This window comes from Nothoprocta perdicaria, unplaced genomic scaffold (assembly GCF_003342845.1).
Source record: "Nothoprocta perdicaria isolate Ctin4 unplaced genomic scaffold, notPer1 scaffold_7, whole genome shotgun sequence".
NCBI classification, from domain to species: domain Eukaryota; kingdom Metazoa; phylum Chordata; class Aves; order Tinamiformes; family Tinamidae; genus Nothoprocta; species Nothoprocta perdicaria.
In genome coordinates, this window is record NW_020455976.1 from 6047683 (window position 1) to 6191861 (window position 144179).

The following is a 144179-nucleotide window of genomic DNA, read 5'->3' on the forward strand; positions in this document are numbered from 1 at the left end:
ATGAGCTGTCTTGTCTTAACTAAGTAAAATTCAATGATGTTCCTTCTGAGTATGAACACTGAAAAGTGTTCAAAAGAGTAAAAACTTTTCAAGTTAAGGCCATGGAGCTTCTGCTATTTAAGGAGTGAAGGGCAGAGCAGGAAAGAGAAGTGGTAGCTTCAGATAAGCTTTTCTCTTCAGCGTCAATTTATGCACCTTGTGGGATATTTTACTGTCCAAGCAGGTAGCGGGACTGTGCTGCTGCGAAAAGGATCATTTGCTCCCACTTTTTAGGTCTGGCTCAATTAGATGCAAAGTGACAGAGCTAGTGCAGGCAAAGACAATTCAATATGTGACCAGTTTCCTCGGGGAGATGGAGAGCAGTAACCTGGACTTGCTCCTCTCCCAAGCTCAGCAGTCAAGGCAGCTCCAGGGAAACACATGGGAGCAACGTGAAGAGAAAAGCAGAGGAGAGGGGCTCAGATGTAGGAGGAGCTGAGCTGAGGCTGAACTTTCTGTGCTGTGCGAAGGTGTGTGTATGGAAGAGACTAGGAAAGAGAAGAGGATTATGCTGGGAATGGGTGTGGGAATGAGTGGCAGTATGGAGAAACCTGTGTGCCAAAGTAAAATGCCATAAGAAGCGTGGGGAAAAAAAAAAAAAAGAGGAAATAAATATGCCTTTAAAAAATTAGTGCATTATAAGCAGGAGTCATGAGCATTAAATTAACGTAACCACACTCCAGCAATCACTTCAGGATCACAGAGCCAAGTCTTGACTCTTTGGGAATCAGTTCCACGCTGGAACGTGTTTGAATTGAGTTGAACAATAAATTATTCAGTTTTGCACGGCCTGCCTTAGGGATGATTATAACATCCCTGTAATTGTTTTTAATGTAAACATCGATACATGCTGTCATCTATACCACCACCCTAACTTTCAAAACTTCCACTGGGAAGTCAGCTAGAAACCTGTCCAAAAATATTTTAAGAAAAGTGCTGCTTTCTATAAAAAAAGTCAAGTTCTTCTCAGAAAGTTTTTCTTTTCACCAATTCCCTTTTATTTTGTGAAATTATTTCATAGGAGTCTGGTGATGTGTGCATCTGCTCTGCTCTGTGGGAGGATATAGTGCTTCATAAGAAAAATTTCAGCCAAGAGGTCCATGTTATTACTAAGAACGCGAGGAGGAAACACTTGACTCTCCGGAAACATTGTGATGGCAAGTTCATACCAAAAGTCTTCAACCTTACAAATGGTCAGCCTGGGATTTTCCACCTGAACTTCATTTGGCTGGAGGTCAGTCTTTCCCCACTTTCAGACATCTTATAGTTTTGCTTAGGATTAAATAGTGACAAAACCACACTAAATTTCCAGTCATATGATTCATCTGCTGGCTGCAAACTAAGGAAGACAGGCAGGTGGTACCTGCATTTTGCTTTGCCAGTGCCAGACACTGACTTACGTCTGGGCCGGTGCCTGTCCGTGCTTGTCACATCCCATCAGAGGAGCTGGGCAGAGCTAGTGCTGTGGCTGCAGAAAGCGCCTGCTCTGCAAGCCTCACACTTCACACAGCTTGGCCTGTGCTGGCTAGAGAAGTGTCTCTGCTCTGGGTAGGCACCACACATTAACTCTGAAGTGTATGAGACAACGAGCTTGACAGCGACAAGGAAAGCTGAACGTGGGGTGTGGAAAGGGAAGGAAATAAGCTTGGGGACAGCTAGGTCAAGGCCAGCTAAAGAGGACCTGAGGGAAGCAGGCAAAAAGTTTTGATTATGAAGAATAAGGAGGGGGAATTGTGGTTGGGATTTTCAAAGGAACATAAGGGGAGAGTCAGAGGGAGATGGACACAAAATCCCTTAGGATTCATTCACAAGTCCAGTGACTAATTCACGATCTATTAGCCTAGTAGTTATCGACCTGGAACGCACATCTACCATCGCCACTCAAGAGACAGCTTTCTTATGCTGGTCAATCTTGCAAAAAACAGGATCAATTTTATTTATGGTTGCCATTGTTACATAGAGAAAGGTGCAAACATTGCTGTGCTTCTAAGTTTGAGAGACATGTTTTCCTTCATCATATAAAAGAATGAGCTTAAATATTGGATCTATGTCCACAGAGAAAAATTGTTTTCAGAAAGGAAATCCAGGGACAAAGTATAATGGATAATGGATCAAAAAGAGTAATTGTAACCTAGGGAAGTTAGGATTGAAATGCAATCAGCAGTTATGCTCAAGCAAATTGGCCCTGCTCATCACGCTAGGTCAGCCAAGTTGAATGGAAAGCCAAGATAAACATGACATAAGTACTAGTGCTGTTACACATTTCATCGCCTCCATGTATGAGAACCAATGGGTGTAAGTTAGGGGCTACAATTGTGTGTTACTTCAATTACGCACCAAGGGGTGTAACTGGCAGTTCAGATTGGCTGTGTATAATAGTGGACTTTTTATCAATTACATGAAAACTGAAAATCTTTTCTGTGTCAATACAAGGAGAATATATTGTCTTAGTACTGCATCACAGTTCTCATAAGAGGTATGCATCATTGCATCTGAAATAATGCCTTCTCTCTGCTGTTTTAGTCACTTAGGCAATCAATTGAATAGCATGCTAAATTATTCTTCCAAAGGTATATGTATTGCCATATGATCTCCTGTCGGACTCCCCTCCTGGACACAGATATCATATTGCCTCACTTAATAATCTGTGATTCCTGTTTAAAATAACGGTAATGCAGTGAAAATAATTTAGTCAAAAAAACAGAGTATTTTTAAGGCACTTTTTTTTTTTTAATCCAAGCAGTTTCTAGTTTGTGCTTCCTCTAAATGCATGCAAGGTAACATGGAGATCAGGCTTCATCAAGGTTCCCACTTTGACATTAGAGTCCTCTCTGGGCTGCTTTCTTTCACATCTATAGCACAGGACCTCCTATGTTTCTGCTATGCCCAGTATTAGGCTATAGCAGAGAATCTGCTCTATTCCAAAAGCCACTTCTGCTCATTTTCATGATACTTTTACATGAATAGTGGATTGCAACAGTGCACTGACTGTACATAGTCTCCTCGGGTCAATAGTCCCTGCTGTCCTCTTCATATGGAGGGAATCCAATGGAGTCTGTGCAGGTTCCATTGGGTAACCAAAACAGAGAACTATATTAGCTCTACCTTTGCAGTGTACAAATATCTGTGTTTTAGTGTAGCTGAACAGAATTTGGCCCTTGGGATTTATAGTTTAGGCAGGGTAAAGAAAGAGCTGTGTACATTAAATGCAGACTTTGAGGTAGGCCATTGCATCTTTCCTAAAATGATGTTACCCTACGGTCACATTCTGTTTGTTTTTAATACTCTACAAATTTACTGCAGAAGCTTTGATGCATGTTTTTCAGCTTGAAAGCAAAACTGTCTCTTTGTCCACCACTTTACAGTTTTAATGTTTTTAGCAGGCAGCTTCAAGATACAAAAACGGGCTCAGTAGAGCTAACAAGAATATCCGGAGCTGTTATAGGAGGGATTCAAAGGAACACCCAGGAGGCTGGAAAGCACAAAAAGTTTTACGTTTGGGGCACAAACCAGTCTCTAGCTGGGAACAGGAATAAAGTTCCTCTGTGATAGGTTGTTCATTAACTGCTGGATGAAGTCTATGCACCTTCCTAAGAAGAATCTGGTACCAAGTCAGAGCGAGCTCGTGTTACTGGACCTGGTGTAGTGCTGACGTGGTAAATGGTCTCTTCCTTATTAGCTGAGCCATTTATTGCACTGGTTTTGAGTCTGCATAAATCCCTTGAAGAATTACTTCTGGAATATGGCAGCAGGGGAAGAGTCCTTTTGCATGTCCAACAGAACTTTCTGCTGCCTGCATGTATTCTGGTTTTTGTTTGTTTGCTTGTCTTTAAATTTTTATTGTGCTTTTGATCCCAGACCAAGAATTGAAACCATCGCTGGGAATTTGCTGCTAGTGAGAATTATGAAACAAAATGCAACCGCAACACTTTAAATGTTGATTTAAGGGGTGTCTAGACCTCATGCTGGCTTTATGCACCAAGACGAATTTTACAAAGAGAACCCGCCTCCTCCCCTTCCCTGATTTTATATTAAACATCAATTCCCTATGCTCTCACTCCAGTCTTGTCCTTCGGTACAAAGATGAATAATAGGGCTTCGGCTTTCTTATTTTTATTTGGAGTTTGAAAAAAACCTTGTATTTAATGGAAGTGGAGGGAGCATTTTAAAGGGAAGCATGAACATTTATAGTGCTTTTGAGTTACTAGGTTAATTAAAGAAAACTACAAAAAAGTAGCAGTGGAAAAGGCCAGAGTCAAAGCACCGATTTTCGATATTCCATGGCATTGCTGTTGGGTCTGAGTAAAGATCACCTGACCCTCAGTGAGTTATTCTTTTACTTCACCTTTGTTTTTCATACTAGACACGACAACCAATGCTAAAGAATATTGAGAGTAAATGAGTTGTCCAAGGAACTGAAGATGATTGTGCAGAAAGGCAGTATATGTGAGGCAGTATATGTCAGGAAGGCAGTATATGTGAGGTCTACAATTGCTTGGAATCAGAACAGTTCCAAAGTTGCTTTCAAGACTCTTGAAGACTCATATTAAACAGAGATTTCTATACCCGGAAAAGAGGAGGAAGGAGTTTCACTTGTTTAAATTATAGTCCATTTTCTCAAGTTAGTGAAAGTTGTTGGTGAGTTTGACTTTTCATAGGATGAGACATGGGGACAGTGACAGAAGTAAATGAATTGTAGGACTTTGGTAGTGGGCAAAATTGTCTTCTGAGCAAAAAGCCACCAGAAATTCAGGTAGTCAAGTCATAATCTGAAGGTTTGTATGGCACAAGAAGAGATGAACAGGCCTTGTGCTAGTCTTCTGCACATGGCCAGATTTCCCTCAGTAGCCTGAGAATGTCAATTAAATATTAAACAATATCCAGGACAACAGGTTAGGATGACTGTATGTCATGTATTTTCTTTTTACATGCCATGAGCTGTGCACGAGGACATATCTAAATAAAATGCATAGGAAATAGCATCACACAAATATGATCTACATTTTTTTCTTGATCAAAGAGGCTGAGGGAAAAAATAATTAAAAAGTAAAAGCCTTATGCAATGAGATTTAAAAGAAAACTTTGGAGGCTGACAAGACGCATCTGGCACAACTTCAAAGTCCATCAAAGTACATATAATCAATGTTTGTCAATAGCAGTTTTGCATCCTTTAATTTATCTTTCATGGATATAAAGCATGATGTTATTAGGATCCAGTCCATACCTTAATTCTGTTTGAGATTTGATGAATCAGGGCTCTATTAAAATTCAGTGCAAATCAGCTTACTCAAGGACACATTACATAAAGCCGTGCATTATCTAACTCCTTTTATCTTGCTGTCTTTCAAACTTGTTAAAGAATCTGGAATTCTCTTAAACTTGTGTGTGTGACCACCAATGCAGTAAATCTCAGGGGTGTCTGCTTGCAAGCACCTGCTTAAATTAAGCTTGTGACATAAATACAATTTTTACATTTTTTGTGTATGATTTTATTACCAGAAATCCACCTGAGGATGTTTGGGATATGAGGAATCATCAGGAATAAGAGACATGCAAAGCTCAGCCCCCTTTTATCAGCATCTATAATGAAGTGCACACATTATATCTTTTCCACTAGAAAATCCAATTCAGAACCAGAGACAGTCTCTGTGATCTCAGGTGCCTTCTCCCTCATATTTCAACCTGTGACCTGCTCTCGTTCTGATTTACTGTAAAATCTTCCAAACCTCCCCAGTCAACAACCGTATTCTTTTCCCGCTGGTGTTGTGTAATGCGCTGGACACTATCCTATCTACCTGCTTTATAAACACAGATAAAACATATTACTAGGGAATTCCTACAGGACTTTGAGCTGCCACCTGCAAACACTTTACTTCTGCCACTCTTTTCTTCTTTCTAGTCTGACTATAAACTTTTGGGAAAAAAAGGACTTGTCTTTGCACCTATTTTCCTAGTACGTAGCACGAACAAGATGTGATCTGGGAGTTTGTCATGGCTACCAGAATATGGGGTTGTTTCATCTTAAAATTGCTTCGTGACTCCCTCCATTGCTACCAATACTGTACTTGCTTCAGCTTCTGGGGACTGTGTGTTACTTGAGAATCTCAGCTTTTACTAAAAAAAAGAAGTTTTCACATTTGTGGAGAAATGTTCAAGAACATGAATGTTGAAGTTTAAAATCCAGAACACTTTTGTGCTTATTTTTTTTTTTTAACAAACAGATCTCTTTTTTTTCAGGTGGAAGGGAAAAATTAGCCTGACTCATACTTTTTTAAATGGCAATAAAGAAGGAAAACAATTCTAATACATGAAAAAATATTTTACTTTCTTCATTAATTCATGTTATTTCCTGCTTTGATATTTAGTGTTTTGAAACACTCACCAGCAGTCAAGACAGCAATCGTCTGGGCAGGATCCATTTATCTCATTAGGGCAATCTGTTGAACATTAAACAATATCTGAAGCGCAGTTAATTATTTGCACTGAATTAGCTCACTGTCAAATGACTGTGGCCTGCCTAAAGAAAGACAGGCAGCAAGGAAAAGCTTATGTGAGGAAAAACGTTGTCAGAATGTTTAAAGGTGTCCTGTCCCTTCAGGTCCTTCCGCTGGTCCTTTTCCTGGGCAGTGCACACTTGGGCGTGAGTATGTTCTTGCATTCCTTTTGCCGGGGTGCTGGGAGCTCAGCTGGGTATCTGCATTTATGAACAGTGAAATGCTCAAGAAAAACGTTACATAAACTGAAGCCCCACAGTTTCTTGGGGGGTTTCGTTGGGAGCAGCTCTCCCATGGAGACGGTGTGTTGCAAAGTGCAGTCTTTGCTGGGCAGGGCGCATTGTGCATTTTTGTAGTGGCCACTGTTGCTAAAAGACTTGGGTATAAGATTAAGCAGGTTAGTGGCGTGCTCTGACTTGGCAATTCTGCCAGCTCTTCTGCAGAAGATAAAACTTACCTAACTTACCTCTGGTCGTATGCTTTGGATGGATAAATTATTATTGCTACTAACACACAAGGAAGGTTAACAGCAAAATATTCAACACAAGTGGAGAGGGCCAAAGCCCTGCTCTGTCACATTCCCGAATCTATACATCTTATCTGTAAAGAAGAGTGGAAGAATGACTCATAACTAGTTAAAAGTCAGTTTTAAAAATATTTCTTTTGTTCTTGCAAGCACTGTTATAAGTGGACTTGATCTTGAAGGTCTTTTCCAACCATAGTGATTCTATGATTTTAAGTATATTTTCTTATGAAAGAATTCCAGGTTCTGGAACTTTTAATGAAGTTTGCAATGCACGTGAGTTCATATGTAGTGAAATTCCTTTCAAAATAGCAGATGTTGTCATGGTTAAATCCAGTTGTTTGAGAAAAAAAAAAACATTGTGAAGGGTTTTAACAGGTTATGGATCTTTTTAAAGTGTTTGGTGAATTTAAAAGGAATGATTTTCACAACACAATAGAGTTTTTATTAATTGGTGTATCCTTAGGAGTATCTATTACTGATAATAGTAGATATGGCACACTTGATCCACGGATACATGTGACAGCTTGCTGGGGGGATCAGTTCTAGAGCTGTTCAGTGCCATTTTTACAGACGTCGGGGGAACCCCAGCTATCATAAAGAAGCTCATGGTGAACTGGCAGTTTTAATTCGTGTTTCATGAGGGAGAGATAGGTGCAATCTTCAGCCAACATGAAGTCTTGTGCAGATTTGCTAACTAGTTCTAAGTACTAGATTGATTCATTAGCTTTGACAATCTTAATCTGACTTTGCTCTAAATATTGCTGTGGAAAATAGAGTGAATACCTCCTCCCGCCCCGAATATTCATTAACTTTGCTAAAATGCAAAAGCAATTCTGCTGTCACTGAAAAGCAGCACGACAGAATATTCAGCAGGCTAGTTTTTAATAAAACATGTTTTTTCTTCATAATTAATATAACAAGGTTTTCTGGCTTAGCACTTGGCATGAATCCCAGAAAAAAAAAGAAAAAGAGGGGAATGAGTTGCTGTGACGTGACCATTGCATGACAAACATATTCTGAGAGGATGTTTTTGCCGTAACGATTTGTTACAAAGAAGAGGTTACTGAAATAGTTTGAACTGAACAATAACAGACTTTGCACACTGTCGAAACTGTGGGAAACACACCCTAAATTCCCATTTCCATCCTTCCTTCCTGTAACTCTTTTCACCATTCATATTTTTTATTAGAATCTGCTTTAGGAGTTTTTGTAAGTATCACTGATTAGTAAATGCTACTGGTCTAATATAGCAGCAGTCAAACACAGGGAGTTGCTCATACTGAGTTAGAGCAGAATATAAAAGCACCAGGACATTTGCAGTTCCAGCAAGTTCTGGAGTAGGACTTAAGGCAAAAAAAATCCATTCAGCTCTTTCACTGAAGTTCTTTTCACCTGAAGAAAAACTGATTTCACCTGCATAAATATAGACTATTTCCAAAAAGGGCATAAATTTACATCACAGATGCAAACAAGAACGAAATTTGCCCCTTCATTTAAACATGTATGCTATAACTGTATAAAAGCTAGTCTTCTGGTATGACACGCCTTCTCAGTGTCTTTTGGCTTTTAGTTCCAGTGGGTCCTCACTGATTTATACATCAGCATGGCATGAACAAGAGCTTTTCAGAGAAATTGATGTGCTTCCAACCACCAAGATACTGTAGCAGAAATATCCCTGGTGCACAGTGTTGTATAGTGAGAAGCTTCTCACTTTGCCAAAAGGAAATCCAGTGAGCTCATCCAGAGCAAGCCATATGGCTAGATATTCACACACAGCAATACAGACATTACCAAAGTATTTGCACTTGTAGCAAAGCACTTTTCCAATAAGTCCAGCCAAATAATCAGGTGCAGTTACTGGGGGTGGTGAGGGTTAAAGTATCACGTGAAGATCAAACAGTTGCAAAGAAAAGCTCCTTCTTTAGAGCGTACCATCAATGTCAATCTTATAGCTGGATTTGAAGCTGTTACAGATACCAGCAGTATTGGTCTTTTCTTGACTCAGGTCAGACCTGGTTCCTGTGGAGACCCATGTTTTAGGGTGAAAAATCTCAAAGGCAGCTCAGGTTGGTACTCCATCATGACACTTTTTCTAATAGATCCATTCCTGTGGCCAAGTTGTGCTCCCTTCACCTTCTCACTGCATCACTCGTGATGTGAAGGGTTTTTGCTCGCTGCCTCATGAACTGCTTCCCGCAAAGAGGAGCGAACATTGTCAAGCCAGTTTTGATTTGTGGCCCACTGGGCATAGCACTTGACTGCAGCACCAGCCCAAATTCGCCTGATGCAGCAGGAAAGCAAAGAAGCCTCCGCGGTGCCCCCAGCAAGCCGAGCGCTGCTCCTGGAGGGAGCGCTGCTTCCTGACCCCCGAAGGCAATCAGCTTATGCCCTCAAGCAGGCAGGTTGATATCCCTTGTAACTAAAGGGACTTAATCACTTTGCATAAGCTTAAAGTCTAACAGCATAACTTGCATCCTCAGCACAGGCTGCGGAAGCGTTTGATAACTCAGCAAAGTTGTGTTAGTGTGACAGGGCTGCTCAAGTGGATTTTGCAGCTTCCTCTTCTCCTGGCATCCAAGACAGTGCCCGTTTTCTATCTAAGGCAAAAACAGCCAGATAATCCCAGTTTCTACTATTTCTTGTAACACAAATATTAACTCCCCAACTCTGATCTCTAGGAAAACAGGAGTAGGTAGCTCCTGTGCAGACAATCAAGCTGTGTCATCAGTACTGTGGAAGGTGCTGCTGTTGCTTCTTCCTGGATCCCCAAGGTTTTTGTCCTGTGCTACCATAGGAAAAGTTCTCAGACGAATAATCATCAAAATAAATAAATTTCAACTGCTGTGGGCATTCTGAAATCAATCAATGAGGAACAAGTCACATACTCTGCAGCAAATGTAGCTGTTCAGGGTGGAGGCAAGAGATGTCTTGCTAGAAGAGAGGTAAAGAACTCAGATGTTTTGGTGGAATCCTTTAAGGGAATGATTTCCCAGGCTAAAAATATGACATGTGTTGCATGTGTGCTCCAGATGACAATACGCCCTGCTTTCATCGCACTGCAACTACGGCCCTGGCTGAGAAATACAATGTCATTGCTGGAAAAGCCACTTTCCCTTGAAGTTCAAAGACTGTCACTATCCAAGATGGTTGCAGGCAAAAATCTGGACGATTGTAAGAGCATCACAACCGTGGATTCCCTCCTCCTTTGGCGAGAAGCCCAGACAAAGGTTCCCACTGAGAGCTGTCAGCAGCATCAAGGGGTTCACTAAGAAAAGGCAGTAGTTGCCCTCCTGGCTCCTTCATTCCTTATGGCAGTTGTGGATAGAAATTGTTCACATATCTGTCTTCATTCTCCAGTCCATCCCCATTCTGCATCCTTCCCACCTGCGAATCTATGGTTGTGCTGAGGGATGAACGAAAGGGGTAATATTCGCTTTGCTGCAGTAGAGGACACGGCATGGCAAATTGCAGGAGAATTTCCACAACCTAATGCAATTGAGGGAGCAGGTCAATTCACACTTATGCAGCTTAATTCTGTGTTCCTGTAGTGCTTTCTTGGGAAGTATGCGTGTGTGTCTGAGCATCCTCCTGCGTGGGGGAGGACACCTTTCATCCCAGGCTTTCTTCTGCTAGTCTGCCATGGCAGCTTGAGTCACTACTCCTTCTTCTCTGGAATAACTTCTGTTTTGCATGTATGTAAATTCACAGGCTAGCCCTGGGTTTTCTCCTTTGTGCCACCTGGTTCTCCACCTGCTTTTATAGTTTAATTATTCATTTTGATTGCAATATGGGGCAGCAAAGGTACTTGAAACACAGCAGTTCAGTTGCAGAGTGCCCTTGGCAGCTGTAAATAATTTCTGTTGAATCTATGGTCAAATCTTTCTGGCTGTCTTCAAGACAAATTTCCAGAGAGTAACTAGATATTTTTGTCTGAGAAAGATCTTCAGGATTCTGTCGTGAGGCCAAGAAAATTCACGGTTCTGGCATTACCATTAGAAAACTATTATATTTCATTAGTCTTCCGTTTTTGAGGACTTGAAATAGAACAATAGAGAGTATCCTATATCTGCAGTGCTTAACTTTTGTACAAAGGCTAATTAGTGAAATTTTGATGTTCTTTGGAGAAATGAAACTTTAGTGAAGTGCTCATCCTTATGATGATGATGGCAGAGGTTTGGTGAAATTATGATATTCTGAATTTCAAACTTCTTTCCTCCATTTCTCTAGTAGCCTAACTGCACATTCAGCTGTGCAGACTAAAAAATGCCTCTCCTAGACTTTTTTTGCAAGGTTTCTCTTTTATGAGCACCAAGTAATAAAATTTAAAATTGCTCTCCGTGAATTCTTCCACCTTCGTCCCCATTCTCCGAAGACCTTCTACGAACAGGATCCAGTGATTTTATTCCCTCTTGAGAGCACACAGAAAGTACCCGTGTGGAGCTGCAGAACGGGGCTGCAGAAACCTGCACCACGCTCTAGTTTCCCTCCCTCCCCCTGCTTTTGTCTGAATCCTGCTCCCGGCTGGACTCAGCTTTGCACCTCGTCGGAAGGACAAGATCCTCCTCTGCTGGCCATGAGGAATACGGCATGGAGAGCGGCACGGCCCTCGCGCACAGCCTGCACCTGCATCCCGCATCCCGAACATCCCGCACATCCCACGTCCCGCACGTCCTGCATCTCGAACATCCCGCACATCCCGCACATCCTGAACATCCCGAACATCCCGCACATCCCGCACATCCTGAACATCCCGAACATCCCGAACATCCCGCATCCTACACATCCCGCATCCCACACATCCCAAACATCGCGCATCCCAAACATCCCGCATCGCACACATCCCTCATCCCACACGTCACACAATACAGGTTATTGGAGCAGGGATGTTGGGACATCTGCCACCTTGCAGGCAGCTCTGCTCACGGAGGAGTGGTTGGAATCACAGGCAAAATGGGTAGCCAGACCGGGATGCTAGAAAAGAAAAGAGTACAGCAAAGTGCGAGGTCCCTTTTCTCTTTTTCTAGTTTCATATGCCATCCTCTGAGGACAATTTGAGACCATTGCCTCTGGTTTACAGCTAGGGAAAACTGAGGCACATTGGGGCATGGAGCAAACTCCTCCCATGCTTCCCACTCTGAGCTGAAACCTGCTGGAATTCCCACATGAAGTCAATGACTGCTCTAAGTGTAGGGAAGACTCAGCAACTTTGCTGCAAACAAACACTTCTGATCCAAAACCCCTTACAGCCCCACTAGGCAAGTGGCTCAAAGGGGCACCACAGAGAGAACAGAGGAAGAAATTATGTATTTTTTCTACTCATCCCAAAGGGAGGCATATGCTCCATTTAGAGGGACAGAAATATGTCCAAAGCAAATTTGTTTACACATTCCAGGTAATATTCCCAAATGTTAATTCTGACTTATTTGTCTGATTTCTCACTCATTCATTCTTGTATACAATCAGTGTTTCGCTGTGAATGCCTTTCTTCTCTATGCCATTTTTTAATGTAATATACAACTAAAAAATTTATATATTTAGTTAATTGCATCTATAGCAATGAGTACACATAATAATTGGGAGTTTTTATGTTGTGTGTGTATACTCTTTTGAATACATACACTTATTTGTTTGGAATTACACTTCCTTCCTACAAATTCTACGAGAGGTAAAGAATAGCAACTCCAAATTGACTCCTTTGAACTCGTTTTTAGCATGGACATTCTCATCACAGCCAGGTAATTCTGTCTGCCACTGTGATTTAGTGCACAAGGAAACACAAGCTGAATTCTTCATGTGGAGGATGAGTCCTAGTGTGGAGCCAGTGCGTTTCTTTCCAGACAAGCTTTGCTCACTCTCTTCAAAGGCTGAGGGCTGTTTTCCTTCTCTTCCTTTTTGTCATTTGCCCTTGATCATGAGCCAAGCAGGAAAGGCTGGAGCCCTACTTTGGAGGTCGAGCGCATGACATTTCCTCTTAGGAAGTACCAGAAATGCTCTCCTCCATTGAAGCTCTTCTGATAACCCTCCAGCTCGAAGGTCCAGGTCCCACAATCCTCCCTTGGGCTCCTGGTCTGTGCCCGCACATGTTGACCTGGGCACCGCTATGTCGAGTGTGTCACTGCCACTGGGCCTGTGTGACTTCAGAGAAGTGACGTGAGATAAAGAGTCAATGCACGGTCATTTATTAAGCAAAGGAGCAATTTAACTCATTCAGGACTTGTTTTTGGAGAGCGTTTTGCTCTGCAACTGAAGTTGGGTGCTCCAAAGAGATAGGGCTCTTCTGTAAGCTCTTGATAGCAGTTGATATTTTGATAATCTTCTGAAAGAGCACTTAAAAAATTAAGCCTTTTGGTTCAGCTCTGAAAGAGGTCAAGAGGTGACATTGATTTCACGTCCTGGAGCAGAATAGAACCTGTCGCCAAGTGTGTTACAACGAAGCTCCTGTTGTGGTTTCAGAAAGTGACTCTCTACCCTTCTTTATCCCCTGCAGTCTGGCAGTCTCTTCTTCCTGGTCGACCTTCTGAGTGGTAAGTGCTTTTGCTTTCCTCCATAAAAGTAAGTACAACCTACTTCACCAAGACCCTTAGCTAGATCCTTGCACTGAGTTTTAAGAACTTAACAAACAGCTTTGTTGTACTTAAAATAAAGCACATCATCCAGAAAAGCCTGACTTTAGGCTAGTAAACCTTGCCTAAACATATACCTCATGCCTCATACACACCTTCAGATTTACTTTCTCCCTCTCTCCACATGGAGTCAAACATTCCCATGTGCTCTGCTTCGGGGCAGGAGACAATTGGACAGCTCTGTATCCTTGCTGGGAGCTGCCGTGGTACTGAATTGCAGCTGATCTTGGGAGAGTCCTGCTTCTCACAGTGCAGATCAAAGCCAGGTCTTCTCTGGGCCACTCTGAGGCCTGAGGTGCTCAGTGCATGTTGAGGGATCCGCGGGCAAGCAGGGTCTGACATGCTGTGCTCGGTGGGTCTCCATGCCAGACTGCAATCCTCAGGCCGAGGAGGATGAGGAAAGAACCTGGCTCTGTGAGCTGGGCGTGAAAACTGAGGGTCAGATTTCTGCAGGTTCATGCTTTTTTGCAGCATACAACTAATTATGGGACTTAATATTGCAAGCATATCCAAAATGCAAGCAGGTTCAAAAGGTATTTCCTAGTTCATGGCGGTAAAAATCCTTGATAGTTATGGATGTTAACATGTTAATAGCAGGAAAAGGAGTGATTTGGGAGTGAGATTCTGATGGATGTTGTGTGCAGATGTGCAGATGTAGGGTGAGCATTTGTACTTCCTTAACAGCCTATGTGATCTATGTGGGGAATTAAGGCTTTATTAAGTTTAGTCATGTTGTGGGTAAAAGCTGCACTTTCTTTTCTTCATTTCGATGGCTCTTATATCTGAACTTGAAATTTACAACTAATAATTTTACCCTTTTCATGCCAAAATAATGTGGCTTTCACCAAACACTCCTTATTTAGCTATATTTCTATTCATTTAATTATCTTGCTGGCTTCCTGGTGAAAGCTGGGAATCCAGCAACCCTAAAGCTCATACAACAACTGTTTCTTTCCCCAAATCACTGTTACTCTTTTAGAAAGATGTGCATGGAAAACAAATTTCAGAATGATTCTGGTGTTTGAGCACAGTATTGAGCTTGTGCAAATATTTGGTTGTTCAGTCATGCACTTGGCTCCCAGCTTTCCGCAGCAGCCTTGCGTGGTGCCCTACCATTCCCAGGAAAAGTCACTGTGAAACTGAGATGAAGCAACAGCCACAAAATGGTATTTGAAGGACAGCCTGCTTTGCTGTTAGCTCTTTTTCTTTTGCAATCCCTGTTCAAGGTTGCAGATACCCTCAGCCAAGGCCCATGTGGAAGAGCCAACATACCATGATGCCTATCCAGTCTCTGCAGAAGTAAATGGGAGACCTATCATCATGTAAAATACAGTCAAGATTTCAGCCTCATAAAATAGCTTTCTATTCCTCCCAGACAGAGAAAATATTCAGAAAGGTTGTGAGAAAAAAAAACTACTGAAATTAGAGCAGATGTCAGCCAGTCCCCAGCGTTCCTGAGAGCTGGAATAAATGCTGGGTGCTTCGTGGCCACCTTGATGTGGGTTTGCAGTGGCTTTAACTTTGCCCATCACTCATCCTGACAACTGCAGTCCAGCAAAGTTACCTTGCAATTCAGGTCGCTTGGATGATGTTCGAATGCATCATATTCCCACTTGGAACATTAGTCATGACTTGATCTGGCGAAGGTTTTGAAAACAGTGTGACTGCCAGTGTTGGGCTATCTATTCTCTCCACAAGAGAGAGAGTCCGTGTAAGTTAATGAACAAGGGGATATTGATCAGAAATCCATTACTTGATTGACAGCTCTCAGCAATGTGAAAACCTGCAGATGAAAGCTCGAGCAGTTTAAAAGATCACCCAAACCTCAAAGCTGATTTGAAGCTTTAAAAGTCAATCCCTGCCTATCAATTATGGGGGGATTTTTTTTTTTTTTTTTTTTTTTTTTTTTTTGTACTACACAGAGGAAAGTTATTCTTTGAAAATTTGCATGCAGGATGTCTAATTTAATTTCATGTAATAGTCACATTTCAGTGACAAATGTCAGATCACTGCTTTTTTAAGCATGTTAAGGTTTTCCAGCACTTACAAAGAATGAACACTCTGATTTAGTAATACGTTTAACTCAACCAGTGTATCAGACTTTGTGCGTTAATTATGTGCTCAGATAAAAAAAAAATGTTGTTTTTGCTTTACTAAACCTATGGCTTGTTATGAATAATTAAAAAAATGGAATGGGAATACTTCTTAAATAAGAGATGTAGAAGCCAAATAGTTATTTAGTGTTGAAGCAGTAATAAATAGGAAGACACATTTCAGTTTGATGTCATGTATCCAATTCAGGGCTCTTTCGTTTTTGTTTTTTACTGCTTCATGCTGCTGTGGAGGACACAGAGTGGCTGGAAGATGGGAACTATCACTCGCATAGTTTGTCATTGCTCTTTCATTTTCCAATTTTCCATAAACTAAAGGGAGGGCTGTGATAGATCCCGCAGGGACTGGTGGTTTCTCGAATTTACTGCAATCTTATGCCAGCCTGGGCAGGGTTTCCCAGTTGGATGCCTCCACTTTACTGAGTCTCAATGTTTGCTGTGGAGTACCCCAAAGTGTTGGTGTTATCTAAGCTCTCTTCATGTGTGCCATTAATACTGCAGGTACCACTTTTGTATATAAAGGGCTGCCCAATCCCTCAGAATCACTCTTTAAAGCACCCACCTGTGGAATAAAGCCAACATTTCTAAGATTCTGTAAAATAAACAGGAGAAACAAAATCCAACTCGTTCGGCATAGTCCCTCGAACTCCAGTCAGCTTGCAAAGGCTCCCACACAGCGAGCTCACGGGCTACGTTCCAGACAGAGCCCCCTTTTTGTTTTCCTGTCTTAACTACATCACATTAAATTTAATTTTGCTCACTGCAGACAATGTCCTTATCTCCCAGCGAGATCCTCCTGTTCCCTAGCGAAGCACCCACTCCTGCAGCACTTGCACGCTGCTGAGACTCAGCTCCCGTGGAAATAATGAGCTGGGGAAAAGGAGTCTTGACTTGACAGAGCAATAAATGAGGTGAAACTTTCCTGTCTTTTTTTTTTTTTTCTTTTTGGTGAGAAAGGAGAGTAGGCATGTAGAAAAAAAAAAAAAAGAAGAAGAAAAAAAGACTGTTCTATTTTAATATGAAATATAAAACACCCATTGTACAAAAGTGGAATTTCTTTTTTTTTCCTGGAGCAAAGAAAGACTAAAGATAAAGGCTGTAAGCGAATGAATGAAGGGAGAAAACTAAGATAATGCGGCCGATAATCAGTGCAAGGCAGAGCATTATCGAGGGGCCATCAGGCCGGCCCTAGAGGAGAGCTTCCTAAGACGTCTCCGCGTGTCGCTCGGCTTTGCTCGTTCTCGGAGCGCCTGTGAAGAGCCGCGTGGCTCCCGCTGGGTGCGTGTCCCTGCCGAGAGGCGCCAGCCCCCCTCAATCAGCACCTGCCACTGGAGCTGCCAGCGGGACGGGGACGGGAACCGGGATGAGCAGGGGCTGCCCGGGCAGCACGCGGAGCTGGTGGGAGGCTGCAGAGCGCCCGCGCGGTGCCGGCTGCTCCGCCGTGGCCCATCTCTCCCCTGGGGAAGGTCTGTGCCACAGGAGGCCACGGGCAGCTGCAGGCCTTGCAGGCTCTTGCCTCACACTGCCACGATTCTGGTAGTCACAGCAGGAAGACAAAGAAAGCCTCTTATTCTTGTAGGGCTCTAAATCGCCTTATCTTATCACATCTGTCCTGTTGCAAGCACCAGGGTCTTCTTCTGGTTCCGGGCCTGAGTGTTGGGCTCATGTATTTCTGTGGCATGTACTGAGGAGCACATCCCAGACTCTCAGCTGGCCAAGGGCAACCAAGCCACATCCAACCGGGGGCGTCCCGGCTCCTGTCACCCAACAGCGCAGGGGCAGTCCCTGGAGCACAGCAGTGCTCCCGGCTGCAGCAGCAAAGCTGGGACGAGCAGCGTGCAGGGGCTGCCTTGCTGCCTCCTCTACAAACTCGAGGCAGATACAGGTTGTGCTTCACAGTACCAGCCAGGGCAGGTAAGCCATGACTTCCCTTCCAAGGGATGCAAGCTTGGACCCACTATGCTGTGAAGTCCCAAGTGAGCCTGAGGAGAAAAAGCTTGGCCCTCCAAAGGATTTATTTTTTTAAAACCTTCTTAACTGCATTTTAGTACTTCTGTGCTTCCTCCCTTCTCTTCACGCTCCCTCCAGACCAGCCTGATGACTATGAGTACTACGATGAGTATACGGAGCCAGAAGAGGAACCCCTCCAGAGAGAATATGCTGAGGATCCCGACTGGTTTGAGGAAATGTTTGGCTACGGTAGTGCTAGAAAAGGTATCAGTAACTCTGCACCTTGGTGGGGTGGGCAGGGAGGCGAGGAAGGGGTAAAATCCCTACGCTACATTTTCAGTGTGAGCGTGGCAGGCCTCATCTGCCAGCACGCTCTGGAAATGCCTGCATCAAAGGGACGAGTTAGGAGGATTGTTTGCAGTGTTCTCCTTTGTATTTCTCTTGTAAGGAGCCTGTGTTTTATCTCTGGGTTTCACAGGATGGATTCTGATCATGCAGAACATTTCTGATTGCTACTACAAAAAACACAGACTTATTTGTCTATAGACACTGTAAGATGTAATTGCTGTTTTCATGGGATATATGTTCTGTATTTATGCTCAGAACCCAAATGTAGAGCAGGTTTGCTTTTTTTCTTTCTTTCTTTTATTTTTTTTTTCTTATTCTCTCCAAGATATAAGTTTCTTTTTGTGTTTCACCACACTTCAGGAGAGCAGGAAAGGATCCTCAAAACTGCTTTGAATTGGAACGCAAATTTTCTTTTGAACATAAAATAAGAGGCAGGCAGCCGGTTACAACCTCCCCAAGGGTTATCCCTTGCACGAGGAAAGCAGAGGTGGTGTCTGGCTGCTTTGTTTGCCCCCAGCCCCTGGCAGTGCTGGCAACCTGGTGTGGAGGGGAGAGCTTTACCAGCCTTCTGCACAACGCCAGTGGTGCCTGTTAGTGGGTCAAAAAACTTGAGAACACAAGTGACAAAGGTGCAGAAGCTGAAAGAAAAACTAAAAAAAATGGCCTCTTACCCTGGCAGATCCATGCTCCTCCAATCCCTGCAAGAATGATGGCCAGTGTGAAAAGGAAGGAAGTCACTTCAGCTGCCACTGCCCCCAGCCATACACGGGCCCCACGTGTGAGAAAGGTAGGCTCCTTTCCATGGCTTACATCCTTATCTTCATTACCATTACAGCTGCATCAATGGAAGCAAATACAGTGCTTTAGGAGAACCTTTTCACCGAAGTGAGGGTTTGGGCAGACCTGTGTAGCTGTATCAGTAGATCTTGCAACCATCTCACAGGCGAGACCAGCATCTTTTGAAAGCAGTCCTCAGTAAAGTGCACTGCACGTGTTCAGAAAGCACATCCCTGCTCCCAGCGCGCGGGGCAGGCAGTGCTGAGTTGCCTGTGGGTCTTACAGCCCCTTTGCTGCAGATGCTGTGAAAAGCAAATGCTGATGAAACATCTATTTTTTCTGTTTTATTGGGCCTCGCCACAGTGAAAGACACGTGTCAGGAGAAGAGGTGCGTCAGAGGAGACTGCCTCATTACCTTAACCTCACCTTACTTCCAGTGCAGCTGCAGCCACCCCTACCAATCGCCCGACTGCCGCCGAGGTGAGCACAGTCCCACCACAGCATAACCCCAGCCCACACATTCATGTCTGATTTACCAGGTGGCAGCTCATCCCTATGGTGATGAGCATCTTAGAGTTCATAAGAAGCTAAAGTTGCAGGCTAAATGGGAGCTTTCTCTTATTTCCATCAATTGTGTGAGAGGCTGCACAGCTTTTAGCAAAGTAACAAACCTGATCTGTGTTTTCCATGTTGACAGCATCTTCACCGTGCAGGCCAAACCCGTGCAAAAATGGAGGTGTCTGTATACGGCACAGAATCAGATCAAAATTCAGCTGTGAGTGTCCTGAACCATTTAGAGGAAGAACCTGTGAAATTGGTACGTCACCATTCCAGGGATAAGCCACCATCAGCCACTGGGTCCAAAACAGCTCCATGATTGATATTTGCTACACTGCTTCAGCTAGCTCTCACTAGAAACAAATTGATGAAAACACATTTCCAGAGCTCTGATGTGACTCAAGAGTAAGGAAAGTCAGGGTTTCTCAAGCACTGCAGACACCACAGCCCACACTTACTTCTGAGGAGCAGAACTTGTTTCATTCTCTTGTAAAAAGTCTATTGATAAACTCCATGTAAGATGAGTGCACCTCATTACAGATGCCCTTTCCTCCAACTGCCTACAGGTAAGGTCCACAACCCACAACTTTCCTTTTGGTACCTCTGTTCCCTTGTCGTGATAGCAGTTCTACAGCCAGTTCTGGCTAATCCTGGTGACAACTTCTCATGGACAGACCACTGGGAGACACCATTTAGCCATTAAGTTCTTACAATGCACAGAAGTTTCAGGTGTTTGAAGCTAGTCCATATTCAGACTGGACAGATGATTATTATTTCTGTCCTACCTAAGGTAAAGGATTATCATTAGGTGAACTGTTGGGTCCTACACTTCTTCAGCTCCTCTAAGAATTGAACAGTAGGGCAAGAAGGGAAACGAAGAGGAACTGCTTCAGGGAAGGAACATCAGAAGAGACATTTCCATATCAGAATTTTCTCCTTACAGGACCAGATGATTGCTATGAAGAGGGATCCCTCCACTACAGGGGAAATGTGAACCAGTTAGTGGATGGAAAGACTTGCCTGCACTGGAATTCCCACAGTCTCTTGGACTACCCCATTAATGCATTTATGAAGGATGCTGACTCTTATGGCATTGGTGACCATAACTTCTGCAGGTAATGTTTTGCAAAAGCAACTGCAGAGGACTCTGGTGAGGAAAGCAGTGAGTACAAGCTGCTCCCGTGGATTTGGTAAGGCTAGATACGTCTTTAGTGGTGTTAGGATCTCACATCTTGTGATACACTGCCTGTCTAGAAGATAACAGGATGTTATAGTGGCATTTCCTAAGTCACTGTACTGATCTGAGACTTTTAGAGGCTTCTGTAATTTCTCTGAATAACCTAGGGTTTTTTATCATTTTTTTTCTCAAAGTTTACATGTGTGGGGATAATGACAGAGATCCTTTCTTTCCTCCCGCATTCCTCCCCACCTCAGCATCATCTTTCTCAAAACTTAAAAAATTCATTTCTCAAAAGGAACATTTCTGAAAGCTCTGTGCTCATGACGGAACATGAGGCTGCTCTGCTAAGTGTCCTCATGTAAGCCAGTTTCATGGAGACTTCTCCCCAGTCTGGTCGGCTGATGCTGTCAGTTGTTCCCTACAGGAATCCTGATGGTGATGAAAAACCCTGGTGCTACATCAAGAACAATAACAAGGTGGAATGGGACTTCTGTGACATTTCACCCTGCTCAGAAACAGGTAGACTGGAAAATTTTACGTAAGCTGTTTGGCAGTGTGAAGGTGCTCCAGCCAGCAGGTGCCTTGAGCTGAACGCACAGATACATGACAAGTCAGTGCCACAGAACTGTGGCGTGTTTGTTATTTTATTTTAAATCGCGTTCCTGTAAGTTCTGCCCTGACATAAGTGATTCCTGCAGTACCCAGGGTATCCAAGTTCAAAGCAGTCAAATCAGGTTCAAGTTCCATATCTGCCACGCTCCTTTAGCTGTGCTGCACCATGTATATCTAGAAGGGAAAGTGCTCAAGTTGCCCAATGTCTGCAAGCACCTCGCATAGCAGGGCAAAATCACATGCCCACAAAACAGTAAAGTGATGTTAGAGCTAGAATTTGCAGGGCTTACTGTGAGGCTCTGGGATTTACTTATGGTGAGGATCTATCCAAAGGAATATTGGGAAACTACGAGAAGTAAAAGTTAGTTCAGAGTGAGTGAGCTCACGTACTTCAGACTGAATTGTTTCTAGGCTTAGCTAGGTCTGACAAAACCTAAATATTTCAAGAGTCTTTAAAGATGATTTTTGTTTCTTTATCTGGGTCTTCTCATTGCCAGGTTTAATCTAGGTCAGGAGATGGAAGAGGGATGGCACACATTGGGAGGATTCACAACAGATCTTCCACATGAAGACCCTTTACTGCATTGATTCGGATGTCAAAGAATTTGATAGTATTTCCATATAGACTGTTTTATCTAGGCAATGGGGTGCTAACAGAATAATTACTAGAGACAGAGTTATGTCTAAAACAAGGTATAGAATTTTTCAAGTTGGATAAAATCTTTTTTTTTTTATTAACTCTACTTTCTCATTTCTCAAAATGTCCCCATCATACTCCTAAGTCCCCAGAAAAAAAAAAAATAGCTTCTTCCACAGGCACCAGCCATGCCTGCAGAATTGCAGTGTAACCAACTGTCCCAACAGTGAGAGGCACCCCCTGCTACTTAACTGTCCCAGTCACAACTTTCTATCCCTCTCTAGTGTAACCCCTGTATTACACATCTGCTGTCTCTCCCAATGCAGCTGAAGAGATCCCAGAGGAAACAGAGAGCCTGACTGAGCCACCTGCATCAAACGAAGAATTCAAAACATGTGGACAAGTAGAGAGTCAAAGACCTCTCAAGAGGATCTATGGTGGAGCCAAGACTAAAGCTGGCAAACACCCATGGATGGTATCTCTACAGAAAAAGACTTCCAGGAGGGGCAGGCATTTCTGTGGTGGAGTGCTAATTAAACCATGCTGGGTTCTTACTGCTGGACATTGCATTGAGTAGGTGCAAGTCCTCAAGTCCTATGTCTAGGTAGCTAAACATAGTAAGGGAGAGTGCCTGGTAAAGACGCCTTCAATTTTGCAGTCCAAATCATTGCTAGCAACAAATTTAAAGGAAAGGATACACAGGAAAAAATATATACATGAAGCATGTATGTTAAACTATACATGTATTTTAAAATGTACTTGCTAAAGGAACAAATTAAACTTACTTTCCTAATCACCTGAATTGAGCTAGAAGAGGCAGAAGAGCCAAAACCTGCTTTGTGCTCCCAACTGGTTACATACCTGTTAGCTTATGATATTACATTTTGAACTTCTTTGAGCTTTTTTTTCCTGAAGGGTTAGAAATGCTAACCTTGAATATTGGCATATTCCACTCCATCTAACGTTCTGGCACATATGGTTTTAGTTATAACTCCCACGGCTCCATGAATTACCATTCTTTGTCACAGCCACAGCAATAGACTGTTTGAACACTCTGCTCTAAATGCAAAAAAAAAAAGAACACATTCATGCCGCTTTAAACTTACTGTCCATCATTATTGCAACAAGTTAAGAGCACAGAGTATACAGGCCAACATCACAGCTTTCCTGACTAATATATATATAAATAACCTCTTGAAATCTCCTGCCTGTGCTCTACAACAACAGGAAGAAGCTTTTTTAACTTCCACATACTAAAGCAGTAGGTTGTCACCACTCTGACATAAGATGTCTACACATAATTTGCTTTACTCTTTTTACAGATACTCAGCAGAACATCTCCAAGTGGCCCTTGGAAAGCAAGACCTCAAGAAGAGAGAGCCTCAAGAGCAAATATTTGATGTGGAGAAGACTATTGTACATTACAAATACAAAGAAGCAGATGGTGTCCAATACAATGATATTGGTAAATCCCTCCTCTTGAGTAATCATGTGGCTCACTTGCTTGAAGCATTTCTCTTCAAATGAAGCCAGTATCAAATTTCCATCTGATAATGTATTCCAGAAGTAATTAGGCAAATTGAGGCTCACATTCCTTGGATGTTTGGGGTGGGAATCATGATGGCCAGGCAGAAGTCATGGTGTGGAAAGAATTAAAAACATGGTGACAGACCCGTCATTTGATGTAAATAACATGTCAGAAATTGTAGCCTTCATGAAGTTATGTTACAGACTGATAAGGACTAGAATTAATTATAATTTTTGTTGTTGTTGATTTTTATCTTGTATCCAGCACTGCTGAAGCTGAAGCCAATTGATGGTCACTGTGCTGTGGAAACGAAGTATGTGAAAACAGCCTGTTTGCCTAACTTTGACTTTCCTGATGGGACTGACTGCTTCATCTCAGGATGGGGTGCCACAGAGACAGGTATTTGTGGGCTGTCTTGCCTTTGGTTGATGTTTCCTTGGAAAGGGGGCCTGGCTCCTTCAGCAACAACTGCTAGAACCAAAGGTGGGTCTAGGCACTCAGTGAAACAAAAACATGGAATTCAAAATCAAAGACAAGTAAACTATCCTAGGAAATCAATCATTAACTGACGTCTCCCACTATTAGACTAACCAAACCTGTCAGAAAGTTTTGAAAAAAAGAATTTTTCACTTTTGTTTGTTTGTTTGTTTCCCCTGATACACCATGTCTTGGTTTCATCTGGAGCCAGTAAAACCAGCAAAAAAATATTAAGAGGGAGAGGCTATTGCATAGCTTGTGCATTTTAAGGCAAGACTGAGAGAGACTGGGACATTCACATGGTTTTCCAACCCATTGGGTCAGATAAAGCTTTTTAGAAGCAGCATCTGGATCTTCAGATGCACAGAAAAATAATAATAATAAAAAAAAGAATCCAAAGCTTTTCAAGTTCAACCAGCGCTATCCAAAACCTTTCTTGCCCACAGTAAATCCTGAGGGGAGAAATTACTATGCTTAAAAAAGGATAATGGCAGTTTTCTGAAAAATGCATTTTCTCATGTTCTGATTGATGTGTTGCTGTAAAGCAGCAGAAGGAAGATGTGTCAGGGAGGCTGCAGTAGGTGTCCTACTGCTTTGTGACTGATACAGTCAGACACGATACTTAGGACCATATTCTCCCTTCTGATGTAACTCTCATTGAAGTCCACAAGAGACAAATGTATTCATTTGATCAGAATGCACCAACATAATTTAATGGACATTTTTTAAAGTTCCAAATAAAAAGTCTCTTAAAAAGGGTATGAGGGTTTTTTTTATTTTTTTTTTTCCAACAAAGAATATGAAGTACCCTGTTCATGTTTAAACTAGATGGCTCCTTCTTTCAGCAGAGCTATTATTAGCATTTCAGGAAATCAGTGCAGAAATGGAATATTTCCTGAAACTCAAGTATAACCAAACTTATAAATCACCTTTAATTATCTACAGATGTAGTGTGTGGAAAATCTGGCTACTGCCTTTAGATGTCAAGTTAATGTCTTTAGATCCACTATAATTAAACATTTGCCTTCAAATATTGTATAATTTCCAGTTTCCACCTGTTTCATTAGTTTGCTCATTAAAACAGCCCGTGGTATCAATCTGAGAACTGCTGAACACGTCTCACTGATGTCCCCCGAGACCACTGGGAGCTGCAGACCGGCACCTTTGAAAGGCAGAGGGCCACATGTAGAGCTCTTCTGAGCCAGATTCTCATTTTGCTTTTGTTAGGCAACAACCAGTGTCCTGAGTGATGCTTCCAGGCTCTAATTGTATTAATTGAGACTGACCAGCCCATGAATTCCGCCCCCACCACCCCCAGTTCCCCTTTCCCAACCAAAGGGCCAACAAGCCCCTATTTTGAACAAAGACAACACATAACAGGCTTGGGAGGAAGGTGACTGGATTTTCTGGTGCACGTCCTGTAGATGAGGAATCCCACCAGCTGTTGGACGCCAATGTCAAGCTGATTTCACAGAGGCACTGCAACGCACCGAGAGCATACGGTCAGATCCTGGATGAAAGCATGTTCTGTGCAGGAAATCTTCAGAGGTCTGGAATTGATTCCTGTCAGGTCTGTTGCTTTTTCTGTATTTGAACACTAATTTCCCATGTAAACAGTCAGGCTGTGCAGAGTAATAGCTTTGGAAGGGTACTGCATATGTATCTGTTTCTCCCATCAGTGTATTTCAAGAGCCATCATCTTTCTTCAGTACAGTTTGAGATTTATATCCCTAGAGCTAATGTCATCCCTGTCAGCCACAAGCAGATCTATGGAAGCTAGAGACCTGCCTGGAAAAAGTTTGGTTTCTGAGTCAGTTTATCAGAGTAAGCTAAAAATTTAGGGTTTTTTTTTCCTCTCCATTATGTTACAGCATCTGTCTCAGCAAAAATTCCAACTTGGTTTTCACAATCAGAGCTAATACTTATAGGGAAAGTCAGGATCGATGTTTCTTTTCATTACGCTAGTGCCAACGGGAAGCAAGCTCATTTTTACACTGTTGCAAGCCTGGGCAAGAGCTCAAGCAATGCTTCCTGAGGTGCAAACTACCACTGCAAACATACTGAGCAATGGAACCACAGGTAAAACTGCAGAATGAGATCAGTCATCTCAGAATAAAGTTTTGCTGTTGTAATTTTGCGGGGTGCAGGTGGATACCAAGTGCTTTCATACAGGCATAGGATCATATCTTCATCTTTTCGGGGGTACTCCTAGTACCTCAGGACTGAGAATTTCCATGTGACCTTGTTAGATACACGTCAAAGACTTAAACAAAACCTTACATCTAAGAACGTCTGACCTGATTCCAAAAGAACTGCTCATCCAAAGGGCCAATGAAGCAGCACCCGTTGCGATAGCTGCTAAGAAAGAAAATTACCCAAAAGTCTTTTAATGAGAAGTGGTGCTTTTATTGTAAACATTTTGCTTCACATTTTGTATTTTGTACTTGCATTGCTTTTCCTCTTAGGGAGATTCCGGAGGCCCTCTAACCTGTGCAGAAAATGGCTCCTACTATGCGTACGGCCTTGTGAGCTGGGGCGATCAGTGCGGTTTAAAAAGCAAGCCAGGAGTCTACACTCAGGTGACAAGATTCCTCAGTTGGGTTAAATCCAAAATTCAGTTCGAGTCAAGGTCACTTCATTAAGAGACTGAATGTGGAGCAGCAGATGGTAAGACTGAGAAATTTACTTAGTTTTTAGTCTTTTCCCCAACCTCTTCTTCCTCAATCAGAACCTTTACAAAGGCTTCTCATGGCCTCAATGGGGTTTCCAATGTTGGAAAAGGCATTGGAGTGAATAACAGAATGTTGATTATAGTTTTCCTGGGTTTTTTTTGAAGTAAATCATCTTTTTGTAGGCAAAACCGATCAGAATCTGAAGAAACACCAGTTCTCCTTTAAGTCAGCCACAGCAACACTCATTTTTCCATTTTGCTTTTCAAGTCCTTGCCCCTGAAAATCTTGCAGGCTCAGCTGCTACCCCCTTTCCCTCTTCCCCGCACGCATCTTGCTGAGGTGTCTGACTACAGCCACTGGAATCTAACACATCAAAGCTGCTGGTGTGTGCTCCCAAGTCCCTGGTATTTTATGTATTTGCAAATGCCTCCCGTGTCGGTGTTTGCAAGACTGGGACCACTGGAATAATCTGACGAGTTAGGGTCAGGCAGGAGAAATACTTTTTAAAGCCCTTCTGTAGGGCTAACAACCCTGAATTCCATCATTGATGGATTCCAGGTTGAAGGAGGAGGAAAAAAAAAATCACTAGCAAAAATATTCTCTTTACTTCTGATAATTTAGTCATTATGCTCCAGAGCCACAATGATATATATGTGCTTAACTGCACTTCATACCAATGACACCTACAGGCTTTTAAAACCCTTTGAAGATTTAGATCTAAAGCTCTTGGATAATTCTATGGTTTTCAGAAGGTTTGCAGGCAAAAGTGTGTATTTTTGCCTGATTCTGCAGCCCTAATGGGAAATTTGGAAAATGGGATTGGTGTTAAATCAGAACATAAAAATAGACATGCTTGCATGTGAGGAGTCAATTCATTAAATCAGTCATGTCTCTTTCATCTGAGTTCTAGGGCGTACAACTAAGCAGCTACCGAATCTATCAATAGCTACTCCATTGCAATAATTTGTGACGAACTAACGGTGATTTTTTGCATCAGAAGATTTGAAAAAGACTGAAGAGTTAATTGTGATCTGAATATACTGTAAATCAAGAACAACCTCTCTGGTATCCATTAAAAGACATAACCTGTTAGACAATGATGACTTCTCTTCCATTGGCCCTTGTCTTGTTCATCGGTTAAGCCACTTAAATCACACTTTTGTATCCTCTTAAGTCAATGGTATCAATAATACAGAAACATAAATGTTTCCAAAGACGACAAGTACAGAATCAGGTTCACTTGATTTATTCAATACAAATGATTTTATATTCTACCAATCAGATTCATTCATCTGTAGTACAAAGCTGAGCCTGCCAGTCATCTAGTATTAATTTCATTTACAGCTTTAAATAAATACTTCGTAAATAACACAGTATTCACACACAAAAATAATAGAAAGATCAGTTTTAAAGTTGCAATGTGTAGGTTGTGTTTTAAAATCATAGATGCCAAGTATTTTGCTTCCTGGAAAACTGGAAAAGCTAAGGATTTGCAGACAAGCTGAAAAAACATCTAATTATTTTGTGCCATGTTTCTGATTATTTCTTATACAGCTGCATTTTCCTTCTCTTCACTTGCAGAATTTCTGAAGCATCAGGGTTGACTGAAACTTGCTGACATCCGTCTGTCTCCGACTGGTCCTGCAAGATTAAACCCAACCAAATTGTGTGGACAGCCAGTGGACAGGAGAAGGTTTTAATTGTTTTATTATTGTGTAAAAATATTTATAAATTAAAGACTAACTGGCAAACTAGTGGGCATAATCTAAAGGGCTGCTCTGAACTCAACTAATCAGGAAAACATGCAAATAACTGACCCACGCACCTAAGTGAAACACAAACATCCAAGGATGGAATGTGCTCAAGTCCTAATTTCTACAGCAAACCAGAACAACACCTGATTTCCATACGGATAACGTACCTGCAGATTTCCCCAGAACTACCAGATCTTAGCCAAATGTAGGGCTTAAGATGATATTGTCTGCAGTCTCTACTAGTCAAATACAGTAATAATTCATTTCCTAAGTAACTTTTCAGACGGGGGAGTAAATCAGGGATATGTCCTGTTTCTCTTGGGCTGGCTTATTCTTTGGCTTGTTCCCAAAGTGAAAACTTAAATGAAGCAAGTATTTACAGTATAGATCTTCTCTTTTATTGTAACTTTTATGGTAACTTAATGCTTCCTAATAATAGGGGCTACAAGGTCCCCATATGGACTTTTGCCTTCTTGTGCTGCGGCATCTCAGACCAGGACCTACACCTGTGGAAGTGAGGAAGAAGGAAAACCTGGAAAATCCCATCTTGCAATTTCTTGCAGCTTGGTAGGGATGGGGGTGAAAGAGGCAGGAGAAGCACCCTTCACAAAAAGCCTGCCACAGTAATTGACATTATGCTGGTAGGCATCTGCACCGAGCTTGTCAGTACAGCTGTCAGTGGAGATTACATGGTAATGTGAATGTCTTACAGACATAAGGAAAGATATAAGTTGTTGTATAGGAAGTCCCTTCTACCTCCACTATCTCTGTGGAGATACCACGATATGAAGACATCCATGAGCTAAAAGGAATACATCCCAAAATATTATTAACTCCTATCTTGTGGCATCATCACCATGGCAGTGCTTAACTCCCTAGAGAAGCTCCTTTAATTAAGGTTTAGACACAGCCACAGAACTCAGTGAGGAAAGTATATATATTCAGTTTAAATAATGGAGAGAATGCTTCAGGGAGCATTCGAAAGCATTAAATGCTTCTGGTGAGCTGTGCAGTTGGGTTTTGTGAGAATGATTTACTCTACTTACAGCTCCAGGTTCACACTGAGCAGAAGCACCTTGCATTTCCATTCCCCGAGCGTACGCCAGCTCAGCAGCTCTTCTTGCCATTTCAACTTTGTAAGAGCCTGGTGGAGTCCAGCCTATGCCTTTGATCCAGTTCAAGTCAGACCTGTATTTGACCTGAAAGAATGAAACATATACCAGGGTGTATTATTTAATTTGGCTCTCAAACTACACACCCTGGATCTTCAGGAGAGTGCATCGGATCAATGATAAACAAACTGCTCATTTTCAAAAAAGAAACTTCAGTTCTTTCAAGAACACAACTTTGCTGCTAGGTGAAGTCTGCCAAACACATTGCCACAGACACCTCCTAGCACTTGAAGAGACAGTTCTGCTCAGCTATACTTACATCACTCTGCAGCTTGTAGGCCTGCTTTGCATGCTTCACATTCAGCTGCTCAGGATCACACGTGTATTGGTGAAGAGGCTGCCTGTAGTTAACATTGCTGGCAAGCTGCTGGCTTCTCTTAGCATGGAGGAATCCTGGCTGGTTAAGGTGACTCTTGAACTGCACTCTGTTTTGGGCATACCCACTCCGGTACTGGTTTTCACTCTGGAGCTTTCCCACTTTGAGAACATGTCTGATTTTGGGATCATCATTTGCACTGCGAAATCCAATTTGCTGGCCTTTATCTCTCAGGAAAGCCTCTCTGTATTTGTACTGCAGGAGATACAGAGGAAAATCTAATTTTCAGATTCAGATTATGTACAAATTCCATTATGAAATAACTTACCCTCCCCTAGCTATCAATGCTCCCTGCAGCGCATAAAGGCAAAAGGTTTGTCTGATACCAAGCTGTATCTCTTGATTTAGCATGACACTTAAGGAGAAGGACCTCTGTGCTCACTGTTAAAGGACTAGAAAGATTAGGAATCCCCAAATACTCATCTCTTGAAAGCAGACATAGTTCCTTTTATTGTACTGTCTGGTGTACACAATATGCTGCTCAAGCTCTTGTCAACTCAATGAAACTCTTCCATCTTCAGCATTCCTGCCAACTGCAATCTCGTGTGTTCAAAGGTGATCTACTCTAGTCTAGCTCATGCTCTGACTATTCATTGCCTAGCTTATTATAATATACCTCTTCACAAATAATAGAATTTTGAAATGAAATACAGCAATTCATTTTGGGATATTAAGGGGACTCTATCATTGGAAATCGTTGCACTTACCAGCACTTGGTTTAACCAGGTTATCCATTTTCCTAAACCTGACTGCACGGTTGTCTTATGACAGAATTTACCCATTTTTATGGGGTGGGGGTGCCATGGGAAGAGGGTTGGGAAGTGTTTGAAATAAAAGGATTCTTACATCACTAGCAATCTCTCTTGAAGCCTTTGCTGTCTGGAATGGGATGGCGTCAATCCTAAAATCATAGCCAGATGCCCTTGTCTGTTCCCAAGATGTTTTATACACTTTCTGTGTTGAAAAGAAAAGAACAAAACAGTCATTTCCCCCTGCAGTTTCTTAAATTTAGTTCCATGACTGTAATAATAAATGTTTTATCCTACTGGGTTTATTTGTATCAAGAGTCATCAGTACCATCTCCAAGGTTTTGATCCAGTTCTATAGCACTTCAACTTCTTTTCTGTTCTCCATAATATTTTATCACTCATCTGAAAAGTGCCACCAGGGTTTCTTTTTGTACTTGAATGTGGTTGCTCTTTATTTGATTTAATTTCTAATAGAAACTGTGATGCATCAGTCACATCAATATTACATTGATATGGCCCTTATTCTCTCTTTTGATGCATCTACTTGTAGTGTCTTGGGTTTCACAGCATCATAATTTCAATACCAGCTATTTCAAGTTTTTCTAGTGGTCCCTATCTCAATTCCCAGCCACATGTGGCTTCATTAACTCATCTGGAATAACAGCTACTACTAACATATTCAATGTGACTTTGAGGCAGTGAAATATAATCACATCTTGAATAGAAACTGCTCTAGATTTGATTCTTCTTCTATTAGTAGACTATTTACAATACTTCTAATTTGCTGTACCACTTAGCTGTTTATCTTAGCTGACACTTCTAGTTCTCCCTTTCAGGTTTTATACATTTAATTTGTTAAGACTTTGGTTCACCCCTTCTGTGGTTTGTGACCATATGAAAACCAGCACAAAGTCAGCTTCACATTTCAAAAGCTGTTCTTGTATTTCACTGATGAATGTAGTGCTAAATAGTGTTTAATTTGAATGTAAACTGAGATGGCAAAAGTCCTGCATCAGCTGGCAGAACACTCTGCCCAGAAGCCCTGTAAGTATTACTGCAAGCGCCACTAATGGGCCTAGAGCTGATCTTGTATTCATGTGCAATCATCCCTTTCCCTTTTTATTTTTTCCCCTCTGTGGCATCAAAGAATGTAAATCTTAGCTGTTTCTTTCAGCTATAGAGCACCTCTTACACAAACCAGGAACTTAAAGAAATTTTTAAACTACGGTTACTCTGATGCTAAAGAAGGAAACAAAGAGTAGGGATAGACAACATGGCTCTGATTGGAGTAGGGTGGAAGCAGAATCCTTTAAAATAATCCCACTTACTGATGCCATTCCACCTTTTTTGATCACAACTGTGTTTAAGGAATCAGTTCAAAATAATTTTTTGCAACCTCACAAAGTTAGATGGCATAGTCAAGGAAAGAGAAGGAGTTTTTTCTTCTTCCTCACCCAAATGGAAGTTCATGGATTTAAATTTGTAACTAACTGTAGCTAGACTGAAAGACTGAAATGCTTAATACCTTCCTGCCCTAGAAAGAAGAATTCATTCTCAAAAGGAAAAAATAAACTTTTCATAATGCCATCAGCTCAGTCCTAGCTACATGTTAGTGGTCTGCAACCTCTGGCTTTTCTCAGTCAGGCTCAGCAAAGAACCTAGTGTCTACGCATACAGGAAAGGTTTTTTTTTTTTTTTTTTTTTTTTTTTTTTTATTCCCAGGCAAGTTTGTTTGCTTAAACAAAATAAAAGCCTCTGTTACTTACATCGCTGATTTGAAGTGCATTCTGGCGGGCTCGGATAAAATCTGGGTGGTCAGGAGGCAGGGTGTACCTGTGCCTGGCTTCGGAGTCTGCAGCCTTGTACAGCCTCTGTGGAGCCAAAAGTCATTAAATACAACAGAAGCCCTATATACTGGAAGCAAGGTTGAGGTCACTAGTGAAACACAAGTTAAGATAATTTAGAGTAAAACCAAACCTACATCACTGCACTGGAGGTAGCTATTTTTAGCATGAATCAAATCTGGAGAGTCCACCACAGCAGTGAACTTCAAACTTTCTGGCTTCTGACGGTACTTTGTCTGCAAGGGATGCGGGGGAAGAGAACAAAAACAAAATCCAAGAGGTTTATGTTAAACAGAGATAAACCAAGATTCCAAACATGTGATAACTAGTACGACAATAAAATTAGCTTCTTGAGGCCACAATATTAAAAAAAAAAAAAAAAATCTATTTATTCTGAGTTACTCTTTCAGCTTGGGAGTAGGAAATGCTACTGTATCACTTCAGTGGTGCCCGGGCACCACACTTGTTTTGTCTGTGAAGGCAGGTTTTACACTGAAAATTCACATGCAAAAAGCATGTGAAAACACAATGCTTAGGACAGCTCATAATTATTCTTCTTTACTACAGGACACTGAACAGGCTAGTGAGCCCTTGAATGCGAATGTCAGCGCTGTGTCTTTCTATATTACTTCTACAATAACCTGCTTATTATTTCATAATAGATTTTACTGCATTTATTTATTGCTACATATTTTGTTTACACTCTTGTGTTTCGTTCAGAATGGAAAATATTCAGCAGGTGTCATGCGGTGGACTTGTATCTCCCATATTGCTTCTTGGTAACTTACACCTTGTATAAACAGGCTTCTGCATCAAAAGGAAATGATAAGCTACATTCGTAAGTGTCATGTAACGAGGAGCCTTGATGGTAAACAATTCCTACAGATGTGCTATCCCATGAAAGATTTATCAGTTACCTCGCTGATGAGCTCTCCAGCCTTCTTTACACTTTCTATCTGCGGAGATCTCAGAGCCATCCAACCAACCCCTTTCATGAAGTTTAGGTCTGACTTGTAGCGATGCTGTTAAAAATGAAAACCGTTAGTAATCGGTTTTGCACCCACTAGCTATTAAGGTTTTAAAAAAGACTTCCTGATTCATATTAACATTTTGAGGTTTTTCATTTGCCATGCATATATCACATCGTAAAGCCAAAATGTTTGCATTTGTTCACTCCACCAGGAATTAAATAATGTATCATATGCAAGTTACAAGAAGAGGCCCCACAAGTGAATTAGTATGACTCAAAGCAGTAAGTAATAACCTGTTTGTACAGGGTGTAAAAAGACCCTTTTGAAATAATTTTCTGAGGTGAATTCAAGTCAGGAATACTAATTATTTTATCTGGTGCATGCCTCCTCATTAACCCCATTTCTAAGAGGAGACCATTACTCTGTTCTTCCCACATTAAAGGCTGCTCTACCTCCTGATTTAAGAAGAATCAGAAAAAAAAGAAAAAGTCTGTGAAAAAAAGAGACCCAATAAAAAGCAAGAGTCAGTAAAGCACCCCTTCATTGAACAATTCTGACTTCTCCAGAGTGACAGTGAACCACCGTGTGACTTTCACCCAATCACTCAACTTCTCAGAGTCTCAAACACTCTGTACGAAAGATGGGGATAACAGGTGACTCAGAGAGGTGCGGTACATCACTCTTACTAGACAGTGGTGAGATCAGACAAAACCATCTTGATCATTTCTCTGGATTCCTAACCTGTCCCTACAGGTAGTGCACCAAACCCTGATGTCCTTATTCATTTACTTTTGTGTCCCTTACAGGCTAGCTTGTTAAGGCAGTACTAAGTATGCCCTGGTAAGCTCCAAGTCCCTGGAAAAGTTATTTTCCTGTAACATAAGCCATTATCACAGACCAGCAAAGGCTAAAAAATCCTGTCTATCTAGATCTAAAACACTTATATGCCATCTCTTACCCATAGGAATGGGAGTTGGAATGACAGAGAACTGCATCTCACAACATTCTCTATTCCATCCCAAGAATATCCTCCAAAAGTTCCTAAGCCTGTTTGATATCTCCACATCTTAAGACAACTTGCATACTAGGAGCACCCTGTCTTCTGACAGCAGCATACTCTGAGGACTAATCACTAGGCAAAAGGAGGCACCTGGAGAGCTCAACTGAACTGGGAAACAAAAGGTTTAATGCACCAAGCAGTGCTGATCTGCTAGGCAGGGTGACAGGTCTAATATACGTGGAAGAGGAATACATAGACTGTGGTTTCTGTGACTTCACAGGGATAGTATGTAAGAAATTGCTGGACAGACTGAAAAGGAAGATTACAACATTTTCCTCAGGGAATGGCCTTGCATATATGTACATTTTTATTATACATACATTTTTTTTGTGTGTGCATAATGTGTGTACATGTGAGTATATACATAATGTGTAAGTAGACATGTAAAATGGAAATATTTTTGAGGTCTTGATAACTAAAATTCCAGTGGTGAAAGAGCAACTAAGATGGAGCAGACAAACTGTACTCCCCACTGAATATGCCCCCTAGGGTATGCTGTGCAACTCAAACTGGAATAGAGATCCCCTTGCTAAACCCCACAGAACTTGCTCCCTTATTTTTATAGTCTTTTGTTTGGTTACCTTAGTCTCCTGGAATAACACCTCTTTCTTTCCATCTGACAGAGAACAAAGACAATTCATATCACACTAATAAAATCCAACAGGGATTCTTCAATTGGATCATTTGCTTTCCTTTGAAAACATAAATCAGAGTGGGCTCTTTTTACGATGCCTTATCTGGCAATGAAGAGGGCATTTGGGATGCCAGATAACAAGTACACTGAGTAAGAAAGAAGGACATGGACTCTTCATTGCTTTGATTGCCTCTCTGACTTTCATAGATGGAATATCTATTCATATCTTCTCATCAAGTATCCCATCACTTTGTCTTTCAAAAAAAGCTTGAGTGCAGTTCCCCAAAGACATGAAAAATCAGCACAATTTTTCAAGTAACCTTTTTCACTTCCTTGCTGAATCATTCAGTTTCTTTTCTTACGTAACAAAAAGTAGCCCAGCAGAGCTTCCTGCCACTCAGTGACTACTCAAAGATGACACCGGACCCTAAATTGTCAAAATACAGCTACCTGAATGCATAGTTTCATACATGCACTCAATATCTTCATCTATCTGGAAGCAGATATGGACAACGGCTTTCCCCGATGAGCAAATGTATGTGTTAACATGGAAAAATACAAAGTGAATGTGTTGCCTTCACTGATTCTTTTCACAGAAATGATTCACTGATCATTTCTGTGATAAAAGTTTGTCTGAGCTTACATTTTCATGAGTAAGTTCTGATAATACATCCAGAGGACTGTCTGTTTGTAATGACCAGCTATTTGTCAAATGACCTTCTAACATGACAGCCCAAACCAACCTCTGAACATTTAACCTCCTGCTGAAAGACTTCTGCAAGTAAAGCAGTCAATGTCCATCCACTGGCTGGTTGTGACCTAACCAACTACTCCTTCTAAAAACATTGCCCATTGCCAATATACAATTTGTGTCACTCATGTAAGGTTTTATTATTGCTAAACTCAATTTTCAGCTAACAGACAGAAAGTCTTTACCTCACTCTGCAGCATATGGGCTCTTTTGGCCCATTTCATCTTCATGTCTTCTGGGATTGCTGTGAACTCATGGAGTCTCTTTCGGTAATCCTGATCACTTGCCAAGGCCTGGGCTTTCTTAGCATGGACAAGATTCACCATGTCCATGGGCAGACAGTACTGAGACCACACTCCTTGTGAACCTCTCTTATACTCCTGTTCACTCTGCAGTTTCGCAGCATGTAAGCAATGCAGCAGCCTGGTATCATCGAGAACACTTCTGGCACCAACGTGTTTTCCTCTCTCCATCACAAAGTTGTATTTATATTGGTACTAAAAAAAGAAAAAAAAAAAGATAAGAGTGAAAAAGGGCCAAAGTTAGACTGATTATTCTATCTAATTAAAGATAAGTCATTGAAACATCTATGCTGACTGGAGAGAAAAAAATAAAAAGTCAGGCTATACAGCACTAGAAAGCAATTGTTTGAATCTCTCATTGCTCTCAAGTTTAGATATCACAGTAGTTGTAACATTTAAGTCGAGCACAACTCAATACATGCTCTGAATATGCCCAAAGCACAGATCGTGTTTAACCCCAGATCATGCATTTTTATTTTATCTCCCATAGAATTATATTTCCATTACTAGGAATAAGAACATAAAAGAAACAAACAAAAGAAAGATGAAAAATCTATGTAAGAGAAACACTGTGCACTCTGTAGCCTTCAGATTTGCAAATGCCACACAGCTATTTGAAAGAGTAAATTCAGCTTTCCTGGATCAATAACGATGTTGAGAAGCCTAAGATGGTGGCCTGAGCACAGGAATAAGCACCAGCAACCCCTCATTCTCATCTTAGCTGGACTGTGACTCTGCCTATGATCTTGCATTTATCCTCTCTGTGAAATGGTGATGATGATGATAATGATTATTTATACAGCATCAACAGGGTGTTCGGAACTTTAAAGAGAAAGCCTGGGCTCTGAAGAGTTCATAATGCAGTTGAAATGGGATAATAACACTTATCTACCACACAAGAGAGTTGTGAGGATTAAATTACACTAGCTAATGTTTATAAAGTGCTTCAAAGATGAAGGGCCAAATTCAGATCTGTTGTAAGTGGATGTAATTCTATTAGGGACTTGTACCCTTTAGAGCAGATCTGAAGCTATAACCAAAAACACTCTGCAAAATATGGTTAAGCATACACTGTAAATTACAACTAGATATAGTTACCTCATAGAACAAATACACATTAAATATATTAGTATTTTATCACATTAGATAAAAAACATGCAACAAAATATTTTTTTAAAAATAATTTTGGTTTAATTGTCAGTGGTTTTTATAATTTATTACTTAAATCTCTTGCAAGGAAGAGATGAAATTACACTTTCTGAAGAAAAGATACTGCCACGTCTGATTATTTTGCAAATAACAAGCCAAGTGAGAAAATATTTTTAAGGGTAAAAAAATTTGTTTTCCTTCCTTCAGAAATTAAGAGAACACATTCAGAGGAGCATCTGCCAGTTTTCACATCCTGACCAGACAGTCAGCTCTTGATTTGCAAAGATTCAAAGAACATTCAGCTTCCTGCGACTTCATGTCAACTCTGGGGCATGAAGCACTTCCACAAGCCAGCTCAAAGCTGGTGGACAGAATTAGTGGGCACTTTACAATATGAGTAGCTGAAAGCCCAGAGAGTTGGGAGAATCTCTTTGATTTGTCTGTCTGTAAATACGTTAATTCACTAGCTATTTCCCACTGGAAGATGTTTAACCAAGCCCGGTTCCCTATTAGCAGTGATTTTTTTTTTTTCTAATTCACACAAAGAATCTCATTCATAAGTAATATATTCTGTCTCACACTTGTCTCACATGGTTATGGAGCTACTTTAATTCAGTGAAATCTGCTTTAGACATTGTTTTACATGAAGTTAACAGAAATTAGGCAAGATGGAAGGTTGAATCATTCAACTCACATCACTAGCAATTTCTCTGGAGGCCTTGGCAGTCTGGAAAGGCAGTGCTTCCGTTGTCAGCTTGTAGCCTTGAGCACGCAGATTATGCCAAGATTCTCTGTATTTCGCCTAAAGTAGGAAAGGCACATGTAGATTGCTGTTTCACTTTTAAATGCTCAAAGGAACAAACAAAGTAAGTCTCTTTCATTTGTTATTCTGAGTTTGAGCTTCATTCCTCATATTCAAAGGATTTTTTTTTAATTATCTTTACGAAATGCTACGAACTCAGACAAAACATGTGTCTCATTCCTTATGTAAATTTAATTTACTCACAACTGCATACATGTTAATGGAGATAGATATCATCATAATCAAACTGAAGAAAGTATAAATACAACCAATTAAAAACTGCTTGACTTATCCATCGCTCCTTGGCATGTGCAACTCATCCCCTAGTCCAAACAAATAAAATAAAACAAACTCTTACATCACTGAGGTTGGCTGCATTTATTTTTGCCCGTGTAAACTCAGGCAAACCCAGTGTTGGTGTGTAGTGATGTTGACTGTCCTCTCCTGCTGCTTTATAAAGGCGCTAGAAGAGATCAAAAAAGAAAATGCAACCATTTTTTCTAATGCTTGAAAAATACAACAAAAAACTTAAGTTATCTGTGATTATGACAACCATTATCAGCCAGCCCCAAAACAGCTAAGAATATATTAATACAACTGCATTTCTTTTTTTTTTTTCTTTTTCTTCTTCCTACTGGTATTAAAAATTTTCTAAACTAATTACTCAAAATATCAACTTGCTATATTCTTAGCCTTGCATTAGTATGTTTCCAGCAAGCCAAAAGGCCAAAAATGGACCTAAGAATGTTAAGAGCATCATGAATATGTATTATAAAAAGGCTAGATATTTCTCAAAGACTGGTCATATTGTCTCACTTTTATTCTTCCTCATATTAATTTTGTCTTGTTTTTAAAAATTAGTAGATTTCTTTCAAGAGGTCTCTAAAGAAGCTACACTATTCACAGGCACTCCCTCAAGAACACCCAGACTGATATTCTGAGGGTTTGTTTAATGTATAAAAAGACTGATAACAGGACTCTATTATATGAGCAATATTTGGCACAAATAGATTGAACTATGGTTAACGGTGCTAAATGTTCGTCCAGGAAAAATATTTTTTTGTGATCTAACTCTGCCAAAGCAGAAATCAGTGATGCTTCCTTTTCTTTTGATACATTCTGTTTTTCAGAACAAGGCTGTCTCTCTTTCTCTCTCTGCCGAGCCTAGCGTACTGCATTTTGAAAAGCATATTTTCTGATTCACATTAGAGGAGCCTACCTCATTAGCAATCATATTGCTGAATTTTGCATGAAGGAGGCCAGGAGAGTCTGTCACCGATGTGTACTTGAAGGAATGTGGATGCTGACGATATTTACTCTGAGTTCACACAGAAAGAAAAACGAACAGAAACACTAAATACTGTTGTCAGACAAGGGACTTTTTTCCAATACTAGTGCTCTAGTATTGCTTCTTGTGCTTAAAACATTGTTTTGCAAAGAATACTTATCTATTAACCATTATGCTAATTTACCTTTCCTATTCTGTTGCATTCTTGTCTCACTAGGGGAAACTAAGAGTAAATAAGGAATTCTGTGTTAAAGAAAAATGTACTGCTTTGCTGAATACAGCAATTAGATTATTTCACCCTTTCATGTCACTAACCCTGGATAATGAAATTAGAGGGAATGCAATACAACCCAGACAGCAGATGCTACACAAGCCTACTAAACTTTCTGGTGGGAAAGATGAGATTCCACCTGGTCAGTGGTGCTAAACAAAATCCCTGCAAGCTCACTGCAGTTATTCACATCACGAGAATACAACTTGCACATCTACGTGATGGCAATAGATCCAAAACTTGAAGCTAGAAGACAGTATAAGTAGAGAACGCAACAGAGGAAAGGAAAATCTGATTACAAAGCGGTGAAAGAATAGGTCACAAAGGCAGCTAGTAGAAAAAGACTAAGACTGCAAAACAGAAAGAAAAATGTGTAATGGTAACTGGCACTAGGCACTCCAATTTTGGAGAAATAGTATAAGGGGCCTAATAGAGGGCATGAATTATTTTTAACTGAGAAGGCACTTTTTAAATCTGAAACGAATCACGTAAAGTAACAACCATCTGGGTCTGAAACCCAGGAGAAAAGATTTGTGAAAACAGTTAGCAAAGTCTGCAAAACCTTGAACTCCATCAGGTTTACCCATCTGTAGTTAGGACACGGATGTAGTGATCAAATGGAAGGGGAGGGAGCCTAGCATTACCCAGCGAGTCACTTTGCCAGCCCAGTTTAATAGAAAGACATCTGGCAAACCCTTGTTTGCAGCACAGAAATCAAAACCCTCTTTTGTTACCTCGCTGATGAGTTCAGAAGCTTTCTTCTTTTCTTCAATCTCTAGGGCCCCTGGAGTAATACATCCAACTCCTCGCATAAAGTTCATGTCAGAACGGTATAAATTCTAAGGGAAAAGCAGAAGTAATTACAAGTTTGCATTTGAGATGCCCTATATTTATTCATCGAAATATACACAATATGGTTATTCAAATAAATCCATTAGAATCTACTACAAAGAGTTAATATACTTTGCCATATGTTCTTGTGCTTGTGTGTGCATATGCACAAATCTAAGATTTGGAAGAGAACTAAATCCCATTAACACTGAATGATGCTTGGGCTCCAAAACTCCACTTTTCTCTTTGAAAATAAACTTTTCCTAGATATATAATAGGTATACATATATAATATATAAAACATATCTCTATTATTTTTGTGTGTGTACATATAAATATATATATAAAATTAGACTAATTATATTTTCAATAAAAGCTATGAACTTTTAGTAAGTAATATTTGAGACAAAATACCATTGCTTTTAAACAATTCTGAATGCTCAAAATGTAAGCAGGGAAAAATAGCACTGTGCCACTGTATTGATTTTGTCAAAATGTTTTCCAGGCCATCAAACAGAGCAGTGAGTCACTGCAAATATTAGTTTTTCAAATATTACCAATAGCTTCAAGCTAAATAAATTAAGACAAACACTGCTGCATCTGATGATAACAGTGATGATATGGATCAGAATCATTTTATTTTCTTTTCCCTCAAAAAATACAAAGACCAAACAACCAGTAAACACAAGTCTGCCTATTTGACACACATGTGGAAGCTGCTACTGCTTACTAAAGGAAGAACTAGCTGTACTTAATACAAAGTTCTGGTTCAACAAGCTACTTGGAATGAAAATTCTACCTTCATTTTATTCAGCCATGTAGGAGAGCAGAATTGACTGCTCTTTTACTGCCTCATGTACATGCCTGTCTGGTGTTAAGCACTGTTAACACATCACAGTGTTGTGTAGAGGAAATATTGCTTGTGAGTAAACACAAGGACAAAAGCCAGGCCTCTTTACTCACCCCTTGCCAGCTATTAGAGATGGCTCCTAAGAGAGGTAAATGCTATGCTAAAAAGTGTTGCTGCCAATTAACATTTTACTAGTAGCTCGGACGATGGGCCTGGAGGGAAATCTGCCTCTCACTCTCTCATTATATGTGCTTTCCCTCAACACAACTGGAAGCTCATGTTAACACTTGTTGGAATACTGTCTGCCATCTTTAAGACTGTTAAAAGTTTAAAACTGATATACAGTGGCATTTTGGTTCAGATTTGTTTTTAAGATACAACCCCTAGGCAATACAACCTATGAAATGTCCTTTGCTCATGGTTGTGCCTACAAATACAACTCTCTAATTTGTAAGGTGTCATCCAGTTAATCGTGCTCAAGATTACATACTGGGCTAAATTCATCCTTATTAGAATTTCAGTGGTTATATCCTGGGCCGTAGTTTACCGGTCTTTCACAAATCCAATATATTAGATTACAACAGTTTGTGGAAGTATACATTAATTACACCCAGATACAAACCACCTCAAAGATCGAAGGGTAAACAGTTCACATGGTTAACCAGACCTTAAGAAAGAGTATTTCCCTAACAGTACAATCCACCCCACCTGAAAATACTTTTCTGTCCCACCATCGAAGGCTACTGTACGTTACACCTTGGAATGGCACGACCACATGCACTGTACAACTCCTTAATAGGGTAAATGTCTCATTCCTGAATGTAAGCAAGGGAGAACAGCATCTTTTCATTCCCCAACTGCTGTTCACACACATACCAGCTACTGTCACTGTTTGGAACAGAAATATCTTGCACAAGACTCAGCAGGGAAACATCTTTGGGATGTTTTGCAGTTACCTCGCTCTGGAGCTTATGTGCGTTCTTGGCACACCGCAACCTCACATCATCTGTCAAAGCAGTGTATTGGTGCAGCAGCTGCCTGTACTCCTGCTCGCTGACCAAAGACTGGGCTTTCCTGGCATGTACCAAGTTGATCATATCCAGGGGCAGATGGAAGTGAGTCTTGGTATGCTCAAAGTCTTGCTTATATTTCACCTAAGAAATTAGGAACAGATCGCATGTATATCACAGCATGATAATCAAAATTCAGGTTTTGATCAAGAGAGACATTCTCCATACTTCTTCATTTTCCAGTATGAACGTAAAAGTAAGTTCCCTAGCATATGTAACTGTACTGTGAATGACCAATATGAACAACTAGACTATGCCGCAGTCTATCCCAGGTCAATATAGTATCCATCTACATAATATTTAAACAGAATGAAATTTTAAATATAATTTTCATTTTTCTTAAAACTGGATATATCTAATCCATAAAACTATCAAATTGATAAATGAATTCTTAATTTGCTGCATTTCCAGAAAACACAACAAAAAGTTGAAGTTATTGCCTGAAAGATAATATCCAAAGAGCCATATTTGAGTAAGAATCATTCCAATTCCTCTGTCAAAATACTTGTTGATCTCAAGTAATTTAGCCAGCTTTAATTTATAGTTTTAAATATTATGTTGGGCAGGGGGGAAGAGGGGGAGAGTTTCCCCACCTATTGGCTCTGGCAAGGGAAAGAAAGCCCTAGGATCTTCATGGATTCTTTTTTTCCACACAAAATTTGCAGATAAGTTTAAGTACACTTCAGATGTTCAGACAATTCATCCAGATAACAAATATCCTGAATTGTTGATGTTTAAAGTAACTTGGCAGGTAGCCAAATTCTTCACACACTTATTGCTATCCACATGAATCTAAACTTACCATCCTACAGAAAAGTATCCAAGTACAAGCCCAGCAGTCACTGAAATGCATGAACACATTCCCATCTATATTCACGATCAGGCTTTTTATGAGTAATTTTGGTAAGGATATAAATAGTTCCTGAGAATACTTATTTGTAAGAAAAGTAATCTTGAGATTACTTATTTGCTTAAAGTCAGATAAACTTTTCATTGCTTCCTGGACTAAACCACAGTGTTTAAGGTGTACTGAGCAGTCACAATGTTTACAGACAAAGAATGAAATGTGACTCTTAGCATATCTCAAGACCAAATGGGAACCACTGTACGTCCAATAAGAATACAGCTTGAAATTACATAATCTCATTTATTCTATAGTCTTTCAAGAAAACAGCAAATTGAAAATAATCTGAATATTATTATCTGAATAACTCTTTGCTGTGCAAAGAATGCTAGGAATTCTCAATATAAACTGCCTGTGAGTGATAATTCTGCAGAATAAAATGCTCCATGCCAGGAAACAGTGGCTTAGAGCAAGGGCTGTGCAAGAATATGTAGATCTGATTTTACTGTCAAATTCTTGTTATTGTAAATAATGGGAAAAATGATAAAAACATGATAATATCAACATTTCCAGAGAAGTCCTTGAAATAGTACAAGAAGTTAATCCACAACCATGACTTATGTGAGAAAGTACATTCTGTGAGGAAAAACATCTCAAAATACCAACATTTTCTTTCTTGTACTTACATCACTCTGTACCAATGCTGCGTGAACTGAATGAGCAATATGAATGTCGCCATCCAGGCCACGTGAGCCAATCATCTGCCCTTTCATTTTCTCAAATGCTTCCTTATACTTGTGCTGAAAAGGAAATCAGAAGAGAAATTTGAATAGAAGTGAAGAGACACAAGTAGCAGTCAAAATTGCTAGAATCAAAATAAGTCAGTACGCATACTACAGAAGGAAAGCTATAAACAATATATTCTGGCTATAATTAATATGCTAACAGATCTAAACAAACCTTAAGAGGATGCTGCAAATACCTCATCTGTGCCAACAGTTTAATATTTATCCTATTTAGAGAAAAACAACAACAACAAAAAAAAAACAAAATAACAAAAGAAACACACAAATTAACACTTACAAAAGTTAGTTACCCGTTATTACACAAGTGGTAAAACACCTAGTATAGGTGCTGCAGGTCCATTTAGGAACCTCTCTGCATTGTCTATCTAAAAAGTTCAGAACAAGTATCCTGTCCTCGAAATTAATTTATATCTCCTTACAACTTGTAAGGGACACCCAAGACAAATGCTCAATGGTAGAGTGTCACAATCAAGATCTCCACTACAAACCTCAGCAGATAAGCCCCTGACAGCCCCTGAACAATACCTGTGACCTGCCAGCATGTGACTTGGTCAACTCTGCTGACACGTTTGCTTTAGCAAACTTTCCATTGCTTAGTTATGAGTAACGCTGCCTTGCATGTGCACTCCCAAAAATCACAACAAAGAAGTAGACGGAGGCAGAACATCTCCCAGCTGTACAACTGGCTGGAAACACTGCTTCCAACAAGAGTCACTGAGCAGAGCAGAAAGATCAGAATCTTTGAGGAATGCCTGAGCACAGTATCAGCAGTGAGTTCACCTACGTCACTTATGATTTCACCCGAAGCCTTTGCTGCCTGGAAGGGAATCGCATCAAGTTTCAGTTGATAGCCACCATCTTTCATCTTTCCCCAGGATTCCTTATAGCGAATCTGGTAGGAAAAATGGGACAGCAGTTAAGCAGGGTAGCTGTTCAGAAGGTTGACACAGCAGCATTGCTGTTATTCTCCAAGTTATTTACATTCCTTATTAACACAAAGGGCTAACACAAATGAAACTATCAACACACAAGAGGAACAATCAAATCACCATTATAAACACGTACCTGTTTGTTCATTCTTATAAATAAAAAGAGGTTTGATCATTCATACTAAATTAATAGAGGTTTGATATGAAGTTTACAAGAAAGTTAATTTCTCATTTTACTTCAAAAATATTTAGAAAATAGAATGACTGCATACCAGAGTAAGGGAAAAAAAAAAAAAAAAAAGATTTCCTGTGTAGGACAAACAGCAAAGTGCTACTGACTCTTTCACTTTCCTTTAAAATACTGAAGTTCAGTTTTATACCTCACTGATATTCATAGCATTTAATTTGGCCTGAAGGATTTCAGGGAGATCTGCGGTTGGTGTATACTGATGCTTTACACTCTCTCCATGCTCCTTATACAGCCTCTGCAAAAAAAAAAGAAAAGAAAAATTCTAACAGCATTCAATCATTAGTTCAACTAAACATTAACAAATAGGTTAATGAAAAGCAAGGAGTGCAGAAAAAAAGACAGCAGCATTAATTAGTAAAGGCAGTTGCATCAGTTAAAAGGTATTCAAAAGGTTTGGGGGCATGATATACCTGTCAGAGTATACAAGAGAGGAACTCCTTGACATTTTAAGGGTATAAATAAAAGAATCTAAAAATTCAGATCTCTGAATATTAATTTGGTAAGAATTCCAACATATGTGAGTAGAGAGAGAAAGAACAGTTTTTAGTAAGCATACGTAGCCTCAAGTGACCCACAGGTACTTCAGTAATTCTGTAGAAATCTGGGGACTTCAGGTTTCTCAAACACTTAAAAATCACTAATTTTTAGCAAGTATCTGTGCAACTACTCCAATGTTATTTTCCGAGCTAGCTGCAGGAAAATAAAAACATCAGGTCCAAAAATAGGTGTGATAGGTCACTCCTACCAGCCTTAGGAGGGAGCACAGCTGGTTTGCTCAGGACTAGCTATTTTCCAGATGTCTGCAGACAGGCAAGAGTTCTGTCCAGTTAACTGGATAGAACCTGCAGCCCCTATTTAAAGTTGGCATCTTTCAAATTACTTTTTTTTAATCACAGTTTCTTCTTCCATTGGCACTGAAGTTTTCAGATTTGTGGACTAGTCTCCAGATTTGGGTTGTTTGCTTGGTTTTGCCTTAAGTATGACCAATGCCTTGACCATCCACCTTGTCTTTCCTTTCTTTTATCTGAGAGTGTGAGACTAGGTGAGATGAACCTCAACATTTAACTCTTCTGCCACTTTCTGTTGCAGTTAGATCCTCTTGTAGAACAGCTCCATGAGAGGGAAGTCAACAAGAACTTCACATGGGAGGAAGTTGAGTAGCAGACTGATTTTGACTGTGGAACAAAATGACTTATATTTATCCTGCCTGAGATGTAAGTCTTTTGGATCTTATTAATTATATCAAAAGCACAGACACCATATGAGTTACAATAGCATGTGTTCTACACAAAGTCTTTCATCTTCTTTTTCATTTTAAAAATATCTATTTTCACAATAAAACATTCTCTCATGTTTGAAACTTGTCTTTTTTGAGTGACTTTTGCTTATTATTCACTTTTGCATTATCCCAGTTAAGTCTACAATAGTTCTAAATCGCTCTTCTATTAAAAGTAAACATGTTTAAACACCAAACAGCCTCAGTTTTTCCTTTTTAGGTTCCCCTCACAAATTTGTCTCCGCAGGATGACAGCTTGAAATATTAGTTTTTTCTTCCTTGTCATGCTGCCTCACATTTTGTTTCCAAAGAATACACAGAAATTGAAATTTGAGAGATCTTTCTGAGAAGGTGAATACCCCCAAAATGTCTTCTTCCTCAATGAATATCAAAATGCCAGAAATCTCAAAGAGTCAAAGGCTACTCATACTCCTAAGTTTTACTTCTGAGAATATATATATATATATTATATATATATATATATTTGTAAATGAAACTCCCATTCATTTTGGTGCAGTCTTATGGCTTTCCATTCCAAGTTAGAAACATGCTCTTTGTGAGATGCACCACACCAGAACACAGGAGTTTCAGGGTTCCCAAGAATAATCTCAGAGAAAGAAACAGAGAGCGAGCCAGTGCTTCAATCAGGTCGTTCAAAGAGGATACCACTCTTATAATCATAATGTATATACATTATAACTTACATCCACAGCCTGGTTATAACTAATTCTAGCCTGGATCATCTCAGGAGTGTCTTTAATACTGGTAAACTTCAAAGCATATGGATGCTGACGGTACTTCTTCTGTTGAGCAGAAAAAGATCAAAGCTGTGAATTTTGTGCTGCTCTTTCATGCTATTTGAAAGAGAAAAATCATAGGTTGCTGGAGATTAGAGTGAATTTGTGAACATAATTATTATTCCTCTTTCCTCATCTTTATGTCCTAGGTACTTTCAGATTAATATTTGTTTCAATTTAACAATAACCTTTTGCAGATGAATATTAAAGTATTTCTCCCCATATATAAAGAAAACATTTCAAAATCAGATTATGCCTACTAAAATACTCCAAGTCTCATGCTTTGGAAGTCTTTTTTAGATGGCTTCAAATATAGTATGACTGATTGTATTTTTTATTTATAGTCGCTTTAAGCAAAAAAATGTTATAAAAATCATAGTATGATAATAATGGCAATGGTTAAACTTATTGTTTGAAGGTTTAGATTTCCTCCTGACACTTACCTACAGCAAAACTGTGCAGTCATTAACACAGTGCCTAATTATTACTGTATATATTCAAGGTACTGATATTAATTCTCCTAGCAAGCGATCTTGCTATATATACATAATTAAAATGAAGGCTGCGTGCTGGCATACTTGCATTTTATCTATATGTCTCAGTCTCTAAAAGCTTCCCGTTCTGCAAAGATTGTCATTTATCTATTCTCATCTCTTCTCCATTTGGAGGGTACTAAATTTTCCTGGTGCATGAGCTGAATTCTCAAGTCAATAAGCATTGTCATGGCACTTTTGGAAATGGTTCACAGTACTCAAATTTAAAGGCATGTAAAGCTCCTTTAAATTGAGTTGCAATCTACTAAAATGAGGTTGCAGTAATTCCTTCATTCTCTAGGAATTCAAAATCCTGATGTAAAATAAGTTAACTCTTTTAAGAGATTACAAGCTTATGAGTAATGTTGTGGTTTCACAGCCCAATCCCTTAGCAATGAGCAACCATAACTGAGTTTAACTGGACACACAGCTAGCTTACTTTTCCCTCTCTTCACCTGAGAAGAGAAAGTTGACCAGAACATCTCTACATTTAATTTTGAGAAATATATTACTTTTTAGCAATATTAAAAAATGTATCCATAGTGTGTATGTAATGGAGGAGGGTCACAGATATCTATAATTGTTTAGTACTCATTAAAAACCTGATATGAACAACCTAGCATGTCAAATTTCAATACGATAAGTTTTCACTACTCCTGCTTCAGGAACAATCTTAATCCAAGTCAGAACTACTATTTAAATGAAATCACGCTTTAAGAATAGTCTATCCCATGTAATTCAATACCTAATGTGACTATACATAAAAAAAGGAGCAGGAAATAATCTTTTACAAAAGAGGTTCTGGGTGCAATGACTGCATCTTTTTATCACCCTTCCTATTTTGCTTCATTAAAAAGGTAGGCCAGTGGTTAGCAATTGAGCACTGTTTGATTGCCATTATTATTCATAATATCATTTGTCACCTACTTTGTTTTTGCAAAGGCTATATGGACTCCTACTGGTATGTGTTTGGTATCTGGTTTCCCTCTAATTACCAGTCCTATCCCTGGTTTTGAGGGCTTTCATGTGGTGTGCCTTTTTCTTTCCCCTTTGAGTGGAAATTATTTTAATTTTATACAGACATTTTGCACGCATTATGCAGCAAATTCTGTTACATGCTGTCATGAAATCTCACCTCACTAATGAGTTCTCCTGCCTTCTTAGCCTGCTCCACATTTAATGACCCAGTGGCTATCCATCCAGCTCCTTTCATCCAGTTCAAATCCGCTTTGTATCGGTTCTGACAAAGAAAAAAAAAGTCCTATTGTTGATGCTCATAGACTTAAAGTGCTATTAAAAGATTCAGACAACTAGGGAACAACAACCAAGTCAAATTAGTGCCAGCTTTTGTTTATTCACTTCTGTGCAGTTGCAAGGAAAGCAAAAAAAAAAAAAAAATACAGCATGGGATGGAGGTATCTGGACTCACCAGCACTTGCACTGCAAAGTAATTTCAAAAAGTGATCTGTACCTTACTGTCATTGGTAACTCTTACTCTGACTGGGTGAAAACTTTAGAATTGGGTATGCGTTTTTCTAAAGGGCACTAAGGGTTTGCAATGATATGAAAATAGGTCTTAGCACCTCTCAACTTCCACCCTTGTGTTACACTGGAGGAAAAGCACTTTTTTTCCCCCAAACATCTTTAAGGAGGAAGAATTTAAGTGTACTTCTGCTTTTCCCCACAAATCTCTCATACCAACAGGCTACTAAGCTCCAAAGCCTTACGCCAGCACTACAGCTGAGGTTCACAGAACAACACTTGCAGATCTATATATGTTAGTTTACTTCAAAAGTCCTGACTTAAAACCTCAAAGTAGAAAATCTGACTTCCAGGAAGCACATATAGTGCCAAACAGCACTTCTAATGGTTACAGCAGGGCATGTGACCATAAAAACCTTAAATATATACACCTTAAATATCCCTCTTAGGCAAATTAGTAGTTAATATTAAGTTTAAATCTTAACTGTTTAATAGTTTTAAATGCATGTTAATGCATAAACAAGTCACAGTCTTAAAAGCATAAATATCTGAAGGAACTAAGCCCTAATCAGCTGAAAAGTTTGAGTGAAAGAGTGTTCAGCTCTGAACTTACATCACTTTGCAATCCGTAGGCCCACTTGGCCCATGCCACTTTCATGTCAGTAGGCAGAACAGTGTAGTGATGGAGGGCTGTTTTGTATCCTCTATCAGTGGCCAAATTCTGAGCCCTTTTGGCATGGACAAGGTTGACCATATCCAGAGGGACATGGAACTGATTCTTCGTGTCCTCGAATGCCTTCTTATATTCCAGATCACTCTGCAACTTTGACATTTGAAGGGAATGAGCCATCTGTGAATCTTCCTTCACATCTTTCACTCCAATCAGCTTACCCTTTGTCTTCTCATAACTTTCCTTATATTTTATCTGGAAAGAAACCAAAAGATCATGGGTAAGTGATCCACATTCTCAAACCAGGAGTCATGCAGCAGTCTACAAATGTTATGTGACATGCTGGGTGAAGAAGCTGGGTGAAGAAGCAAGTAAGAAATCTATTTGCAAAGAATTGGAACACCTTAGAAATTAGGAAGAGTCCATAAAGAATAAATCCTTTTTAAATATAAATATACTCTCAAAAAGTAGAAATTATTTTTACCATTAGCTCCAAGAACAACAAATTTTTGTAAGGACTGAGTTTCAAAGACTTTTTCAGAAATTTTCTGGCCAGTCTTAAATGTGTTAAGTTACAGTATTTCACAGGAGATTTCCACTTCATTCTGAGCTTTAAAATTTACCCTTGGGCCAAAATGGGAACAGAAGACACAGTCAGCATGTGTGGGGGAAGAAGGAAAAAAAAAAAAAGAAAGAAAAAAGAAAATAAAAAAAAGAACACTGAAACACTGAATCGCTCAGAGCAAATCTTCTGGCCAATTATGGAATGCCAATCACCCAAAGAATTCCTCCATGTGAGCAACACGAACAGAGCTCTGGGCACTGGCACCGAGACAGAAGTGACATCCCCAATACTTCGGTAGCTACTTGGAATGTCAGTTGTCCTAAAAATAAAGAAGCCTGATGCAGTCCATACTCACATCACTTGCCAGATCCCTCTTTGCTTTAGCAGTCAAGATAGACAAAGCATCAAGACGCAGCTCAAATCCTTTTTCCTTCTGCTTCTCCCAGCTACTTTTGTACAGTTTCTAAAAAGGTGACAATAACACAACGACTTTATTAATATCAGTATACACTATTTGTTTTATAGTCACAATCAAAGCTCTTGAACAACTTCAGACTGACATACACTCCACTAGGCATGCAATCCCTGACCCACTGACCACCTGCCCAACGTAGAGACCCAGTGTCTGTAGCAGTGGATACATGGTCTTACTGGTTCTACTGAAACTGTTGATGTGTCACTGGCCACATCTCAACGACAGTAACCGTGTGGAAAATAAATAGCTTCAAATCTTAAAAGTGACACTCTTCAGTGGACTAGATGTAGTTAGTACTTAATCAAAGGCATATAATTTAGCCATTAAGTTTTTAGAGCTAAAATATTCAGACGATCTCAGAGAAAGGGCCTACTATCTACAGAACAAATATTTCAACAGTAGCTTTAGCTATTTACGGAAGTGAAGGAATCCATCCCATTCTCTCCCACATTACCTCACTGATATTTGCAGCATTTGCTTTAGCCAGTAGGAAGACAGGATCATCTTTGCTGATGGTATATTGATGCAGGAACTGCTCCTTTCCTGATCTGTAGGTAACCTGGCCACAGAAAGCAAATAGTGGTTAACAAGCAATAGTCTAGGTATAGTTTCAAATGAATACCCACTAAGCACTGCATATATCCAAGGATTTACACAGGTTAATCTACTTGGTGAATTAGGCTTTAATGTCAGGCTTTTTCTACTTAGTATGAATTTAAAAGTTGACTTAAAGAGCCAAACTGACCAAATCAGCCATGGTTAAAAGTCAGCAGTGAAACAATATTCAATCCAGGATAGCCTATTTCACTTTCCTAAAGTAAATTACTTAACTGGCTACAAAGCTGACATGAATCTCTATTGTACAAAAGGTATGGACATGGACCGCTCTTCAGAACTCCATAAAATTGCTGGAGGAGTTCTTGAAAAGCCATGTAAAGACGTTCCATATCCTCCCTTAAATAAAAAAAAAATTAAAAAAAAAAAAAAAAAAAAAGGAAAAAAGGCAAGACACTACTGTCCCTATGCCCCTAAATTAGTTGATCGGTCATTTTAGCAGTAGTTTTCTCTTGTTTCAGAAAGTTAAAAGTGAGCTACTGTAAGATAGGTTCTGCCAAATGGCACCTGAAAAGATGCCATTTGGAAGGGTAACTTGGCCATGAGGAAGAACAAGGAGTATTATAAAGGCATTTAGTTTGGGAAAACATGTTTGTTTTACTGTTTTATCAAGAGTAGCTAAAAGCAACAGCTGAAGAAGGTGCAATCTAACACGGTAGTTTAAAATAGTCTGCCAACTGCCCTCAGTGCACAGGAATACAAAACTTAGGTTGGTTGCATATTAGTCTCCATTGACTATTCTGCTTTGAAGTGCTGTCTACAGAGCAGATGGGAACACTGTTTTTCCTCCTGCTTCCTTCCTCCCTCTCTCATGGAAAGCGTGTCTTGGTGATGAAGAAGACACTAATGTCTCAGGAATCCTCAGGCAACATCTCAGAGATGCATTTCAGCCATACTTGAATCCAGTTTACAGAATTGCTGCCTGAACTACGAACAAGTGACTCACGACTGTCTTGTAGAGGTATCTCTCCCATCTCTGGCCATTATTGTCATTATGAACATGGCAGCTTGTTTCTGTTGACATGTTTTTGTTGTTTCTAGTTGAGAGAATTCAGCAAATGCACAAAGAAAAAACCCTTAAAAATAAATCCCAAAGAACTTCAAATACTGAAGTTTCATGAGTGGGTTGTCTGTTCCTCTCCGCGTCTACAACATGTACATACCTCAAGAATGAACATATTGGCAATAACATATCTGCAAAGAGAAAAATTCAATCAAGGACTCACATCACTTTGCAGTTCTTGGCTTTTCTTGGCATGTTTGATCTGAGAACTGTCAGCCACACTGGTGAACTTCAGAGCATCAGCCTTCTGTCTGTACTTTTTCTGGATCAAGTTAAAGTGGGTTAACACAGAAGTTGCTACAATATTTACCCTCCCCTAAAATTCAGTACTTTCAAACAGTGTATTCCTGATAAAAGCCAGAAGATGCCTGTAAATTCCCAGTTTAGTACAGGGATCAGCAAAATATGCCTCCAAATACTTTATAGTGATAGTATGTTCTTCTGGAAGGACCACAGTGGTGATTAGTGCAACAGACTTGTCCAAAGCATTGCAGCTGACACTGCAGAGCCACTAACTGGTGCCACATGCACTAGCTATGCATTTATAAACCTAGATTGCACATAGACTAATGTGTCATTCAATTTAAATCAGTACCCAAGAAACTATATGAGTTATCAGCCAATATTACCATCACATTTTATTACACAGGGATTCTCAAGCACACATAAGTGTCTAAATCACAGCACACCAAAATTACTGAGATCTTTTTAAATTATCAAGATATATTAAATTATCAAGATACCCTAAATTATCAATTAAATTGAAACACTAAAGGCAACTTTAGGTCTGCTGAAATAAAATGTTCTCCCTCTAATGTTTTGAAAGTAACTCTAGCTCAAGATCTTCCCCAACATCTCCCAGCTCCTTTCAAAACCAGGCTCAGCATAAACACTGCTGGGAGTAATAGCCAGAAGACTCCAGGCTCTAGTCTTGGATGTAGGAAGAAGCATCTCATTCCATCCAGCCTTTGGTACCAGTAACTTGAATCATCCTCTTAACTGCATCGACATTTTGCAGACAGACTAACATTTCTGTTTGACAAATAAGACTGCCCTTATTTTTGTTTTCTATCTGAAACACATTGCAGCAAAGAAGAAAACATGCACGGACTTTCCACAGACACTGGTTTGTGATCAGGGTGGTTTTGAATCAAACTCTCTGCCTTAGTATTGTGGGTTTCTCTCTTCAGAGTTCTGACTCTGAGACAGTACTGGGAAATGTAAGACACTATTTGTAGACTTCGGTATGATAGGGATACCAAGAAAACACTTCTTGGATAGTTCAGTCACCTTCTTATTCTAACAGTTCAACAGTGAAGTGGGACATTCCACCTAGGAACAGGGTAAGGGCATTTCTTTTCATATTTTATTTCAGGATATAAATCCTTCTTTTTGAACTGATGGGTGAACACATCAGTTTACACTGTGACTCCGCTGTGGGAACACAAAACAGAAGTTAAAAAAGCATGCAACACTTCAAAGAGGTGCTCATTGCTTTATTTTAGGAACCTGCAAGGGAGGCAGGCAGATTAAAAACAGCATGTTTTGTCATATTGCGTGGAACACAATGTAGTGACATTCTGCAAAGAAATGACAAAACGCCAGACTCTGCATGGCAATAAAGATCTCTAAATAATATCCACGGTTTAAATGACTGTCAGTCATCTCTTGGCCTTACAAGGCACCAAAATATAAAGGCAGATCATTATGGATTAAATATTTGTGGAAGTGATTATTACCACAGCACATCACACCACAATAGCAGATGTCAGTCTGTCTCTAACAAGACACTGGATCTGAGAGAAGTTGCTCTTGTTTCTAAGATGTATTTTTCCCCTTGCAAGAGCAGTGAGCGAATGCCAGAGACCCAAGGTAGCAGAGAATTTTGCCTCCAGAACTGGGTTCTGCTCCCTTCCTCCAGCACTAAGTAGGATTTTATTTGTCTTATCAAACTTCTCCTAAACTCTACTTTTCTATTCTTTAATTTTTCTAGCACTAGTCAGACAGCTCAGTACAGTTATGCAGCTGAGGAAGTGTACTTCCATAAGGTTAAACCATGAAGTGTGAGTGTACTACCTCATAATCTTGACAGAAATCAATAATCATAGAAGGAAAAACTGTAATTTTAACTCCAATGTAGGTTCTCCAAGACTGCTCTGTCCTATATCAACATAAGTCCATTACTCTTCCAGTTTTCAGATATGCACTATCAGGAACTTTTTAGTTCTTCTACATAACATGGTAGAATAAGTGTGCATAAACCATCTAACAGGCAACAGCCCAAGCACTTTGCTTACCTCACTGATCAAATCTCCAGCCTTTTTGGCTTGTTCTATATTAAGACTTCCTTCGCTGATACACCCAACTCCTTTCATCCACATCAGATCTGACCTATATTGAAGCTGTATAGGAAGAGGACATTCATTAGCATGAGGGGCACAGATTCAGTGTTTCTATATGAATATATGCACACTTTCAAGTTTCAAAAGCAAAGTACAATCTGAAGATGTTTTAAATCATTTTAGAACTCAAACAGCATCCACATGAAATTAGAAATAGCATCAAACACTGAAAAACTCTCTAAACTTTCATATTGTTTGTAATAATTCAAATATATATCTTACATCACTCTGGAGTCCATAAGCCTTCTTTGCCCATTTTGTCTTCATATCTTCTGGAACCACTGTGTACTCATGGAGTCTCTTTCTGTAATCTAGGTCACTAGCAAGTGCCTGGGCCTTCTTGGCGTGCTTCAGGGTTACCATATCCATAGGCAGATGGAAATGGGTCTTACTCGCCTCAAAATCTTTTTTATAGGCAATCTAGAAAAAGGAGGAATGGAAAGAAGCTGCCTGTAACAGCACATGGCAAAGCCAAACCTATTCTAAATCTCAACTCTTATTTGGACATCTACATTAGACAAAAAAAGAAATCAGGTGTTATGAGGAATCCACAAAACAGATACAAAATGGACAGTCCAGAGACACTGTCTCTATTACAGTGTATTTTACAATATACTTCTGTCTGCTTGGAAGTTCCATTTAGGAGTGTTCAGATTGGGGTTTTAATAGAATGATATTATTTTCCTGCCCCCCCCAAAATATCACCAGTGCTCCAAATTTCTCCTCAAGAACAAAAACACTGTGTATCCATTGTAGATTAACAGATTGGGGAAGAAAAACAACTTTTTTTTCAATAACTTCCAAGGACTTATAGTGAAACATCAGTAATGGGGTAGTGTAGATTTGATGAAAGATTTATAATTATTAAAACACCTTTTAAGTATGAGAAATAAATAATTTACCTCACTACTCATCTTGGCCACCTGCAGGGAGTGCAAAAGTCTTGAGTCTTTAGTTCCAATTGCTTTTCCTTTTGTTTTTTCATATTCTTCTTTATATTTAACCTTAGTAGAAAAAAAAATAATTTAAGTTCATTTTCCAGTTACCCCAAATACAGCAATATCTATGTCACTGGTCATTCAGGTAGTGAAAATTTACAAGAGTCTCGTATGAATCTCATTTTGTCACTTCAGACTTCCCAGATTTTATCTGAAATCCCCCAAATTGCCATAATGGCCTTTTATTTGCTTGTTTGTTTGTTTTTTAACCTTATTCTTTAAGGATTGTTCCTTTGAGATGAACTTGTTTAAAGATTTAAAGTTTTCTGAATAATTAAATGCTCTGGGTTATTTTGATTTTCTTTGTCCACATATGTCACTTAGTAAGGTTCTTAAAGCAAAAGATAAGAAACCAGTTAGCTAACAAAGAAGCTAGATATTCATCATTTGACTCTTAATGGGAGGAGGGAAACACACTGCTAGCATAAAAATCTTCTATTCTACTCCTTCATTGCCAAACACTTTCCAATTAGAGGATCACTTGTTTTTCTTCCTTTTCTACCTCTGAGTGAGAGTGAAATATCAAACCAGAAACTGAGTTTCCAACTGCTCAGCCTTTGAGAAAGATGAATGCACAACAGTCAAAAGTAGGGCTTAAAAACCCAAATGAAGCGAGTTAAGCTTTATTTCCCTCTGCTATAGCAACTTATGTTAAGAATAATTCCTAGGTAATTAAATATAACCTACTTCACTAGCAAGATCCCTTGAAGCTTTGGCAGCAAGTAAAGGCAGAAAATCGAGTTTCATTTCAAAGCCCCGACCCTTACTCTTCTCCCAGCCTTCTTTGTACTTAATCTGAGAAAGAAAAGACAGCAACATGTTACTAACACACAAGAACTTCAAGTGAGCATGGAGATGGCTAAGAGCAAAACAGAAGTATAAATATATTCAATATACAAACTGGAACCCTGTTAAGTCACAGTTCTTTATCATTAATTAATTACCTAGGATTGAGTCAAGAGTTTTATTTTTGGAGTTCACAGTCACTTTTAGACAGATTTGAAATGTTGAATGTTTCCAGAAAGCGTCATCATCTTTACATTCACTTCTCTTTCAAGGGTAACATATATATCATTATTCTCACATTACTTGGCTTACCTCACTATATAATTCAGCATTGGCTTTTGCCTTGATTAACTGAGGCACATCCTGAGGCAGAGTGTAATTGGTTTTAGTCTTCTCATACTGGGCTCGATAGTTCAACTATGATACAAGAAACAAACAAACAAAAAACAACCTCAGTTATTTCTAACAAACAACATGTCAGTAACACTAAGTGGTTACTGCTGAACTTGAGGCCATTAGTGCCATATAGTTATGGCTGACATCATTAACAGATTGGAGGTACTGTGATAATTATAATTTTTCCTAGGTTGTATGAAATAGTTATTCCAGAAAGATAATATTTACTGTAATAATTGCATCAATCGATGAAATGTAAAAGTTATAAAAGCAAGCATTAATAAATGCAAAGATGATAAACCCCTTACAAAAGTCACATGCATCTTGTTTAAATGGAGGAAAGTATTATATTTTACTGATTCAATGGTATGCTTGTTACAGTTTTGGAAGTGATTTCATTAAAAATATATTATTGTTTTCTTTGGATATCTGCTGATTAATTATCATCAATCAAAACCACTTAAGAACTACATATTATTCACAGATGAACTAAATTGTGTCCTAATTCTAAGGAACAAAACCGGTTAATGATGATAGAACTTACATCGCTGAGCTGCTGCGCATTTATTTTGGCTTGAGTAATTTGTGGACTGTTTGCAACAGAGCTGTACTTGAGCTTATCTATGCTTTGCCTGTAGTTTACCTAATTAAAAACAGAAAACAAGACTTAATAAAGAAAGAGATGTTCAGATTGGACAAATGAGAGACTGAGTATACAGGTTTGTTAACTAATTGTCTAGATATAGCACTGCCTAAACCATAATAACTGAGATGGGGAAACAAGCCATGATGTCTTGGATAAGATCTGCAGTTAATGCACTGAAAACTTCCTGGTCTGAAGTCACAATTTTCATTCATTTTAAAAGTGAACTTCACTTACAGCCTCTATGCCCAGAAAAACACAAATTCATAAAAAGACACAATTTCAGCTAGTCTCCATAAAATATACCATAAAACTGATATCCAATAACCATCACTCAGATTTTTTAAAATTTTAAGAGAGAATTACAGTGCTTCATCATATTGTTCCATTATAGGGAAGTCTTTCCAGTATAACACAATACAAAAGAAAAGAACTTTCTTATTCTTTGCTGGTTCTTAATATAATAATCATAGAAGTCCCTTGTGTGGTAAGAGCTTTGCATAGGGGATAAAAGAAGGAAAAAACAAATATGGTACAGAAAAAAAGTTATTCCAAAATCTGCTATTGATAGTAATAGAGCCCACTAAATTCCTAACATATTAAATCCCCAAATTCTGCAAAATTAAATTTTATGGAGGAGGTTTCTCTTAAACCTCTGGCTTCCAAAGGCCTCAGTGTCACACTGCAGGACACAATTACCATTCTCTGTAAGCCCTAATGAATATTCACTGTAGTTAATCATCACTCTGCAAACATGGCACATCACATAGTTGAAAACGAGTTTATCAAGAATACTTTTTTTCAAGAAAGTGGAATGTATTTCTAAAGATTTTGAGTTACTAGAAGTTTTTCAATGGCAACCTTTTTATCTGAATGATCCTCACAAACTTCCTTCTACCATAATAACAAACATCAGGCTAAAGGCAAAACCTGTGTGAATTGTCACACAGTTCCAAAATGATCAAGATACTACAAGATACTATAAATAGTTCATCTGCTCCTTTGCCACTCCCTTCCTGATGATTTTAGAAGTCATGCATGGTTACTGCTCTCCTTAGGTAAGGCGCAGGTTAAGTTCCTAATGTTAGGTGACATCGAGCAAGCCTTTAATGCTTGTGAAAGGTGACACTTTGGCATTCCCTGCACACTGATGTCCTCCACTTACTTGTAGAGCACAAACAACCAGAGTCATACACAATTTCCCTCACATTGTTCCATCAGGATCTGGGCAGAACTAACTCTTTTCCCTCGTTTCATGTCACTGCACAATCTGTGCTGAACGTAAATCAATGATCGAAGGTAGCAGCACTTTTTCCTCTCTTTTTCTCTCAGCCCTCTTGATTAACTGCACATTTTTGCTTCGACTTTGTTACCACTGGCTGCTTGCTCCAATGATTAAATCATAACTTGACATATAGAAATCATCACAATCTCTCCTACAGAGAGTTGATGAGCCACACAATCCATAGATAAAAACCCAGAAAGTTATTTACATCTTTCAAAGGGACCAACTTCCTTGTTGTCTGATATGAAGGAGTGAGAGTAGCTGGGTAATTGTAGTCAACACCGTCATGTTTGTAATCAGATTTATAGGCTATCTGAAACACAGGGAGAACAAAAAAAAATAAATAAACATTCCTTTTTTTTTAAGCTGTCATTTGTTTGAATAATTATCAGTCAAGAGGAAAGGAGCAACAATAATATTAATATTAAATGCAAGAAACAAAGTAAGTTCAATGTCGTCAGTGACAGAGAAAATGAAATTATTTGCATAGTTTAGCTACTAATTGATTCTTTTTCAGCTCCTCAATTAATCCAATGCCAACAGTGGGAGCATTAACTTAACTTCCACCTATGACATATCTCTTTTATCTTCCTGCTTAGTTCTCAAGCTTCTTACAGATTTGTAAATAATGTACTTGAAGGAATGGTATGTAACGAAATAGCTTCTTGACTAACCCAGTAAATTAAATTGGAATCCAGAAATCTTCATTAAAGACTGTTTCTCCAGCAAAGGTCTGACCCTCGCAGGGAGGGGAACCCAAGCAACCTCAGCTCCTACTGATGTCAAAGAGAATTGAAGGAGCTCAGTGTGTTGCCAGATCACTGAATTTGCTTATTTTAGCTTCTTCCACACAGTGAGGCATAAATCAGGACAAAAAGGTTTCCAGTTTCCCCACTTTTCAACATCCATCCTTCAGATAACCAATACATTTTGATCTTCATTTTTCTATCTATTTAATTCCAGTAAGATTTAAAGACACAAAAAAGCAACTCCTATACAAGTACATTTGAAAAAGACTTACATTGCTTGCCAAACTGCCAACTTTGATGGCATGTAACATCCGCTTATCCATGCCAATACCTTCATAATGACCTTTCATCTGGTTCTGGTAGGTTTCTTTGTATTTGAGCTATGAACAAATACAGAAAATACTCTGAAAAAAACGTATTTCATTTTTCTTTGTGTTTTATGTTTCAGTAGTGAGATAAATTATTACAGCTGTGATTTACTACTTACTACAGAAAAACACAAGTCCACAACAACCTTGGTGCCCTAAAAATGAAACCTAAAAGTTCTCTGTGAGTTCTCCATCTTAAAAGACATCATTTAGATATTCCCCAGATCACCTGGATGCCACAGATGATACACTACAGTCTCTTGTCAAATATTATTTCATAGGCAAACGTTATAAAATGTTTAGAAAAACATTACAGGAAAAGACTGTTTGTGCCTTAACAAATGAACAGATAACCATTTACTGTGTGTTCTGGTGCAGCAAGCACAGAAGAAGACATTTTGAATCCCAAACACCACAGTTAACAACCCTACCAGTTCATCTGTATCACAAAGATTCACTCTTCCTGGATTCCTGGCAACGGGAATCACATAAAATTACCAGTATCTTGAGATACAATTACTATCATTATTGATTAGTACTACACACTAAAGGTGCTCCTCCCTGACATTAGCTGTGTTGAAGTGCCTTCTATCTTTCCCTTGAAGAAATGGATACACACAATGAAATAAGCACTGGACTGAGATAACTGTAGCAACTAAGAGCTATTTGTCTGGATTAGTAATTCATTATAAGTAACCTCTCTTCTATATTATTTTGAATTCTTTTCATAATTACAGATAAAAAGAGTCCTAATCATCAGCCAGGACCTAACGGGGTAGGTGCTAATACGGACACAGATAAAAATCAGTTATAATAAGATTCCCAGAGCAGGCTTATCTGACATGCACACATATGAGCTGCAATTCCAGCAGCTCCCAAGTTAGGCTCTCTGCAAGCCACATACAAGGTATGAAGAACTTACATCACTGGTGTATTTTGAGATCTTGCTCACATTCTTGAACTGTGGAGTCTCACAGTAGTTAATGCTGTGGCCCCTGTTGTTTTCTAGATCCTTCTTATATTCCACCTGAGCAACAACAACAAAAAGAAAGTCTAAAGAGTTAGATAGGATACAACCTTACCTTAGCCTAGCAAGGACCACACACAGTATCTACTAGCCAGGCCAATGGTTCAGAGACTTTTCATATGTGATTTCTATCAGATTGCATATGATGAAAAGAAATATGAAGCTTAATCTCACACACTCAGTTCCCTGACAATAGCAGGGATGTATCTTCAAGGCACTTTGGTATCTAAAGTTCCAAAAGATACCAAAACCATCAGGCTGCTTGATTTTAGAATCTCCCACACACAGCACTTTGAAGGACCACACATAAAAAGTTTGGCAGTCCTCCGTAATACAGACATAGAGATCCATATTTCCCTGGAGACAGAGATCCACATTTCAAATCTGTTTCTACCACCACCACAGCAGAGTCATAAATGTCAAGAAACATGATCCGGCACTGTTAGCATAGGCAGGTGCATCTTTACTGAAAGGATATTTATTTCTGTAGCCATTAAAAATAAAAAGACTTTGCAGTATACTTAAGCACCTAATTTTAAGAAAAACAATATGGTAAAAAGTAATTTTGCTATGTAAATAAAAAGAGAACAAGGGCCCACTAAAGAACAAGAATGTCAACAAGTTTATAGACAGGAAAAAAAACTGCAAACAATCCCATTCATCTGGACCTCAAAGTATATGGGACAGTGCCAGGTGGAAAAGCATTAACAAAACCAGAGATCTATGAAAGAATTTTAAAGGTGGGTGTGGACCAGGCTAAAGGAAAAATAGCAATGGGTAATTTTGAACAGGAAGTATACAAAAGAAGGAAGTTTACTACCAGAATTCCTCAGAATAAATTTAAAGGCAGATCTGCTTTATTATTTTCATTAACTATTCTTGCAGTGAAATAGGAATGTGGTGATGAAATCTGGTAGGCATTGTCAGTTCAAAGGAATGTTGGAGGTCATATTAAAACATTTTGGAGACTAGAGTAATAGAAATGGGCTAATACACTGCTAAATTCAGCAGTGTAGAATTTAATACACTTAATACACTTAAGGACTAGTCACAAAAATTTCTACTGTAAGAGCTCATCATCTGAAAAGGCTGAGAAAGAGAAAATTGTTCATAAGTAGGCTGACCATGGAATGGTGGCAAGATACCAAAAAAACGTAGCTAAGGAAAAGGCAAATGCAGTCCAAGGCTGGAGCAAGAGAAGACTTTGGAGCAGGGATTGGGAAGTGTGCATGATATGTACAGGGTTGCAGAAAGAACTCATCAGAAACCTATGTGCTTTTACAGTCATTCCTGTTTAAAGAACATGCACTTAGTATGTAACAGCTGCAGTGAAGGACTGTGAGAGGAGATGAGAAGAATTTGGCTTGCTTAGTCTGAGAAAATAAAGACAGAGAAGAAAATGACATCCTGCCCATAAATATCTCAGAAGAAAAATCACCATGCAGAGAAAAGAACTTTCTAAACTAAAGGATAATGTTTGCACAAAACATAATGCTAATGAGATGGATGGGAATAAATGAAGCCTAGAAATGAGAAAGGAAGGATTATACAATACTGTGCTGAGACAGCAGGAGCCAGGAATCACTGGCCCAGGAGGCCCCTTCCAGTTCTACTTCAGGGGATTTTTATTATTGATGATTTTATACTTGAACATCTCAAGAGCATAAGTTTTTAAAGTGTCATGGGGAAGCTCCTGAAACTCACATTTATTAATAGCTATATTGCTGATATGACACTATAAATAAATTAACAAATCAGAATCTATTGAGAATCCCCTAGCAATCTTCTGTTATACCAGGTAGAGGAGGACTGTAGTATCAGTAAGCCAGTCTTTTACAGACCAGAAGGAAAGAAAAACCTGCATTAATAGAGTTATACAAATTTTGCATGTATTGGTATTATTTTTAATTAACATTAGAACCTTCTTTGAAACATATTCCTAAGGCAGCCTAAAGCATTTGTGTTTATAACTTTGCAGTGCATTAAGGGCACAGTACAGAGCTTTCTTAGATTTCTCCATGCTGCTAGAATGAGAAGTGCTTTCCTGGAGTTATTTGCCATAACCTCCACACAGACCACTGGAAGAGCCAGCTAACACTATCTGTAAGTAGTAAGTAATCTAAGAATTGTTCTTGCACCTCTCTCCCCAGTTACTGGGTTGAGCACAGATCAGTTTTGATAATGACTGGACAGTAAGAACAACAGCTTCCTGTATTTGTAGCCCTTACCCATCACACACAGATGTTTGTGTGGGCCACTCTTACCCCACTGCATAGATCAATACAACTCCTTACCTCACTGACAAGCTTGTTAACACTCTGGGCTTGTTTAAGGACTAAGTTGTCTTGAGCTGTTAAGGAATGAAAGTGAGCAGCACCTTTCATCTTGGAAAGATCTTTCTTGTATTTTATCTAAAAAAAACAAAAAAATAAAAAAAAAATAAACAGGAGAAAATAAAACAGACACATATCTTTTCAACATTGCTACTTCTACTGGATTTATGAGTTAGGATAAGAGTTTTCCTATTCTTGTTTCCATAAGCAAACAATTCAAGTTGTTTCTTCCTAAAATAAATCACACAAAATCACATGCCCACATCTCTTGCCAAGCTACTTAACTTGAACATTTTTTTTAATCAGTTTTCTTTTATGTGGACTGAACAGCACTGGCTGTTGTTTGTAGCTTGAACAGATAACTAAGACATTCTTGGCTAGTGACTGGCTGGAGCTTGTGTGCTCTTCCATTACTGAAGTTAAATCTCAGGACTTTCATTTTCGCCTTCCAGCCAGAGAATTACAGCTAGCCAGAGAATGACCAAGTTCATTGAACTTTTGGAGGACACAGATTTTAAGTAAGCAATGGCATTCTGCAGCTGTAAAGTTTTAAAGACAAGTATATTTTTCCTTTTAAGAAAAACAAACAATGAGATGAATAATATCTTAATTTAATTTAGACATCTGCTCTGTGACTTAAATCGGGACAGGACAGCTGAAGATAGATAATGGTCTTTGGCCAAATTCTCTCCACCAAATATATAACGTCAATATTTCTTACATACAAAGAGATTATTAGGCTCTTTGTCCAACATTGTTACGCATTTAGCTTTAAAAATCAGATTCATAATGTAAAAAAATAGCAATTGATTTGATATGTGCTGAAGTATTAAGTTGTTTTCGTTTTCCAAGTCTCCACACTGCTTTCCCATTCTTTAAAGAAATTAAGCGGACTGATAAGTACTCCCGTGTGCTAACATTAGTGCATGAATCAGTTCTCCAAATTCCAAATTCGACAAATTTGTAGAAATAAATGCCAACCATTAATGTTTTGAAAACCTATAAAATTAGCATATTTAACTGGGAAGGTTAAATATTTCACATTTAAACACTGGACTTATCATTAAAATAGTGATCAATCACAGGAGGTCTCAGGCTTCTTATATTCTTCGAGTCTTAAATTTAAATAACAGAATAGGGTGGATCTGTTTCAGCCTAGTTTATTGCTGGCATCTCATCCAGGCTGGTACAGACTGAAAGGCTCAACAATTTATTGGCTCTTTAGAAAACCGACTGAAGCCATCAGCTCAAATAGCCCCAAAGGGCTATTGATGTCCATTCTACAGAAGCTGTCACTTACAGGAACCCTTCACAGCAGCAGCTACAGAAGGGTATTGACCAGCAGACTGGCTCATTTTTGTCACTCCTAGCAATGGTCTCCTCTAGCAGGGCTGAGGCTTTTTGATCAGTGAGCTGCATGCAAGTGTCACACATCACCCCTCTCCCATGCCAAATTCTTTAGCTCACCACCCAAACCCAAAAATCACTAGAAACAACCTCGGTCTTGTGAAGTGACAATGTCATACACTGTGGTGTCTTTTCCTCCCTATGACTTGCTTTGTGCTGGAGGCAGGATACATCAAAATATCAAAACCAGTTCAGCTCATTCATCCTCCACTTGCTCACTACTGGGAATAACACAATAGTCCACAGGATGATTAAGGCAGTTGAAGGTTGCATTAATAATACAGGTGCAGATTTGCCAGGAGGGTTAACCTAACAGTAGGGATCCCCATTAGTTGCTGCATCCTCTCCTCCCTCATGCAAGCTGGAGCAGTGTCCCCTTATATTAATGGATATTATTATTCCCAGAGTCACCCAGGTCCCAGCAATGCAGGGAAATGTCATTGTTGTTTACATCTCAAGTGTAATTTTAGCATTCAGCTCCTGGGCATTGCTCTGACAAACTGCTGTTTTTAATTGTTTATGAATTGTATTGATTCAGGTTTTATACTTACATCACTTGCCAATTCATTTGCTTTCTTGGCATTTTGATAAGCTGGAGTGATCATAGCAGGAAAGCTTCCCTTCCCTCTGCGCTCTTCAAACTCATCCATATAATCCTGAGGAAAATTCAACTTGTTTACTCACCACACACGAGCAGGTGGGCCGTAAGTGATTTCACGAAGCCCATGTTAGTAGCAAAAGTTCATTACTTCATATTCTTTATGAAAAAAAGAGAATGACCGACCAAAAGAATAAAATCACCTACTAAATTAGCTGTGTTCTTAAGTTTCTTGTGTTGCATTGCAAGAGAAACTGAGATAGCGATTAGTTGTGCTCCAGACAGTATTCAGCTATATAGTGTTAAACATCCTAATCTCAGCCTGATTCCTAGAGCCAAGGAAGTGGTATTTGCTTACAGCTGTCCACATCAAAATAGACGTGTGCCAGGAAAACTGAAACATGAAAACTGAGTGTTTGGATAGGCAGGAGATTTGTTTAACCTTGGTAAATTTAGCTTAGGGTCAGCCTCCCTCTGTGACCTGATAGAAGACCCTTGAGTATGGCTATCCCCATGAGTAACTCATATCATAACTACCCAGAAAACAGTTTTTTCTCATTTCAAAATGATGCTTTTTTTTTTTTTTCTAGAATTAATACCTAATTGCCAATTTCAAAGGCCTTTCAGGGCAAAAGCTGGGGAGCACATGATAAATATACAAGCAAGTGAGGTATAGCCCAGTCTTTCTCTGTACTATTTTATAAGTCATTTCTAGTAAAGGGACAGATTTAGTGAAAAGAGTCTGTACAGAATGTTAAGAATAAATTTAAGAGTATAGCATGCATAGTAAAGACCAAACATTTTTTGGGATAGCTGTTGTCACTTCTCAACTCACAACAATGCCTTGTAGGCAATGTCGGGTAATAGCAGCCCCACATGATAAGATAGGTCAAATCATAAATCTGTCAACAATATAATATCAGTTATAGTTAGTATATCTAAATTATGTTAAAAATAGGTACAGAAAATTAAAAATATCCCTGACTAAACAACTGATATAATCTTTCAAACGCCATTCATGAATCAGATTTCTTGTCATTTTCCTTTTCTCATAACTTCCTCAAATACATTTTAATATCAATATTCATACTGCTCAAATTCCAACAGAGTATTTTTAACATCCCAGACAATTAACTTTACCCATACCTAATATTTTAAACATGAACACAACATATGTTTACCGAATAGGAATTTACAGCAACATTCCTTAGACTAGTTTACGTTACATATGTCAGAATGAGTTATGCTTATGGTCTTGACAAAGAGAATTCTAATCTGTTTACCAAGTTAAGTCATCCTTTGCTCAGAAAGAGCAATTAATTTCAGTGTCTGCATGTTATATGAATAAAAATATCAGAAGTCAATCTATGAAGATCAAAAATCAAGCTAAATTGGGAGTCTACAACTGAAGTTACAAAGATACTTTCAAAGACGAGAAAACTTTAATTCTATAGATTGAAGTATTCTGGTGCTTGAAAATGCAATTACTACTTCTGCAAACTTATTTTATTTGCTTATTCTTAATAAAATTTGTGGAAGTTCAAAGACAGAAACTAGCTGCAACCTGGGTACATACTCTAAACTACCAAGCTTCAGGGGTGATTTACTTCCTACACTTACATAACATTAACAAAAAGATGCAGGCGCAGACAGAAACAGTGAAGAAATTTAAAACTTCCAAATGTCTTAGGACAATATATTCATTTTCCTTCATTTCTCCAAAGCCTGTGTACCTCATGAGGAGCTAGAATGAATTATATTGTTTTGTTTACAGAGTGTTACTTGTTCTCTCAGCACCAGGAATTTGGGTACTTTTGTCATACGACAAAAATAAATGTATTCTGTTTAAAAAAAAAAAAAAAAAAAAAAAGAGATAAAATAATGCCATAAACCAAAACAAATAGGAGCTTATTTGGTTACACAACTGCATAAAAACCTGCCAGGCTTCAAATATCACTTCTGTAGAATAGCTGAAATCCAAGTGATTATGTAGGATTGTCATTGACACTTTAACATATTTACAGCTGCAGAGCTTCTAAGATTGCTAGAACATGCTTAACTACCATATTTCTATAATTTTAAACTCCTTTCACATCTTCTCCTAACTGAACTTACATTTTCTTTCTCATGGAACCAGAAGGTCACCACAAGCAAATATACTTTTAGCAGTGATGCACAGCACCACCCCAACAGAACTATATGCACGTCTACAGACAAAACCTGCTGAGGTAAAGTTTATCCATTAGGGTCACGCTACCATAATGACAGTGCAGGGACATTGCAGTCTTATCTTTTAAGTAACAACACCAAATATGTCATGTATCCATAGTATGGTGCCACAGCACATATTTTCCTTTGAGATCTTGCTTTCTCAGAAAGAAAAGCAAAGTGGAAACAGATCTCTGCCCTTTCTAAAGTCTTGAGCAATTAGCCACAGAAATGATCAGCATTAGCAGCAGTATCTTCAGGTGTTGCATACCTGGAAATACTGATTTACATTTTCTCTTGTGAAAGTAGCATCTGTTCCAGCTGTATGGCTGGCTTTTCCCTTCATCTCTTTCTCATATCTTTGATGATACTTCACCTAAAAAGAAAAGAGAAAGAATCATCCAGATCAATTTCATGTCCTATACAGACACTGAATAAGAAATAATAATGACACGCTTATGTTGATAATAAAAGATTGTCAAAATTCCCATTGCCACCAAACTACAGAAGTGAAACATGCCACTTCAAGATAGGAAGAAAAAGAGTGATGTACTTTTTAATAGTGCACTAAGAACAAGGGATTTGCCATTTCAATCCAACTGTTAGCTCTGCATGCTCAGTACCTCCTGTTTGTCACAGCTAAGCCCTGATGCTCCAGCACATTAAAATACAGAACTGATGGCAATGGAAATTCTGGTTTCCACACAAGACTCCTTCCCGTCTTATTTGCCATGGGGTCACCTGCATCCCATTAATAAAGGGTCTTGTTCCTGAAACACACCCTTCTCTCCAGCGAACAATGGAATTCTGGTAAACAACTTTCAAGTTTACACCAATATTTACACTACTTTATGAGAGAAAATAATGCCTAGAGCCTGAGGCTGCCCTTTAGTCACCATGTGTTTGCTGACACAAATGGTTTTCCACAGATCAAAGGCAAACAAATACATTTAAAATGTTTTAAACATGGATGCTTTTGCCTGCAGAGTTTCAGGGTTTTTTTTCCCTTCAAAATTATAGATCTCCTCTGATTTTCCTTCATGACTCTTAATAATGTTTTAAGCTGATATCCATCAAGCTAGCACAATATCTTATCTCCTCCAATTAAAAGAGCTTTCCTTTCACCCTCCAGTGGCAAAATGGAAATAATTGCACATTTTGAAGCAATATTGGTGTCCTTTGACAAGGCTTTTTTAATGAATACAAGAATGTTGTGGTCTTGTTCCGTTTGAAGAAGAAAAGAAAGTCAATAAGATCAGTATAACACAGAGTAAAAGAAAAACCTGTCAGTAAAGAGAGTAAAGTGAGTCTGGAACAGAAAGAAATATTTTCTACTACTATAGCTATATCAGATGTTTGGGCATTGATATATAACACATACATCTATACATATATGTGCACACATACATATATTTATATTATAGAAATATTTATAAAAATGCATATTTAAGAAGATAATTTATTTGGTTCACAAAAGCCTTTTTAAAATACTAGCACACAGCTCAGTCCTGCAACAGAACTAATGAAGGAAAGGAGGAATGAACTGTAAGACTTCCAGTGAGCATGGAAAGGTATGGCAAAGCAGAGCTCTGCAAAGTCAGCCTTTCCCTGACATCATGTCCCCTACAAATACTGTGGCTGCTATGCAAGTTAGAGCTGTTCTCCAGCACCAATGGGTTGGAGAAAAGGAAATCAAGGACCACTAGCTGTCTCCTCATGGTATTCCCTCTTAGTAGTATGCAACAGGAACTTGAGTAAATGGGAAGATTTTGCCCACAAAAATCTATGGTGTTTGATTCTCAGATAAAATGCCTAACTCTTCCTTGTGCATAAAACTGAACTTTGGCCCAGAGAAAAGAAAATCACTTCAGAAATTGCTGCATGAAATGCACTGTTAGCTTGACTCTGCAATGATCATGGAATTTATGCAAGCAAGCATAAATGTAATGCATAATCTGTGCAACATTTTTTTCTTTTCTTCCAAAACAAGGAGACTCTGCTTTGGACACTTACATCACTGGCTAATTCGTTGGCTCTCTTGGCTATTTGATAAGCTGGAGTGATCATAGCAGGAAAGCTGCCTTTCCCTTGACGTTGCTCAAAGTCTTCCGTGTAGTTCAACTGGAAAAAGAAAATCAAAACAGTTCAGGAGCAAATAGATTGCAAAAAAATTAACTTGATTATCATACATTATCAATTTTTAAAGTTTCAAAGCCAGATATTCAAAAGTTAAGACCCGTCAGAAGGACAATGAACCATGAACTCTGGATCTATCTCCTTTGTGCAATAATTCTACAATGTAGTCTTTAAATTATATGATCACATGCCTTCAACAGGACATCTGTGTCTCATTCAGGATAAACGATGCATAACAGTTATTTAAAGAAAATGTTGATGTTGTCTGCATGATATCTGCTCTGTTTAAATTACAGTCCAGTAGTTTTATGCTTTACCTTGAATGGGGCCCAGTTTCTGGCTACAGAACAGAGTGGTTCTCTGCCACGAGTTCTGACAGCCAGCTAGTCCTATAACGACCTAGAACTTTATATATGGAAGCATTAAACATTTAATGGTAAAGTGCACCACGGTAATATACACTTCAAGTGTCTGTACTTCAAATGCTAATTTTTACTTTTCTTTGTGTTCATACCTTATAAGCAATTTAGATATGTCTTAAGAGTCACTTGTAGAGTCAGAAAATACTTTATCTCTATTTACTTACATCGCTTGAAAGCTTTCCTCCAACTTTTGAATGAAGGATATCTGGAGCATCTACAACAGAGCTAAACTTCGAAACTCTTTCTTCATGTCCCCGCTTATATTCTACCTGGAGGAGAAAAAAGGTAAAAGATATATTACAAATAATAATTAGTAAATCCCTATTTACTGTCAAAAGGTTTCAACAGAAAATAGGCAACAACAGTCATGAAAATCCCAGCTGTCAGTGGGATTGGGATTACAGTCAAGCTATTGGCGTTATTTAAGGTGCAATTCTGTAAATGCCAGGAGGAGACAGAAATGGAAAAGAAGTTTAAAGAATTAAATGGAAAAGAATTAAAGTTTCCAATTACACTAGATTAATGTGAGCCATACTTTTCATTAAAAATCTTATGAGTATAGTTCTAATGGCATAAAGAACTAAGGAAAAGAACTAAGATTACACTGCAATGACAATGCAAATTGTTTGCAGAAACCAATAGAATATTTTAAAATTATTTGTACAAGTTTACTTTTACTTGACTTATTAAGACTATTAAGTAATTTTTATGCATATATGACTTAAAGTAACTTGTATTCAGTATAATATTATTTGATTTCTTAAAAGAAAACTTACAAAGAAGAAAAGATCATAAATTATAAATAAATGAATAAAATGAAAATAAAGGCAATTAAATAAATAAACATTTTAGAGTGATTCACTGATTTGTTTTAGGTTGCCAAAAATTACTATATGTTTCAGAATACATTTATGTTTATATTGTCATTTATGCTATGTGACTGCCTTCCCAAACTAAGTGGTTTGCTAAAATCTCCTACGTCTGTGTATAATGTTAAGGTTTTCTCACTTCGAAGAATGTTTAAGAGAAACAGCCTAAATCCAGGACTCTCCAACTTCCTGAATTCTAATGCACATTTCGGAAAACTGAAACTCACATTACTGCTTAGTTGAGTAGCTCTCTTAGCAACTTGATAACCTGGAGTGATCATCGCAGGAAAGCTGCCTTTGCCTCTGCGTTCTTCATATTCTTCTGTATACTGAAACTAGAAAAATTATTATTTTTGGTTTTGTTGTTCTTTAAATAAAACACTGTTTAATATCATCCCTTTTTTAATGTCTCACATAAATATGTGATTTCCAGAATAGGAAATGACATCGTCACATTACTATTTACAAAGCTAACTATTGATATCCACAGAAGGAAATATGTCAGTCTCTCCTTTGGTAACATATTATTGTAAGTTTAACTTTAGTACTCTGGAAAGTCTTCAGAGTATGATAACTCATGAAAATAAAGCTATTCCAAATATCAGCCCACTTACATCATTTAACTTCCTCTGTGCCTGAGCCATCTGGACCATCTGAGGATCTGGGATAGCTCCTGAATAGAATGATTTTCCCTCCTCGTAGGCAGCATAGTAGGCATTCTACAAAACAAAAATTGAATAACAAGACATCTCTACCAAGCATTTGATGGAGAAAAATGAAAAACATGCAAACTCCTAGGAGAAGGATTACTCAGTGCCACAAGGTCTACGCTGTATGTGTCTCAAGTGCCAAGGCAGAATATGTGTGGCCAAATCTGACATCAGCATGCCAGGGGCAAGACATCAGCACCCTAAGCGAGGCTCAAATGATTCCCTTTGGGAATCAGGTCACTTCTGGTTAAGCTTCAGTGTCAACAGGAAGGAGACATGGAGTACAGCTGCACACGCAGCAGGCCAAACTGCTAATTGTACAGATACATTCTCCTCTCCCCATCTTCTGATTCTTGCACCCGAAGCTATCATCAACATATATTGCCTTGAAAAACTCAGCCACATGAAAAGCAATTGTTTTTCTAAGACTGAAATGCTGTGAGAAAAGCCCCAATAATCAAAATACCAACACCAATACTTGATATTCCGCAGTCTGGCAGCTCTCCTGCAGGCAATTTCTTGGAAACTTAAGAGATATTTCTTACTTGGCTGGCCAGCTTCTGGGCTTGACATGCAGCTTCAATGTCTCTGGACCTCACATCCCATTGGAAGACTGATTTGAATCGTTCACCTTCCTCTCGATATTTTATCTACAAAAAATGAGTTGGTATTAATAGTTAGTCAGAAGACACATGCACCCCTCCTAAAAAGAATGCAAAAATGCACACAAACAAGGTGGATAAAGTCTCTTGGTCCAAGATTCTAGATGAATTACATGAATTCAACAAGAATTATGGCAAAGAATAGAGAGTCATGCACTGCTTCTGCTCTCTTGACTTGCAGTTTCCACCATAAGAAATCCACTTCAGTGCCTGCAGCATCACCACCACCTTAAACCAGTCCAAATGTAGGCTACTTCCCAAAAATACCTCCCGCCATATGAGGCAACCACTCTTATGGTCTCCATGCACCGAAACTTTCAGGCAAGCAGCCATATGGCAAGGTGGATCAGGGAACTGCTATGAAGGCTTTTGCTGTGTTAGTTTTCAGCCAAGTCAGTTCCTTGGTTTGGCTCACTGCAAAACCCATCAATGCCAAGACAAGAGAGGCAAAGGAGCACCCTAACAGCACAGAACTCATTCTTTGACTGGCAGTATCAATCCGGCTCAGCTTAAGACAATTTACTCCAGTCATACGGTTTACCTGTGTGTTAATTAGATCTCAAGTTAAAACAAGCCAGCCTAGTTTTTCATGCCAATGAACAAGTTCACCCTGAAGGCATATTTGTCTATGATATGAATGTAGAAACCTAGAGACTATAGTAAGCAAGTCTGATTCACCAAATTTCATCATTCCACAAGAAAACATCAATCCCCTTCTGACAGCCTGCAGAACTCTCTTTCCACCAACATCGCTCCCAGTCTGCTCATGTGCAAAAAGGCCTTGTAGCCTGTAGTTCAAGCCATGCAAAGGCTACAGAACTACTTCATCTCTGCCTCCCGTTCCTGGTGAAGCAGTCTATGGAAAAAAATAAAGGTTAGTTTCAGCCCTTAGGTCAAAATTCCATCCTCCAAACCACACAGCCAGCTTCCACCTAAGATATTAGCTATTACTGGAGCTGCATGTCTGTACAGGAACAGTATATTTTATCTGAAATTTAACATGAAGTTCTGAAAGAATAATTTGATCCTTAGCTAACATTTTGGGAGGAAATGCTCTATTAAAACAAAAATAGCCAATAAATATTAAGCAAAACATATCAATCAAGCATTAGTTGAAAGAACTGTTACCTAGTGGATAATATCTTACTTTCCTGCTTTCCTTCAGAGTGTCCATTAAGCATCAAAATTGTGTAAATGCAACTGAGTAGCACATTTAACCCCAGGTCATCATTTTCCTACTCTTTTTAACATTTAAAAGTACAGCATCCAAATAAAATCAAAGCTCTGTTATGCAATGCATTCTGCAGATGCAAAAAAAATACAGTCCCAGCCCTGAAGAGGCACGATCCAAACTGAATGGATAGAAAATCACTAGTCACATATGCCATTATCCCAATTGTATAGTGGAAGAGAAGGACAGAGAGATTACTCATTTGTCTGCTCACATAGAAAATCTGCATAGGTTGGGAGAAGTGAATTTTTATCTCTGCATTCTAGTCAGTGTCTCAACAAAAGACTTATGTAAGAGCAGTTTGTTACGATTTAAGAAATGTATTCAATTTTATGCATAAGAAATACTGCTACCTATAAAATTATACTTATTTTGAGACATTCTCTCAGGTTGGCCTTGCTTTACACACTTACTGATGAAAAAGTTTTCCTAGATTGAAAACTTTGGCAGATGTCCTCATTTTAAGTGAGTGCTTGCAAACCAGCTTCTTTACTAACCATAGCAGCAATTTTCTCTTTGGAGCTGAACCTTTTTGCATGATTGAAAAGCACAGAAGGTACTTTAGGTGTAAGAACCAAGTGAAGTGATCTTTGAGCTATAATTTTCCTGGCATGTATACTCACAAACACTGGAAGTATCAGAGTCTCATATCACTGTCTAAAACCAGAAATAGACCCTGCAGTAATTCCAAACTCATTCTTGGCCAGATCTGTCACACAGTTTAAAGTAAGTGTCATAGTCACTGCTCAAAGTTTACAGCTAGTGATGTTGCAAAACCTGAGGTATAAAAATACTGAAAGAATGAAGGAGAAAAGATACAGGATCTGGTAAGGGCTATGAAATGTCTATCAACTTCATACAGTCGACAGAAAAGTAGGGAGGAATGTAGTACATTATAATAAAAATAACAACACTTCCTTGTCACATTTTAGGATGATGCCTGCTCATATTCAAGCACACTATTTTGGTTACTAAATATAGCTATGTAATGAATGGTGCTATTTTAGAGCATCAAAACACATGACATTCAAGAAAGCAGCATTACACACAGAAATGAGCTAGACACCAGTTATTACTGCTATGCTTCTGTTCTTGCCTCATTTTATAGAGTTCATATTAATAAAAGCTTGAATTTGGAGGAAAACAATGCAAGAATGACAAAAGAATGACATTTGAAAAGAAAAAAGACTTTGAGCGCCCCTGGAGGGTTGCAGATGCACAGCAGACCTTTTGAGAGGATCAGCGCAGCTAAACAGGCACGAAAGGCTGTTCTGTTCTTCACCTTTAAACAAAATATCGCCAGCCAACCCACATAAGTCCATGCAGTTCCCCAGACCTTACATTTTCTTACAAAAGGGAATAATATATAACAAATACAAGCTTTTTTTCCTTCTTGTTTTTCATGAGAGAATCTATTTGAAAAACTACAATTCAATCCTGAGAGCGGATTCTACTTCTCTGAAAGACCATAGCAGGGAAATAAAGAAAGCGTATTTTGATTTTTGAAACGAAACCCAACGTGACATCAAAATGTGAAACAAAGCTGAAGAGCTTTGGCCCTCAAACTTCTTACCTCGCTTATCATTTCTGATTGTTTTTTTGCATTTATGTTCACTGGTGTCTCAAATACACTTGTGAACGTGTTGATTTTTGGATTATGCCTAAAAAAAAAGGGGAAAATGTAAAAGGCCATTAGGGATCTATCAGACAGTCCATCGGAAAGGTTCTCTGCAAGTACTCAATAACACACCACCAACCTCCACCCTCCTATACATAAGTTACCACCCACTCATACATCCATCTCAGATTACATTCATGTTATTATTATATGGAGAAGGCGCCTAGAGCAAAATTAATTTTAATGATCATCATATCAATGTTGTGTTTCTAATAACAAAAGAGAATAATAGAATAAAAAACAACTGTCATCTCTCCCTTTTCAGCTGACAAATTTGACAGGAATTGATCATTATAAAATAAGAACTTCCTAGAACAAACCAACTCCAAAATCTGCATTTTTCACTTTTTTTTCCCCATGATTAGCTCGACGTTGTTAACTCAAAGACTGATGTGGAAAGCACTGAATTTTATCTTGGGGTTTGTTTTCTTCCCAAAGTACTGAAATGGCACTTAATTTGGTAACTTTTAGCATACTGAGCAAAACAAGAAACAAGGAAGCTTGATGCACATTTGCAAGAATTTCCCATCATTTTTGATCCCTGTAAACCCAGCCTGATGCACTGAAGTCACTGATAGTACAATTTCACACCACAGGTGGGACCAGATTGAGTCCGAATGGGGCTTTTCTATCACACTAAAATTGCTCAATACTTTAAACTTCTACTAAAAACACACAAACAAAAAAGCACTTACGCTTGACAGTAGGGCTTTTTCTCGTGGCTAATAAAGTTATTTACTGTTAACATCATCTTGCATATTTCACAGTGGAAACAGGCTTTATGCCAGGTCTGCAAATATCAAAAAAAAAACAGAATTGAACCCAGGTTATTTTTAAATCATTATCACTCTGTTTAAAATCTCACTATTGGTCCCTTCCATTTCCTTCATGAATAACCATGCTTCTTGAAGGAATAGGTCCATAATTAACTCATTTGGATGCCGGTCCTAGTTACAGGTTGAGAACTTTTTGGAACCGGGAGATTTGCACCGCGTTAAAAGTGCCAATCCACACATTTATTATAGTCCAAAATAATAAAGAAAGAGAACTGACCTGATCTATACAGTTAATCTTCTCAGCAGGGTAAACCCCATAGCCACATCTAGCACACGGCTGCACATTCATCTCGAAATCCACAGAGTGAAAAATATATAGGTTTACACAAAAGGCTCAGAGAGTTTGAAAGTGACTTTTTGGCCCGCGCGAAGCACACGCCAGACACTCCAGTCAGGGCCCTTTGCTGTGGTCAGTGGCTCCCATTAAAGCCGGGGTTTGAAGTCTGGTGCTCCCTTTGCTGACCTTCTGTTTCAAAGTCAGCTGCAGGCTGGCTTTTAAAGCTGCCACTTAGTAAGAGCGGCTATTTTGGCAGCTGTGTCAGTGCATAAGGGAAGGGAGAAATAGCTTTCTCGAAATAGCGGGCTGAACTCACACAAGTGATTCACGTCCATGTGAACATCAGAATCGGATCATTTAGTATTTCAGTTTTGCCTTAAGGGTTGCTGTCGTAAGCCCATGGCGAGGAGAAGGGTATAGACGGCAGCAACCACTTATAGCGGCTCCTCATCGTGATATATAGCAAGTGACCTCATTTAGGGCTGCTTACGTATTTCTGGATAGCTGTACATTAGAAGGGAGAACCACAACTGCCCCAGGCAGGTCACAGTCCTTCCCTTGGTGCCGGTTCAGCTTCTCTTTGTATGTGATGGGGAGTTGAACCAAACCACACTCGACCCTCATCTCCCTCTGCCTAGTCATCCTACCAGCCCATCATCACACTCATAAGGACACACAGTGTAATGGACCTTTCAAAAGACCTGAGTCTTCTAGCTCAAAGAACTCAAAACATGGTCAAGTACAAATGCAAATATCTGTCCTTCGTGGAACATCATCAGGAAGTGACTATTTTACTGAACAGAATAAACAAGGCCACTATTTAACAGCATACATGAAAAGCAGGGTGGCACAGATCAAAACATAAAGATTCCTTACTCAAATAACGCTAGTTAAGAATTATTATGCCTGACAGTGGGGGAAGAGTCACATTTTTAGGGTTATCAAGGCTGCTCTGAACAGAAGCTAGAAATTTGTAGTAGATACACATGGTCAGGATTGAAGATCTACATCTCACCTGCATTAGAAAAGCCCTGGCTGCAGGCTCCATGGCATTGAGACATTGCAGAATTCTGTCTACTGTCTGTCATCCATCCACCTCGTGTCCCGTATCAGCAATTGTCTTAGCACAGTGCTAAGCATTTTCCAACTGTGTAACTTAGTATCAACCCAGTCCAAACCAGCCCCTTCTAAAGATTATGAGTACACTTAGAAAGCCACCTACTCAAGACATGGAGATACCCAGCTCTGCTCAACTTACAATTTTACTGAATGCTGACAATGTACTGGCACAAAGCACTGTCAGCAACTGGTGAGCTGAAAATAGAGCTCCTAATCTCAAGAGAACAGCCACAGCACAACATCCTGCAAACACTTCAGGCCTTTCAAAATAGGTGATTAATGTCCATATATAAACAATTACATTTTCACTAAAATATCTGTTCAAAGAACACAACTTCTTGTATTAAAATAACGGTGGAGTTACCTTGTGCTATTGATTTTAGAATCAGGAGTAATTTTATATTCACATCACTATAACATCTATTATGCTCACATCTCTGAACCAAAGCAATTTGGAGGTCTTCCAGTTCCTTTTACATCCCCAAACCGACATTACAGAATCACAGAACGCTTTAAGTTGGAAAGGACCTTTAGAGACCTTTAGAGATCATCTAGTCCAATCTTCCTGCTCGAATGACCAAGTCACAGCAGTCAGGCTGTCCCCTCCTTGTTTAGTGCTGGGCACCCTACCAACTGCTGCCTCTTTGTGCTCATCTGCTCCAAGAGTCAACACAGCGTCTATTTTCTAGACAGTTCTGGCTATCTTGTTTCTATTTGATCTCATGCAAGAATCCTAGGTCTTCCTACACTATGGTAAGAAAAAAAATATGCATGAGACCACTGCTGAAATGAGTGCTGGAGGTGCTGGGAGCAGGACAGCCTTGAATAACACAAAACCCCATGACTCAGCAACTACAAAACAAACCATCCCTCCAGGAGACCTGCACATCAGGGCATATAACATAGGATATATGCTGTGCACTCAGCCATACTAGAGGTCTCTGAGGAGAACAACATGACATATTCCTTCCAAGGAGACTTACTTCACAAATAAAAGCTACTTCATTTCCATACGCACAAAGCATGTGTCTCCCAATGCCACTTATTACTGGCTCCAAGGCAGCAAAGCCATTTTACACGTTCTCCTCCTTCTCCCAAGAAACATGCATGGAAACACGAATGTTCAAGAGCTACTTCTCTTTCCTAGCCGTTCCACTTCCTTCACAGGCATAGTGTGCCAAATTCTTCTCAAATTCATTCATGATTTCCCCAGTTGTGAGCACCTCAAAACTACTATATTGCTCTATTTGCTAAAATATTTGCTAAAATATTTGCTAAAATATTTGCTGAAAAAGTGATCCTGATCATGCCAGGTAAAAACTGAATTGCTAATAGAAAAGACAGTTCATTGAAAAATGACATTGTATGGTCTCATTACACTTCATTCTGATCATGCAAGGAATTAAATCGCAAAACCAGTGTCAGTTTGTTATCTTGCCAAATCCTAGCAAGGTGTTTTCTCTGCAGTTAAGAGCTCGTCGTGGCTTTTTTCCTCTTTTAAGTAGGGCCCTACAAAGGTTTTTTGATATCAATGAAAATCTTCCAAAGCTTTACTTAGCAGTAGAACCTTAGTGTGCTTTAAAAGTCATGCCATCGTATACAAAGTACAAGGAGACAGTACAGTGAAAATAGAAATTAGTAGGAGGAATTACCGCTCCAACGGCCTAATACTCATTGAATTGACTGCATGGAAAACATGGAGCGTGTCTGCATGGACACCAGCACATCCCAGCAACAGCGTCTTCTGTTTGCAGAACAGTTTGCAGAACAGTTTATTTCCTTACACAGATTGCAGGACATTACTGTTAAAAATCACCTTAGAAGTTCAAATGTTGGCCTTGGCCCTACAGAACCTTGTCTGAACCATACAGTTATTCAGATACCTATACTCATAGCCTTTTGTCTCATACAGCCTCTTCATGCCAATCATATTTAGCATAGTAACAAATTGGCTTGCAAAAACACTGGGCAAAAAGTAGAAAAAAAATATCAGCATTAGAATCTCCAAAGACTAGACAAGACACCTTTTTGGTTATCTTTGGTTTATCTTATGTTGTACAGGCGCTTTGCACATTTTGCTACAACGGAAACCAGCCCACAATTGATTATGTTTCACAGCTAAAAGGATTTGTACTTACACTTTCCCTTTGCTGCCAGGGTCTGGAAGCCTTGACCATGAAGGCATTTTGGAAATGCTTGTAGTAGAGCAAAAGAGAAACGGAGAGAGAAAGTAGAAAAGAAACAAAAGGCCAAGAAATAAGATATCGCTGTTAGGAAGCAGCTAAAGAATCAAAAGCTTGGAAAAAAGCATGCAAAATGCACAATGGACTCCATGAGTGTACACTGACCACCTAGTCCTATATGCCAGGTATTACAGCCTAAAAATGCCTCAATTTTGAAAACGATAAACCTTGGCAGGTGTAATAGATCCCCGCAGACAGATCACAGAGAAATCCCACCCAAACACACGCAGAGCTGACAGGATGCGACATCCCACCGACATTCATCAACCTGTGGTGTGCAAAACCATCCTGCACAGTCCCCGTGCTCCCAGCTTTGTATCAAAACCACATGCCATTTTCTTGCAAAACACACAAAATCCTAACAAACTGCCATTTGGGAGGTGGGGAGGGGTTAACAGTGCACAGTTATCTTTCCGGACAGGTACTACCTCGTTGCCTCAAGCCTTCCAGTTTGTACCTGCCATCTACCCTTCAGCATCCCACAGGCCACTCCATGGTCCTGCTGCGGCCGCTTAGGTGACAGCTAAACAGTTCACTTCTACGCTGTCAAAACCCAGTCAAAACCTTCACTATTAACGTTTCTAGAGTGCAGAGCGAGTCTCCTGGGATAAGGAAAGGAACGCTGATGCTGCGGGTATCCCGCTCTTCCCCCTGCCCAACCATGTACTCGTCTGTCTGTGCGATGCGGAACCTGGAAAATGTTTCCTAACTGAGCAGGGAGCAATCACGCCATGCCCCAAAGCAGGACATTTCCTCCTACATGTGGCCCTGAGGAGCGGTAATGATAATAAACGTGTTTTATTTGCTTTACCACAGCACAGGGCGGGCCGGCCCTGGCCGCCCCACAGAGGAGGAGGAGGGAACGGGCCGGGGCGGGACAGGCCGAGCCTGGGCGGCGCTTTCGGTTTTGCTTCAGCCCCCGGAGCGGCGCCGAGACCAGGCAAGGCGGCCCCCGGGCCTCCCCCCGACCCCCCTGCGGTGCCCGGGCCCGGCCTGGCCGCGGGTTTAACGCCCCGTCCCTCCGCGCGCCTCAGCCCGGCCTCGCCGAGGGCCGCGCTTGGCCCCTGGCTTTGGGGGTGTCGGTGCCCCCAATGGCCCTTGGGTTTGGGGGTGCCCCGCGGAGCCCTCCGGGGCTAAAACCGCTCCTTTTCGCGGGGGGCAGTGTGGGCCGTGAGCGCCCGTGAGCCACGAGGCCTGGTAAAAGTTCCACGGGGCGGTTTGCAAGGCAGGTATGGAGGTGGCCTCCGCCGCCTTAAATGAAACATACATAAGGAAATTGAGCTATACGTTCTCCCAAGTGCAGGGAAGGGCAGCAGCTGCTGCTGGTTTCCCCAGGGAGAGCCTGGGGTTTCCCTTGCTGCAGCCCCCAGGTTCCTGCTGGATAAATGAGGATGGCCAAGCTTGCAGTGAAGTAACCTGGGGGAAATTGCTGGAATTTGCAAAATAGGCTGCAAGATGGCAGGAAAAATGCCTTTTAATTCCTAAGAAGGACCTCACAACGCTTTCCTTTTCCTAAAGACCACATGCATGTATTAAATCATCATTAGAAGAATATAAAATTTATATGACAGCTGATAGAAGAGAGAAATTAGGAGCTAGGCCTGAGATTCCACCTAGAAATCATAACGTGTTTTATGCTTGTTTGAACGTGTCCATGGAAATGGAAGCAGGAGAGCTTTCAGCAAGCATCAGCATTGGGTAGGACAACCTGCAGTTCCACATATTTTGGTGCTAGTTGGCCTTGCTTTCATCCCAACACCATTCAGCTTCTTGGAATTAATCAAAAGATCTTCCATCATAAGATGACTTCTACCTTAGTTCTTATCAGCATTTTGGTATAAGAAGGGTTATTTTTTGGTAACTCCCACTAAGTAATATTGTCACAGCTATATTATATCCGTCATATGTAGTGTCACACTAATGCTAGGTTGAAAACTGGTTTATAGAACCAGTCTGTTGACTTAAAAAAGAAGTGTTCATTGAGGGATGTTTACTTTCTCATGCACTTACCTTAGGAAGGTCGGACTAGATAATCTCTAGAGGTTCCTTCCAACCTTAACCATTCTGTGTTTACCTGCAGATGTCAGGACACCAGGAGACTAACGTTGACTGCTCCACTCAAAACAGAGATGAGGAAGACCAAAGTGATGTAACCGATGCAAGACCAGACAGAAGGAGCAGATTCTCACTTTTTGAAAAGTAAATTACTGCTTTTTTCCTGCTGTTATTATATCAGTTATAATGCTACCCTTGTAATAGAATTTTAGTGTCCCATTTGCCACATCCACAGCAACATGGATAAATCTAGAGAGGGAAGCAGTTGGGTAAATTTAACATATGTGATCTGTACCCTAAAGCTAAATAGTTATCAAGCTTCTCTGATTTACAGAGCCTTAAAATATCTCTCAGCAGCTTTCCTTAGTAGCCAAGAGACCACTAACTTCACTGAGAATCAGCTGTAGCCCCTCAACTTAAACATTGCCCTTGGGTGGAGCTTAGAATTAAATATGCCACTAATTATCTGTTTTACTACATTCAGCTCAGCTAATCTTCAGCATATTGGAATCCCCTGCTGAGTATTTAAGTTGATTTAAAGCCTGAATGTACTATCTAGGTTGTAGTTCAAAGAAGCTTTGCTGGGGCTAGAGAGGTAACCTGCTACAGAATAAATTAATTTTCTACTGAAGTGTAATATTGCTTTCATAAAATATACAGGAAATAAGAATTATAATAGGCAAATGTGATAGCAATAGTAGAAAGTAGTAGGTAAATGTGATACAAAAGGAGAGAGAAAAAAGTAGTTATATAAAACTTGCTGTTGCAAGTGATTTTTTTTTTAAATCAGAAATTACTCAAAAGCATTTATCTTTTGGGAAACTCCTTGAATATACAATTTGAAATGCTTTTTTTTAGAAGTAAAATTCAATTTAAATACATTTAGATAGAAGAATAAATACCAAGTAACTCAAAAGATTCAACACTTTGTAGAAAATGAAGTTTGAAAAATTTTATCAGAGTTCTTTTGAAGAAAATAAGGATTGTGTAGAAAGGTGACAAGTTGGTTGACAGAGAAAATCTTACAAATCCAAGCACAGAGACAGAACTTGTCATCTTATAGAAACTAAAACTTGTCCTGGAGAAAAATGTGGAAAGAAAGCAAGAGGGTAAAGGAAGAGGGAATGTGACCTGTAAAAGCCTGAGTGTTAGGAAGAAGGTGACTAAAGAATGTTTGTTTATAAATATTATAAAAAAAATAGCAATTGTCTAATGAAATGGCCATGTAATAGACTTAAAAGGATTTTAGAAATCCTTAGAAGGATGTGTTTTTTATGTAATGCGAAATGCTGGTGTAGAACTTAAAGCTGTTAAACAATGTAGATATCAAGGATTTAAATGAGTTCAAAAGAATGTATGAATTCCTGGAAGAATCCTATTCTGTGGGAATATGTTCTGCTTCCAGTTTCTATTTGTATTTTCTGAACACTTATTACTAACTCCTACTGTTATTTGGGAGCCTTTCTGGCTATGTGCTTGCTCCACTTTAGTAGCGTGAAATTACTAGTTGTAGAAAAGGTGTCTAGAAAGCTTTAGATAACTATAACCTTTATGGTTCACAGCTTTGTTTCCGCAAACAAAGGAGTGTTTACCAGTTGGGCAGTAGTTTCAAGGAAATAATACCATGTGCTTCATTTATTTTCACTTACGTGCATACATAGGCTCATAACTGTTTTTTTCTTGAATTAAGACATTAAAATTAATGTTGAGAGGAGCCAAACACTATGAAATTATTGAGAACCATGCAGAAAGGCTGGCTACCTCACAGCTCCAATGCATTCCTCTGGCCATGCTTATGTAGCAAAAGCAGTAAATGGAAGTAAATAAAAATCTCCCCCACTGCAGCTTGGGGAGGCTCTTCTATGTATTTCCTTCACTTGGCAAAAGTGCTAGTGCTTACTTAATTTTGGTGAGTAAAAAGTGCTTGGGAGGAGAGGTGTTTGACAAAATCTTGAATGAACGTTTGCTTTGTTTGCTGTAGGGTTTCTAGCCACCAGATGGCACGCTAGCATCACTTTTGCTTACTGACAAAAGAGGAGGGGGGAAAAAAAGTTATTGTGATGGAAGAGAAGTTCCCTAGAGCTGCAGTTCAGCAAAGCGTTGTGCTTCAGAAAGCAGAAATAGCAGGATACTGTCTGGCAAGCCTGAGCACAGCACAGCTGTAAATGTTATGCATAAAAGAAAACTGGGCTGATGATCTGAAGTGTGTATTTAAATTCTTTTTGTGATGACTGGGGAAAAAAAAAGCCATAAAACTTTCTTTTCTCTCTAAGTGCTTCTGTAATATTATTTGAGGAATTATCTCTTAAAATAGTCTCACTTTCCCACAGGATTATTTAGTATCTTTGTTTTATGTATTTTCTTTCATCAGGGTACTGCATTGGGAGATAAGAAACATGATAGCTAGATATATTTTTAGCATGCAAGTAGCATCACAAAAAAAAGCTCTGGTTCCACGGTATTAAATAGAGCTAGAATTTCTTGCAGTTGTGAGTTGTTTTTAAATGTATATCTGAAAATTACAAGCATTTGGTACACTAGCGTTTGCTCTACCAACATTCATAACCGTTTGTGGGCCTCAGTGAAGAATAATGCAGTAGAGGGCGAGTAGTAGTAGTATCTAGATATCAGCAACTTTCTAATTTAATTTTACAGAGGCATTTGTCTGCTGGTTCCTTTCATCCTTTTTTTTTTCCTTCCAGCCCTGCTAGCTATCTGTTTTACATTCACTATTCCCTTTTTTTATAGAAATATAAAATAACTTTTAAATCTATGTCTAAAAATTCTTACAAATAACTAGTTATCACTGAAACTCTTCATGATTCTATAGTGGCTTTAATTCAGAAAAATGAATTGTTACAAGACTAAAGTGAGGAACGGGGAGGGGGACTTATAGGGAACATTGATACATAGTCACCAAGGGTACATCAGCTATTTAACAGTGCAAAGCAGCAAAACTTCTATGAAGTATTTATTGCTGCCAAGCCAGAGGAGTTGAAAAATTGAGACTTTGTTTTAATTAATTTGAAAGTCTGCCAAAAAAAATCTGTGCATGTTTGGTCTTCCGTAGTTCAGCAGTTGTTACAGCCGCCAGCTAAATGCCCAACCTTTGCAAACTAGTGTTTAAATCCGAAAGGGTTGCAGGTAAAGAAGGCTTTTTTCTTTTCTTTTTCTTTCTTCTCTCCATATGTATAGTGTTTATTGAGGTTTTAGAGCACCAGCTTGGGGAAGTGCAGATGTTACTAAAACAGTGTAATTAATTGCATGATGTAGGTCTCAGTATGGCCATATTTCTCTAAATGGCTTTATCTCTCAAACAAGAAATAACTATTTTTGACATTCAGCCTTATAACCTTCCTTTGCATATGGGAAGGCAGAAAAGGGATGGACTGCTTGTGATTGGTTTTAAACATATTTGCATGAACGTGTTTTTTCCTGTATAATCATCCTGATCCTAGTAAGTTGTTAAGTTAATAGATCACCTAATTCAGTGAGACCGGATTCCCTTCAGGAAAATCCCTGATTCGGATGAATAGCCAGTTGTAATGACAGCTCTGGAGCCGAGACAGGACTAGAAGTTGTCTTTGTGTGTCAGCCTTGCTCTTGTGTTGTGCTTCAGTACTGTGAGGGAGATACTTCCCACCCACTTTTGATTGCCAGTAGTTTATTTTTATCCAGTTTATAGGAAGCTTATGTGCATACATAGGGAGAACTGTTGGAAGAATTGTTTCACAGCGTGTAAGTTTATGGGGTTTTTCTTCTTTTTTTTTCTTTTTTTTCTTTTTTTTTTGTTCATTCTCCGCTAGCGTCTTTATCCATTTCCAGAGTTACTCATTTTATGTTGTTAGGGCCTTTTGGAAGCACTGTGCCTGATATTATAAAGGAATTGCTTTGTCTGTAGAGAAGTTGCCCCTGTTCACATTGGGTATCTGAGGGCTCTGTCAGTGTCAGCTGCTCCTGCCTTTCAGTCGGTGCGTTCAAAGCCAAGTGATGCCTTCGGTGATGCTTCATCTGTTTCAACATAACTTTTCCAGTTCTGTACCAGGTTTTTTAGCCACTGAATATTACAGATCCTTTTAAAATAAACATTGGTAAGAAAAGTATATCGTTAGATAGGACGGAACAAAAATAACCAGGTTAGTTTGCAAAGGAGAACAGCAGATGACGGTTTCATTAACTGAGGTTATGCTCTGGGCTGGAACTCAGCGATCTGGACTGAAGGCGTGATTCAGACGCTGGTTTCCTTTATGGGTCTAAACGATTTTTGCCTTGGTTTACCCTGTAAAGGTTTCTCTCTTCTTTTCCCCCTCTCCTTTTTAACTGACTTCTAAGTATCCTGACTTCAGTGCTTACTAACTGAAATCCGAGCTTCAAAGTCCAGCACAATACCAATTTAGTTTTGTTTCGAGTTTGAGTTCTACTTTACACAAATGTGTATTCCCCCTGAAGCACTGAACCTGTAACTTCAGAAAAAAAAATGTTTCACACAGCTCCTTTTAAGCTAGTGGTTTTATTTTCATTTTCTTGTTTGATCTAGAACCCAAATAGTTGTGTAACAACTATTTAAAACTGTGGCCAGTGCTTGTACTGTCCCCTTGGAGACTTTCAATGTACTTTATGGGAAATGTTCGAGTACCTTGAATTGTATCCAGTCCAAAGTATAAGAAGTCATTAATTTGCAGTGAGTATTTGTTTCCAGTTTCCTTAGAGACCTCCTCATGTGAAGCACAGCAAACACTGAGTTATTCTTCTCTGTGTTTATAGCAATCACAGTAGCAAGTCAAGAATCAGAATCCCTTTCATCTCCCTCATTGCGGTGAACTTTGTGTTATTGCTCAAAACAGGGAGGAAAACTGCAAACTACTATAGGGTGTAATTTTTTTAAGCCACTAACAACGAATCCAAATTTATTATAAATCAGAACTGTAAGAGTAGATATATATGTACACATATATATATATAAAAATATATATATATATAAAAAAGTTCTGTGAATTACAGTGAAAAAGGGATTTGTAAACAGTGTATGCCAGGATTGTTTTTTAGAGAAGTTCTTGGTGTAAATGTTGTGGAGATGATGGAAAAGCTCCTGAGAGAAAGAAGACAGGTTATTAGCAGCTTGCTATCTCATGTCCTACCTGAAGATCTGCTGTATTTCCTGCAGTCTTGTGCTGGGGCAGTGTAGAATTGGAGCGATGGGACTGTGTTTTCTGCCTGTCAGCAAAGGTAGGTCAGGCCTGTGTGACCTCAGCTTGCAGGCGGCAGCCGTGGAGGGTTGAATAGCCCCACAGAAAAGTCCAGCGTGACCCACTGCTGACACAGGCGAATCCTTGGGCCTGAACACAGAGCATCCCCTTTCAGCCTCCAACGTAGCCCTGAGCATGGTGGCTCCGAGAGCTCCCGGGGAAGACCACGCGTGCTCCTGAGCACAAGGTGAAGCTCTTCTCCGATGCAGTGTGGAGTGCCCTTTGATGATGAGCCAAGGTACTGTAGAGTGCGAGGGAGTTCCTGCCTGCCTTCTCTGCTGCCCTTTTGGAAGTCCCAGGAGTGAATATCTGAGAAGAGTTTAGCTTATATCAAGCTAGCCATAATTCTGTCGGCATTTTGCAATCGCTATTCCTAGCCGGAATGTTCTCTGAGAAATGGTGTTTTGGAGGTTTTACTTTATTCTAGGTTATTTTCCATGCTGTCCCTATAGCAATATACTGGTAAATCGTTGCTAGTATCTGTGACAGATGAGAGGAGCTTTCTCTTTTATTTTATGGAATAAATGGGAATTGCCGATGTACACTATACTACTAGATGTGATCCCACAAGATTTCAGTTTCCAGAATGCCGATGGAAAGCTTCTATGTGCAGGTTTTGTAGAAATGAGCAGAAGGCCTTTCAGCAAGCAGCACTATGTGTTATCTTTTATTTGTAAAACTTTACCTTTTCAATGTTATTTGAATGCTGCATTGCAAAACACACAGGGTCCTGCACTGCAGATATCACGCAGGGGAAAATTTTGGAACCTGAAGATGAATTGCCAATCAAGGGTTGAGAGTCTTGAACTTAATCCGTTTTGTCCTTTTAGCTGCCTGTGTTACGCCCCAAAATTGTCATGTAGGTTGTAAATCGCTCTTAAAATGTCAAGTGCCTAAAGACTAAGAAATTGCTGCCAGGATTTTCTTTTTTTCACTCCTTCCTGTTAACTTCGGGTGCAATATTAGACATAATAGACTGTCTCTGATAACTTTTTTTAACGAAATGAAGCTGGATCTGTCTGTTTCATTTGTATGTAATAAGTAAAATTGCAGCCACAGTTTTGCTTTGGATTATGCTCAGGCTGTAACACATACTTCAGAAGGACAGGAAGACTTATTTAGATATAACCAACAATTCCAAAGGTGTGCATATGCAGTGTCCAAAGTGTGCCAGAAGTTATACCGTCAGACAGTGCTCCCAGCTGATGAGAGCCCACAGGTAACCATTGCTGGTTGCTTCTGCCAGGCAGTGCAACTTGATAAGCTGCAAGCCTCACTGTTAAACCAAGATCCACAGACTTTTAAGGCTAGCATTTACTTCAATAAATGCCATATCCTATGAAATGCAACCCTGCCCTACAGTTGACATTAAGCCCTTAATGCCTGTAGAGGGTTATTTATCCATTCAGGGAAGTAACTGCGTAATAATCATAAATAGAACTTTATAGCAAACTGGTGGTTTTGCAGAGATCCACTATTAACCTCCATAGTGCATAACCTTTTCCTCAGGCAGTCATTTCCACCAGTTTTCCTAACCTTTTTAAGCCTGTTTCTGCAATACTTCTCTTTCAAAATTAAGCCTAAGGCTAGTCTTTAAAGTTATAAGGAAATCTTGGAGCTGGGAGTTTCCCAGGAAACAAGTGGAGCCTTCATTAACTTCCTGGTTTGAGTTTCATTTGAGACAAAGACCTCAAACCTGGCCTTCCTTCGTGAGCCGACAGTCTCTGTCCAAAGATATTTTTAATAAATGACAAACCGAGAAGCTGGGATCTAAACACTTATTGTGGCCCCGTTCCTGGCAGGATGGTTTCTGTTTTGCTGCCTGCTGAGTCCCGTTGGTCTCAGCAAGCCTGCTGCCAGGAGCAGGCTTGGGCGCCTTCATGAGGACGTGTGCGTTGGGACGAGGGCAGCGGCCGTTACGTTTCGGTGCATCCCTTCCCAAATGGGACTCTTGAGGTTTAGAGCAGGGCATGAAGGAGCAGACGGTGTCCAGGCTCTATGGATCACACTGAAAAATAGAAGCCTTAGACTCTGTTGTTACCAGGCTGGTATTTTGCCATCATCATGGCCAAGGAAAAACAGGAACACTGAAAGGATCAAGAATCTAGGACTTCTTGACTGATTTTTATTTCTCTGTATTGCTTATGTTGTGTTACTGCTATCTGAATTACTGCTGATGGATTTTAGGCAAGACCAAAATCACCCATAGTAAGCAATATTGGTGAATATTGTCTAGGTGCTTTGAGGGAGAATTTTGTGTTCTGTTGTCTAGGACTCCTTTTTTTCCTGTTCTTCTAAATGAAAAATTCTGTTATATTGAAAAGATTCTGACTTGAAAATCAGAAATTTCTTATTTATCTGGTGTGTATTTAGAAACAGCCTTCTCTAAGGACTGGTTATTTTGTTGTGCTCCTCTACCAAAGTCAGTGGTCATCTTAAAAATGGTTAGCCAGTAGATTTCTGTAGGGACATTGAAAGTATGAAATCTTGCTTGATCACTTTGAAGCATTATTTAAGGCTTATTACCAGGCAATTACTTGAACTCTTAAGCTGCATTGCAGTTTATCTACCAATAGATAATTTAAAAATTTGGGTAACTTTGTTAAAAATGGATTGTAGGGGACTGTGGTTTTTTTTAACTTAGTTTACAGTTAGATTTAAGCTCTGTGAAGAGAGTAGGTTAAAGACATTAATAGCAGACCCTCTACAGAAAGGCACAGTGGTAAAAAGATATTTTAGGTTTTTGTTCTGTCCTTTTGATGTGGAGAGTCCTCTACCATTCTTTAGGAGCTTTCTGTAGGAGGAGGTCTAGGCAAATCCTGCTTAAAACCATGGCCAACTTGCCATCCCATCGTAAAGTTGGAACAAAACAGTTAAAATCCTTGAGTGGAGGATGTCTGTGTAGTATCAATAAATGCCATGTAGATCTGTGTGTGTTTATACACATTTTATATACACATTTGTTTTTAGATGTTTGCATATATTTTATATAAAATATACTGTATTATTAATAGGTGTTACAGTTAATATCCTTATCTTTTATAGTTTCTGCTTTCTGATTATTAGATTATCCATTTTTAAAAGCCAGGCAGTTTAAGACATATTCTCCCTGTCCAGAAATGTTGCTGCTCTGCCAGCTAGATACAACATTAACAGGAAAAGGCAACAGGATAATCTGTTATTTGCATGCTGCTCTAAATCTGCATGTCACTTTACCAAAGTGGATCTGACAAAGAACAAAGAGTCTGCCTTAAAGAACTTGAGATCTAAAAAATCTCGAGTCAGGTTTAACAAGTGTCTTGTGCTTGTTATTGCCAATAGGTTTCAGGAGCAAGAAATCCAAAGAAAGGAGAGTGTGCCGTAATTACAGGTATCCTAAATATGGTGGATTTAGATTGGATAAAATTATCAAAGCTGAAAGTTTGGAAAGAAGGTTATGGATGAGTAAGACATATTTTTAAAGGTGAACATTTTCTTTTTAACAAGACCCTGCTACCAGTTACTAAAGGAGAGCCACAAAAGTCCCTAACTTTTCTGGGAGTGAGAGGGAATATATCTGCTTCCTAAACTCAGGTACACCCATATAGTTTTATTTTAAGGTTCTTTTTGGTTAAACACGTTAGCTCCCTCTTAGGAGGAGGACAAAAAAAAAAAAAAAAAGTTCCTGTAAGGCAAAGAATTCAAAGCTTTATGGACTGTGGATTACTATTAGTCTCTTAATCATAGCTAATATTCAGTTGTAGTTAATGGATTGCTGTAATAGTTTCTATCTTAGAGAATGCATTTTCTTCCTCTTAAGGTTCCCTTTGAGCCATTCTTCCAACATTGTGCTGGCATGAAGAGGACCCAGCCCTAGAGCGGAGCAGGTTTTTTTAGAGCAAAGGCTTCTTGCAGACACAGGCCCTCAAACCTGCCCAGAGCTCAGCACTGCTGCACTGCATGGCTCAGCTCTTCTCGTGGTACACTGGCTTTTCCTCAAAGCATTAGGTAGCGTTTAGGATATATGGACTTCCAGGTGATAAACTGAAGGTGTCCCATGGAAGTATATCATGATACACTTGAACTTGAGCTGTCAGGTCTCACTGAATTGCTTGAGGCCCTGGAGGACTCGCATACCTGAGCCCAGGAGCTGGGTGTAGCAGGTGAGAGATGTAATAAGGAACTGGAATGTCCAAGGAAACCAATGTACTGCCTACTGCTTTTTATTGCACTAATGTGAAATACCAATATACAGCAGGAAGGGAAAGTACACTGAGAAACTGGAGAAGAAATTCCTAGTGCTGGGAGATTCCTTTAAATAAACTTGTGAAAAGATTTATACAGCCTTTGTTTGAATGCTATCAGGGCATTTTTAGTCTTTTAAACCCTTGAATCCCAGTATGCTTACACACTGAAACTGTAATTTACTCACAGTGGAATAGGAAAGGAAGTTTATGTTGTCCTAGCAGTCCTGCAGGCAATTGGTATCAGAAATTATGTCAGTGCAATTTAATGCATCTCAATTGGCTTTTATAGAATTTTAGTCTTTTGCAGTGATGAGAAATTTGGCCTTTGGTACTGAAAACTTCAATTACAGAATGATGAATAGTATGAGAAAGCTTGATTTTTATATTTGAAATGTGAGAAGTTGATAGCAATGATTTTCCCAGGGCTGACACTGATTGAGTAGCCTTCATGAAGTCACATTCCCAGAAAAAATAGTTGTCAAGCCTAAGACCTAGATTTAGAGACACAGTAAAGATGAAAATGTGTGAGCTATACTAGCTTGCCAGAGGGGCATTTCAATTTTGTTCAACTCTTGACCGAAAGGAGAGAACATGAAATATGTGAGAGTGCTGATAGGCAGAATATTTCTATCAAAGGAAAAAGAGGTGACTGGTATTGGAGTGAGTAATTATGGTACAGTTATAATTAAAAATCAGAGAAAAATGGAACAACCATAAAATACAAATTTGTGTTCAGGTTAGTGAAGTCTTCCAAGTCCAGAAAGAGCTAAATAGAAGGCACTGGGTATCTGGCAACTAGAAAGAGATAAAAGAGGAGACGAATAGTTTTATAAAATATATAATAAACCTGTGGCAACCCTCTCACATTTCTGTTTTTACTTTTATTTATTGGAAGACTTAGTAAGAACAACAGCTACAAATATTTATATTAGCATGTGCCCAGTTTAAAGGTTTGAAAATAAAGAATTATAAAACTTTATGCTGTCACAGACAGGCTTGTCCCTTATGGGAAGTTTTCCTTAAGGATTGTTATGTTTATATGTAATGATTGCGTTATTGTTTGTTATTGTAAGGGCTGATTTTAGCTGGTTTAAGCTGTAGGGTAGAACCTTAAAGCATCAGTTCAGTCCAGTTGGGCAGTTTCTGTATCCTGATAATTTAGCACAGAGAATAAAGTTTCCAAAAATAATCAGGTCTGGACTGCAAACCTGAAATACGTATATACCACAAGTTGGCTTCCTTAATCATTCAGGTTGGATTAGTACCAAAAGTTTTCAGGCACTCTTTTGTTTTCTGCCAGTAAATAAATTGTAGGCGTAAACCTACAGTAAATGGGGCTGCTTAGTGCTTGATCCTCTTGGAAGGAATCATTTGAGCAGAACTACATCCTCCTCTGCAAAGGTGAGGAGGAATGGAAAGAACAGACTGCCGAGTGCTGTAACCGTACAGCACAGGCTGTCTGTGGCACTTGACACTGTACGGCATGGATTCTGGCCAGCTTTGGGCAATACCAGCAGTTGCTGCATCCCTTAAAGTCTGGATATTTCTGCATGGATGTGAACACATGACTGAGGTCAGGGGAGATGCTGTTTGGTTACACAATTATGCCACTTAAATTGGCTCATATTTTCAGTTGGCTTTCTTGCGTGGTGACATGTCTGTGTGACTTCTGAAGTAGAATTAACCCACCTTCCACGTCAGAAAAGCAGACAGGGTAACGTGATATTGTACCACCAATACAGATCTATCCTGAGGGTTTAGAACTGTTCCTGGTCTGCACATTACTAAAAATTTGGATACAGAGCCCTTTAAAAAGAAGTCCTGTGGTATGTGGCAACCACTGTTAGTCACAGAGCTTGCTTAGGGAGTCAGTGAGGCCAGCAAAGCCTGTACAAGCTAGAATCCCATGTGCACTGTGAAAATTCGCCTCTTCACTGACCCGAGTCATTGTTTGTTGTTTCGAGATTTCTTTTTCTCCACTATTTTGCCAGCAATCTGTCTAGTGATGCTGCAGTGGAGGGATTTTTGCCTTAAAATAAGAACCCAAGATCTCTTTCCAACTCTAATGTATTAACATCATACAGCTTTGGATAGTTCTTTAAAATGGTTAAAGTCTTTTCTTGAAACAAAGTGTACTTGATTATTGCTCTCAGAGCACTCCAGCAGCCGTATGTGAAGAAAATACCAATACTTGCCATTGCTAGCAGAAATGGTGCTTCCCATATATCTAATAAAATCCTCAAGTGGAGGCCGTTCAAAACCTTATTTTAAAGCCTCCATGAGAAGGCTGAGAGATGATATGAATATGGCTGCAGATAGAGTACAGAGAAGGTCAACCAAGTGAAGCTCTTAAGCTTGGCCTTTTGCAACAGAGCAGGAGTTTACTCAAGGGAAGACTGTTATAAAATTGATTTACAGTAGCATATCAAAATGAGGAATAATCTAGAGAAGGTTTGTCACAGTTTCCTATTTGTCTTTTCCCTTAGTAATTGAGAAAGAGAACAGCAATTGTTAAACTTGCTGTCTTTAAACTTGCTGGGAAGGTAAGAACTTTTTTTTGTAAACATTCAAACAAACTTGGCAGCAATTTCAAGTTTACAGGCTATAATTGAAGCAAATAGCATAGTAATCCTTCAGAAAGGCTTAGATATCGGAAAGAATAGTGGAAGTACTTTATTTTTAACATCTCAAATTTCAAATTATGTAGTACAGTTATTTGTGCAAAGAGAAGGGGTTGTTTTTCTTCTAAGATATCAGCAAGAAATATATTGGAAGCAGGATGTGGGACCACACTTTCTTCTGCCTCTTCTTGATTGTTATTTTTAATCACACCTTCTCCAAAACCTTATATTGCTGGAGTTGAATTGGTCTTTAGTATCTCACTGGCTTCAGTTCAGCTTGAGGAGATCTAACCAATATCAGAAGCTATCTGCTTGGACCAAAAAGTCTGATCTAAAAGCAAGTCCTAAAATATTAGCAAGTTCCTCATGCTTGTTGTGCAAGAGTGACAAATGATGACTATAACTGGCTTGGTTGCTTAATACTTAATTTAGGATGAATTAATAAGGTTATGCTCTACCTCTGCATCTCTTTCTAAATGAATTAGAAATCTAGGGTGGCTTTGCCATTATGAGAATCCAATAGTATACAGCAACTGCTGCATGAGAATCACAAGATTCAAGAGAAGAATTATTATCTGTAATGTCTATCTGAAATATAAAGGAATATAAATATTAAAAAGATGAGTTAGAGTAGCCCTAATGGTGTGAATCAAGATCAGCAGCCACAGTGCACGTCACCAGCCGCTAATACTCTTTTCATTTGGTTCACATAGAAAAAGGAAGAATGGAGAAGAGGAGCAGCCTAAGACCACTCTCAGTAATCAGTACCGAATTGTTACACCCACATTCCAGTATAATATGGACTACAAGAAAGTTGGGAAATGTGTTATTATAAACAACAAAAATTTTGAGGAGAAAACTGGTAAGGTCTTTCCTTTGATATTCATTACAGGTTTTTAGACGTTTTACACTTTCATTAACACATCCATTATATGCTTATACTAGAGCAGCTCTTGGCAGCTTCTTTGCAGTTGACACATCCTTATGGATGTTTTTAAGAGCAAGGTCTGTCAGCTTGAAACCAAACCTTTGCCCCAAGTTTTAGGTTCTGTCTTTAAAACTGGAACTTTCTAATCAGCAGCCCATGTTATAACTTTTCTGTCACCAAGCTACAGCTGAAACATGCAGCTGTGTGATGAATTCACACTCCTGAGATGGCTGAATTAACTTTCCAACTGTGGATGCTTTTGAAGCAGACAGATGATATATGTTATAGTCAATTTTAGAGGTTTTTGCCAGGCCACAATGCCTCTTTTTTTTCTCTGCCTATTGTGCAAATACAACAACAAAATTAGCTGTTTACTCCAAAGAATTTCCATAAGCTTCTTTTTTGTGGACTCATAGTGGGATTTCTTCTCGATATAGAAAGATATGTCAGGAAATGGGACTAAATTTAGTTTTACGTGGGGTTATAACCGCAGCGTTTTTGCTTCAATTTCATAGTTTTTGGTAGGTATTTTAAAGGTATGAGTGTGTTCTTTTTTGTTTTTATTTTTTTTATTTAATGATGCTCAACCCTCTATGCTCTTTATTCTTGGAATGTCTTAGGCATATATTATATTACATAGCCAAAAGGAGGTAGGGCCAAAGAGGTCTCATGGTGCAAAATGTTGGGAATAAGCACAAGGTGCCTATTGTCATTGAATCTTGCCTTTCTTGCATTAAACTGGAGTCTCTCAACTTTTTCTGAATGTAAACAGGTTATTTGAGAAGATTATTAAAGGACTAATTAAAGGATGGTGTTTTAAAGTAATGTCACCATGATATTGGTGTCAATGCCACCATGTCAATAAACTGTAAACCTGAAAAGTTACCTATAAATGTATGAGCTGTTTTATATGCACTCAACTGTATTATTTGTTCTCTGGCAGGAATGGGCACACGCAACGGCACTGATAAAGATGCTGGAGACCTAGCCAAGAGCTTTAGAAACTTGGGTTTTGAGGTTTGCATATACAATGATCGAAGTCGTGATGATATGGAAAAATTACTGAAGCAAGGTAATAATTTAGAATTATAGAACAGGTTAGGTTACAAAGGAGATCTAAAGGTCATCTAGTCCACCTCCCTAGTCAGAGCAAGTTAAATTAGAACAGGTTGCTTAGACCCTGTAAAGTGTAATTTCTTTTTATGTTGGAGGAATTGGTTTCTTCCTCCCCACCTCTGTACAGTTTTTTTTAATAATCCAACTGTGTACAGTTTTCTTCTGTTTTCTTCATGCTGAACTGAGGAGTGTGGTTCATCGTGCCTACTCCAGAGGCTTAGGCTCACTCAAGTGCAGAGATGCAGTCATCACATTAGTGAAAAGTGTCTTCTGTCATCTTCATCTATTACTTTTTCTCTGCCTTCCATTGAAGGAGACATCAAGTACATATGTGGTCCTTGAAAGACAGATTTGCTAATTGACATTTTCATTTAAAATACTGCTTCTTTTGGGCTAAGAAGTGTTTGATTTACAGCTGCTGAGGAGGATCATGGTGATGCTGCTTGTTTTGCCTGCATCCTTCTAAGCCATGGGGAAGAAGGCCTTATCTACGGCACAGATGGACCCATGGCAATCAAAAGTCTCACTGCACTCTTCAGAGGAGACAAATGTAAAAGCCTCATAGGCAAACCCAAATTATTTTTCATTCAGGTAATAGCCTTAAGGTAAATATAACATGCTTTCCCCACTGTAGTAGTAATATATTATGCTGTTTGTGTGTTTTGGAAGAGTCTGTAAGCTTGTGTGTTATGTAATAATTGAATGCTGAGGACAACTCTAGAAAATTGGCCATACTTTAGGGTAAGTTGGATATTACACTTAAGTGGATGCTGATTTAGCATCTTGATAATCCTTTAATGGATTGATCCTGCAAGACCACTACTTTCCTTACCCATTTTCAGATATGGTTCTGCCTGCCTAGTAAAGTTAGTCATCGCTGGGCATTTTTCTCCATGAACATTATTACTAAACACTTAAATAACTTGAGGCATTACTGTTTCTAATTTATGCAAAGTATTGCTTAAAGCTGTGCCATTAAAAAGTGCTAGTGACTACTTCTTTGTGAAGCAGCTTGTTTCTCTTTACTAGACAAGTTGTCGTTGTCTTCTGACTGTTTCAGGCGTGCCGAGGCTCTGAATTTGATGAAGGGATACAGACCGACTCTGGACCTGCAAATGACAACCTGGAAACAGATGCCAATCCTAGATACAAAATTCCAGTAGAAGCAGATTTTCTGTTTGCGTATTCCACTGTCCCAGGTAAAATAAATAAAAAGAATTTTAAAAAAAGGTCAGCAGAGGAAGCCTAGTAACTGGCTCGTTTTTGCTTGCACTACTTGTATCTCTGAATTAGACATCCACTGTTACACTTAAATTTCAACTCATAGGTGTGAATAAATAAATAAAAAAGTGGAATTATGCTCTATGAAGAGCCCTTTCAAACTTCTTGTGTGTGTGTGTCTCAAGCACTCTTAGCACTTACATTTTGGGAAAATACAAATAGAGTGCCATATTGGTTTTCACTGCTGTTCAGAAACTGAATGTGCTGTGGCTAGCACACTTCACCCGTAGTGAAAACTTAGAATCTAAGGGAAATATTCCCACTATAGCGCTATGGAGCTAACAATATGGCAGTATGGGAGTGCTTGTCACAGAAGTGGTAACTTTGAATAAAGTACTTGGCTTTACACTGTTAACTCTGCATGACAGTTGTCATCATCGCAAATCAGCTATCTTAAAAATGTGAGTTGAAGGCAGGAAAAGGAAGCACAAAAGCACCAAGTGTATTCCTGGGTAGGAGAAGCATGGACTCTTACTGCATTTTCCCAAGTGCAAAAATGTGGTATGGTACTTGAGTGCTGAGAGAATCAGTGAGCTAAGAATACACAATATTCTCAGCTTTAATGAACTACATATTACAAGTGATGAAAATTAAACTTTCCATTTACATGTAGTTACTCCTTTAGCCAGAACCTTTCACATAAATTTATACCTCTCTGCCGTTGTACTTTTTAGCATATGACAATAAGGATAGAAAAAAAAAAAAAAAAAAAAAAGGAGGTAAAAACCCACTGGACCTTCTCTCTTTTTCTGTTAGGTTATTATTCCTGGAGGAATCCTGGAAGAGGCTCTTGGTTTGTGCAGTCTCTGTGCTCTGTCCTAAATGAGCATGGAAAACAACTGGAGATCATGCAGATCCTCACACGGGTCAACTACGTGGTGGCCACGAATTTCGAGTCGCAATCGGATGATCCACGCTTCAGTGAGAAGAAGCAGATTCCCTGCGTGGTCTCTATGCTCACTAAAGAACTTTACTTCTGAAAAAGCTTAAATGCAGCCAGTGGCATGAGATCAGGATGTGCCATTGACAGGGAGACTTGATAATAAATCATTGTAGCACAATAGCACATTTTTTAATATTAGAAATGTAATTATACTTGACTTTTATATTGTATAAGCTGGGGTTTCTGAAGCATGGGTGATATGCAGGAATTTAATGAAGAAACAAATGCCTTGGGCCAGTCTTACAGAGAGCACTAATTACCATGTCTTTATTTCCCTTAGTGTGACTATCTTGATTTTTGGGTGCTGAAAACGTATATATCCAACCTATAAGCAAAGAAGGCTTCCAAAATTACACCTATCCTCCATATTATTTCATTCTCAAGAGATGCTGTGAACTTTTCTTTTGTAATCTTTAACTGTTATGTCCCATTAGTGCTTTTTGATTATTTATCCCCCTACCACTTAATGCTCCATCTAATTTCATTCATGTTTTGGTTGTTGATTTTTCTTTTTAATCTTACACTGCTCTTGATGTTTCACCAATATGAAGAGGAAACCTTTCATTGTTTGCTGCTTTAAAGGCTGAGTAGAATAAAAAAAAATGTAATTTTAGATATCCATGTTAGCAGCTACTAGGAGGAAGGACAGACAGATCACAAATTGGATCAGGATAGGATTAAAGGAAATTATCTTGGTGGTTATTTTTTGCTGCTCAGTTTTCACATTCACTAAACACTTCAGACAGTAAAAATGAGTTCAAACATGAAACTAAGAAAATTGGCTATGTTCCTTTCTAGTTTCTGGTGGAAATCAATGGAGTTGTGTTGCTTTGTTTCATGTCGATCCTTTTGTTTTCTTTTTCCTTTTTTTTTTTTTTTTCTTTTCCCCTCTCCCACTTTTCCCCGTCTTTGTGTAGGTAATTGTTGTTGCTGGAGTTTTTTTTTTTTGTTTTGTTATCTGGCTTAGGAAATAGTTGATATATTTTTCCATCTTGGTGAAAGAGGGAGAAATTTTGGTGATCTGAGGTTCAGATACCAGAGCAGTAAAGGTTATTCCTTTTGACTAATTGTTCATGTGTTCTGCTCACCGTTAATAGGAGCAGGCATGGCAATCCCAGAAAGCAGATTTTTTTTTCATTTTACAATCATAAGACTCCTTTGGGCTTTTTTCCAAGTTACTGCTTCACGAAACAGTGACTTTGAAAACTTCCTAAATGCATCATTTTATGGGAATGTCCAGTGACAAATGGATTTTCTAGTTAGCTAAGGGTGTTTCTGGGTCTGATATGTTCAGTCTCCTTTGTGCTTAATTATTAGTGAAGGCAATTGGATTGCTTTGTGCTTAATGAGAAAGTCAAATTTACTTGGGGTATGGTTCTGGCGTAAGGTGGGTAAGTTAATATTAGTAGATGGTTTAGCAGAATAGCATATAAATGAAACCAATTGAAAAATTGTGAAAAAGTTTGGTGATTGAGGAATTTTGAACCAACAGAAAGTTAACGATAAGATTTTGTTCTAGAACTTTAAATGCTGAATTGCTAGAATTATGTGTCTCAGTAATGGATGTAGGTTTAGATTTTATTTCTGTTTATGGGAAGTTTGCCAAGCCTGGAGTACTTGCTTCAGTAGAAACCAGTAGTGCCTTTCTAGCTATGAGATGTCTTCGCGCTGTATTTTGGAGTTGCGATAGTTGTATTGCATTTGTACTCTTTATATTCTCTCTAGAGTTGGTAGCTAACTCAAAAAGCAAATTTATTGATTTGGTTAAACTGATAAAGGAATAGATAGTCACTCTTTTTCTGATTAATGCACTCTACATATTTAGAAAATTCTCTAAGAAGTTAAGTGCATAGTAATTGGTGCCAATTTACTTTTTTTATTATTATTTTCCTACCAGTACTGTGATAGAGGAGCATATTTTTTTTCAGAAGTCAAATTTTAAATTTGTGTGAATTTAATAAGTGACTGTTTTGTGGTAAACTTGAGTATGACATCAGTAAAGACCTTTCTTAAAAAAATGTCTGAGTATCTGCCTATTTAACACCATCTGGTGAAGTGAAAACAAACCAAAATACATCTCAGAACCTTCCAGCATCTTTGTCATGACAAGATTTCCAGTCTCGGTTGAAACCTTTTTTTAAGAGTAACCTGGCACTGGAGGACTTGGCCTAGGCAAGATGCTCTGTTAGAGTAAACTGGAATTATTGAGAGGATTTTGATGGAACGATCCGGAATTACCAAGTCTTGAAGTCTTGCCTAGAGCTTATAATATCTTTACAGTGTAAACTAGTTAATAGTCTTGCCAGTCAAAATGCTTTTCCTATTGCTTCTGGCAAATAGCCTTGATTTAAACTAGTTTGCTGGTGTTAAACTTCTAACTAACTTACAGTAATAGGGAAGGAGCAAGAAAGGCATCATTCCTTGTGGGGAACTGGATAGACAGAGCTAGATAAATATTGCTCTATTCCTGCTAGATAGACCATTGCTTTAAAGCATATCCAAATATTATTGTTAGTATTACTGAAGAATAAAAATTCCCAGCAGCCAACATCATATCAGGCTAGGGATGTGTTTACATGCTGATGCTGCGATAGCCAAATAGCCCTAAGGAGAAAGGAGACCTTGTCCTGACTTGCGCAAGACCAGACAGCTGAATGGGGACTTATAAGCTGTAGGACATTTTAGCCAGCTTTCTGTTCAAATTTATAATGATTTTCTGTCTGAAAGCATTTCCCTTGATAATTGCAGGCTTAGTTGAACAGTTAAGCATGGGGTGAGAGGACACTGTAGTTAATGATTTGCTGGCATCTCTGCTGAGAAGCCAAAAAAATGACCTAGGAGTGAGACCAGTAATAAGTTGACATGGTATCGTAGGCACTCTGCTCTGCGGGAAAGTAGGGACTGTTTAGAAAGCTGAAACAACAAAACAAAGTGGGTTTTGTTTTATTTTTATCTTGTCTCTCTGCTTGGAAGACATTTGACTGGCTCAAATATGTGGCTTAAGTGAACTGCAAAGATCTCTTTCAGCTGGATTTCCCCTTTCAGGATGATCTTTTATTTGCTTCTCATAGAAGAAATGGGAATTTCCTTGTAGGTCATATTTCAGGATGTTTGTATTTATGCAGGAGTTATAAGAAGGCAGTCACAGTGCACAGCAATGGGACGCAGTGACGTGCAGCAGAAAATAATACAGGTAATTTGGAAATGCTTAAGGGATATTTCTCCAAGACCTTCCACACTGTGAACACCTTTTGCCAGTAAGTATTAACACATTATTTTTGCCTTCTGGTATTGTATTTGAAGCTTTATAATAGCTTACATTAATTCATTTTGAGCACTTTGTTTGCATTTTGACTGTAGTGTCCTGTCAAACTTCAAAAGTTTGAAAGCAATCAGATCTTCTCATGCCAGACATCCAAAAATCTGCATGGGTGTAATCATGCAATTGGCATTGTCTCTTCTGAAATAGTGATTTAAAATGTTGCTTTCCACTGAAAAGGGAAAAAAAACAAATATAACAATTAAAATCTTGTTTTCAAAATACCCCATGAGATCACACAGATGATTAAGAGCCTATTGTCATCCCAGAGGCTTTTTGTTTTTCCACCTGCAGATCTTGACTTTTGTTCAAACTTAGATGAGACTTTTATCCTGTCAGACTCATGTAATGTTGTTTTTGCAAAGGATAAATCACTTGCCAGTGGTGGTGGCTTTGTTGGTCTAGCTGGGGAGAATATTACAGTGCCTTTGATTGAGACCCTAGGTATGTTCGTTGAAGTCACTTTTTTTTTTTTCTTTTTTTCTTTTTTTTTTTTTTTGCAAAAACCCTAGGCAGTAAAGCTTATAGCTTTGTTGTATCTAAAGATTTGTACAAGTGTTTCTCCAAAAAAAGGCAAAATTGCCAAAGTTTCCCTGCTGCAGCTTGATTTAAGCAGGCATGTTAGAAACCATGGAAAGTTGCTGCAGCTGATGGAAGGTTGAAGCCGAGTTATTATAATGATTTAATTTTGCAAGAAAGGGGAGATTTGCAGGGGTCGTACCCTAGATACCTGACTCTGTTACCCATATATCAGAAGGCTGTTTGAGAGACAGGCATTGAAAGGCAAATGAACTCAATAAAATGCCATAAATCAAAACCACCTTTTACTTTCCAAATGTTGCATATCCCTTTATGCAATTATCATATAAGCTGCTACTAGCTTATTTTAATAATTACAAATTTAAGGAAAGTTTAGAGAAGAACACTGTAGTGCATTAGTGCACATTGCTTTAATGTCACCTCTGTTCCATCTGTGCCACCACCTGGCTCTGAGACAACCAGCCGGCAGTTCCTCCTCTGAGTCAGATTCCCATTTTCCAGGTAAAATGGGAGGGGACGTTCTGAATATAAACCCATATAAATAAAAATAGGCGTTGTCTCTTCCCTAAGCTGTAAAATTAAGACACTAATCCCCATCTTAGAGCACTCTGAAATTCATTGTGCCCCTGTTTAGAAATTGTTCTGAAAATTGCAATAATTGTGCTTGCGAGCCTTATGTGTAGTTTTGTTACTAGATCTTTAAAATATCTTTATATTTTAAGATCTTTGGGCAGGCTATGCCTACTTTATGTAGCTTCTGTCACACTGCTAAAAGGACATTACTTGTTTCAAGGCACGGTCAGAGAAGGATCTGCTGCAGCGCTCCTAGGTTGCAGCTGTTGCCCCAAATGTAAGGAAAGGGACAAAATGAGACCCCACTGGCAGATCTTCTCAACTCTTGGGCAAATCATCCCTTTGAACTCTTAACTGTAGAATTTATAATTCAATACTATAACAACGAAGACAATATTACAGCACATGGAATTTTAATATGTAATTTGTAATATAATTCCATGCAATAAAAGGGTTTTACTTGTATTTTATAAACATCATTATAGAAAGACAAAAGAAAACTGTAGTAAACTGTATTTCAATTCTATGTAGATGTATCATCACTATAGAAATGAACACATTTGAGATTCTTGTTATTTTCTCAGGTGATCCTAAGTACAGTAAAATGCCGTTCAGCAGGAATCTGAGTGAAAGGAATTAGCTTCAGTATTTTTGCTCTGTTTTCCGAGTGGAAGAGAAAAACAGGATGGCTTCCAGAAATAAAAGAAATTCTACAGGTACCAAATTTAATTTATGGAGATTTGTTAATTGTATGGTAAATTTCCAAATTTTTTTTCATCAGCATTTGACACCACACCCTTCCTTTGTGCCCAGGGCTTTACATTTAAAAACTTAGTGAAAGCAGGAAAAAACAGCATATTAGAAAAATTCGGTTAGTGCAGCTGGACTTGCTTTGTGTGTTAATTCCAGAATTCTATTCCTCTGCTTTCTTCTGCGAGGAATATCTCCTAAATGCAGCCTGTCTCTTTAAAGAAGGATCTTTCTAGTCTCTGATAACATAGGTTGGATAGATGTTGTAAAAAGACTTAAAATCTTTTACAAATTAATTAGGAATAGGGAGATGCAATTCAATGGTTCCTAGGCACTGATGATGAAATCTGACCTCCACTGAAGTCAATTGTAAGTGGAATTACAGCACAAAGCGTTTCTCCTGCCACCGCAAAGTTGTGGCACCTCACTGGTACCTCCCACAATTTACATAGATCCTCTACTGGAAGATCTAAAATGATGCTGACTTGTTCCCTTCAGTCACTGATTTCTTTTGAAATCTTAATTTTCCATGAGTACTTTACAGCTTAAAAGATGAATGAGATTTCTTCTAGTTACACTGAGTGGTGAAGCGCATTAATAAGTACTGAGAATGTCCAGCACTGATTGGAAAATCTTGCAGCTGTCCACAGAGTATGCAGGATCATGAATAAATACACTCAGATATTCTCACTTTTCCCAAAGATTTTAGGTCATATTTTCGTGGCAGGGACTTCCCTGGTGTCACACCGCAGGCTGGTTTGGCCGTAGCAGTGTTTGTGCCCCATCCAAATTGAATGCCAGCTATAAATGTTATTAGCAAGGTGTTTGCTCTCTTTCAGATCCCTAATAAGTAAGACCAGACCTAAGACAGAACCTTAAGATATACTCTGAGGCAAGTCCCACAACTCAGTGCGCTGTTCCTCTCCTAGGCTTACACGTTTGGCCAGTTGTCAGCAGTAACGTTGATATGAGGAAGCTGGCCCTGTTTCATAACTTCGATTTGGGCTTGTCATCTCTAATTGAGTGTGCTTCATGGGCACATAAGCACAGAAGCCCAGTGATCAGCAATGATTTCTAATTAAAGCAGGTCCTTATAATAGAATAATTAGCTACAAATTGAATAATGGTGCTGCTCATTTCTCTTTGATTTTTAGGAACTCAAAATATATTATGTTCCAATGGGGAAGTTTGCAAGCACGGGTTCTTCATCAAATCACCACCTCTTCAACTTCTGAGCTCCCAGGTATGCTAGCAGAGATTAGTCATGTTCCAGCAACCTCTCAGTAAACACCTGGTATTTCTGCCCTCCTGAGTTCTGATGAAAGACCAATTATTTTCTCTTCGGCAGAATTCCTGGAAAAGGAGGTTTTTCATCCTGTCCAAATCCAGCAAGAATTGCTACACCCTGAAGTACCTAAAAGGCCAGAGTATAAAAGGCTCCATAGCTGTTGATCAGTATGTAACTCTCGTGCATTGCCTTTATATTGGGCTGGTCGCTTCACTGGGCTGGAGATGGTGCTGACTGCAGCAAGGCTGGGTGTCATTGACTTTTGACTAGTGCCCTTTCTAGTGTCAGCTGAGGTGTTAAATATATAGAAGGGAGACAGTTCTGGCAAAGAAATGCAAAGGTTTGAGCCAGTCAGACTCGAGATCAGGTCCAAAGGCCCTGGAAGTTGCTAACTTGTGAGTTCATTGGACTCACATTGCTGTTTATTCCAGTAGAAGGATTTCTAGTGAAACTTTGAGAAAAACTTCCAACTTGCTCAGAGATGTATTGTTATTACTATCACTATCACTATTGTCATTGTTCTTGCTATACAACAACAGTTTGGTCTAATATCTTGGAAGTTAATAGAAGCAGTGCTACTATTTAAGAATGCATTAAGAGTTAAAAAAAAAAAAAAAAAAAAACCATTTATTTCTGCTCTCCTCCCCTAAAACATTGTTAATGTACAATTGGTTTCAAATCAAACTTATTGTCAGATAAATTGTTGAAAGACTGTAGTTTAAAAAAAAAAAAGCATCTGCAAGGCATTTTTATAACTTCCTTTCAGAATTTCAAGGGGCAATAACCCCTCTTTTCAAAATTGAGTTTCCAAAATTTGGACCTGAGTGGCTATAAAAGTTAATTTTATTGTTTCTTCTGGAACCTTATTTAAAGATCAAAAATATTTTGGAAGCGTGCGCTTATTTTCTTGAGAATTTTTTAGAGGGAAAATATATGCAGACCTCATCTTGTCATGCTATGCTTAGTGTAAAATACGCACACTTGTGTGCTCATATACAAACATAAATACATGTATACCTGTATATGATGTTTCATATGCTTATCTTCACAGGATCATAAATATAGAAATTGGCATAAGTAATTTGGACAGGATGGCAATAGTAAAGAAGATGTTTAAATGCCCTCCTGAAGAGGTGATGTCCATCAGCACTGGAGACAGAAGTTACTACCTCATTGGGAGGTGCAGGTAGGCGCAGCAGGACACGTAAATGCAACCTGACATTACAAGAAGCTGTTGTAGCACTGCTGCAGCCCCAGGGCAAGGTGCTTCTCCTTCCCCATAGCTCTGGCCAGCAGTTCTGACCTTTCCTTGTGTCAAGTCTACTGATTGTCCAACCGTAGGGTGAAGTGGTTCAGTTGGCTAATAGAAAGACTTTTATTTATGACTTTCTTATTTTCTTGTGGCCGATGCCCTCCTTTCTCTCCCAGTCTCTAATACAGCTGTCAGCAAGAGCTAATATTTATGCTGTTGTGTTGATGAGCCAAAGTTCATATATATAAGGAAGCACATTTAGCAAGGTGCTGCTCTGCTGCTACTTCCCACCTTCCCCCCTTGCTTTCCCAGCCACAAATATGTCTTAATGCAGAAGAGTAACTGATGTGTATAACACTGGTAAGCATAGAGGAGAACACATACTTACGTGCCACTGGAGCATGTCATTCCCCACCTTCTCTCAGGGCACTCCCTTCGCAAGTATTTGATGGGAAGTGGTCCAGAATTCATCAAACTAATCCTACTTACTAGCACAAAACTGTGTTTCTGTGGTGCACGCGTGACCCTTTGCTCATTCTACCTGCCCAAACAATTTGGAAAGCCCTTCCTGGCCATCTGCAGGGCAGTATGCAGCAAAGCAGCATTTCACATAGCAAGTGAAGCAGAAGGAAGCATTCCACCCCTCCTTTGTCTGCGTGTGCGCACACACGTACAGCACATGCTGCATACTTCCCTTCAGAAAATCATTATGGTTGGGAAAGATTTTCAAGATCATCAAGTCCTACTGTAAACCCATCACTACCATGCCTGCTAAACCATGTCCCCAAGTGCCTCATCTACATGTTGTTTGAGCAGTGCCAGGGACAGTGACTCCATCATTTCTTTGGGCAGCCTGTACCAATTCTTCAGATATAGTCTGCTCACAGTCCAGGGCTGCATCTTTTTAAGGCTTGAACTTTGGCATCTGGCTGAAGCCAGATGAACACAAGAACGCTCTTCTGAAGGGAAGAAGTGATCTCTGTTCATTTGGGGAAATGTTTTTCTCAGGCCCATAAGAGGAAGTGGGTTAGAAAGTGCATTTTCCTTGTGGTTTACTTATGAGGTTTGCATTTCTATTGTTCCAACTACAGGCAAGAGATAGAGGACTGGGTCACTGAGATATCTTCAGTTTGCAAGGAGGTGAAAGGAGCTGGATGTCCTCAGGTGACTTGCTACTATTCTTGATTTAAGAAAGAAAAGTTTGTAAGTTAATTAGAAATTTTTGCTAAGAGGCAAGGAATTTTCCTGGATTGTGGCCATACAATTTGACCTTTGTCTTTCTTAACTGAAAGTTAATTTTTCATATAGATCCTGCTTGCTGGGTTTATGAGCTAAGCAACTATTACACAGTCTTTGTTGCACTGGGATTGATTTTACATTGAAGGAATCTCTCTGAAGTAAGCTCAATGAAAATCAGGAGGTGACTGACATGCTGCTATGAATTGCACCTTTGAAGTCTCACAGTGCCAACTTGGATGCAGTTCTTACTGTGATCTTTTTGGATATGTCTACTTGCTGTTTTGCAGACAAATTCCTATCTAGTCTGTCAGTACCATGCACCAACTGGAAACCCTGTTAATTCAGTGTCAAGCCCAAGTTTCTGTACCTTGTTGGTCAAGTGGGCCTGTTAGTTCAAATTTAGCACTATGCTGATTACAACCCAACAGTTTCCAGCCAGCCCAGAATATAAGTAGGGCAATCTTATATTCATTTGCAAAATACCGTGTATGCAACCTATCTGAGCCTTTAGAAGTATAATTTTTACTACTAAGATGACCTGCCACTTTGTAGTCTGTGCACTGTAGATGTCGGTCTTTTTATACTGCTGTTTTCTTGTCTCTAGAACCAAAATCTTGCAAATCCAGAAGTCAAAAACCGTCCTTCCTCTTTGCCGTTATACTTGACTGATGCAGCAATGACCAACCACCTGGAAGGCCAAAGCATCCAGAAGGTAAAAGATTAGCAGCCCCTAATGAGTTTGCTGTCAGGGATAACCCTTAGCATTTGTTTTTTTTCTAGTTGCTAATTTCAGTCAAAATAAGTGCCATATACTGAGTGCCGATGGTATATTCTGCTTTTTTGGGGGCTTTATACAGTAGGGCCTGGATTATAAAGTCAGAGAGTCCCCCCAACAGGGTCAAAATATTTGTTTATTAGTCTCCCTCAGAGTAAGGTGCTAATGCTGGTGAGCACTAAAATTCATTGGCCATCTTAGCCGACCAGTGGGCATCTTCTCATTGCTAAGATAAACCCATGCAGATCAGCTTTGAAATGCCTCAAGAAAGCGATGTGACTATTTTTTCTGCAGCTGCTAGCAACATCCTTCCTGTTTTGTAATTGCACTTTAGCTCTCTCTTCAGACTTTAAAGAGCAGAGGGGAGTTCAGTCCTGGTGACATCCACTAGAACCTTGAACTCCTAGCTGAGCTCTGTGCCTTTCAGATCTTCCCTCTCAGCTTGTAAAAAGGAAAGAAGGAAAGCATTGCTCCCGGCAATTATAGTCCCCATCCTTTGGTGACAGACTGAATAGCAGCTAGAAAAGTATTGTTTTTTCCGTAGGCACAAAGTTCTGCAAATAGTCCTAGTGAAGAAAGCTCCACAACGGCTGTATTACCCAGCTACAAGGCAGGTAAAACATGCAGAATATATAGGAGTCAACATTTTTGTCTTGTGTACAGGAGAACGATCCCTCAGAAGACAAGAATAGGCCTAATTCAGATCCTGGCACCCATGATACTCAGAGTGATTCACTAGCAAGAGTTTTTCCAGGCCTGGTGAGCAGCTTTTGGATTGTTCTGTCTGCAGAAGTAACTATCAGCTCTCATCTCACCTATTATCTGTACCTATAGATTATTCACCTATTTCTTAAACATATTTAGTTGGTTTGCACCATGAAAGTCTTCCAAATACATCTGATTTCTTGTTTATTTAGCATTGAAATAACCTTATGAGAACTTGCTTGAAATAACTTTAATATACTTTGTTTCCTGAGGGAAGATGCTCAAAAGTTTCTCTACAGCAACTCTTAACTTGTGACAGCTCTTAAGAAGCTTCATTGAATTATTTGAGGTCTTGTCCCTCCCACCATGTTTCTCAACTGTGCCACACTCTTGGAATGCTTTTCTCTATTCTCTTTCAGACTATATGTGCAAGCAGCAGCTAAAACAAATTAACAGAACTAAATAACAAGCTTTTGTTAAATTGAGGCACATATCAGAGCTGATTCTATCTTGGCATATATATGGTTTCGAGGGATTTAGCCTCCTTACTTGTTAGAAATGATTCTAAAAGATAAAATAAGAAACATGGCGATGTATTGTTGGCCAAGGGCTCTGACTTGTGTTACCTGAACAAATAGCTGCAGCAATTTCAGATGTTTTTCACCTCTGCTCTTGATTACTGCCTTTGCAGCAGTCAGCAGAACAGAATACAGGCCCAAGGCTCCACCATGCCAGTCTACAGTTTGGCAGCTGACTATAAAGTTATCTTTATTAGCAGTTTATACTCTGGACTATGATCGGGAGTGGGTAAGACATGGGGAAAGAATCTATTCTGCTATCCCAGCCAGCAGGCTGGTGAATCACATGTTGCAGTAACCAGCCTGGCAGCAAGTATGAGATTATACAGCTAAATTTAGTGTAATGAAGTGAAAACAGTTGAAACCTTGCAATGTCATGAGAAGTTACCACAAATCAGATGATGCAGAGTAATTTATGGAGGTGCTCAGTGAGTCTGAGCCCCAAACTGGGTTGATTTAACTCAGCTTAATTAGATTATTATTATTATTATTATTGCTAGTATTATTTTGTGAGTTAAGGCTCTCTTACCATCTCTTTCTATTCTATATCCTTTTCCTGTCCCTCATTAATCCTTCTCATATTATGGTGACTTGGAGGGCACATATTATACGCTGCTATTGGAACAGAGTGGTTAGGAGCGGTAAGGAGCTTGTGGCTTTGTTTCCGGATGGCTAGAAGTATTGTGAATTACCTTGTCAGATAGCTAACACGGAACAATGATGGTTCATTTGATTAAAAAATATCATGTTGGCCTCATAAGTTTAGTATCTGCTAAGATCTCAGTATCTTTTCTCTACTCAGTGATGTTTAGACGACTCACTTCGGGATTAAACCTTCGTGTTTACTTCCCGTTAAAAGCATGACTCCACATTTCTAGTATCTAGGTTCTTTTGGCCGTTCCCCTTTGCATGCCCTGATACTGAAAACTTTGATGAGTAACTATTACTCATGCCAACAGGCTCCTCAACGTCAGAGAGCGTAGTCACGTAGTCAGGGACTCTGTAACCCGAGAGAGGTTTCCAGGAGCTGAATCTCTTTGAACCCACTTTCTGGAGCTACACAGTCAAGCCTTTGACTTGGCGGTTCAGTATCACCTATTTCCAAATGCAGCTTTTGTTACCTAAAATCCATCAAAATAGTGAGTCCTGTCTTGTGTCACCCTGTACTGTGATTACTGGTGTACAGGCCAGTACAGTCAAGATTAAGGACCCTCATCAGGAACACTAGTTTTAATATGCTAGACACTCATGACTGAAAGAGCTCAGCCTTCTTTCAGAGCTCAACACAGCACATGGCATTAGACCCATTCTCTAAAAGGCTTATAACCATTGCTTATTTGCTTTCCAGTTAACCTTTTCATGTTCTCCCTTGTGCTAAAGTTAATCTCCTTTGTAATCTACATCCTAATATAAATCCTCACTTTGAATCAACATAGCCTTTACTAACTTGCTTAGCTATAAGGTTGAGAATAATTTTATGCTGAAGCTAACTGCACTGCTCTTCCAAAGCACCTGGAAAAGCTGACTTCTAGGCCAAAACCTGCTGATCTACGCCCAGTGCTGCAACAGCTTAACCCTCTGCTTCCCATTATCCCCTAAATCTGAGATGGTGCCAAGAAAAACACTATATACGCACCACAAAAGCTGGCCACTGTCGCTGACTAAAGGATTGGTTTGGGAAGCTGATGAGTGTCATCTGCTCTTGAGAGATGTTGGGGGATCTCAAGCCCTCATCAAATCAGCTCTTTTGCCCCCTTTTCTTTCCAAGTGTTTACAATGGGATTGAGCCAAAGCCCTTGAAAATTTACATGGGAAACTTGTTCACAACTTCAGATCATGCCCATAGAGTCTGTCCTGTTCCCACAGAGGATTTTAGTTATGTGCCCCTGAGGGACCATTTGTAGGTATGTTCTGATGTGGGCTGGTTTTTAATAGTGTTTATACCTGCAAGGAACATAAATGCCTTCATCACCTCCAATTTATATTCAGTGTCAGTTTCTCCTCTTTATGCGAAAAAGATTAATTAGTTAAATATACGTTACCTTGAAAGCAGTAATATATTTGGTGGCATATTTAGAAATAATTAAAATGATCACCATGGATACCTACGATGCAAGTAGAGAGAGAAAAAATGATTGCATCAGAAACATGGTATGGAGAATTGCATTGGGAGAAAACGAAATGCTGAATGCCATCTTCTTCATTAGAGTGAAGAGAGAGAGAGAGAGAGAGAATTCATCTTTGTAACTTAAAAAGATGAATTTGATTGAGGGTTTTAAGTTCTCCTTGACGTATTAAAATGCCTCAAACTTGCTATTCTGAGTATTTATGAAGTACTTAAGGCAAACTATCCCTGTCAGGTATGTTCTAGTTCATGAAGTGGTATGAGTTACCAGATTTGTCATTAATCAGGGAAGTTCCAAATTCATTCCTTACTTGACAGCAGTTAAGAGATCCTTTAACAAATATTTTCCTATCCAATTCTAGATTTTCTTTGAATCTCTTTTTTGTAGGATAAGGACTCTAAGATTGAACCCAAATAAAAAAAAATCTTTTGTACACAGAAATGTACCCTAGATGTATGCAGCATCATATATAAGCATTTGATCCACTTGGCTTGACTTTGGAATAAAACAACAATTTCTGAACACAGTCAACTGCAGCTTTCTGCTTACTACATATCAGTGTATGAGAAATACTAATATTTGTGGCCAGTATCGTGCATGTGCAATTTATTGCAAAAATACAAGATGAAGCACAATTACAGACACTTTGATCCTTAAATAGACTTGCATAAATATTTCTGTCTTCCAGGAGAAGCAAGTCTTCTCATGTTTCCTGTGGATAGCTCCTGATTCTATTACTTTTCCAGATAGATGGAAAATACATATTAAATAACCTGTATTAATGCTGTTAAATATGAAAATATTATCTTAACAGAATAAAAATATGGAGAAGACTGAGGAAAATCCACTCTCATCAGATACAGATGAAGACATCAAAGAGGAAGATGATGACGACTATTATAAAACACCAAGCAACCTTTTAGCAAAGGTAGTTAACCAGATGCAAGTTCTTCTGTTGTGTTAACTCCAGAGATCCAGGAGACATTTAACAGTCCAAAGAGGAGCTGGTGTATAGAGAGCTATACACTAATACTGGCTATAGCTAATACTTTGCTAGAGAAATACATTGAAAAAGCACTATGTGATTTCATATGTATCAGAGAGTAATATGCTCGATTTATTCAAAGGATTTTTCTGGGAGCAAGTAGCATTTTGACAAAAAACATTGCTGATCTTGAAATTCCTCAAGTAGACTGCTTCCTTGTAAATGGCTTTTGCCCATTCTCTCACAGCTTTTTTTGTTGTTGTTTTTTATTTGTTTTCCAGAAACTGGTACCTTAGGAAACTAATCAGTACATTATTTTGAATATTTTAAAACAAAATTCTGAAGTGTTAGTAAATTGTGTAAAATAACCAAAATGTTTCACAGCATTTTAAAATTATTGTTTATGTGCCTTTCAGTTTCAACCGTTTTTATAGCTCGCTGTTTGAGGTGACTTGCTTGAGGAAAGCTAAGCTGTATTAACCAGTGTATTGTCCTTAAACAACACAAGTACTGAATGAAATAATGAAATTAATAAGATTTTCTGTAGGCAGAACATTTACCTTGTATACTGCTCTGTTTCCAACAGTGTAATACTAAAATACCAAAGCCTGACCCTGGAGCTGAGTCTGATATCTCTGTGCAAGCGAAGCCAGCACGGAACAACGCTGTAAAGGAACACATTTATATGTCGATGAAATCACTGTAAGTAATAACTTTATTAAGATTTTGAAAATTAGAAGTGATATGAGTCTGTATCTGGTCTTGGTAAAGAAAGCTCAAAAGTGTAGTGCTGAGTGAAATTCAAACTTATGCAAGCAAAATTTACACTCACCTGCAAACTCATGCATTTAGATAGGCTCTCACTGTAGGACACAACACTTCCAGGTGACTGATACTTTTTCTAGGCTTTTATGATACAGGAACCCACCACTGTGGTCAGATACCCCATCCAAGGTCTAGTGACACTTCAGCAGATAGATTCCACAAGCAGCATTGTCTAGTGGTTCAAAGAGACCTGGGATGTTAGACCCCAATTTTGCCACTAAGCAGTTATGTGATCTTGAAAAGGTCATCTTCCTTCTCCTATGCCATCCAAAGCTCGAGAACAGATCTGAAATAAGTGTCACATTGCTAGTGCCATAATGAAATTTTACAACTGTCAGGTTATGGCATATTATGCTGAAAGAAAGTGTGCCATTTGTGGTAGAAGGACCAGGGAAGTAGTAGTTGTTACTTGTGAGCTCAGTCTTGCCTCCTGCGGATGGTCAGAACTTACCCCACCTAGTGGGTGGCAGTTGGAAATTCCACCCCTTAAACCACCTCCTTACACTAAACACACCAAGAACAGCTTGTGCTGCTCACCCCAGTCTTGGCTTAGGGAGGACTGAGACATTATATGATTCATCAAATCACCCAAGAAGCACTTAAGTACATTTGCATTATTATACCCCTCAGGAGACTGTGTTCCATCCCCACGGGAGCCGGTACAGCTAACGCCAGCAATCTGCACTCATTTTCTCTGTTGAAGCATGTTTTTAGCTGGAATGTTTTCAGACTTAATAGTAGTCTTTAAATACTGAAAAGGTTCATTTTGATATTTATGATCCATTTTTAGAAGGAAAGTTTATTTTACTTAGCTGTAATTTTGTCCACTGGATATGCTATGAGAACTTGTTATGCTTTGCTTCACTGGCAGCTATTTGATCCAGCTTTAAACAAAGCAAAAGTAACTGTGCCTGACTATGACCAGACTAATGTTTTTTGGTTTTTTGTATTGCCCTTTCTCTTCAGTCGGGTCCTGGATGACAATCACCAGCTCACGTGCACCAGTGATGGACTCCTGACTCCTCCCAAGTGCCAGGAAACCAGTGCATGTCCAAGAGACTTGATGGCCAATCAAAACCTGAAACTTGCAGAAAGCAGCACCAGTCAGCAATCAATCCTACAGAGAAAGCAAAACTCATTGCCCCTTTCAGTTGTTCAACTGACTGTACTACTCAGGTAAGTGCCTCTGTTCTTCATGACAGAGAAATAACTAATATTCACGGGCTTGCACTGAGGTACTGATTGAGCATGCCTTATCTCTGATGTTTTCCCTTACAGTCAAGTTACAGATGAGACCCAACTGCAGAAGTTGGATATTCTCATTCCTCTGACTGATATTAACAGTTACCTAACACTTACCGAAGCAGCAGGACAAATATGGTGAGTTCTGGATGTCTTACGATGGTGCCTGTCACATGTGACTGAATGACAATCAATTTAGAGATAGAAGGGTGTGCAGCCTTGTGTACTTCCATACACACTCACTACTGTGCAGAACAGGACAGAATCATTGTGTGTGAGTAAATTCCATCCAAAAGCTAATTTGATAATCGTGGGAATCAATTACTGTTGGTCAATTTTTGATTTAATTGAACAATAGTGATGATATAAGATATATCCCCTCACTATATCTCTGATTAAATGAATAGTTTTTTTCAACTAAAAATGTTGTAAATATTAGTATAGGTGAACAATAATTTGTTACGCTTTGATGATGAAAATTGGGAAATATGTACAAACTAGAGAATTCAAATTTTCAAATTCAAAACTTGAAAAAATCTAATTTTGTCACCGTACCCCCTTAAGCATGTTTATGCCATATGAAAAAAGATTTGTGCAAAGAAAAAAAGTTCTTTGGAAAGTCATAAAGTTTGTCACTGGAGAAGGAGGTAAAATGGAACCTATTAGCACACAGGGAAGCGTTTCCAGATCTAGAGAATTCACTAATTCACTCTAATTCATTCAGTTCTTTTGTGTCTCTTTTCCTGTTAGCCTTTTAGTCCTAAGCATTATTCACATCTAGTAGCTCCTGCAAAGTACATTAAGAGTCTCCGATTAAGCGTGGACTGTGAAAACTTAAACAATGTTAGGAAAATCAAGATCACTTGAGTTAGATCCCAGTTTAGGTTATTCTCTATGGGCTAATTTCAGAATCAATCTCAGCACTAGTTCACTGTAAGGAATCAGTTGTCAGGCCGGTTTTCAGAAGTAGATATTTGGGGCTAAAGTGTGTTGATTGCCCTGTTATTTCCACTAGAAATTGGTGCTTTCCCTCAACCTTCAATATCAATAACTGTAGGAGAAAGAAGAGAAATCAGAAAAAAGCTCAGTATATACTTTCTGCTCTCTGTGCAATCTGATCCTTTGCTGCCAGATCCCACTGAGTCTCCCTTTTGCTGCTCCTCTGAGCTTCATGCTTAACCAAGTGCACTGTGTACCTAAGAAGTCGCTTTGTTTCAGCCACTGTCAGCAAGAAAATACCACAACAGAAAGGACTGGAAATGGGATGCAGCTGCAAAAATTGAATCTATATCAAAATTTGTAGTATTTTTCTAGTGGAAATTCATCCTGAAAGGATTTGGGGCTCATTCCAGAACAGAACACTAGGTCTGACTGTTGGGTCAGCCAGTCCTAGATAGTTAGTCGTCAAGGAGAGTCTATCAGAGATGAGTAGGAAAAATATACTTAAATTTCCATTAGAGTCCATCAGGATTTTGGCTCATACAGTTTCAAGGATGCTGATAGATATGTGATTCTTACAGACATAACACATGAAGGTTTTAGTTTCTTCCTCTCCTCATGGAAGATTTCCAAAGTTCATCTCAGTCAAGCATAGGGCTAAAATATTTGCAACAATGGGCGTATATTCACACAACGTTTGGCCTGCTGTCTTCAGACCCAAATCCTTAGCTTTTGCTGTTGCTGTTGACTTCATTAGCAAGGGAGGCAGTGCAAGTGCCATGTAGACTCTTACTGGGGCCTGTTGGGATCAATGAAGCAAGACTTTTGTTTGTTGGTTGGTTAGTTTTTGGTGGTGGCTTTTTTTTTAATGTTGATGTTGTTTTGAAGGGGGGGCTGTTTTGTTTTATTTTCAGCTAGAGCCCAACCAAAAAAATTATATTGTCACTTACTGTGTGTGCTATTTCAAGAGGGAAATAGGAATAAGTGCAATCCCATTTGGTCATCTTCAGTCTGCTGGCAGTAATGAATATCCTGTGTGATTGCTTTATTGTCTATACTCCAATTACCTAGTGTCTCACACTGGACTGGTCCTTACCGACTCGGATGTATATTTAACCACGGAGACCATATAGTGGCTGTGAATGACCTGCACCCAAAGAATGTGGAGGAAGCTTCCCTGTTTATCAGCAGGTCTACAAGAAAGGAGGTAAGCTCAACTAGCTGGAAGATGAGAGTCAAGTGAATTAAGCCAAATGAGAAAGCAAGTTGTTTTTCACCTTTCAAGAGCTTCTTCAAAGGGGTTTACTCTATTTTGAGTTTGGCATTAGTAATCTCAGTGTCAAATGACCCCTGAGCATCATTTTGACATTGCACTTTGTGAGCTCCTGGGGAATACAGTCTGCACTGTTTTGTTTGACTTGGTCTCAAAGAGCCTGAAGCTCTGGCCAAGATTCTGGCCAATTTAGAGTTACTTGGTAATCTTTAGATAAGGGCCTTGAAATGCAGACTTTTGGGAATAAAGAAATGCTTCCAGTGGGTGTATAGCAGTTGCTTGTGGTGTCTTCAGAGTCATTCTGTCAAGGGCAGGTTACCCACCTGGCTCTTGAGCACAGGGAAAAAATTCTTACCTTCTATTATTTTTATTTCTTTAAGGTGAAACTTACTCTGTGTAGGATCCCAGATTCAGATATCTTCCATGCACAAGGCTGCTCATGTTCCTGATGAGAAGATCTCAGCACTTAAGTGCTAAAGTTCACCAGGGGGGAAAAAAAGAAGTGGAGAAGAAGGTATTTTACAGTGTATGATGTAATATTTACCTTCAAGAGCTGTCAAGCAACTTTTGGTGCTGAAGTATAAGTAATAGAGGATCTGGATTTAATTTTTACTTCCAGTCCTAGTTAACTGGTTTGAGGCACAAGACTGCACTGTGTTTGGCCACAGTGAACAGACTGAACAATACTGCAGGTCAAAACATATGTTTAAAATTTTGTTCTGTACATACTTCATAGCTCAAAGTATTGATTCACAGCTGTGCTTGTCCCCCTTCAGCTTCCAAAGATTACCTGTAGCTTTCCAGGACTAAGTGAGGCACCAAGCGACTCTATAAATATCTAACCTGCTACCCTTGAATAACAACAGACCACCCCTTTTCTGAAATTACTTTTTTTTTTTTTTTTTTTCATAATACAGCCAGGGCCTTTAGGCTGTTTCCTGGCTATTAATTCATGGCACATTCCCATGCTGCACTTGCTGCCTGTTGATTTTCTCCCCTGAAATACCAAATATCAGTCATGCTGTTTAGGGCCCATCCAGCCCGAGGGACCCAAGAGCCGCCCTCACCCAACCCTGCCTCTCTGCAGCTCCCCCCTTCCCTCGGCAGGCTGGCCAGCAGGTCCTCGCAGGGGACTTGGAACGTGTGAGGCAGTTCCTAGAAACGCCACTGGAATTTCAAATGTTGCCTTTGGCCCGTTATTGCTTTCTGATTTATTGCATCACTTCAAGAAAAGGTGGGGTTGGCCAAGGTTAGCCGAGCAAAAACACCTTAAGAGAAATCCTATCTGCAGTGATGAAGATGGTCAGCAGCCAGGAGCTATTTCCCTGCTATAGCAGCTGCTCCGTGACTCAGTCCTGTCACTTTGAAGTCACAGCAGGGCCAGCTCTTTGGTAGGTGCAAAACCAGTCCAGTTGCAGCAGGAGCAGACCTGCAGCAGATGAGTGTCTGGCATAGTTGAATTTCCCATCCTGGAGTGGCTGGAATCAAACACGAGCGGATATGTGCCTGAGAACCAACTGCTTTTGTAACTCCAAAGTTGGGGCAAAGACATCAGGTAGACAGTGGAAGTGCTCAAGACTGCAGTTAGCAGAGGTGCTGATACCATGGCTTAAAATGCTGTATTTGATGTTAGCATCATTGCGAGATGTCCTCCAGAGCCCTAGTCGCAGGCCAGAGGTTCCCAGCCCATCCTTCCCTGAAGGACTTGGCCTCTTAGCTAAAAAGCATGAACCAGCTGCGCCTCATAGCTCAGCTCTGCAAGGTACTGCTTATGTTGCCCTCTCAGTTTGGCTCACTTCCTCAATCACAACAATGAAACAAGCCTGAAGTTGATCAGTGGATATAAAAGCAAACTGTCCAGTGAATCCCCAGGTGGCAACGCGGCAGATGATAACCACACATCTCCATCTCTAGCCTTGGCACTTTTAGATGTGGGTGTTGGCAACACTGACTTTGCAAACAAACTGTGCTGGGGCATAGTATTGGTTTTAGCATACATAATCCTGGGCAGTGCTGCATTATGATTATGCAGTTTGTAAGCAAGCCTCTCTGAAACAGCCACTGCCAAGCACACTAAGGATGCTGCAATATCATTCAGTAATGTGTTTTTGTGAATACATACAGGCTAAATAGCTAAAGGAGGAGCATGACTTCCCTGGGATAGTCTGTTGTAGCCACAGGATGTTCTATGGTAGCCATGTGGTAGCTATCAGGAACTATCATGACTGGATGCAGACTGGTCTCTAACAACCCTTGGAACACAATAAAGCATTAAAAAATAAAAAAGCAAAAAATCAATTGTTTAGACCTTTCACCCAGAGCAGAAGTTTCCTTTTAAAAGTGATATCCTCAAAAACTTGCTCTAAAAGGCAAAAACAAATAAATCTAGACCTCCATCTCCATAATCCCAGAAGAAAAATGAGAAAAAGGAAAAAGGCTTGGAAGAACTAGAGCACATGCCTTGCCTGCCTTTATTTTTCTGTGAAAAGCACTGAATTATTAGCGGTATGCTACGAAGCCCATTTGGAAAAGCCCTGCACATGTTTGCATTGCTCAGACTCATCCTTTTCCACCTGGAAACATTGCCCTGGCAGCCAGCAGGGAGCTTGTACTGCTGCCCAGGATATCTGGACACGTGAACGTGCGGATCGGCTCCAGATGCAGCATTTCTGCACCGAGGTGGACGAGGCTGGCACAGGAAAAGCAGCTGCACCGTGTGGGCACCGAGCACCACTGCATGACCACTGACCACAGGCAAGGAGTCCCGGGCAGAAACTCCCAGCACTTGAATTACAGGCACCAACAGGACTCTCTGGGAGCGGGCACTCGTGGCAGTGCACAGAAGGAGAGCTGTGTTTTTTTGCAGGTAGAACAGATGTCAAAAAGCCACAGAAGCTCCTGCCGAGGTGCAGCCACGAGTGGCAGATGTTGTCATGGCCCTCAAGAGACCTGGGGCCATTTTCTTTTTCTTTCCCTGTTAAGGTTTCTCATAAGATGTACTTCTCTCTCCAGTCTGTACCTATGAAGCCCAGCATAGAGCCAGCGCTCATGTCACTCCAGGGGTTGTTAGATGGTTGCTACTGCCCTCAGCTATGAAGATTGCTCAGTTCTTTTCATCCGAGAGATACCCATTTTTCCAAGTACTCAAGGTCCTCAGCAGCCCCTACAGATCCATCCTGGAGAAGCTGAATATTTGACATCAGGACACATTTTGCCAAAATAACCTCATTTATATTCTAAATGTTCTTGAAGTAATTAGATGCCCTGAAGAGTTTCTGGCCATAAGTCCACAGCTTTGCCCCTCTTCAATCTTATTTGTTGTCCAAAGTTGTTCTTCACAGAAGTCATTTACTTCTAAGCAAATGTTCTTGTGCTGCTTTTTCTAAGAATGAAGGTGGGTTCTAGTAGTGCAACATTTCTGAGAAAGTCTCAGTAGTGGGAAGGGAGCTGGGAGGTCCAACAGAGGAGATGGAAAGGAAAACTGAGTCACAAGTAGATATAGACAGCAAGGGGACAGGGAATAGGGAAAAAATGAAGCAAAGCCCTTGAAATCAAAAGTACTCTGCTGTAAGTTTTTTTTACTGTATCCAGTAATTTGAAATAAATCAGCTTGAGGTAATTCCTATCAGTCTAATAGCGGTACCTGCTCTTCTAGGCCAGCTGAAGTACTGAAATAATTCAAAATAAATGTGTGTCCCATCTCTCTGGCACTGTGATGAACCATTGCTAACAACAACAGTCCCATAGTCCTGGCATCCTGAGAGTTTCCATTCATTTTTGTCTTGCTTAACTTCTGCAAATGGAATTCACTGCTGCTGATGAAGATCAAGAGGCCAGGACTGGTCCAGGGATACCTCAGCATTGGAGCAAGGAGACAGAAGGGTAATGTAACAGACTGTAGCCATGCAGAACCAAAGCAATAAGCAACTGTCATATATAAGGGCTATGGAACAAGTCAACTGGCAACTAAGTAAGTGCAGAACCTCTGGCAATAGATTCTTACAATAATCCAATTATTATGAAATGCAAGCCAGGTTGCTTCTGCCAAACTCAGATGCCAGGCAGGCCTGAGACACCAAGGCAAGGTGAGGGCTTCTCTACTTTGTCACTGTGCCCAGGCAGGTAGTGTCACTGGCCCTCTCGTGTGCGTTGGCCAGGAAGGGCACACACTGCTCTGCAGCTGTGGTGCAGCATTATAAAGGCCAAAAAAGTGAAGGAAAGTTGTGGCTCCGACGGACATCTGAGGGCACAATGTGATCCATATTTATTCATCTCCCTACTGGCATCCTCAGTGCCTGGCTGCTCTTTCCCTTCACCTGCTCCCACTGCTTCCCAAAGAACAGCCTGGGGCCCCAAAGACAGGGATAAGATGTTTATTGTCCCCAGGAGGCAGAGGAATCAGGCTGTTTGTTTGGAGGAACGTCCTGGGAATAAAACAGCAGGCAGCAAACTGGGAGATGGGAACCCAGACATCTGCTAGACTTGATTGAGGAGTCACTGAGCATCCAGATCTGTTGCTGTGTGATCACTGAAATTTCCCTAATTGATTAAGCATCACATTCTATGGCTGTGTGAAACCCTCTCAAATCTTCACTCGCTCCAGCAAGCTGAGCCACTATCATATTCATTACAGATGTGCACCGAGTCCTTCATTTCCTTTTCTGGACTTTCTCTGCTGTGCACTGAGCTCCTTCTGCACTGTCTGCCTTCAGCTTGGACTCTGCTTTGCACACTGGTACCTCCAGCCTCAATTAGTACTGCTAAAGAATTAAAAAGGAGAGAGGAAAAAAGGAGGAGAGAGTTGGCAACAGAACCCCAGGCTAGTCTTGCTGTAACATAACAGAGACCAAAAATCATCCAGTCTCTTGCCTTTGAAAAATGCTATCTCCTGTGTACATAGAGCAACACTGTTAACTTGAATAGCAAGTCCTTTGACTTCTCTGTTTGTAACACCAACCCTGTCAGCAACATAAAATATATTTCCATCTTGATGGACAAAAGCAGAACTTCTCCCTATTAATTATCCTTGGCCTCAACTCTGAAATGAGGTGCATCATGTCTCTGCTTTCCAAAAAGCCATCATCTGCTGCAATAAGAAAGCTCAGCCTAGGAACAATCTAGAAAAGGAAAGAGAAAACCTCCTATTACAAACCTTCCTACAAAAATGTTGTTTTCCACATTTGCATATATATATATATATATATCCATCCTTCCTGGTAATCTAAGCAGACAGTTCCTGTTATTGATCTTCTTCCTTTACAATAAGGTAAACAAAAACAATTTCTTCCTGAGTGCTGATTTCAAAAATATATTTTTTCCCCCATATGAAGGAAGCCAAGGAAAGAGCTTGCAGAGCTGCTACTGTGAAGGTGGGTGAGATGCTGCAGAGTTTAAGTCCACCCACAGAAAAGAGCCTGTGGAAGTGCTAATGCGAAGCAGAAAGAGGGAGGAACGAAAGCAGCTAGAGAGCTGATGTGTGAATATCTAGAGCAGAGCAGGCAGCTGGAAACAGACCCAACGCCTCCAGAGCAGAAGGGGATCCGGTACTTGAGCCATTGCAACTTCTGCTTTGGGGACTGCAGTGAGTTCCAGCATCTAAAATAGAACACAATTAACAGGCTGAAAACCTGCAAGTCAGTCAGTCCAGCAGAGGCCAAGCTGGATCACTATCATGGTCAACAACCAAGAGCTTGAGGTGAAGGGCAACAGTGCCTGGGGGGGACCCAGGGCAGTGCAAGTTGGGTTGTTTTACTGCACCTACTCCAGACTCTTGTGTGTGGTGCAGAATTAGGCAGGGAGAGCATTCTGAAGGCAGAACCATGGATGAATGTTTAAAGATGCAGCAGCATTTTCCTGTCAAGGAAAACCCCAAGTTGTGCTCCAACTTGTACAAGGGGGTAAAGTCAGGTTCGGTGTTTGCTCAGACCATGAAAGACAAATTTCACACTACTCTAACAAGGAGGGGAGTGCTAGAAAACAACATGTCAAAGCCAAGACAACTAACAAATACTGTGATAAGAGGAGATAACAAAATGAATTATGCATTTAAAATACTAGTCAAAACACATGTAGATTCCTTTAAGTGCGTAATTCAAATAGAACCATTTAACAGTGGCATATTTCAGTGGGGGGAAAAAAAAAAAAAGGGTGAATCGGTAAAGAACTTCTAATTCTCCAAGGTAGAAATAAAACGAAATAACTGTGCTATGGAGCTTTTTTCAAAAATAAATGCCTGTTCATAATACACTCTTCAAATAAAGGTTTTCTCACCAAAAAGCATACTGAAGCTTCAGATAAGCTTTTGCAGGGGTTATGATGGCCTGTTACGCAAGATGCAACTTTCCTATCTCCTGGATGTTTGGAACGAATATTATTGCACTGTTTATAGTAGTGTGACTGAAATATGTGAGGGTTTTCAGCAACATAAATACAACAGAAATTCAGAAACAGGCAGCACTGAGAATCTTGCAGGATTCCAGGGTAAAAGAAAAAGTGGAACTTACCTCTGTTACCAATATTTGCATTCACCTTTCTTGTTTTCCCAGCAATCAAGTGACAAGCCTATATACACAATCCTGTAAATCCAAATACAACACAGACTACCTGCAGAGGGACCACTTTCTGTGCTGACATATTTGCACTACACAGGACCGATCTCATACAGACTGTACCAACAAGCAGTATTTATAGAAAGCTCATTGAGCAGCTTTGTCAGACTGGCAACTGAAGCAACCTTGAAAATGATACCTTCCCCTCTAACTTAAAAAGGGCACACACCTCATGTAGATTCTTTATTTAAAAAGTGTATAAAATCTTGAGTGGAATGTAAGTAGCAACTTTTTTTTTTGTATTATTTTTCAAGTTGCTGCAACAGCCCAATCCTCTGTCATAAGATAAATACTCTTTACAAGCTTTAAAATAATTGTTGAAATAGCTGCTTCTGCCTAATGAGACAAGCCTCCCTCAAGCCTGTATTGGCAAGAGGCCAGGTAAGCTTAGTACCACTGGGTCATTTATTACCATAGCTTCTTTTCAGAAATCTTTAACCTGGATGCACTCAGAAGTGAAATGCTGGGGGACAGAACATTGGGAAGATAAAGAAAAAGGAGGAAAATAAAATCTGCATTTGCATAAGTTAAGCAAAAGTCGTAAGTTACTGGACACTAAATCAATAGGCACACTAGAAGTGAAAGATGCCCCCCTTTTTTTTTTTCTCTAAATAATGCTTTTTCATGGAAACAGCAGCTTAGTCCTACTCAACCAACTCAACCAGAGTTGCACATAAAAAAAATGGAGTTAGGGAATTGAAATTCAAGTGTTTATCTCCTTTGCAGTATGTGTCTTTTCTTATTTGTGTCCATTGCTCTCCACCATCCAGTCTCTAAACTGCTTCTCCATCATGCTTCTGGCTCTCCAGTCACCAGCATTTACAGTGGGGATGATCTTCTGTGGCTTCAACCATTGAACAAAGCGCTTCATCTCCAGGTAACTGCTGTGTTCACTGTAAGGAATCCCTGAAATGAAGCAAATCAGAGAGATCTGTCAGTCTGCTCAGACTGTTGCAAAGATGCTTCTAGGAAGACTTCCAGCTAAGAAATGCTTGAAATAATGATTTTTTGGTTTTAATTCAAACCAGAGAACTAAGGCTCACAGAAAGGGTAAAATGAAAACCTAGGCTTATCAGGGGAAGAAATACCTAGCATTCATTCACCAAGTTGACAATCAAACTGAGCAACACCTAATATTTGGTTAAATGAACACTGAATTTTTAAAAGATTTAACTGCACCCACAGACTCAAACTGGGAAGAAGAGGAAGGCCACACTCTCAATAGGGATGAGATATGAAATAAAACTGCATTGCCACCATCATTAGCGGGGCCAAGACTTCATCTCTGAAGTCTTGTTTACATTAAATAAAGTCCTTCTGTTGCAAGAGGACAGCAGAAGATAATAGGTAAAAATCTGTATTTACAGTGTTTTGCGCTACTCATTCCACAAACCTGCCCTAGAGGAATCCATCTGGTCAGTTCCTCATAGAAGAGTTATTAGAAAGCACTCATTACAATGAACAGCAGGAGTTTCCCAAATAAAATATGAAAACCACCCCAGCAAAGTTAAATGCAGCAAATCTTTACCACATATATACCATATATGGTGATCCTTCCTCTTGTCTGAGGTTTGATGTCCGCCACTGAGTAGCATGAATCCGAGTAGGTCCACCCAGTAGGTCTGAAAGCCAGAACTTGATCAAAATTCTCAGAAAATTTATCCAAGTGCTCTTGCAAGCCCTGTTAAAGGAATACAGCATACACTTAATGTATGTTCAAAAGCATAAACCTTTTAAACATTAACCTAAAGGGTTGGGGATTTGGTAATGGAGACCTCAGACTAAATTTTGTTCTCATGTTTTGGTAAAGAACTTATTCCTTTTAACACCATTTACCTTCAAATTAATATTGACAAATATTTACATCTGCAGAGCACCTTATACCTTAGGATCTCTGCTGCTTCACCTAAGAAGGCATTAGCAGTGTGCATTACAGACCAGCAGACAGTCACATCATCTTACAGCCCCTGAGGGAACACTGGAATTGTCCCCAAGCTGCTCGTTTCCTCCTCTCAGCTGGAGGCCAGCGCTCCAGCATGGGCTGTGATCAAGGATTGTGAAAGGCTGTTTCAGTAAAAATCATCTGCTTAAAGGTGCCACTGACATCCTGACATCTGCCTGTGCCCAGAAGCACTCAGATTTAGCAAACTACCCCAAAACCTCGGAGGAAGCCAGTACATGAGCTCAGTAAGGAATCTAGGTCTTGTTCTGACTACTAAACTGCAACTCCAGTTGCAGTCAGAAGGAAACCACCTCTTATCTCCTCATTAAAACAAAAAGAATTTGATTTTTTTTTTTTTGAGTTGGCCAAGTTACCATTCAATCTCATTTAAGCTAGGCTAGAGGAAAGGATGAGTGGGAAGTTCAAGGAATGTACAATCCTTCTTTTGGATAAAGTGAAGTCAATATTACTTCAATCCAAAAATAGAAAATCTATTTCATGTGTCCCGTAAAAAATCTTAAAGGCACATTTTCCATTTTAAAGTCCAAGATTTTAGTCTCCAAAGCATAAACATTATGTCAGCAGCAGGCAGAAGAATGTAAAATAAAGACTGCTCTCCCCTACAAATAAACAAAAAAAAACAAACTTGGGACAGCAGAAATTTTTTGAGTAGGGAAGTAGAAAACTGTGATACTGCCACACTTATCTTCAATACAATGTCCAGTAGCAACATATAGGGCCCAATAAATTGGGCACATTAAAGAACAGTAGCTAAAAATCCTACCGTAGCATACATTTCACTTAACAACAAGAATTAAGTCTCACCTTCATGACTCTTAATGCACTGCAGAATTCCAGTGTTGACTAGGACAACATAAAGCAGCAACGTTTTACTTCTCCCTCACACTTCATTCCAAAAGCACCAACACAGCACAAGGCAGCAGCTCCCGATGCTCCCTTTGCCTCAAAGGAATCCCAATGCACTGCTCTGAATACCGGATATTAACCAGTGCTGGGGTGCGCAGAGGTAACACTAGGATGCAATTTCAATCCCAAATGGTGTTTTTCAGTCACGGTCATTTTTGAAAACTCTCCCCTTACTGGTTGTGCATTACTGGGATAAGCCATGGGAAGAGGCATGCAGACAGTGCACGTGCCACAAAAACTTAAACTCTATGGAAACATTGCAGTGCATAATCAAGTGGCAGAAGTCTCTGCTTTTCATTGTTACAGATATTGCAAAAGAAATATATACACATTTTAAGACGGCCTCCTCCCATGAAACAAATGACTGCAGTCCTTATTCATAACAAGCATACTTCAAATATTCCTTCCAAGTTTCTTTAGCCTATGCTGTTCTAACACCTACATTCTTTGAAACAGGAAAATATATTTCATTCCTAAATCAGCCTCCTTCAGTTACCACGACAACCTCTTATCAACAACACTGAAGTCGGCTGCACATGCAAGTGGCTTTCATATGGCATGAGAAGGCTCAAACATGTTTAAATCATCAATTCCCTACCAGGTCTAACACCACTTCAACTCACTCATTTAAAAGCAGCGATTCCTAAATATATACAGTGATATATACAGATATTTTAGAGAAGTAAAACCAAGCATTGCAGTGAAATATCATATCTCTTTGAAATAGCATTTATAATACTACTTCATGCATCACATCCACTTTATTTTGCAGCAGTTGATGTTGTTTGTCCTTTTTTCAAGGGATATCCATTAAGAGCATCCAGAACATGACTCCATAGCAAGTCATCTCTCTTTGGATCCCAGTAGTTAATGAAGTTATACTTAAATCCAACTGCATCAAGTCCTATAAACAAACTCCTACAGAGAGCAATATAAAAAACAAACTAATGAATGAATCTACGGTAGTACAACAACATGAAAAGCTTGTTCTTCATCCACTGTATCTGCTAATTTTTAAGCAGTGGTTCTCTTCAAGGGGACAGTCACAAAGCCTGGATTAAATACACAGATATTCTTTAATTTTTAGTTAGACCTCTTTTGTCCTAACCAAGATGAAGACTGTCCCTGGACAAGGATGTTATTAAATAAGCTGAAAAGATGTATTTTTTTTTCTAAACTTGGATTTCCTGCTTTCGCTGATTTTGGATCACTAATACAAGTCTCAATGCAGTGCCTGAGTAACAAATGCTGTGGTATTTAATCAGATGCTTGAGGATAAAAAGTGGCAGAAGAATTCAGGCCAGGTAACAGTCTCCTCCACTGCGGAGGCATTTGTACAGAGGCGTGCACATCTTTACACAGACAGCCCGAGTCTAACTAGACGAGTTGCCAAGTATTTGGCAAGTGCAAAGCTAGGGGAGGGCACATATAATCCTGAGGATGCGGGGGTTTAGAGAAGTCATCTGTCTGCCTCTTCTGTCCCAAAAGCATTCAGGGATACATGAGAGCAGTATCACATAACAAACTGTGCAAGAAACTAAAACATATTGCTGTTTATTAAGACAAAACAAGGCATACAGCTAAACATAATAAATCTATATGCATTTCCATTACTCATTTTCTCCATGACCATGGAAAAGATTATAGAGGAAGTTTAAGCCATTAAGATACTAAGTTTTTTCTCCTGCAGCTCCAGTCCAAATCATATTGCCTCTTTTTCTCCTTTTTAGGTCAACTCTGACCTCGACTGGTCCTGCAGCAAAATACCCTGTCGTTATGAAGGATTTGCTTGAGCTCACAGAGTAGACTTGAGCAGGAAAAGGAATCCAAGTGAGAAAGGCTGAAATGACTAAGGGCTTTTTTATCTTTTTTTCTAACAACCGTTAAACTAGAGCCTGTTGCTTTGCTTTAATGCCATTCTGTAATTTCAGGTCTATTTAAAAAACACATTTTCCCATGAATCAGTCATCTTTCCTAACTAAAAAATTCCCACAGACATGTCACAGTGAAATCCAATCTCCTGAATAATAAAACATCACTGAAAGTCAGTTAAAATGAAACTATACCTTAAACAAAAAACAGTTTGCTTCCTTTTGCTGCAAGTAGAAAAAATTCTCATATGTGGAAAAAACAAAGAATGAGCATTTATGAAGGGACCTTCCCTGTGCTTACTGTATGCATATGTTTGTGTATGAGGTTTTCATTAGTTTTCAGGTAACCATATCCCCACTTTGATCTCTGGAATATAATAAGAAATAATATTCTTTTATCTACTGAAATTTTGTTATAGAGCCATGGAAATAGAACTGAGAGGAACACAGAGAACCTGGTAATTACAGTTTGGAAGCTGCAGTGCTCCTTGGCTGCCTCTAAACAAAGAAAGCCTTAGGAAGAAAACCCTTTGGGTCTTTTCCTACATCCTACAAGGTAAAAGACAAGCCAAACACAGGGACCAAATGTCTTAACATATTAATTGTTAGTAGGCTAGATGCTGCAGTCATTACATAAACCTACTTCCAAAAGGCCTGCAAAGACCAAGCCTTTGAAGAAATCTCATCTCGTACAAGCACAGCATTAATGCGAAATTACACTTTCTGTGCATCATGTTTGAAGACAGTTATTAATACTTAATTGCATCTCATTTTCCATGTATTGCTGTATGTCAAAACTTTAGTAAGTAAATATGATCTGACAGGAGGTTAAAAGGCAACAGACAACATAGACTGGGATGAGGGAACAATAAAGTCTCCCACCTAGTTAATCAACCTATTGTATTTTCTAAACTTACCTTAAAATTAATTTGCATCATAGGAAGAACATGAAGCAAACTATCATCCCAGTCCATGCTGATGATGGAATTTACAGCTGCTGACTCCAGACACTGCAGTGTTTTGTACTTATCACGGGACATACTTGCTTTTGAGCCCAAAACTTCAGCAATTGCTTTAAAATGAAATACCCAAAAAAGAAAAAAAAAAAAAAAAGGGAAAAAAAAAGTAAGTAAGAGTTCTTACATTACTTGTCCTGGAGAGATAGTCCTAGCTATTGCACTGAAACATCCATATTCAACAAGATGGAATATTCCACAATATTCCATGTTCTAATATTAAGAGCAGAAAACTAATGACTTCTACAACGTACACGCTCCTGTATTTTAGCTCCAAAATTCTGTAGGACAATTGGAAAGAGAATCAGAACAGAGTAGATTTTTCAATTACAAGTCATGCTTCTTTGCTAAAACGTTTTGGAGGCGAACTGGTATTTATTTCAAGCAAGCTAGAACTGGTTGTACTTTTTAAGGGTATGGCATGAACAGCCCAAGTTAATTACAGACTGAATTTCAGAGACACTCTTGAACTAGTGACTAAAATCTCCTGAGGAGCACCAATATTACACAGCTGTCTACTCTAAAAAATACATCCAGCTAATCACTATTGCTGTAATGGAGGCAAGCGTAACACCCAGATGAGTGTGCACTGCAATTTCTCCTTTGCTGTTTCTTGATAACACTTAAGATTATTAAAATGAAAAACATCATAAAAAATTCACTTATGCTTTTTAAATTATTACCAGTGCTTTCCTCAACATCAGAGCTGTTCATTCATCTTACCATCTGAACAGACACTTCGTACATTGTGAGGGCTACACAAGTGGCAGAAAAACATTTCTTTGAGAATGCTAAAGCTAAAGGAGGGAAGAAGGAAGAATTACTAAGTCTCCTTTATGCAGTACTTGATCATCGAGCCTAAGATACCCTCTAAAGGTCGTTTAACACAGATTCAGACAGGTATTTAGTCATTCAATCTAGTACATTTATTTTACATACCTAAAAACACTTTTTCTTTTCCAATAGAGTAGGTGCCGCAGACCACTAAAGTACGTGGATTTAAAGTTACTGTCTCGAAAGCAGTATTGACAGCAAACTGGATAACCTCTTGTTGAGAAGGAAAGGTATATTCAGGACTACAGTATCTGAAGCACAGAAACGAGATGTAAGCACTTTGTTATACATGACAGAAGGCAATTTAGTTTTTAGAAAAGACCTTCAAAACTGCATTCAGAGAGTAACACAGGACTGGTAGTGTTATGTATCAATGTAATTTCAAGCTATTGGCAATCTCGTTGTTAGAAAACACTATAGGACTGAGATAGAGTTGTTGCAATAAAATTTATGTTCAGTATTTGTATACTTTTATACAACTATTCACTTGTCTGAAATTGACACTGAATTTTGTAGGGTTTTTTTCCATCTATAAATACCTAGTGCTCTTTCAAGCTAGATATTTGTATCACATACTTCCTTATGTCTATTTTTTGCACACAAACTATAAAGCATTATTCATTCACAGAAATATATGGACCAGAAATAAAAGACTGCAGATGGGCATTAGTCATCATACAGAAAAACAATTTTATATAGATGAGTCAGAGAAGGGTCTAATGAAAACCTGGACAACTACATTTTGCATTCTTTACTCCTTTAATTTTCTTTTTTTTTTCAATAATAGATCTGAATCCACCTAAAACCATTTGTTCCATACATAAGCCTCTATTTTTAGAGTTGAGCACTCAATATATGAACTCTGACATCTAGGATTTAATATCACTTATAAATCATAAGGCCACCTCAACAAATACCTTAGCAAATTTTCCACCACCCACCTTTATTCTCACTCCTACCACAGAGAGGTCACACATGCAAGGACTTTTAATCATTATCTAATTTTGTATAATACCAAACTTACCTAACAAGTGTCAAAACTTAAAAGGTCCTTCATACAGCAAATTCTGAGTCATACAAATTCTTACTCAACTAAAATGGGTATTATACTGAATAAATAATAAAGAGACTTACGTGGTATCAAGGTAAAGAGTATGGACTTTTCGACCAATCAAAGGAGGATAGCGCTCCATGGAAGGATCTGCCCTGAAGTCTCCCGTGTGCAGAATAACATTTCCAGTAGGGAGACAAAAAAGGATCATTGTTGCACCTGGACAACTTAAAATAGGAAGAAAATAAAAAAATTAAATTAATTCTCTATATTGATGAACTGCCGTAAGAGATATATTGTCCTTCAGTAACAGAAAGGCTCAGAGAACAGAATTTTAAGCTACAGCGGAGATGGAAAGAAGAAAAATACATCAACAGTAACCAAGCATTAATTGCCTTTTTAGGATGCTCTGTGTTCCTCTAGGTATGACTTAGGTGCTGCCTCTGTGGTTCCATCAGACTTGTTTTAAAGGGGAAACAGGCACACTAAAGCCAAGAGACATTCTAATTTTGGATAAACAAAACTGTGTTATTGCAAATATTGCAAATACTAAAGCTTTAAACACTATCCTCCATCCAATTCACTATTATAAATGCAGCTCTTTTTGAGCCACAGGGAGCCCTTTGCATCTTCTGCAGTTCTTCATTAGAGGAGGGCAAGTGCTCAGAATTGGAAATGAGAGTGGGCATATTTTGGGCATGAATCATCCATAAATGATAAAGAAAATCTCAAAAAGGAAATACTGGCAAGAATGAGAGCTAAAAAATGACAGAATTGGTAAACTCTTCAAAAACTTGAGCTTTGTACCTAGGGCTTATCCACCTTTTAAATTGAAGCAGTAGATCAAGGAACAGCAGATCAAGGAGAGAATCAGGAACAGTGAAAAGTATCCAAATTACATTAGCCTCAACGCTTCTTTCATTCCCAGAAAGGGTTCTCAAAGGACTTCATGCAACCTTATCTCTCCAATTATAAACACAAGCAAAGATAAGTAATATTTAAACCAGCTGCAACACAGTGCATTTAAATATATACTTCAGGGAAATAACTTTTCTTTTATCCCATAGCTATATAAGGCATCCAGAGGAAGAATGGAAGGCACAGGATGGGGAGCCCGAAGCTACCGTATTCTAATTGCAATGCTACCATGCACACTTCTAGGGTTAACCTGGGGAAAACCTCACCCTTTGGTACTGAATCCAATAAGCATCTTGCTATAGTTTTCAACAAGGTTTGAAGTTCGAGTTTTAAATTGTTGATAAATGAAAGTCTACCATTCTAACCATGATCCAAAGTACATTTCTCTTTAGCTGAAGATTTCATGGTCTCCAGTAAAAGTTAAGGAACTGTGTATGGATGATGCCACGGAAACGTGGACAAGCAGACTAAAGCATATATATATATATATAAAATATATATATTTATATATACACACACACGCACACTCATAAAAATGGCCTGTGTTTCATTTTCAAAAGTAAATTAGATAGTTTGAAAGTTATCTACTTGCAAGCACTTCAAGTTCCTATTAAATTAATTCCCATTTTTAGCCTTATTTTTTTCATGTCTATTAAAACCACCAGAATTATGTTATCATAAACTGCATACATACAGCTATTTATCTTTAACATTCTACAGATACAAACACATCCCAGCAAATGTAATGATACTTACTGGTTGGCATCAAGCAACAACACTTTGATCCCATTTACTACACATTCTGTGTCCATTGGCAACACGTGGATGTATTGCTCCTTGACTCGGAGTTTGCTCTTCACCAGATTGCCAGTTATCTGGAACAGCAAAAGGATAAAACAAAGTCCAGACTACAGAATACAAACAAACAAACTTCATTTTAGAAGCAAAGAATCTCTAATTCAGACAATATGTCTCAGGGAGAAACTGAAATCTTATGTATAATCAAGACTTTCAGTAGCTTTACTCCTTAAAAAAAAAAAAAAAAAAAAAAAAAAAAAAAAAGTGTGTGTGGGGGAAGGAAGCCTAAAATAAACCATCTCCTTAAAAGCAAATTTAAAAAAGTCAATATGGATCAGAATCCGTGAGAAGACTCCAAAACAATCAGCAACCTGGTGAATATTCATCATGAATTCCCCAAGCAAGAGAAGGGCTAAGCCTTGTCTGAATAACTGAAGAACTTTTCAAGTCCAGGGAGGATGGTAACCATGTCAACATCATGGAAGACTGAGCTCAAAGGGTTAACACAGTGGGACGCGAGCAATCCAGGAAAATCCTGGCATACACCAGATCAGGTTATATATGGACTGCTTAGGTAAACTGCTCTACTGCGTCACGAATAAAGAGGAGCGATTGGAAATCTATTGGAAATACAATATTCAGTGGTAGTCTCAGCATTCAGAAGCCTGAAGCACAGAACACATGGACCAGTCGAAGACACCTGTGTCTATTTAATGCAGAGAGGAGATAGCATAAAGGGGAATCTCACTGCAGCCTTCCACCACCTGAAGAGCATTAGAGGAGATAGAACCAGATTCCCCGCTTCAATGTACATAGAAAGAAGAAAAAGTTATAAGCACTACTACAAAAAGAGATAGTTAGGTTGAATATAAGTAGAAAGTTTCATGGTGTGGTTAAGCAATGAAAAGGTGGCAGGGTGTTTCTGGAAAGCAACTTCAGATATTTTCAAGATTTGACTGCAAAGATTCTGGGCAATCTAATGTTGCAAAGTTAACCCTGCTTTGAGCAGGAGGTCAGCCTACATGATTTCTAGGGGACCCTTTAAGCTTATTTTTATTCTATGTTATCTAGTCATGGAAATTCCTCTAATCTTCCCTATCAGCCAAATCAGGGTGAAATCAGGGTGAGACCACAGAATCCCAGCTTCATCCCTACAAATACTGTCTACTGCCCTTCCTCTACTCCTAGAATTATCATCATCTATATAGAAGTGTTGTACTTGCATCTGAATTCAATATATCTAGTAATCTTGAAAAAGCTTACCTTATTACAGTAGATTGGAAACATGAAATTTTTCGTTAGCCCACAATAGTGATCAGAGTGGAAATGAGTGAGGAAATAGGCTGTACAGCCTTCAATTTCTCCATACTGGAAAGCATCAACTGTAAAACCAGTACCTACAAAAAAGAAAAGTCAGTCAATAAATAGGCATAGCTCAGAACTCTCCTATTCTGCTTATATATTTTTTTTCCTAAAAAGGAAAATACTGTTAAAATAGGGAATGCAGTTACAAGGTATACAATTAGAGGAAGTATATAAAGATCAGTGACGTAGTTTGTATTTGAGGTAATGCTCACAGAAGAGTTTTTTCATTTATTAAAATGATGTTTAACAAAACATCCATGCACAAACAGCTTCACAGGCCACTCAAACATCTGTTGTTCCAATGCCACCTTCCATAAATGGCAATTGGTTGGGGAGGAAAAACAAAAAAATCTATGCATATTCAGCTGGTATTTTTGAAGTTAATGTGGATTGAAGTTTAATACCAACATCTTTACACAAAATATGACAGCTACAGCTTAACAAAATACTTTGCAATTTAGTGTTTGCAGTATAGTTTTTGTATTTTCACATGTTTAATATTCCTCCTAAAATATGTTACTGTGTAGTTACAACTAAAGTGATCTCTGGTCTTGGAATACATTTGCTGAGATAAAAATTCATTGATTTGCCTGTTTTCAATACGGCATTCCTTGCATAAGCTCATTGCAGACAAACCTTTCTCTGCAATTTCTTTTAATTCAAATATATTGAAAAGTGATCATTTTACAAATAACAAGATTGTAAATTGACAAATATTCATCTGCCTCTACTTGCACAATAGAGCACAGAATTAATCCAGCTGCTGCCACTCTTTTATTTTACACTAATTATTCAGATCTTCCAAATAGAACTAGTTACTTGACACTAGAATTAGAAGTACTTGTACTCCAAAAAGAAAAACAGAGCAGTAAGGAAATTAAAATATACACGTCAGAAGATTTCTTAAGTGTTTTGGAAGAGCTAGATTTGAAACTCACAATACTGTACGTTTTAATACAAAATGAAACTCATTTTTTCAATTTAGCATAATTTCAATTCTAGGCTTCACTTATGCCCAGCAAATAAGTCTGACATAATTTATGTAAGAGATTAAACTTGAGAATTAGAAGAAGGGATTGTTAATAACAGATATTCAATATATTTTAAGAAAGTAGATCTGTCTTTTGAAACTTCTTATACTCTTACTTCCTTAAATATATTTGAAATTCTGCCTCTGAAATAATTTCTCAGAGATCATTATTTCACTATACCTTAATGACAAAGCCTTTGATAATTCCAGTTCTGTCATCAGCCTCTGGAGACCTGCACTTTTACAAAATCTGATTGACTTGGGTGGCAAAAGGAAAACTCAAGTCTCTAGGGACAAGTGGTTATGCAGAATATGGAATACAGCCTATAATTATGGAAACAAACAAAGAAATAAAACAAATAGAGAAACCCACAACCAACACTCTACAAAAGCAGTAACTGTCTCTCACCTGGTATTTTCTTGTAGAAAGGGCACTGTTTTTTTCTTGTTCCTTCCCCGGTAGTAGATGATTCCCTAAATCTTTTTCTCCATCTTTGCTGGCCACCAGAACTTGCATCTGCAAAGACTCCATTTTTATTTGAGCTATCTATAACTGCTTCCACATCCTCCACTGATCCTTCAGCTTTCCTTTTGCGCTGTCTGGGCATCTTTCCATTGGGAGTAACTGGATTTGATATCTGCATTCCTTCGTTTGATAAAGTCTCTCTTTTGCTTTCCTCTTCTCTTTTGCTTTCCTCTTTTGCTTTGGGTTTTAACCCAAAGAAAACACCAATGTCCATTTGCTTGAGTTCTTTGGCAGAACTAGATTTGGCAGTCATGCTTGCTAAAGAAACAGACTGCACTGCTTTGGATATTGGGCTGGAATGGCACACAGCAGCTTTATTAGGAAGATTTCCTTCTTTCTCCATTCCCGACTGCAAACTCTCCTGGGATGCTGCTTTTTCAGGCGTGCTAGCAGTCATTTTACCTGTACTAGACAAAAGATTACTTGGGTCCTTCAAAATATTACTTTCTAGTGGCAGAAGAGACCTAGTATCTTCACTCACTTGCAGCAACACCATGTCTGAAAGAACCCCATAAGCAGAAGCCACAGCAGGAGCACAGCCGTCTTTAGAGTCTTTATCACCTGCATTAGCAACAGGTGAAAGCAATTCTGCCTCTTCCCCCTCCTCCCTAATTATATTATAATTAAGAGGAAAAGAGGATGTTGTGGTTAGCACCTCTTGCTGATTAACTATACATGCTAACTTGCTATTCATGTGATGCTGAGAAACAGTTTTTACATTGTGATCAGGATAACTTGATATATTTACTTTCTCAGAGTGCTTTTTTTCTGTTGTGTTACTTCCCATTTTAATATGTTCGTATTGATGTGTCTGCTGTACAGGAAGCCCCTCAACATTTTGAAACAACACAGAATTAGAGTCTTCATTTTCAGAGTTTTGAGATTCAAATAATTTCTTTTGGGATGCTTTTGCTTTCTTCTCTTCTTTCTCAGTTTCCTCTTCACTTTCCTCACAAGTGCTTAGTGGAGAATAAGAAATTTCACAGTCGCTGAAATCAACTTTTGACTGTAGCAGACTTGGCTGATTTGCATCCCTCTGGCTGTCCAGATCATCTCCTATTTCACCTCCTTGAGAGGATGCAAAGTCATAAAATTCAAACTGGCAGTTATCATCTGTAGTCTGCGTGAACTGAAGTGTCTGTTGAGATCTTTGAACGTTTGCAGAAGAGGAAGTACTTTCACTGGTTATATCTGCAGGTTCCATTTGTGCTGAACTCTGCACCGCCAATGTCTGCTCAGCGTTTGGGCTGCTCCTGGATGGCTTCTCGTTCTGTGGAATCGCCTCCACAAGAGCTGGGAAGCAGCTGGGCTCTGCAGCAGTGGAACAAGTGCCCTTCCTCCCTGGGGTGCGTGTTGAGGAGTGTACGAGATGCTCTCCTGCCCTGCTTGCGGCGAGTAGGAAATGGGTAAAGCGCTTGTAGTGGGATGGAATGGTGGAGGTGCAGAGCAAACCATCAGGACACTCTATGAGAAGTGAAGCAGAGAACTCCATTAATACCTTGGTAAAGACAGGCACTTGGCATAAGTACAAAAATTAATATATAACTTTTCATAATAAAAGCTTATACAGTTGTCAGACAATGTAAGGCACTCCTACAAAACAACTTGCAGTCAGCTAAGAGCCCTTTAAGCTGGCTGCAGGTGAGACTGCTTCCAACCTAAGAAAGAACAGCTGTTACAAACACAACACTGAGCTTGAATACGCCTGTCTAAGGGGCAGGCTGCGTTAGCTTGCTCCAGTGTGCAGTTATACAAGTTATACTTTAGACCCGTCTTGGGTGGAGCTCAGAGCAGGGGCACTGCAAAAGGCAACAAACATGTTTCAGAACAAACCAAATCTGCATTCTGACTCACCCTGAAATTCCACTGCAATGTTGTCTGCGGAGTCACACATTAAATAATTACTTTATGTGCAAAGAATATTCAGGATTCAGATGCCAGTAACAACTTTGGACCACCTCAGATTTTTAAATATGAAAAAAATGAGTTTCCAGCAACATTATGTCATGCGTCTTTTAACTTTTTTTTTTTTTTTAAGCCATTCTTAAGCTACTCATACCTTTTTCCACGGGTCCTGGGGTATCCAAGCACTCAGCAACGTGCCACCGAGGCGTCTGGACTACCAGCAAAGAGAAGGGCATCTGACAGCTTGGGCAGTGTCCGTCATGAACCGGCTTTGCACTGTGTGAGCTTTGCTCCGTCAGGTTACTGACACTCTCCTGGGACTGCACGACAGGTTCATCTTTACTTTGATCTAGATCCTGATCTGGTCTTGATCTCTGCTTGCTTTTCTTAATAGTATCGGTGCTTTTCTTAATAGCATCATTTTTTTCCACTGATTTTTTCCTATTTCCATTTCCCTTCCTTTTTGGCCTGCACTTCCCATTACTTATTGTCTGCACAGGAGCAGAGCTGCTCTCTGAACCGTCCTGAGGCCCCAACTTCTGTTTCCTAAGGGATTTGTACTCCCAAATCTCCTCCTCCAATAAAGCATCTTCCGACATGGCAACACATGAGCTGCTCTCCTTGCTCGGGGATGGCAGCTCGCAAGTCTACGTCTCCCTCCGCTAAAGTGTCCTCCCTCCTCCGCTGTCTCCACTAGCTGAAGGAAAGCGCTTGAACTCCATTTTAAAAAAGCGAAACGGGGCCACGAGTGGAGCGGGAAGCCCGGGCGAGACGCGACCGCGGCGGCTCCTGCCGCAGCGCGGCGGCTCCGGCCCCCGCGGCAGCTCCCGGTTCGTCCCGCGGGGCCTTCGCGCGGGCTACGCGGCGCCCGGGGCCACGAGCAGCCATTTCGCCCCGCTCCCCGCCGCGAGGCGAGGCCGGGCGGCCCCGCGGCTCAGCGCCAACGTCCCGCACGAAACGGAGCCGCCACCGGCCGCCGCCGCCGCTCCCGCCCGCCGCCGCATTCGCCGCCGCAGCTTCGTCACTGCGGCCGCCGATCGACTTCCCGTAGCTTCTGAAAAAAAAAAAAAATTGCAAACTGCCTCTAACTGCCTGGTCCGCTCTTGAGCAGCGTCCCTAGCCCTCGGCTTGCAGGTTTAAAAATAAAATAGTAACTTGGCGGGAAAGGAAGGCTAGTGGTGAATCTGCGGATCTGAAATTAGCACTAGCGCCTCCTTTCACGAATATGCCACCGAGAATACCAGGGCTATGTAAAAAAAAAAAAATCCACAGATATGTAAGCCAATCCCCAGTGGTTTAAAACACCCAATTTAGGCCGATTTTGTGCTTAGCGGAATTTTTAATTCTAATTGCTCCTCAGGGTTGGCGGCGCGGCCGGAGCGCGCGCTGTCGAATATGGTCCGGCGAAAAGGCAGGGCGGCGCGGAGCGCCTCCCTCCTGGCCAGGCCGGGCCGGGCCATGGCGGCGCTGGCGGCGCTGCTGCCCGCCCAGACGCAGCTCGAGTACGCGCTGCTGGACGCCGAGGCGGCCCCGCAGAAGGAGCAGCTGGTCTACCAGTACCTGCGCAAGGCGGACGGCCGGCAGCCGGACCTGGCCGTGCCCGAGCTCGGCAGAGGTGGGTGGCGGGGCCCGGCGAACCCGAGCGCGGCGCCGTGGGCGGCCGCGTGCCCCCCCATCCCGCCGCGCACATCCCCCCGCAACCGCCTCCCAGGCCCCAGCAGCCGGGAACCCCTGCAGAGCCGGGAGCGAGCCCCGTTTCCCGCCCCCCGGCGCCCCCCTCGAGGCGCTGCTGGTGCTGGCCGGGGCTGGGCTGGAGCGAGGGGTGAGATGTTTCTTGCGGGCCGGCTGATTTACGGTTTCTGCGAAAGAATCTGCCCCCGTTGTGAGAAATGCGACTCCTGAAAGTGCCCGCGGGAAAAGCCAAGTGCAGGGAGCCCCCTCGGAGCGTTTTGCTGGTGCTTGTCGACACATGTTCTTTAAAACCTCCTCCCTCCCTAAAATTCCTCCCCTTAGCTTTGCTGCTCTACCCTTTGTAATAAAGCGTTTCTGCAATGACTTTTTGTGTGCATCCGTTTATGTTTTTATGTATGTAAGTAGTGAACAGCCCTCCTCTTAGTGAAGCAGAATAAAGACAATCTTCCTACTGTCTACTGTTTTAGGTATACAGGAAGTAAAAGCTTATTTAGTTGAAACTCTCAGGATGGAATTTTTGGGATACTTTTAGGTTACCAAAGCACACTTGGACTTTTTTTTTTAATGTTTCTGCAGGGTGTAGATCTCTGCCAGGCAGCGCTGTCACCTTCCCTGATCTGGCAGCTTTCTCCTGAGCTCACCTGGTTTTGCTGCCACCCCTTAAGGTGTTTCCCATGTCTCTCTCCCCATGACTTACCCGTTTTCCTCAATATTCCCCTTTTTTGATAATACAGACCATGCTTTAAGTGTTGCGTCTGGTCAGCAACGCTCCCATTCCCCTTCCACGCATTGTTATATCTATTTTTAGACTCTGCGTGTATCAAATGTTAAGTCTTATAAGATCTTGTACATCCTGCTTGGAGAGTGGGTAACCCAGTGAGATGCTGGAACCAGCAGAGCTCATGAAAGGACTTCGCAAGACAGAGAGCCCCAGAGTGACACCCTTCAGGGCAAAAATCACATGCATATCATGGGACTTATTCTGACCTAACCAGTGAAGTGAAGTGAATGCTCTTTCTCTCTGGATCTGGTTTCCTGAACTTTCCCTTTTGTCATTAATGTTCTTTCACCTTTTGTATTCTTTCAGAGATTATATTCTTCTCCAAAAAGCGGCTCAGATAGTCAGCATTTTAAACTTACAGTATATGTCGATGAAGGATATGTAGGGACCTAGACTGTAAAATAAATAACCTATGTTTTAAAAATGATGAAACGTTTATCAAGTTGAATGAATGATTTTGTCACTGTACAGGCAAGAGTTTACAGGGTCTTATTATCATCACAAAAACAATGACTTTTTGTTTGCATCCGTTTATGTTTTTATGTATGTAAGTAGTGAACAGCCCTCCTCTTAGTGAAGCAGAATAAAGACAATCTTCCTACTGTCTACTGTTTTAGGTATACAGGAAGTAAAAGCTTATTTAGTTGAAACTCTCAGGATGGAATTTTTGGGATACTTTTAGGTTACCAAAGCACACTTGGACTTTTTTTTTTTTTAATGTAGCCCTCTGGAAATTTAGTTGGGCTATGATATATTAAACCTGTCATTTTTTGTTTGTTTGTTTTGTTGTTCTTTCAAGAAATGTTCATTGATAGTAAGGGCCAAATATATTCTGGATTTTTACTGCTACCTTAATACCAGTTTCTTGTGGGATCAGAGAAATACCAGTTACCTCCGTGTGTGCATGTACATAAAATGAGAAAACACTGCCTTAAGGTCTTGTATCAGGTGGTTGAAAATAAATGAGCAGAGGTAGTACCAGGCATATCTGAAAGAAGTTTAATTCTTTGAAATCAACAAATAACATCATTAATTTATACCTGTTATTTCTAACTGTTCCAACTCAAAAGATCAAAACTATAAATATAGAAATATTTCAGTAGTCTCTGAGACAAGTTCTCTACATAAATGAAAAATCTCTAAGAGTTTAGCATTTTTATATGCTTACTAGCTTGTATTTGTTTAATATTAAACAAAATAAGCATTACCCATATGACTGGGGTTAGATAGTGACATTGATCATGCTCTGTGATGGATAAAAACTGTTCTACAGCTTGCATGTGCTTTCCTTAAAGGTGTCTATTTAAATATATAATCTGCATTTTCAATATTACATTAACTGTTATTAGCTTAATAATGATATTATTAAATTTTATTTGCTAATTATGAACATTTGTAGAGCGTAAAGGTGAGTTTGATTAATTCTTTTTTATTTGCCTTCCTAGGAGGATAGAAAGTGATGCTAAACATTTTTTAAATTAACTATACTGAGAATTTTGCCTGTTTTCATGGAAGTTACGTATAAAGATGATCCTTTCCCTCTCCCTTTCTCCTAATTTGGATACTTTTGTTCTGTGAATTTCAGATTTACAGTGGCTGAACACTGAAGGTCCCATTTCTCTTCATGAAGACCTTTGTGGAAAAGTGGTGGTGTTGGATTTCTTTACTTACTGCTGCATCAATTGTTTGCACTTGCTGCCTGATCTCCGTGCCTTAGAGCACCAGTACTCTGATAAAGGTAAAAGGGCTTTGGCTTGCCTAGAATAGAATTTCCTGGCAGTGTTGCAGGTGGAGTAGCTGAGTCATTTTGTTGCTCATTACAGAAAGCTGGCAGAAGTTCAGGGAGGTCTAAAAGTGTCTTATAATCTTTTATGTAACCTAGTACAAGTGACTGTTTGTACCCCCGTCACATTTCTAAATGGGGTTAAATAAGGTAGCTGTTGTGTCTGTATAACTAAAGAATTGAGGTGTGTATGTAAAGTCCAATTCTGATTTTATAAAGGGAGCTGTTTGAAAAGAAAAAGGATGCGTGATATAGGAAAAGAAAGAACGAAAACAAATTTCAAGATAAATGGATGCAAGTGCCTTGGTGTTCAGTGCCGTATGCTGGAGTTTCAGTCCATTTCAATGTGCAGTGTTCAGTTGAGAGAAGTCCCTTCTCCCTTGGGGCAAGGGGAAACAAGGGGGCAGCTTCACTTTCAGTTGGATGAGTTCTGCAATTCGTATCATGCCCAAATGCTAAAATTGATGCAAATAGCCAGATGATCGGGTGTTGGGTTAAATAGTGAAACTGCAGCTTTACAAAACTTCAGATGTATAAATATAGGATATATTTGCAGGGTTAATCTATATATTTACAGTGTGATGGAAATAACAGAGGGTGCTGACCTATCTCTCATTATTTGGAATGAGAACAGTCATCTTGTTTTGCTAAAGCATCTATCTCAAAGTGCATTAACATTTTTAATCTGTTCTTGGAATATCTGAAAGAACATTTCCTATGTCTTTCTGGTTAACTGAGGACACATTTTCACAGCAGTGTAGGTCATATCAGTATCTTTTTTTCTTTGACTCTACACCGGGTACATAAACTTTTGATATTCTGATAATGTTTTTATTGTTCACATGGTGCAAGTACCCTCTTACGCAGGAGTACACTGGAACGTCAGCAATGTGATAATCAGACATGAGATGTGCAAACACAAGAAGCTCTTGTTTTAGGATGGTTGCAACCATCAAGTACCTCTTTGTGCATGTGCACATATTCTTAGTATCTGGAGCTTCAGTAGATTTGTCTCAAAGATACTTTCCATAGAATTAAATGGCTGCTTAGCATCTTTATCTGATATGCTCTTGCCGCTATCTTCAGTGGTGCTATTTCTGTTTTCCTAGTGGCATTCAGAAAGTTATTTTAAACCCTGGTGCATATTCAGTTCATGTTATCAGCAGTCCAGAAATGACTTCTATAAGAGGGAGTACTTTTATATAGTCAGAAATAGCTTGGAAGACATCCAGTGTTACGCTCTGGCATAATCCTTCAAATAATGTTTCAAATGGTGTGCATCTTCCTGCAGCCCACAGTAGCATTTGAGAGTTCCCCCAGGAGGTTTCTTCACAGAATGTTTTATCCTATTTGTGCTGTACAGGTGTCGAGTACAGGGTTGTTGTAGCTTTGCTGATACTTCAGAAGGACAAGTGTAAGGGCTGCTGCTGACACTAGTACACTGGAAATGTTTGACACGCTGTTGGAATTCAACAGTTTATGATATTACAGCTTTAACTATCTGATGTTGCAACATGCTGTGCTTGTGGGATTAACAAAGACTGTGTCAGTTACGGTGATTTTGTAATCCTTCAACCTGTTCTCTTCAGCTAAGTTTTGTTGCGTTCCTGCTTTGCGAATTTCTTCTTTCCTGTTGTAACATTGAAATATGGCCATTCCTGCAGATGTTACACTTCTCCATTGTTACTGTGTTATGGCTGAGGAAAGAGGCTAGAAGAGAAAAATAATTTTCCATTTCTCTGTAACCAAGAGAAAATAAAAACTGGGATCAAACTTGTCTTTTAGAAGAAAGTCCCCCAAGCTCAAATAATACAACTATTTAAGACCTGAAGTAACCACCTTTCTTACACTTCTGCCACAGAACCGACAAAGTAGATCACTTACAAATAAAATATGAATTTAGTTGCCAAAACAATAATGACTCTGGCAGTGCTCCATTATTGCAGAGATAATTCATCAAATGCTGGCAGTGCAGTGTGCTTTACAGCAGAAGATTTTTTCTCCCCGAATAGGTGTCAGGCAATCGTATTGTGTCTTGGAACACTGAGTCCCTTTTAGGAACAAGGGAGTTTTTATGCCTTGGCTTTGTATTGTATAATACACTTAAAAAGAGAACAGCTACATTTCTCTGTGGACTTTTTTTGTGTGTGTGTAATCTTAATTGTATGCGGTGCTATGAAGTTAGTTTGTATTAAATAATTCACTTAAGCTTC

At 39.5% G+C, this 144179-nt stretch overlaps 6 protein-coding genes across 8 annotated transcripts in view; 4 read left to right on the top strand and 2 right to left on the bottom strand.

The window, feature by feature from the left end:
• The first annotated feature begins 6544 nt into the window (after positions 1-6544).
• Positions 6545-30493, top strand: HABP2 (hyaluronan binding protein 2). The gene is made up of 14 exons (XM_026050526.1): positions 6545-6679; positions 13547-13583; positions 17882-18007; positions 18771-18878; positions 19232-19348; positions 19566-19685; positions 20370-20541; positions 21031-21125; positions 22182-22428; positions 23178-23320; positions 23648-23782; positions 25285-25430; positions 26326-26527; positions 28114-30493. The coding sequence occupies exons 1-13, from the start codon at positions 6611-6613 to the stop codon at positions 26500-26502; spliced, it is 1692 nt and encodes a 563-aa protein (XP_025906311.1). The 5' UTR covers positions 6545-6610; the 3' UTR covers positions 26503-26527; positions 28114-30493.
• Positions 27890-76744, bottom strand: NRAP (nebulin related anchoring protein). Its single transcript, XM_026050525.1, has 42 exons — positions 76673-76744; positions 76315-76409; positions 75515-75602; positions 72594-72698; positions 71953-72057; positions 71566-71673; positions 70634-70738; positions 69925-70032; positions 68183-68287; positions 65657-65761; positions 63660-63776; positions 61261-61365; positions 60243-60350; positions 59430-59534; positions 57838-57936; positions 57210-57314; positions 56799-56906; positions 56016-56117; positions 55336-55533; positions 55009-55113; positions 52875-52973; positions 51488-51592; positions 50914-51021; positions 49937-50248; positions 48977-49081; positions 47216-47314; positions 45366-45470; positions 44841-44948; positions 43937-44050; positions 42293-42490; positions 40390-40494; positions 39316-39414; positions 38455-38559; positions 37989-38096; positions 36029-36340; positions 33345-33449; positions 32565-32663; positions 32350-32454; positions 30681-30788; positions 29718-30029; positions 29333-29485; positions 27890-28173 (listed from the first exon to the last, which is right to left on the bottom strand). The coding sequence occupies exons 1-42, from the start codon at positions 76742-76744 to the stop codon at positions 28072-28074; spliced, it is 5214 nt and encodes a 1737-aa protein (XP_025906310.1). The 3' UTR covers positions 27890-28071.
• Positions 76745-82174: 5430 nt separating this feature from the next.
• Positions 82175-99192, top strand: CASP7 (caspase 7). Of its 2 annotated transcripts, none has more exons than XM_026050769.1 (6): positions 82175-82293; positions 94956-95104; positions 96114-96242; positions 96702-96877; positions 97347-97485; positions 98324-99192. In XM_026050769.1, exons 1-6 carry the CDS (start codon positions 82175-82177, stop codon positions 98545-98547), a joined length of 936 nt encoding a protein of 311 aa, XP_025906554.1. In that variant the 3' UTR covers positions 98548-99192. The 2 variants fall into 2 exon arrangements, with proteins under 2 accessions (XP_025906554.1, XP_025906556.1); XM_026050771.1 differs by lacking the exon at positions 82175-82293 and adding an exon at positions 82719-82744.
• A 2475-nt stretch (positions 99193-101667) lies between these two features.
• Positions 101668-117368, top strand: PLEKHS1 (pleckstrin homology domain containing S1). Its single transcript, XM_026050690.1, is given in 16 exon segments — positions 101668-101703; positions 103527-103605; positions 103608-103658; positions 104603-104605; positions 104847-104935; positions 105041-105147; positions 106032-106166; positions 107324-107396; positions 108076-108183; positions 108910-109005; positions 112470-112583; positions 113227-113342; positions 114432-114641; positions 114744-114845; positions 116718-116853; positions 117300-117368. Coding segments are annotated over 16 exon segments (1524 nt in total).
• Positions 117369-123695: 6327 nt separating this feature from the next.
• DCLRE1A (DNA cross-link repair 1A) lies at positions 123696-138474 on the bottom strand. Of its 2 annotated transcripts, none has more exons than XM_026050720.1 (9): positions 137865-138470; positions 135689-137269; positions 134148-134281; positions 132843-132961; positions 131252-131395; positions 130223-130368; positions 129185-129339; positions 125067-125208; positions 123696-124433 (listed from the first exon to the last, which is right to left on the bottom strand). In XM_026050720.1, the coding sequence occupies exons 1-9, from the start codon at positions 138307-138309 to the stop codon at positions 124267-124269; spliced, it is 3033 nt and encodes a 1010-aa protein (XP_025906505.1). In that variant the 5' UTR covers positions 138310-138470; the 3' UTR covers positions 123696-124266. The 2 variants fall into 2 exon arrangements, with proteins under 2 accessions (XP_025906505.1, XP_025906506.1); XM_026050721.1 differs by having other exon boundaries at positions 124353-124433; positions 125056-125208; positions 137865-138474.
• Positions 138475-139177: 703 nt separating this feature from the next.
• The window catches only part of NHLRC2 (NHL repeat containing 2), a gene marked incomplete at its 5' end in the record, with an annotated part of 25785 nt that continues 20783 nt past the window's right edge, over positions 139178-144179 (top strand). The window contains 2 exons of the mRNA XM_026050691.1: positions 139178-139325; positions 141769-141921. Coding sequence (XP_025906476.1) covers positions 139178-139325; positions 141769-141921 — 301 coding nt within the window. The remainder of the gene's footprint in view (positions 139326-141768; positions 141922-144179) is intronic.

What these genes read in the sequence shown, in the direction of transcription:
- DCLRE1A (XM_026050720.1), bottom strand. Translation starts at nt 138,309, where the DNA reads ATGTCGGAAGATGCTTTATTGGAGGAGGAGATTTGGGAGTACAAATCC. An exon ending in ACTCTTTACCTTGATACCAC is followed by an intron (nt 130,369 to 131,251) that starts GTAAGTCTCTTT and finishes TCTGTGCTTCAG; the next exon opens with ATACTGTAGTCCTGAATATA. An exon ending in AAAAGAAAAAGTGTTTTTAG is followed by an intron (nt 129,340 to 130,222) that starts GTATGTAAAATA and finishes TTCATTTTAAAG; the next exon opens with CAATTGCTGAAGTTTTGGGC.
- HABP2 (XM_026050526.1), top strand. Translation starts at nt 6,611, where the DNA reads ATGTTTAAAGGTGTCCTGTCCCTTCAGGTCCTTCCGCTGGTCCTTTTC. An exon ending in GGTGACCATAACTTCTGCAG is followed by an intron (nt 20,542 to 21,030) that starts GTAATGTTTTGC and finishes TGTTCCCTACAG; the next exon opens with GAATCCTGATGGTGATGAAA. An exon ending in ATGGGGTGCCACAGAGACAG is followed by an intron (nt 23,783 to 25,284) that starts GTATTTGTGGGC and finishes CACGTCCTGTAG; the next exon opens with ATGAGGAATCCCACCAGCTG.
- NRAP (XM_026050525.1), bottom strand. Translation starts at nt 76,744, where the DNA reads ATGAATGTGCAGCCGTGTGCTAGATGTGGCTATGGGGTTTACCCTGCT. An exon ending in GCCAAGAACTGCAAAGTGAT is followed by an intron (nt 51,593 to 52,874) that starts GTGAGTCCTTGA and finishes TTCTGTGGCCAG; the next exon opens with GTTACCTACAGATCAGGAAA. An exon ending in CCAGAGAAATTGCTAGTGAT is followed by an intron (nt 36,341 to 37,988) that starts GTGAGTTGAATG and finishes TTCTTTTTTTAG; the next exon opens with TACCAATATAAATACAACTT.
- CASP7 (XM_026050769.1), top strand. Translation starts at nt 82,175, where the DNA reads ATGTCAGGACACCAGGAGACTAACGTTGACTGCTCCACTCAAAACAGA. An exon ending in AGATTCTCACTTTTTGAAAA is followed by an intron (nt 82,294 to 94,955) that starts GTAAATTACTGC and finishes TGGTTCACATAG; the next exon opens with AAAAAGGAAGAATGGAGAAG. An exon ending in TGCGTATTCCACTGTCCCAG is followed by an intron (nt 97,486 to 98,323) that starts GTAAAATAAATA and finishes TTTTTCTGTTAG; the next exon opens with GTTATTATTCCTGGAGGAAT.